At 36.9% G+C, this 115,966-nt stretch overlaps 1 protein-coding gene across 1 annotated transcript; it reads left to right on the forward strand.

The window, feature by feature from the left end:
• Window positions 1-36,814: 36,814 nt before the first annotated feature.
• IGF1 (insulin like growth factor 1) lies at window positions 36,815-85,325 on the forward strand (the record flags this gene model as incomplete). The annotated part of the gene is made up of 4 exons (XM_082012684.1): window positions 36,815-36,877; window positions 41,232-41,388; window positions 77,440-77,621; window positions 85,266-85,325. The coding sequence occupies 4 exons, from the start codon at window positions 36,815-36,817 to the stop codon at window positions 85,323-85,325; spliced, it is 462 nt and encodes a 153-aa protein (XP_081868810.1).
• Window positions 85,326-115,966: the final 30,641 nt, after the last annotated feature.

Consider the following 115,966-nt stretch of genomic DNA (forward strand, 5'->3'; position numbering starts at 1 on the left):
GTCTCTCTGCAAGTTACAGTGCATTTTGGGGTTCTTAATGGCATGCCAACAACCAGAGAATTACCCTTTGCAATCATGTGACTATCCTGACATGGAAATACTAACAATGATGATACATTGCTCTTGCAAACTGAAATTCTGCCAAATTAAGTTTCAGTCCAGAAGAGATCTCTTTGCCATACTATTTTAATAGATTTATATGACTTGTGCCAATAGACACTTGCTGCCTTAAATTAGTCTGTAACAACATGACATTATCAAGAAAAATACATATAATTACTGTTATTTACAGCAAATATTGGTGAAGTTATTAGGTTAAGCAATCAGGCCAACTACAGAGGAATGGTTGGTTAACCAATTATCACATTTTCTTAGAAACGAATGCATAAACCTCAAGACATACCACAGTTAAAAGCGATTTCAGTCACTGGAAAACAACTGAGACACATCTAGAAACCTCTGGAAAAGGATATCCTTCCCCCCTGAAAAAAATTTGCTTCATGCAAGTCACAAGAAAGTTATTATCCGAGCTAGGTCACTGACAAGAGATGTTATTAATGATCCCATTGAAATTATTAATGCATTTAACAATCACTTTGCAAACTATAATATTATATCCTGGGAGAATACTGAATCATGCTTGTAACTTGGATGAAGATCAAATAAGCTTAGGATGAAAAGATCAGACTCTGAGAAAGTTTAGAGTACTTTGTGATTAATAAAAATTAAATGCCAGAACTACTTGATTTGCATTTAAATCCACAAAAGAGTGTTGACTGGACTTTACCACATGATTCAGAATTATACAATAACTATGAACACCTCTGTGCACTTAAAATATTAACAGTAATACAATATAAGCATGAGTCTACTGCTATAGTTATACACAAATATGATACAGGAATATTGCATGCAAGTGATGCATAACTGAAACCTCTCCTCAGTTCACAAAGTGGACCTTACTGTAACATTTTGATAATACTTAACTGTTATGGTACTCTGCAGACAAGAATTTCTTGTTCTCTTTGTTTAGTTCCCAAGTAGTTTAATGATGTTGACTACATTTTCTATCTGGTCATGTGGTAATAAAATACTGTATGTACACAGATTTTATATGGTATCTTACAGCATATGATGAGACTTGCAGTCTGTTATTCTGTAACAATCCTAATTAAACTGTAAAAGATCTCATTACATTTTAGATATGATATGGACAAAGAATAAGAATTTTTGCTATGAAATAAAAGTATAATTAGTGTAAAAGAGATAAATGCTTGGAACTATTCTGCCAAGAATAATTTGGGGATGGTGAAACCTGCTGAGGAAATGAATACTGAACTAAAATGCAGTTTTTCTCAACCCACTTTACTTCATGTCTCACTTCCATTAAAAAATTGCTTTGTGCCTAATCACAGCATGGCTCTGAAACAAGCAATCAAGAGGCTGCTTCATATTTCATCTGCCATTCAGAGCACCTCCAAGATTGCATATGCTTCCTGGTTGCAAAGAGCATGACTAGATGTTCTCCTGAAGTCTCTTTCAACCTGATTTTCTAGAACATCCAAGTCCAGGAGTCATGTACCTCGTGTTTTCTTTCTTTTTATTCTTTTCCTTTGTTGCCTGTGCTACTTGTGCTCGCTCAGCTGAGCTACTGCAGATATGTTAGCACATTTTGTTACCTCTTCATGTATGAAAAGAGAAGTTTTCCCTATACCATGCCCTTTTCTTATTCCTTTACTTTCGCTTTAGGCCTTGCATCATACTTCCTGGAATCCAGAGTACATCTATCACACTGGAAACTTCCTCCGCTGTGGAAATGAACTTTCATTAACTACTCATAGTCTTATTACCTCTCCATAACTCTCTTAAATCTGACCTCAGTTCTAACACAGATTAGGTAGATGGTGACAGAAATATATTATTCACAAAATAGCATCCCATGAGCCATTCACTTCCCTTTATCAAATATGCTAGGAAATGTCTGTCAAACACTTGTTGTCACAAGTACTATGGATCAACCATCACCATGACTGGAACCCTATCCAGTGGAAATTTCACACAATGGCTGTAGCTGTACCTTGGCCAGTTGTCTCAGTTCTCATTCTTCTAAGTGGCCCCTCAGGTAAAAATGGAGGTACTTTGACATGAAAGAGTGTAGGAATTTGGTACTGTTGTTGCCTGTCATGAACCCATTTAGTCAGTGAATGGATTATTTCTGTCTGCAATACATATGAAAACTGGGATATGTAATTATTAAATTCTGCTTATAAAATTTATTTTAAAAAACAACAAAATAAGTTTTCATGTTGACCATATCTATGCAAGCAGCAATGGGAAGAGAGTACTGTTCAAAGAGAAAGAGCCTGTTGCAAGGAAAAAGTACTATTCAGCAGTGAATAGTAGAAACATACGGTTAAACGTACTGTTGAACAGAGATACTACTTAACCACATACTAATTTTCTCTGCTGAAATGAGTACTGAATTAATACTGCAAACCCCCCTAACACTCACATATAAAGAGAAAAGGTAAAACCTCTGTGCTACAGGTATTTCCCTCCTTCATACATACATTTTCTACTCATTATCCATTCTTAAATTATAATGAATAATCAGAGATAATTATCACATTTCTGTAATGACAGAGAACTTGCACATGGTAAGATTGTGACATAATTAGATATTTATGAAATACTTTTTTATTTATGAAGCATCTGTCTGGAAATTTAATTCCCCCCATTGCAGCATTTCATTATAGTTCTAACACAGATGAATAATGAACAAGATTCCTATCTAGGCTATTAAAATTTGAAAAACGAATAACCTTTGATGAATCCAAACCACCACCTCTCCCAGCTACTGTATGAAGTTCTCAGTACTTTCGTTTATTTTTCTGTTTCCTATTTCAGTCAGAGAGGTTAAAATAGGAAAGCTAAAAGCTGGAAAAGAAACAAAATGAAAGAGGGACAAGGGAATGGGTGTGTGAAACGTTAAGGAGGTTAAATAGCAAAAGGTTCAGATTACAGTGCATAAAGAGGCCAGAGAAATATTAAAAAAATATGAAGTCTATAATATTGGACAGAGAATTAAAAAAACCTAGAGAAGCAGCATAAGAATAGATAGACGACAGCTGTGGGTGGGTGAAGAGAGAGAAAGAATAGGAAAGGCCAGATCTTGTTCCCACGGAAGTCAATGGCAAAGCACTCGTTGACTTCAGCAGGAACTGGAGAGGCCCACAGTGAATGGAAATTCATTGCCACAAGGGAGGGAAAGGGAGGAGAACTGGCATTAATAGAAGAATGAGCAGGGGTAGGGAAAATAAAAATTGAGAGCAGTAATTGAGGCCCGAGGTGACACAGTCGGAAGAGCATTCATAGCCAAGGCTGTTAGGGAGCTGAAGGCCCTCAGCACATCACAGGACTGAGGGCCTGGCTGAGACCCAAATTCAAAAGCCCTCCCAGCTTTGACAATCAAAGATCCCAGAATTGGGATCTTCACATCATTAGTGATTTTGGAAAGTTTTTTACTAAATGTCAGGTCCTGTCACCTTTGCGTCACAGTAATTTAATGTAGAAACCACTGGGACAGTTTGTCAGGTAAGCTGCTGTTGACTGTAGTGAGTGGAGTAAGGGTAGCACCAGGAGGCTTTGAGCCATTGTACGTAGCACAGTACACTGCTCAGTGCTTTTGAACTGCTTTCAGTCACCCAATATGTTACTAAATTTCACCTACTCTGACACTTTTACTGTGCATCTTGTAATACTTGGTGTTTTTCTTGAAGTCCTACTTTTTCAAATTTTTTCCCCTCTTCTTTGCAGAAAAAAGTTTGACCTGAACATACCCCAAAGCTCTCAGAAATCCAGAGATGGATAAAAGGCAACTAGGCATCATTCTTGGGGTGTGTTTCTATTTTTAGACTATGTCTTTCTTAATCTTTGCCCTAGGACACCAGTTAACCTACTACCCCCAAGCCTTGTAATTTCTTCATGAGCTAGCAAAGATCTGTTAAAGTCACCAGCAAAGTATGTGTATCCATTCCCCCCTAGTGGAAGATAAAAGCCTTTTGCTACTACAAATTACTTTGTTAGCTCAAGTGCTGAACAGCTGTGTTATACATTTCAAGAACCCAGACCCACTGATGACCCACACGAGGATCCACAATATTTCGCAGGATTGAAAGTTCAGTGGTTTTTTAGTCTAATTTTTGTTCCTGTGTTTTTACTGCAATGTAGATTTTTTATGAAGTTGTGATGTGCCTCTCTTGTGCATATGTATATGGATACAATCAAAGTCCATGATGGTAACAGTTCTGCAAGTGAAGCCAGGCCTTATTTAGTGTATGGTGCTCAAGGTTGTCTGGTGAATGAGGAGAGCTACCAGAGTCTTGCCATAAAGCACAACATTGAGACTAGAACATGCAGGAGGCAGAGGGATGCTCTCAAGGCTAGAGAAGCTAAAACTTCCCTGTGTAAATGGATTCTCTCTCCGCTGCTGTTGCAGCTCTTAGGTGCTTCTGGGAAAGTCAAATAAACTGGAATTTTCTGAAGTGGACAACGTGGTTGCTTTTTGTTTGTTGTGCAAGTGTGCTGAGCTCTTACTGTTGTAATCGAGGTCAATGAGATCAGAGGTCTCAAGATGAGCTCTACGCTTCACTTAGATTGTTCTTATAATGTCAACTCATCTATATCAGACTGTCTGTCATAGTTTTGTGATGATGATAGTCTCTACTGGAGAGGACCATCACTAAAATAAAATAATTAAAATTTTTAAAGTATATGGACAGATTGAAAGGACTAAAATAATGAGAGTAGGTCTTCATGTAAATTTAAGCCAGAGCCTACGTGTAATTCTGAGATCCTCTAACACCCATTTCCGTTTCCATCCAATCTTGGAAACATCTCTATGAGTCTCAATTACCTCACAGTGGAACAAGTATCTAGAATTCTGCTTCTGCATATTCCCAGAGAGGTATGTTACTGTAAATAGAGCTTATTTCAATATACATGCTTTCCTCAGCCTGATTTTAATCTAGGCTTTAAATGTTTATGTCTATTAAAAGGCTTACTCCCACTGATTTCTCTTAAAACCTAACTGGCCAAGAAGGTGATGCCTCCTGTTAGGTAACAGTCTAGTCAGTATGGCATTTCTCCGGGATGTAGGAGGTACAGACTCAATTTCCCCCTTCTTCTGAGGTGAGTCATACTCAGAATTTCCACACAATAGACTTTTGGGGAATGCAAGGAAGGGAGGGTAGAAACATTGGTTCCTTTTGAAACTGTGCCACAACATGAAAGGACAATGAATATAAACTTTCTGGACAAGTTAGGCTCCAGGCAACAGCAGAGCTGGATTAGAAAGCCCTGCACTCCATTGTAGCTTTTTCATATTCTTAAAGGATTCCTTATTAGGAAAAAAGCAAAATAGATATTCCCTATCTCAGGCAACAGCTGCTCACTCATTTCCTCCCTCATTCTCAACTGCATGTTCTAGACATTAAATTAAGGAATGACGGTTCACCCTGTCCTCTTTCTTGCCTGATCAAGTAAAACTGGAATGCGTTTTTTGCACAGTGGAGTGACTGTTGAGTACACATTTGATTCCTCTGTCTCAGAGAGAATAGAAATTAACTAAACCTGGATTTCTAACACATCAAGTAAATGCATAATTAGTAATCTATTGCATCACCAATATCATCACAGCAGTACCTTCAACTCCTTTGCTGCTCCTCCTCTAGTCAAATTTGGAAATAATAACGTTCCCTGCTCTTTACTGAAAACAAGATCTTAGATATCTCACCAAAGGTGAGGGATAGGGCTTTTGTCCAAAATGCAAGGATGTGCCTTCCTGTACACTTGAGTATGATTCTTAAGTTTCCACGGTGGAAAGACTTAAGCTACACTTTTGTTGTCAGTAATCCTCTGTGTGTCATCCCTGGACAGCAGTCTACTCTAACTTGATAGTCAATCCGCATAGCCCTCTGAAATATCTTTACTCTCCCTTTACATCATGTACAGAGTCTGGTCACATAACTCCAGGGCTCTGGAATCCCATCTAAGGTCACATAGTCTTCTGAACTATCCATTGGCACTAATGCAAGAACCCAATAGAAATATGTGAACAGTAAAAGTTTTATATTCAGGACAGGGTTTGCATGGCACATGATAAATAATGCATGGGGTCATATATTGAAAAATGAGACTGTGAAGAACTACTGAATAAAGACCAATCTTCAATGAGCACCATTTGTCATAGCCACTAATGAGGTTGGAGTTCCATAGGAAAAGCGGGATGTGGCTGTCTAATTAAAAGTGTTATGTAATTGAAACTGGTATCATATCACATGTATGTACAGAGAGCAAATTTATTTTGAAACAGCAACTTCACTGTTTGCAGTTCCTGTTTTCTTAATATCCTTTAGTAAGGTTTTTTTTTTATGTCAGTTTAGAGAAAGAAAGAAGGTTGTTGAAGGTTGATATAAGGTTAACATGCAGATATATGTATGGCCAACAGCCCTGTTGAAGTGACTCTACACCAAAGCATGCATCATGGGCAACAAACAGGAGGAACTGGAAGCCACAGTGATGTTAGCTAGTTATGACCTGATCGCCATTACTGAAACTTGGTGAGATGAATCCCATGACTGGAGTGTGGCTATTGATGGCTACAGACTGTTCAGAAGGGACAGGCAAGGAAGGAAGGGCAGAGGTGTTGCCCTCTACGTCAAGAAATGGAAAGAGTGTGAAGAGCTGTCTCTAAGGAATAGCCATGAGCAGGTTGAAAGCTTGTGGGTAGGAATCAGGGACCAAGGGAACCTTGTGGTTTGTGCCTACCACAGGCCACTCGACCACAGGGAGTCTGTTGACGAAGCCTTCTCACTCCAGCTATAGGAGGCATCACACTCACAGGCTCTCGTCCTGCTGGGGTACTTCAACCACCCCAACATCTGCTGGAAAAGTAGTATGGCAAGCTATAGGCAATCCAGGAGACTCCTAGAGTGCCTGAAGGATAACTTCCTGTGCCAGGTAATAGACAGCCCTACCAGAGGGCATGTGACGCTGGACCTGTTGGTCACCAATGGGATGTGAGTTAATTGGTGATGTCAAGATTGGAGGAAGCCTGGGATGCAGTGACCATGCACTGGTGGAGTTTGCAGTTCTGAGGAATATGGGGCAGGCAAAGAGTAAAGTCAGGACCCTGAATTTTAGGAAAGCAAAATTCCAACTCTTCAAGGAGTTAGTCAATAGGACCCCCTGGGAAACTGCCCTCAGGGACAACGGAGCAGAACAGAGCTGGCAGATCTTTAATGACGCTTTCCACAGAGTGCAAGAGCTCTTGACCCCTGGGTGTAAGAAATCAGGAAAGGAAGGCAAGAGACGAGCATGGCTGAGTGGAGATCTGATGGGCAAATTAAGGGCAAAAAATGGAAATGCACAGGCAGTGGAAGCAGGGACAGGTATACTGGGAAGAGTACAGGGATGCTTCCTGGTTGTGTAGGGATGAAGTCAGGAGGGCCAAGATGTGGCTGGAGTTGAACTTGGCAAGGGATGCAAAGAATAACAAGAAGGCCTTCTATAGATATGTTAGCCAGAAAAGGAAAGTCAAAGAAAGTGTACTGCCCTTGATGAGCAAGACTGGCAAACTGGCAACAACAGCTGAGGTACTGAATGACTTCTTTCCTTCAGTCTTCACTGGCAATGTCTCTTCCCACACCTCTCAAGAGGATGAACTGCAAGATGGGGACTGAGGGAACAAAGTCCTTACTACTGTAAGAGATGATCAGGTTTTGAGACCACCTGAGGAACCTGAACATATACAAGTCTATGGGACCTGGTGAGGTATGTCCCAGAGTCCTGAGGCAATTGGCTGATGTAGTTGCCAAGACACCCTCCATCATATTTGAAAAGCCCTGGCAGCCAGGTGAAGTCCCTGGAGACTGGAAAAAGGGAAACATTGTGCCCCTTTTTAAAAAGGGTAGCAAGGAGGCCCCTGGGAACTACAGACCTGTCAGCCTCACCTCTGTGCCTGGGAAGATCATGGAACAGATCCTCCTAGAAGCTAGACACATGGAAGACAGAGAGGTGATTCTATACAGTCAGCATGACTTCACCAAGGGCAAGTCCTGCCTGACCAACTTGGTGGCCTTCTATGACGGAGTGGACAAGGGAAGAGCTGGACTTTTGTAAGGCCTCTGACACTGTCGCCCACAACATCCTTCTCTCTAAATTGGAGAGATATGGATTTGATGGGTGGACTGTTGGGTGGACAAGGAATTGGTTGGATGGTGGCATCCAGAGTGTAGTGGTCAATGGCTCAATGGCCAGATGGAGATCGCTGACGAGCAGTGTCCCTCAGGGATCATTACTGGGACGAGTACTCTTTAATATCTTCATCATTGACATAGGCAATGGGATTGAGTGCACCCTCAGCAAGTTTGCAGACCACACCAGGCTGAGTGGTGTGGTTGACGTGCCAGAGGGATGGGATGCCATCCAGAGGGACCTGGCAAGCTCAAGGGATGGGCCTGTGTGAACCTCATGGGGTTCAACAAGGTCAAGTGCTGCATCCTGCACCTGGGTCAGGGCAACCCCCAATATCAATACAGGCTGGGGGATGAAAGGATCGAGAGCAGCTCTGCCAAGAAGGACTTGGGGTTACTGGTGGATGAAAAGCTGGACATGAGCCGGCAATGTGCTCTCACAGGCCGGAAAGCTGGCTGTATTCTGGGCTGCAACCAAAGAAGCGTGGCCAGCAGGTTGAGGGAGGTGATTCTGCCCCTCTACTCTGCTCTGGTGAGATCCACCTGGAGTATTGCATCCGGCTCTGGGGCCCTCAGCACAGAGAAGACATGGACCTGTTGGAACGGTTCCAGATGAGGGCCACAAAAATGATCAGAGGGATGGAACATCTCTCCTATGAGGACAGACTGAGAGAGTTGGGGTTGTTCAGGCTGGAGAAAAGAAAGCTCTGGGGAGACCTTTTTGCAACCTTCTAGTACTTAAAGGGCGTTTATAAAAAAAAAAGGGTAGAGACTTTCTAGCAGGGCCTGTTGTGATAGGACAAGGGGTAATGGTTTTAAACTAGCAGAGGGCAGATTTCTACTAGATGTAAGGAAGAAATTTTTCACAATGAGGGTGGTGAAACACTGGCCGAGGTTGCCCATAGAGGTGGTAGATGCCCCATCCCTAGAAACATTCAAGGTCAGGTTGGGTGGGGCTCAGAGCAACTTGATGAAGTTGAAGATGTCTGTGCTCACTGCAGGGGGGTTGGTCAAGATGACCTTTAAAGGTCCCTTCCAACCCAGAGATTCTATGATTCTGTGATTCAATATAAAACATCCCTGTATGTCTACTAAGTAAGAAACAGACAACACAGTGTACTGCCTGCAACTCTTTAGAAGCTGTTTTGAATTTTTTTTTCTTCTTGTTTTTCTTCTGTTTTGGGTGTTTGGGTTTTTTTCTTCTTCATTAGATGACCCATTTATTACAATACACTGCAATAGGGTGTAGTACTACAGTGGTAATCTCACTCATTTTACAAAGCTTTCATGAGGCTTAATGAATTTATTGGCTTGATCTTGCTTTATGCATTTTCAAGACCAGCTTTTACACAAGTGGAACTTTTGGATAATGCAAGGAACATACAGACCTGTTTAACACATGAAACAGGTTTTGAAATCTTCCCATAAAATCATTTTGAGGATTTGCATGCAACACTGCATGCATTGTGATTTTAGCGTAAACCTCATTACAATACTCCTATTGCAATTGCTTATGCAATTTACCCTCGTCCTCTTACTCCCCAGTCTGTCATTTTCAGATCAAGAGTCAATGATTCACAGTGGTGTTTATTAACCCTTTTTTTTGTTGAAAGATCAAAGATTAAAACTGAGCCTATGGGGTATTATCAGATGGGAAATATTAATTTACTAAAGCATCTGAACATTTGGAGTAAATTTGAAAACAGAACCATCTGTTATATAAACTTATCCAATAGACTACACACTTTGTATAGCCAGCCGCTGTCAAGTAACAGATTATGAAACCAAGTAATAAATCTTAATTCAAAAAATGCTCCTCCGTTTCAAAAGGTTTGAGAATTTATTTTTCCTTTCTTGTTTTAATGTAAACTTGATGCAAATTGGCAGAACTCTCTGACCTGTAGGGGGTCCAGTATTCACTCAGATCCCTATGGGAGGCTGTGGATGAAGTCTCACAGAGGTCAACTGCAAGGCAAGACTTGTGATACGTGCCTCTCATGTATCACTTACTCTCATGCACACCATGCATAAGTTGCTGGGTCTGATTTTGAGATGGGTACCCCAAGGTGCTGAAATTCAAAACAATTATTGTACCCACCTTTTCTGAGACAAGTCAAAATAATTAAAAACACCTTGGCTGCAGCCAAGATTTTAATTAAAAGCTCAGGACTCTATTCATCCTAGGTTGAGATCCCTGTTAAAGACAAACACCCTTTACGATAGTCAGCATTTAAATGGACTCCAAAGTTTCCTTCTTTTTGATACGGAGATTATGGCTCCATGTACCAGAAATCACTCTGGTCATGGCAGCTGGTTCAACACATGTAACCTGAAAATTCCTGCACCTAGTGCATCTAAATCTGCCCTTTTCTCCACTCAGTGACATGGCAGAGAACCCTTCTCCTTCTAGTTTTTGCATATGGTTTGTCCTCTCTACCCACATCACATCAAAATAAAAAAAGTTGTGTAACCCACGCCCCTTCTTTTTATACTAACTTGTATGTGTCATTGTAATGCTCAAAGAGGGAAATAACTTTTTATATATATATCTATATTTATATATATATTTTTACTAAACAGAACAGAATGAGACAACGTGGTTAGGAAGGATACCAAACAAAGTGGGTTTCCTATCTTCCTTCCTGCAGGATTTTAATCTTTGGTTCCTAGTATCCCTGTCCAAAACATGACAAAAATTGTCACATTATACTAGAATAAAAATTATAGAATCATAGAATAGTTTGAGTTGGAAGGGACCTTTAAAGGTCATCTAGTCCAACCCCCCTGCAGTGAGCACAGACATCTTCAACTCGATCAAGTTGCTCTGAGCCCTGTCCAACCTGACCTTGAATGTTTCTAGGGATGGGGCATCTACCACTTCTCTGGGCAACCTGTGCCAGTGTTTCATCACCCTCATTGTGAAAAATTTCTTCCTTAGGTCTAGTAGAAATCTGCCCTCTATTAGTTTAAAACCATTACCCCTTGTCCTGTCCCAACAGGCCCCGCTAAAATGTCTCTGCTCATCTTTCTTATAAGTCCCCTTTAAGAAATGAAAGGCAGCGTTAAGGTCTCCCTGGAGCCTTCTCTTCCCCGGGCTGAACAACCCCAACTCTCAGTCTGTCCTCATAGGAGAGGTGTTCCATCCCTCTGAATCATATATTGGAAGTTGCTGAGAAGACATTTTTCTCTCCTCATTTCTGTCTTCAAAATATATGAACTATAAATTTGCCAACAGGTACAAACAACATTCTTATGTAATTAGCTAATTATGAAACCTGTGAAAAAAATGTGGGTATTAGTAGATGAGACACTGCAGATTCATTGGGGTTTAGGTTGCTTTGGTTTAGCTCAGGCTGCAGCATGGTGATGTAAGCCAACAATGAGATTAAAGAACGGAGGAAACTTTTCAAAACACTGTGATGATACACAGTGAAAAAAGAAAAATAATGAAAGAAGTTCTCTGGAGCACAAGTCTTATGAGGAGCAGCTGAGGGAACTGGCATTGTTTAGTCTGGAGAAGAGGAGGCTGAGGGGAGACCTTATTGCCCTCTACAACTACCTGAAGGGGGGTTGTGGTGAGGTGGGTGTTGGTCTCTTCTCCCGAGTAACTAGGACATTACTTCTCAAGGCCTTCTGTTGCTTTCAGGTATCCCACCTGAAGAGTGAGATACTAATTGTTACGAGAAAAGGAGGCAGACTCTTTTCCTAGTATGATATATCTGATTAGATATGTGTAATTGGGCAAATTCTACAAAACTTTATAGCTTTCAATGGAAGAACTATACTGTTAGCAGGATTCCTTTTTTTTTTAATGACTTCTTTACTTCTCTGAACCCACCATAATCAAAGACTGATTAATCTAGTCCAGTATTTGCCAAATCCACTAATCACACAGACTGCTTAATTCACTGTCCAAGATAGTTTTGGGGAATATAGTGTACAACTGTTTTTCATGTAGGGGAGCACTTTCTGTTGGAGTAACATCACTGACAATCTGACCATGTTAGTGATTAAGTGATTCAGAGTTATCATCTAGCTATTTATCAGACCTCTGTATTTCACAATTAGGTATGAATTTTGCATTTCCAGCCTACATGAATTAGGCACATTCTATGTGGACTTTTCCAAAAGTCCACATATTCTTAAAAATTCTAAATAACAAGAAAAAATTGTCAATGGAAAACTACTCAGAGACATCTGTTCTCCCACCGATTTATGCAAAAATTTCCCATTAGCATGTACACTGAAGGGAGAATAGACTCTGCAGAATGCAATAAAAATGTGTTTCACTAACTAAATAAATTCCTTTATATATTGTGGCAAGACAAATAAATAAACCCAGAGATTTACAGACAGCCACCTTGGCTGACATTTCAGATAGTTGGAGCCTTTAGCAACATTTTTTGCTTAACTCCATCCTAGCAAAGCCCTATCTTTTCTCCCAAAACTTCATTTCTCAACTCTCCCCTGCTCTCCTCTTTCAGGCCCACTTCCCAGTTTCTTTCTCTTTTTCCTTCCAAGGTGTGATTGCTCTCTTTGCTCCCCAAAGTCTCCTTCTTGATTGTTTTCTCTGCTTTAATGAGTCCAAGGCTTCACTCTACTCCAGAAATTGCGTTTACCCTTTTTGTTCCCAAGCACATCTGTCTCCTCCAAACTTTCTCTCCTGTTCTGACCTTCCTGCGCTTCAAGATTTTTTTTTGCCAAGTTTATTTCCCTCTTTCTAGTCTCTTTTTACTTCTCTACTTTTTTCCTACTCTCAGTGAACAAAAATCATGCCACACTTTCTTTTTTTTTCCTTTAGCAGTGAAAAGCTAAAATTTGAGAATTCGTATCTGTAAGCACAATAAAATAGCCATCATTGTCACAGTTTTTTTCACCGTAGTATGTACAATATACTATTTCTTTCATGTATACTGTGGCATATGAAAAAAATTAAATTTCTTCTGCCTCTAAAATGAAGAGCATTCCTACCTTGTCCTCTACTGATGGACATTGCTAAAAAAAGTCTGTTAAAGCTTTTACTATTTTGAGCAAAAATAGCATGTTATAGGCTATTTGCAGGTTACCTTACATTTTACTTTGTTGCTAATAAAGGAATTGTGTCAGAGGAGAGGAGGTTCTTCCCTGTTCCCAGTGATGCTAACAAACATTTTGCTATTTAATTCACTAGAGGCAGGATTAGAATCTAGGCCAACACAATAGCTATTTCTTATTTAAATTCATTACTTTCCTAGTGCTCTATGATACATTCCTTAGCCAAGCAAAACTCCTACTGACTTCCTGTATTAGGTCCATCTTTATTATTTAGAAGATTGACAGAACCAGAGTGGTACCATCTATTACTACTGGCAAATATCATTTGAATTCATCTTCCCCTTATTCACAGGATGACTCATTCTGTGTCGTACACACTTCATTTTTGATTTATGTAAGACGTACATTTTAACATCCTTTTGGAGACTTGCAATTATTTAATCTATTTTTGTCATTCTATTTATTCGCTTATTCAAGTCATTTCACATTAATAATCAGTCCCCATTCTTCTTCATTATTTGGTATTATTTGGTATAATGGAGTGTGTGCCAACTATGACTACTGGATGAAGCTTCTGGATGAGTGACACATTTACTGCTGAAAGTTAAAACATATAAAAATTCAGACAGTGAAAAAAGCAAGATATTTGTAGAAGTACTGTCTAGTTTTGAACATTATAATTGTGACTTGAGCCAAGTTAGTAATAACAGTATGCTTTTCCCAGCTATTTGAATCCATACAAGAAATAAATATGTTCTCCCCAACAAGTCAATACTGAGAACTAGAAATGTAGCTCTTCTCAATTTTTGAAATATCCTGTTAGGTATGTCACAGGGAATGGGAGATGTTACTTTAGCAGAATCTTACATATGAAGAGATAGATATTAAACACCTTATTTATTAATTAGTCAATATATGTGGTCTACTTTGCCTGTAGGACTGTGGGCTCATGCAAACTGAAGAATGCTCAAGAGTTTCAGACTTTTGCTTTACAGTCCCTGTATATTGTTTCCTGTAAACAACTGAATGCCAAGACAACTGCCAAAATCTTCTCATGGGCTAGAAAAGGAAACAAAATAGGCTTCTTCCAACCAACTACCCTAACCATACTTCTCTGCTATGTGTATACCCAACCAATTCCTCACAACCCCAGGAAAAATGTCAAGGTTAAATTGTCATGCACCGTGGCTCACAAAACAACATTTTGCCTTGTCGGAGACATTTTCTGACTGTTTCAGTCATTAAGTCAGACATACTAGTCTACATTGTGTGTGGATAGTGTGTGGAAGGTGTAGTTCTTGAAAATAATTTCACAGAATCACAGAACCTTTGGGGTTGTAAGGGACCTCTGGGCATTGTCGATCTTCTAGCCATATTAGCTGCTCTCCCCTCATCCACCATCTTTCTGGTCTGAGCAGGGTCAACTAAAGCAGGTTGCTCAGTAATATATCCATTCAGGTTTTGAATATATCCAAGGATGGAGATTCTGCAAACCCTGAGGGCAAGGGCACATTCTTAGCTCACGCCCCACTTGTCTACCAGGATCCCCAGGTCATCAGGTCTTTTCTGCAAAGCTCATTTCCAGTTGGTTTGTCCCCAGCTTGTGCTGGTGAATGGGGTTATTCCTTTCCAGGTGCAGGACTTTACATTTCCCCTTGTTAGAAATCATGAGATTCCTGTTGGACCATTTCTCCAGCCTGTCAAGGTCCCTCTGAAAGGCAGCACAACCATCTGGTGTATCAACATCCTAATTTTGCATCATCCAAAAACTTGCTGTGTGTGACTTTGCCGCTTTATCCAGATCATAAGTGAAGATAAGCAGTATCAGCTCCCGTATCCAGTCCTGGAGCACACAAATAGTGACTACCCTCCAACAGGACTTAGTGCTGCTACCCTTTGATACCAGCAGTTCAGCCAGTCTTCAGTCCACCTCACTGTCTGTGTTGTCCAAATTTCATCAGTTTGTCTATGCAGATATTATGGGAGACAGTGTTTAAAGCCGTGCTAAAGTCAAAATAAACAATATCAGCTGCTTTTCTTTTTGTCCTTGAAAACAGGAGTATCTTTACTGTCTAACAGTCCTTAGAAGTCTCACCTAACTGCCATGACTTTTCAAAGATTTTTTTTAGAGCAACCTTGATTTGACATTGGTCAGCTACCTCAGCACTCTTAAATGATAATTTCCTCAGCAGTGTTACAACACATTTAGAAAACACTAATAAAGCATTCCTGTAGCTAATTAATATGTATACATGGAAAACAAGTCTTATGTGACATATGTGTTTTCTGATTTATGTTGCATGGGTAAAGAATTCAGGTGATTCTTTCACTAGTCATTCTCAGCAAAGCCAGTAATTACTTATTCTTCCCAAGATGATGAGAGTATCATCGGAGTTCAAATAAATCATATAACAAAAGCAGAAGAAAGTTCATTTCACTGAATAGGTCTCTCTCTTTTAAAGTGTCCATCATAGGAAAGGATTAGCTATGTAAATGGTCAACAAGAAACAAGGGCAACTTGGCTGCTTCAGGTTAAATGTTAAGAAGGTAAGCAAATAATTGAATATCGTCATGTTAGCAGACTTTCACTTCTCATCCAGAAAGACTATGGTTGGAAGGAGTAACTACTCAAATCTGTGATCCTCATTATAACAATGCTGGCCATTATTGGACATTGCCATTTGGCATCAAAAAGATAGTTCTCTCATACACTCTAAATTATCTATAACAAGGTGTCACATTCCCAAACCAAAAGAATATCATTCTTTTTTGACATACACCTGTAAGAATTAGCTACCTACGAAAGACTTGCTAATCCTTCATCATTAGGCTAATACTGACGTCTTAAAGATATATGTACTGTGAGCAGAGCCGAATATTTTTCTAAGGTATTAGCAGTAATATCTTTAGCAAAACTGATTTCCAGTTCCTGCATATTTATCCCATGTCACTGTTTCACATCCCTCTATATCTTCATTTTCTGGCTGCTTCCACAGTTGGAATTCAAAAATCATTAATCACTCTGGTGACACCAAGAAAACTAACAATGATACTCATAGTCTTTTAGGGAGATGTATATTGTTTTTCCAGTTTAAATTCTGCGATCCCAGTAATCCAATAAAATGTCTCACCATTAAGAACATGGGCCTAGTTTTGTAAATTATTGTATCTGCATATAAATCGGCTTACATTGTAAATTCTACCAGGCAAAAAGTTTTTTAGAATATTTAGGATATCTCTCAATAAGGACTGAGACACACCATCAGATTGCTTGACAAATTATCATGCAACACATGATCTTTGTTCGCCAGTTCATTCTTAGCCAGAAACAAAGGAAAAGTACTGTGATTTAGCTTAGTCCACAAAGAAAACAACTTAAACTGAGACTCATTTTTGCTCATGCTACAGGCTAAGAAGACCCACTTACATTTGCCACGGTTCAGCTGACAGATAATAGGATGTTAACACAATGTAAGCTGATCTGAAACCAAGGGTGATCGAGCAGCACTGACAATATTGGCCCCTCAGCTGTGCAGAAGATGCAGGGCTTTCACTGCTGTTTGAAAGCCCTGCCTGTTTCTGTGTCTTCTGGAATATTTTGTGTGGGAGGAGGTATCACACAGGATCTGTAGTTGGCTAAAAGTAAGTAACTAAACTAGTAGCCTGGATTGCCTGGTGTAACAGAAGAGTAAGACTGAGAGTGCCAATACTCATGCAATATATATATAAAAAAAAGTATATACACACACTCATCTTAGAAATGTATGTGGCTATTTCTTTATTGGAGATAAAATACAGCTCCTAAAAACATTCACTTTCTTTCTCCCAGTTCCTTTTTCTCCAGATTTTCAATACAAGTCTTTCTGTAGAGGTATTATTGAACTCCAGTATCTCTGTGATCTTTCTGGATAGCATTATGTATAAAGAGTTCCCCACAATAAAGAATATTCCATACATGATCAAGATGTTACTAGCACAATGTAAGCTAACAAACATATAATAATATATTAAAGTTTCTTAAAGTGAGAAATTGTTATACGTTTCAAGATCATTGAACCAGTTCAATTAATTTTGAATATTCCTTTACTAATTTGCGGGGATTCTAAAAGTATTAAAGCTCTTAAGTTCTGTTTGGCTAAAATTTCACACAGTGGTAGGTTAAACCTTTTCAATGATCTCAGGATTAGCCTTAGCTTTCAAAGCTCATACAAAGAAAAGTTCTATAGTCCTTTCATCTGAAATCTTATTTTCTTTAGGATTATGAGATAATGCATCTGGAACAACATTCATTCATCCAGGTTTGTGGTTTAGCTGAAAGTCAGTCCAAATTCCTGTAATTGCAAATGACATCTGGCTAAACATGCACTTGGGTCAAGTTTATACCTCAGCCACTATAAAGGGCTGTGGTTAGATATCGTGTTCAGCTTGACACCTCCCAAATAGAGGAATACATGCTCACTCCACACCAACACAACAAGTTGAAGTTACACATTCTTTTTTGTTGCTGTTCCCTGTGGATTAACATTTTCTTTCAGCAACCTTCAAGATTTATTGTCAAAACCTTTTGTAGTGTTTGTCTGCTGCTTTCCACAAGAACTTATGCTCAAACCTATACCTGATGCCTCCTAGTATCATTCAAATCATAAATCAGAATTTCATAACATTAACAAGTAGCTCCAAAGTTAAAAATCCCATTGCAAAATCTGAACAGGCAATCAATTTATGAAAGTAAAAAAAAATGAGCTAGTTTGACAGTAGAGAACATATCAGAAAGTCTGTAAATTCAAAATCAACTAAAATTCAGCTGTGCTTTAGTCAAGCTATAACAAAACTAGGGAGCTATAGCTCTGCTTGTACCGGGTGTTTCAGATGAGACGTCTCAGTGACAGGTCTTAACATCTTTCATTCTCATTACCCATTTTCTTCTATGTATGCATATGGACCTTCTCTCATCATTATTTTCTTTGGATCTGAATGAGAGACTGAATTTCACCTCACAGTTCCTCCAGGACCTGGAACTGGTCAGTATGGCTTACATTTTTAGGGGTTCATACAGAAAAATTACTCTTTCTTAATCAGCAAAACTGATAATTCTCTTTCTGCATCTTACATCACTGCAGAACTGAAGACTAATATACGAATGGAAAGTATCAGTTCCAGTCATCTCAGCTATTTAATGATATCTGTGTACTGACTATAACTATTCTGTTGAGTAAAGTCCATGAGAAATGCAAAATGGATGACTGTATCTGTCCAAGATGTAGATGTTAGACTTCCAGTGAATACTTATGCTGTTACATGAAGTATTATTGTTAATTTGTTTGCTGGGTATTTTTCTTTCATGTTAGTTTTGATTAATACTTCAGCAAGATATTGAAGGCACACCGTACAATTTTAAAACAATACAAAACTACAGTGCTTGCTGTCCTTCCTCCTAGACTAATTACACCACTGATCTCACATATCAATATTTGTCTCACAAGATTTCAGCTACCACTTCTTCAGTGATCATACCACACAAATCTGTCTCCCACTAAGCTTTAGGCTTCAGAGTCTTAATATTACCTGAATACTTTTGCTGGCACAGGTTATCACTCATGGCATTCAATGACTGGACATCCTTTATAGCAAAAAAATATTATTTAATTAGAAGCAAATCTTTCCCAAGAAACATCTCTTGTATATCACCTTCCACCTGAAGTTCACTATCCCAAATACTCAGCATGGTTGCAGGTAGTAAATAGCAGTGAAAAGCAAAATTTTTGTTAAAGGAGGCAGACAACCCATGGAAGTACACACTAATAAAACTGAAGAAGAGCACACAACACAGGAGAACTACAAAATAGTTGCTGCACTGCAAAATACAGAGAAAGAGAAAACACAAAACTATACAGCAAGACAGGAAAAAGGTGCCATAAGCCCACTGTACGAAGAGTTAAAGAGAAAATTAGATAAGTATTTTATTTAGTTTTCGGGAGGTCTTTTTGTAGCATCTGATTAATCTTGACTTTCAACAACTCTCAAACTATTTCTACAATTTTCTGCTTCTAAAAATGTGCTTTTATTTTGAACATGTATATTTTCTATTCTTTGTATGCTTTTTACTTACTCCTACTACTTTTTTTTTAAGGTGGCATTTTATATTATTATATTTACAGCTCTTTCCCACTCCTCCTCCCCAGAGCATGTTTTTAACTGCCTCCTTTTCCCTTTCGCTCCAAACGGAAAGTGACACCTACATTGCTGATGGCTTCATCATGGTGTTAGAATTGCCCCCAGCTGTTTATTCAGGAGGCTTTGATTCTAGAACTTTAACTTGTTTGTTCATTTGCCTATTGATCAGATGTGGAAAAGCCTGTAATCCCAAATAACTGTACAGCAATTCATTTATTGACCAGATCACCTTCTGTTTACATATGATTTTCACTTAGCATTCTCTTACTTTCTTAAAAAGAAGCTTCAAGTTCAGCATTTTTTTTCATTAAGCATTTCCTAAAGTTTTTTCTGGAATTGGTCCAGTAACCATTTATAACTGCTTTCTGTACATTAGTATTTGGTAACACCGCAAATAGAGTTTCATATGGAATAAGGACTGCCCAGGCAATGTCATTGAGAATCAGGACTTTTTTTTCCCCTAAACTTCTGTTTGCGTTCTTTGTGTTGCTGGCTGCAAAACAAACTGATTTCTGAATGAACAATTTCTAGAAATTCATGTAATAGTCTTTGGAATGAAAAAAAGCAGTCCACCATATAGGGTTAATGTATAGAGGTATATAGGATAGAATATTTTAAACTGAAAGGGTACAGAAGCCTATATCTTTAGTGAGATAAAACTCTTCCCTCTAAAAATCAGTAGCTTACACAGAGTTAAATACCAGCCATCCAACATTAAGTCTATGAACACATTCTTTAGCTCAAATTCTCTATCTTTTCTTGTCAGTATGATTAAAGGCTCAGATTCAATGTAACTGATGTCTAAGGAACTTTAATTTTCCTTTGATAAACTGACAAAAAAAATCATTTCTTTAATGTTAATCCAAAGGGCACAACGTTACAATGGACTCCTTGTGATGCACTAAAACATGTGAAAATCTGTTCTTATCTTCAGTGCCCTTTACTAGCAGCCACTACAATACCCTGCCAGACACAAGGGTACATGCAGTGGATTAGTCTGGAGCAATTAGCTACCAGCACTTGGTAGTTGTTGCTATGGTGTGGAGAGAGGCATATATAATTTCCCATAATGATGACAGTAAAATAATAATTGGTTCAGAATCAATCCAGGTAGAACAGGAAGCATATGAAAATAAGTAGGAGAACCTGAGGCCCTGCACATTAAGGACAGCTTGTCCTGACCGTTGTCTGGGAGGGTATGAGGGGTAGAGGTGGTGGTGTTTGATTCCTGGGTTCTACCAAATTCACTGCTCTTGTCTCACTGTTCTGTCACAATTGTCTGGACAGATGCACATGCAGCCTTAAAACCTTTGTGCAGAGCTGGGCTATACTACTGCAATCATTATAAGGACATTACAGGAGATAAAGTCTATAGCAGAAGTGAAAAATGGAGTGTTGTCTTCATGATTCTAGGCTGGTGCTATAATGCAGGACCACCTCTCTACCCCCTTTTTGCCTCTTCTCCATAAATACATATCTTTTCCAGAAATGTACATACCCACATTTCCTGTGGATATGTACATGGCATATGTAACATTTATCTATATTTTGTTTCCTCTGGTATTTTGTGCATTGATTCAATTAGGAAGAAATGTAACATGACAGAAGTCAGGCTCAAAGGAATCCATCGTGGCTGTATTGTCACTGGAATTAAATGTCTCTTTCTCCTATCCCTTGTTTCCATTTTCATTCAAATTGGACGGAAGAAACAGCCCTAGCAGATTCAGCTCGTCAGCTATATTGCTGGTAAAAATCTGTTTGGAAACCAGATTCCTCCACATGAAAATGTGTGTGTTAATTAGCCCCTTTTGTGTCAGCCTGTTTCTGAGCCAAGTCTGAAGAGTCATTTGAGGGCACCGAATGTCTGTTCTGAAGAGCGGCTTACGTGATTGAGAGTGTCATGACCACTTGAAAACTTTCTTCAAGGATGAGAACTTTTCTATTGGCAACATGTTATCAGGAACATCTAGTCCAGCACCATCAAGGATTTTTCTGTTTATTTTAAAAACATGCAGACACTACAACTCCTTTTGGTTGTACTGATACAGGGAATTGAGGGCAGAAGAAAAAATGCTCTGAGAGATACTGATTTAATGACCTAAATGCATTTTATCATGAAAAACTGCCTGAATTTAAGTGCCACACATTTACCTATCAACTCCTGCTCCACCTGTAATGCTTTTAACCACAGACCAAAGACAAGAAATACAGCTACGGCTCCCGAATTCCGGTCTCTATTAAGAAGACTGGCAATGATCAACTGAGGGGTGTTGGTCAACCTATTATCAGCAGAAAGAATAAAGTCCAGGGGTATCTGCATGATATGTGCCCACTTTTATTAAAAAGGTGGACTTAAATACCTTCCATTTTTGGCTTTTGTGGCCAATAAGGACAATGTATTCCAAATCATCCTGACCACATTGGCTTGTATAGGGCCCCAATCCTCTGGATTGAACTGGAGTGAGCAAGGAAAAACTAACCAATTTCCTAACAAAACCAGCAAGTTTCTTCACTCCCTTCCCCCACACTAAATCAATGAACTCACTCTATCTTTCCCACAACTTTTGTCTCAAAGAGGCATAAGGGTTATTTTTTCTCATAACCACCCCAAACTGCATTTCTGAGAGGACACTACTTCCTTCCATTCTCAGCAATTTCAGAAGCTGCCAGAGGCTGCCCCTCTTCCCAGAAGTCACTCACAAAGTCAACAAGCAGTTTACCCTCTAACTGTTTTGATGTTGGCCTGCCTTCCAGCAATTCTCAGTTGGCACATAGTCTCCTGCAGACTATAATCAGCTTGGCACATGTTAAAACAGCCATGCCAGGGCTATGGCCAGAACAAGTCAAGTCAACTGCTGTGTTGCAGTTACAGTCTGTCTTGTTACAGTTTCAGCAGCACTCTCAAGACCAGATTCTCCAACTGCCCACATTGTCTAGCACTTCGAATCTCCTTTATGTGAAACTGAGAGCATTGCAGTTTTAATGTCAAGAAATAAACCTCAAGAGAGCTCTCCTCCAGCATGCTCTGAATTGTTTACACAGCTTAGATTATCTGCTCTCCTGCCAGCCCACCCCAGTATTCCAAAATATCACGCCTAACACAGCATAGCCCATCCTGCCCCAATCTCATATCAGACCGTTTAACTCTCGTACCTCTCCAGCAGGTATGTCCCCTTCAGAACCCTGCTGAACAGACCAAACTCATAAAGCAGGGATTTTTTCCTTTGGAGACAAGATGTTGATGACTGGGAGGAGGATGTGATCATGACCTCAGGGACAAGCAAGAGGAAGTGGACTACATCATTCCCTGGGAGGTGAAATGTAATGAGGCAGATGCCCAGATTAACAGTCCTGAGTATGCAGATAAAGGCAGTAGAACATCTCTCCTACGTGTATGGCCACAGTCCCCTTCCTCCAAGGCACAAGGACAGCCTTGGTAGGCAGGATCATGATTCAGCAAAAGGAAATAGTCACTGCAGACTGAACTGGCCACTGTTAAAAAGCTCAAACACAGAGCAGCACTACTCCAGCTCAGCTCACCTGTCTGTTTACTGCAGTCCTATACACATACTGCACCAGGGAGCCCAGGCAAGTGATTTTACCCGCACGACCAAGAAAAGAGTACAGAGGGGACATCCAGAACATCCTCAACACTGGGCAGTAAAATGACTGCTGGGTACAGGTTTCCCAAAGGATTATTGACAGATGTGGAGAAGGGGGTCTTCTTGACTCTTGATATTTTTTTTTGTAAGGCAGGGTGTCCTGTTTGCAGGCATATACAGTAGCTGTGACAATAAACATTTTTAAATGACTACTCAGTGAAGAATTCAACAGTCTGTATGACAAAGAAGGCTAATGGCACCCACTCTTTGCCCATTGCTCTTCCACAAACACGTTGCTGTTATAGGATGCTTTTTTTCTTAAATACTTTGAAAATACTTTTCACTACGTGACTCGTATTTAAATTTTCTGGTTTTCCCTGATCAAACTGCAAAAATTCATGAACACTATGAAAACATCCAAATAAGGCAGCCCATCAAGGGCACAAACATGTCACAGAGCTTCAGTAAAAAGTTGATGTTTAATCTGACTGTGGTTAATATGCATAGCCTTTTAATGTAGATTCTGACTGCACTGGCAAAAAATATTTTCTGCCTTTTTCGGGGAGGAGTGTTTGTATTAAACAATAGAGGGAAAAAAGGTCTGTCTTTCAGGTTTTACTATTTTTTAAGACTCCTCTTCTCCATGTAAGGCTAATGAAATCTGATTAAATTGGAAAACAGAAGTGACTTTTACACTTAACCAAAAAAAGGTCGTTTTGCTGTTTACAAAAAGACTGTATTATTTTGGTCTAATGCCCAATATATGTTGATACAGATGGCATATTTCGCTTATCTTGCAGGAGCAATATCTACCAAGGTCATGTCTTCACTGCATTGGAATAAACAGTAACAGTCCATGCTCTCCCTACAGGCATTTTGAAGAACTCTATGGTCCTGAATGATCTTTATAGCACTCTCCACACTGCCAGTCCACTTTCTTCATAGGCAATGCCATTGTGCTTTGAGTGAACCAGAAGAAAACAGCAGATATGCGTCATCTGTTCCATGTAGCTAAATTCCTTGTAGTCTCAAGGATGCTCACAATGCATGCCCAGAATGACCAAGACACAGTTGGCTAGAACTCTTAGGTTCTTGGTGCAAAGAGAAACTGGGACTTGACTAGAACAAGCACTGTCCATAAAGACAGAGTCCTCAAGATGCAGTGACCGTACTTGCAGAGGGAAGAAGAATGTTGCTTTACTTCTGGGCAGTAGGTTCACCTCCTTCGTTGGAGCCTCCCACTTCCTTCCTCACTCATCTCCAACCTTGTTAGTCATGACTCATCAGAACATGCAGTCACAGAAAGATCAATGGCAATGTTGAAGGGGAACAGTGAGAAGGCTCCTTGATGAAAAGCAGCATGATGGGCCACAGAGTGTTTGCGGTATAGAACAAAGAAGAGAGCAAGTATCCTTACAAGAGATGCTACAAGAGACTGTATCCCAAGGACATCCTGTGCACATGAATGGTGTGGTTGAAAATCATGGGATGCTCATTGTGGTCTTGTACATGTACTCTGCCTGAGATACCCGTATTGAAGAGATCCTCTGGAGCAGTGTAAAAGCACTACATAACTATAGAGATCTAGGACCCATAAATAACTTCCTTCCTTTCTTGAGTTTGTCCAGAGTGCAGGAGAGTTTCTGGGCCATCATACATTTTCCTAATTTACGCAGGGAGGAAAAGTGCCAGAAAAAGGTATTTCTTACAGCCTACTACTGCAACAGATACACGCATAATGGTTCACCACCTCCCAAAATCCTGATTCCTTTCTTTCCTGAAGTTATAACCCTTAAGATCAATGTTTATTTAACATTATGAACAAGCCTGGACATGTCTGTCTAACATAGGTCTACTAAAAATGTACCCATGTTACCGATGAGGCACTGAATGTCAAGTTTCTCTTGGAGGAACCTTTGAAATATAAGCAACTAATAATAAATGCCCTTTTTTTTTGTTAATATAGGTCACAATCTCACGGTTTATCAAGAGTCAGTCATTTAATGATATGCTTGAATCCGTGTGTGGTTTGCTTTCTTTTTTCCTTTTAATATTTTTGGTATTAGCTCAGTTTCAGAGTTCCTACAAATTTACTGTAAAGGATCTGTTTGACAATGAAAGAAGAAGTTGCCAGCCATGCCAATTATAGTGATTTTGTGGTGTGGAACTTTAGGCCACTGGGAACTAAAGACCCATGCCAGAAAAAGAAAATGCTTTTCTAGGCATCTCTGTTTCTTTCACAATTGTATTCACATATCCAATTTAAGCTATGGCCTGCTAGTATCTTATCTAAAGAAAGAGATTAGGTTTACATTAGGACTTTTCTGAGTAACTGATATTAAACAGGGATGTAGAAGAAATTCTTTTTAAGTCGTTTTTTTTTTTTGCCTAGGAAAGTAGCATCTGGAACAAATAGAGTCTTTAACTGATTATCATTAACACAATTGTGTTGTGTTCTCAAAAAGCTATTAAAAAGTGTTAACATGGTTACATCATGAACTTCAGCTGGTTCTTATAACACATGAATCAACTCAAACCAGAAGTGCTCACATAATGCCTATTTAAAATACTGTATTGTAAAACATGATTTTGAGAACGTTTTCATTAATATTAGGATTACTTACCAGTTCCTGCAGTTGTTTTGAGGATGGATTTCACTACCCATATCTCATTGAACAGTATTTAAGTGCAAATGTAAACACGTTTACACTTCTGTAGGTAGTAAGCCACCAATCAGTTTGGATGGAAAAGACAAAAGCATTTGTTTTCTTTTTGTCAAACTATTCCGTCTCACCTGTTATTCAAATATTGCCTTTAAAAAAGAATCACACATGATCAAAATCAAATACAGACTTCATTATTTTGAAAATAAATTAATACTGATTATGAATATTTATGTGTCTTGAAAGGTCTATAAGAATGTTAAAAATGCCTCCCTGTATAGAGCTCCAGTGGAACAAGACAGGATTTCTTTTTTTTTTTTTCCACTAAGCTCCACATGGTATATCAGTGCAAGACAGGAAGGAAAGAAAAACATAACCATCTATAACTGCAAGGATAAAATAAGGGACCTAGGACCTATCATTAACATCTGCTAAAACTTGCCCTTTCAGCATCGGTATATGCCTTCACATCTTTATGGAGAATAACAGCATCAGTTAAGCCATTTCTTTTAGCAGACAGACCTCCTTGACAGAACTTCCCAACTACATCATGAAAACACTTTGGTTAGCTCGTCATATATAGTGGTGTGATAGCCAAAGGCCACATGCCTGCTAAACTGTGAAAGGATTTCAAGTGTTTGGAATGAAGATTGCTCTAGATTTCTCATCTCACCTGACAGCCATGAAAACCCAGAAGCAGTTAGCAAGTACAGGTAATTAGTACCCAATGCATCTGAATCAGATCTTTTTACATAAAAGGTCATGTAATTATTGCCTGCAGGAAAACTGAGCCACATTAAAATTATAGGAGGCTGTTTTCCCAGTCAATATTCACTCAATGCGGTTCCTGTGACTACGTATGGACAGTGAAAGTGAGAAGCACTTCTAAGTTCCCCAGTCAAGGTGCACATATTATGCATATCCTGAGCCTTGAGCCAAGGCCTGAACGCACACGCATCTTGGTTGTAATTTCCAAAGAAAGGTGGTGCCTAGGTTGCCCACCCTGTGAAGTGTGGACACAGCCTCCAAAAACAACATTGCTGGGAAGTATGGCACTGAACACAACAATACAGGCTGTTTTTCCTATCTTTGGGCACTACATGTCATGTGCAGCCATGGAGAAGCAATAATAATTTTACTAAATGGTAATGAGATACCACTTTTGTGGCAGGAGGAGTAAAGTATGAGCAAAACGAGTGAGTCTCATGCTCAAAGCCCAGTAAATGACATGTTTGCTATTCAGATGGATGTTTTGCAAGACTGGAAAGTGGTCTTGGAAATGCCAAACATGTGGTCACTCATGTAGCCTTGAGTCCATCCTTTTATTAACCTGTAATTACATGACCACAGAGTATTTCCCCCAAAGAATTCCTTCTTCATTCAGGGAAGAAAATGAATATACAGTGGGGGCTTATGAAAGGGTTCAGGTGCAAATGTAAATCTTTTTATATATATATATATATATATATATATATATATATATATATATAAAATGTGTTTCATTTTTCAACCATAAAATCCCATTTGTTAATTTAGAGCAGAGGAGATGTTATCTTTGTATAGTAGCGATGTTATAGGTTCTTCTGATGGAAGAAATACCGGCAAAACAGACAAATGTTGTTCCAGTAAAGAACTGAAGAGTAAGTTTACATGTATTTCAGTATGACTAGAATCATATAAACCTATCACCAAAAAAAGTAGACAGAATAGCACCTAGCATATTTTTGCTTCCATATAAACAAGATATGTTTATAGAATAAGAATAGAAGAAAATTATAAAAATTATCAGTAAAGATTAGAATAAAAGAAACAGAAACCTAAGTCACCTATCAGAGCACTGCAATCTTCTACAAAAAGATTCAAAGATAATTTTTAAAATTAAAAAAATGCAAATGATTCTAAGCCAGTAAGTTCCAGTTTTGCTAGAGTCCATTGTTCAATGATTAGTGTGCTCAATTTTAGGGCTTCTAATAGTATATAAAAATATACCGAGCATACATGACACAAAGCTTCAAACGAAACTCACTGTGCCTGTTAAAATTTGCTCAAGTTTTGACAGGTTAATTTTGTACCTGCAGCCTTTATGCCAGCTCACATAACAATTGCCTGCACCCCTCTAATGTTATGAAAAATAAAATACGATGTCTCCTTCTGCAACCAGCATAAAAGCACATCAACGCTGAATTTTACTCTGCCTTGTTCAGCTGAAATGTGATCTTGTGTTCATAGCTGATCTGGCTCAGACGTGTTTCTGAATGAACTGATAGCATATATATCTGGTATTAATGATTATAGAAACATTTTTTTAAAATCTGGTAGAAGTCTGAATGATTCACCAAAAGACAGATAAGTGTAAAATAAAAAGCCCACAACCATTGCAAAGTATAGGTAGATACCATGCTTGTATGTCTGCTTGCTTTCCTGTCAAAGTACAAAAAAAATGGAAATAGAAATTCATAAAGAAACCTCTTAAATCAGACAATAAGCAAAGATTTTTGTTCCACTGATAAAATCTGCTACACAGCCTCCTACACTTTTCAGATCTTAAAGGAGTGTTTTGAAACACTGATGATGTTTGGAAGCATCTCAAAACTGCACCAATATTCAGCTGTTTACCATAATGATGATACTGTTGCCCATAAAATGATAGATTTTAAATAGTAATAAATAAACTTTGATCTAGAAAATATCTTATGTAACAAAAACCATACAAGAAAAAATAAATATTTAGCAAACTGAAGATGTGATAGCTGTAAAAGAAACAGGAAAGTCCTGTTTAAATAGGTAACACAGAATGTAAAATAAATGCGTTCCTCTTAATCTTTTGTGAGAAAAGCCAAAATTCTAAACAATGAAATAATTTTGCTTAAGAATCTTATTTCTCTTCATCATCTGAACCTCGAACTCGTGCTACTTCTCACAGAACTTGCCCCCCTAACTAAGATAAATCATGTTTTCTTACATTTTTGTGTGTTTTTTCATGTGATAAAACCTGTCATATTCATTATTTCTTATTTTATTTTTTAAAAAAAGATCTAATATTCTACACAACACTGAAAGAAAAGAGGTTAAACTATTATGGAAAGGGTAAGTAAGATTCAAATTGATCTTGCCAATCTTAAATGGTAACCACTTATTAGCATCAAAAGAAGTCAAGTCAGCACTGCAGGTGCTCATTACCACTGAAAAGCAACCAGGCAGTAGTCTCTTTGTCAGCGTTTCTTTTTCTGCACAGGGGCACGGCTCAACCCATAGGCAGCTTCAGAGACTGGAAAAAAGTTTCATGCTAACGAGTCTGCTTGTAGAATCAGGACCCTATTCTATAAATCAGCCATGTGTACATATTTAGAATAAAGATGATTTATTAATTGTTCCCTATACCTCCCAAGTAATGCACAGCTAGCCATTGTTGTCTGCCATCTCATCGGATGCAATTCCCTTTCCAGTTATATTTCACTGGATGAAATATATTTCATATATTATGTGTTTTCAGATATATTACTCCTCACATAAGTTTAAATAAAAACATTGCTTTCTTAAACAGCAGAGTAATGAAGCATAAAGTTTTCTCCTATTTTAATGTTAGTATTGCATAAAGAACAATCAGTCCAGGAACAGTTTTGCAAAGGTCTTTGACAAGAACACTTGTGAATGGTGTAAAAGAAAAAATAAGAAAATAAGTAAAAGGAAGCATCTGTTGGGAATTCTTCCAGCTATGCTTAACACTTTTGGAAGATGACAGAGACATAATATGCGCAGAGCTCACACAGTAACTTGTCACTTCCTATAAACATACAGAGGTGTTTTTTGGCCACAATGATGTTTTCCAAAAAATACGTAACATGGCTTGCTCTTCTTTCCCTCTATGAGTCTCAAAATACATCACAAAACATCTCAGAACTGTTATTCCTGTTCCACAGACAGAAAATATGGAACTGATTGGAGAAATGGCTCAAGTGGCTCAAAGTAATACAGTAATTTGGAGGTAGAAAAGACAATGAGAGCCAAGTTCAATGCAATCATATTTAAGATCTGTTAGAGATCAAAGGTGCATTTTTTTTGTTGTAATGCATTCACACAGAAGATGCCCTGGAATCTGAAACCACAGATTCGCAAAATCAGTATCAACGACCTAAGCCACCATCACCCTTCAGAGAACCTAAAACCAACAACAAAATAATGTTATCAAAGACAAAGCGGATGTAAATAAAGGGTGAAAAATACATCAAGCTTACTAAGCAGATATTGTTCCGAACTGCAGAATCCATGCGTGAGTTAAGAAAGATTCACTCCTATTTTGCTAAACGCAGAACCTCATCCTACTATAGTCCAACATGTTTCATATTTTATGATGGAAAGAGGGAAAGGAAATCTGATTTGGTCAGTTGATCAGAAAATACCATTTAAGATGACAGCTGGAGAGCTGCTACTATATCCTAGGTCTACAGAAGGATTGAGGTCTGAGCTTTAAATGACACTGGTTAAGTCTTTATAACAGAGAAGCACTCATGAATCAGAATTAATATAGATTTTATTTGGGGCAACTTTGTCATTCTGTGGGTTCTTTTTAGTAGTTCAGTAGTTAAATGAATTATTCTGTAGTTTCATAATGAAACCATAGTTGGCCAAAATCTAAAAATTATAATTAGGTGAGGTTGTTTGTGGGTTTGGGTTGTGTTTTTCATTAGCTCTGAATATTTTGATCAAAATAAACCAGAGTATCACTGTAACTAATAGGTCAAACTAGAGGTGACCAATGTATCTGTAGCTTCTATTTGAAGAAAATAGAAATTAAAATGTCAATAAAGGGGGCTTAGTCTGTGAAGGTGCAGAACGTTCTGGCTTCAGTCCACAAAACATTGTATATATTTTATGAGATAAGGTCCTTCTGTGTAGTAAATCATGGGAGTGAAGAGAAATGAACCCAGAAGAAAGACTCCTAAGCAATGCAGTAGGAGCCAGATTAATGGTAAATTAAAGAAATTAAAAATGGACTAAGCAGATGTTCTTTTTGTTTAGACACATCTTATTTAATCTCCAAATAGTGTTTGTTTTTACGTACAGATTTCAGAAATTATTCCATATTGTAACTCATGTGAAAACTCCTCAGGCCAAGATGAAATAGGCATTTTTGCCATGTTCTCACATTGTCTGCTTTGTATGGAATTATGCAACCTGCTTGTGATAAAATTTACAGTATTCAGTTTTTTCTTTTTACAGTCCTTTCCAAGTCTGCAAACCAAAAAGAAAAAGAAAAATCACACATAGGCATTAGAATTCACGTGTCTAAGTTATGGAAAAAGCAAAATACCATTAAATATATCTGCTAGACGTTATTTTATAAAAATCTATGATCAGAGAGTAACCCTTGAGATGACTCAGCAAAAAAATGAATATGTCTCTACATTTCATCTGAGCGTGGAGGTAAAAGTTCAGGAAACAAAAGGAAAATCTAAGGCATGCATTTTTCTTTCTGCGATTCAGACATTTAAGTGACTTGTGGAAATCATCTTTCATATACCAAGAAGATATACACATATATGTAAACATCAGCCTATCACAATTCCCACTTGTTTTGCCTTCTTTCTGTGCATGCAAGCATAGTGCTTATGCAGTCATATTTCTCAATCTTCTTTCTTTGTTAATTCTGACTTTTTGTTTCTTTTAGGAATAAAAAATAAAGCAACTTTTTGGAGCAAAGATGATCTATTCATTGCTTAACATTGGGAAAGGGAGAGCAAGACTACAGACAGCTGAAACTGGGAATTTCCAGTTTAATGGAAAATTCTGGTATTTTGATTATTTTGAATCAGAACAAACTATTTCAAAATTTCCCACAGAACAGAAATTGAAAAAAGAAAAAAAATGCTTTCAAAAATGTTGAAATACATTTTGTTTGAGCTTTTCCGGGTTTTTATTTAATAATACTTCTTTTTTGTTTTGTTTTGCTATTCATAAGTAGGCATAATCTCATGCCACTTAATAATAATTGATAAGTAACTTCCATAAAATATTATATTTTTTTTAAAAATTAAGTATTTACATTGTGAAAACAATATATCCAATAGTTGATATATGTTTCATTTGAGTAGGAAAATAAGATCAATATTTGGCTTTGTATTAATTTTAGCAGCAATTGTTTCTAAAACTTGGGGGAAAAAACATACTAATACAAAGATATTCAAAATGGTAGCTACTTTAACTTAGATCATAAATTAAAATTACACAGTACTTCATTTTATTCATCACAGCGTTCTAACCACACACTACTGCATCTTAGTTGCAAGCAACAAAGTTGTTGCCTTCTTACAATCTTAGCAAAGCTACTATTCTTACTCCACTCAGTGTGGAGTAAGTACTCAGTACTTTCAGTTTACAAGTCCATGAATTAATTCTGACCTGTTACTAACGCCAGTTGTTTCTACCAATACTACCTATGAGGACTAATTCTGGACTGAGGTTCTCAGGCATCCATCCTGCTCTTTGAAACACCCATATTTTTCTTGATCACCGAATATGAAAGGTTTCAACTTACTTGATCCTCAGAAAGTTTGCCCTTTCCATGTTTTGCCAAAGTGAGAAACTGCTTTTCATGGCACTGGTCTCTCTGTGGTTCTCTTCAGTGTTGCCCATGTAATGACAGCTCAAATTGCATGTCGTCATCCTCCCCATCAAATTTGTTACCTGTTTTTCATGTAGTGATGATGCTACTTAGACCCCCATGAGAAAAGGTGTTTGGGGTCTTTTTTAAACAGTTCATTAGCTCAGATGAATTAGTAAAATGATTTCTTTCTTGATTTCCTAACTTTTAACTTGATGAAAGGAATTTTCCACCATATACCTGACTTATCATTAACTTCAACACAATGCTGCCTATCAGGAAAATACTCCCTTTCACCCTTTTCTCCAAAGTTATCTCCTAAAAAGAAAGCCAAACTTCTCCAGTAGTAAACACATAATATTTTACAAATAATTCACTAGAGACTGTAAGAGATAAACAAAAATTTGTGTGTTTCAGGAAATAATACTAACATTATAAATAACATTCTGTCTTATCTAAGAGTAAGCAAGCTGATTTATGAAGCAAATAAAAAGAGACAGCTCCGAACCAAAACAGCTTAAGCTGGAGGCTAAGCAAAGAGAATAAGGAAACTATATACACAGATCATTGTGAAATTCAATGAAAATTGTTGTATTCTCCACTTCAAAATCTCTTCACAAATGGATGACAAAAATAGTTAATGACAGAAGACAGAGTATCTCTATTTATGAAGAAGTCAAAGGAAGAATTCTAGATCAGCATGCCAGAAGAAGGCCTTATGGTGGGGTTCAGTTACCTGCAGGTGCTGAAGGCCATTCGAGATGCCCTAAAGTATGCAAGAAATCTGTATGAGGTCAGCAGATAGGACACAGAGACTTATGGGAAATAAGTATCACTCTGTAGTGGAAGCTGGGGGCATGTGGGATATCCCACAGCACTAAAAATGTCACTAGATGCCTAGATGTGGGCAGATAATGTCTTTAATATATAATATGCGACTGGGACCTCAAAAAAAAGAGACCAAAAATACAATTCCCATCGGCCCAGTGAACTGAATTCAGTAGCCAGTCAGTAAGCTAATGGAAGACTTATAAGACATTATTTCTTCAAAAGGCTATCCTACATTTTGGTGGGGGGTGGAGAGGACAGGGGACACATTACCCATGGCATTTAATATAGCTCAATCATCTTTTCAGAGTGTACGAATCTTACCGCATCTCTGTATGTTCTGTGCAGGATGAATGTCCTTAAAACAACATAATAAAAGTCAATCTTGTCTCTGTTGTATTTCATATAAGGAAGAACAGCTGTTCACCAGCCACTGTGTTTATTCTCTTCCATCCCATCTTCCACCATGCTCTCAGCCCTATCACCCTCTCAGGTGATATTTATTATAGTGGTTCTATCTTGGTTCCAGAAAACTCATAATCACAATGTAAGAAAATTAATAACCCTTACAGGTAACAAATAACTGCATATAGGTAACAGTGATCCAATATAGAAGAATGGAAGAGGATGGCATACCGGTTGCCTTACTGTGTAGTTCAGTCTTTTTCAGGCATTGTGGCAACGTTCTAACCTTTTAAGGAAGAATTAAAGGCGGGATAATATATTAATTAAGATAATTGATTAATTATAGCTTTGCTAACTGTCTTCTATAAAGTGGAGTTCTCCCTGGGAAAAAACTGACACATGAGCTCTACAGTATTACAGCATGTTAGTGATATCACAGGAGTATTAAAGTGCAAAAGATGAGGATCAGAGCACATAAATTCCTAAATAGCGATCAGCTATATATCTCACACATTTCATATATCTTTGTGGATATTATATCACTCCAGGCTATACTTAAGAAGCCATATAAAGGTATATGTATGTAACTATGTAAGCACTTGATAATAATGTAATCATACAGTACTTTATTCTAAATTACTTATAAAGTAAAAGCTATTCTATCTAACACAGGAGAAAATAAAATATCTCCATTAGTAAACAGACTGCTATACTGGCTAGAATGTATCATCAGAATAGAAGCTGTGTTTCAGGAAAGTAGTGATCCCCAGATCAATATGCCCTGAGGAATGTTTAATTTTCTAGAAAAAAATGGAATTATTTCTTAGTGAGGAAGAGCACTTCACTGTCTAACAGTAAGTCTAAAAAATTGCTATCAAAAACCTCTCTTGAATCTATTCTGTTTTCCTGCCTTTTCGAAATACCACTTCAAAACAAGAACTAGAAGAAAGAAGTGAAGTGCATCAGAAACTTAGGCTAGTCAGGCGGAATAAGGGTAGGAGTTCAGAATGTCTCCATGGAAAGAAACAGGATTAACAGTTGTGTAGAGGACACCACAATTCTCGGCTACCCTGAAAGCCAAAAGTTGCATCTTCTACTGCATGCTGCTCTCACGACCAAGGGAGGCGTGGTGGAACCTATGAGGAAGCAAGCAGTGAGGAGAGAAACGAGGGTTTGAAGCTCAGGCGGTGGAGAAGTGATGAAAGAGTGGATTCCTTCTGTTATTTAGGAAGAAAAAAGCAGAAGTATGTGAACCCATCTGTAGTACTGTAAAAGTCAAAAATAAAGAATATCAGAGCTTTGATAATTTGTCTTCCCACATTCTTCTATAAGGCTGGTGAAATAAGTGATACATGGGCTATGAGTTGCAGCAGGACAGGTCAAGCTACATGTAGAACGGTGCCACTATTCAATGACCTTTGAAATGCAGAGGGAAGAATAAAAGAGACCAGAATATTTAAATACAGTACCTCCAGCACAAATGTGTATTAGAATGCTTAAAATATTGGTATTACCTGAACTAAACTAACTTGCCTCAAAGCCCCCCATGCTTCTGCCATTATGCTACATTAGAAGAAATCCTTTCCAAGGATTAATCAGCTTAGCTAACCACACACCATTTAAAACTGCGCAGAGCAGAGCATTAGCCGTTCATAGAGGATACAGACAACTAAGTGTGTCCTTTCTGCCTGGCAAGCACCATATAGTTCAAGGTGGATCTGAACACTGAGAATGGACCTGGGCCAACATGATCTCAATTGTTATTTTCAATGATGAAGCATAGCTAGCACCTCAGCATGCAACTTTCACTTGAGTGGAAAGAGACAGGGGCAAAATGAAGTGTTCTGAAAGAGCTTTTATGGAAATCGTGCATTGTTTGTGACATGTATTTGGTCTCTGGAGCTGCAGTCTTGTTTAATCCTCTACTTTTGAATGCCATCTTCCAAAACCAAAGGGTAACAAGTACAAATTGTATCTATAAAACAGCATCACAACTTTATTCTCAATAGCTAAGTATTGAAATGCAAGCATACATTATAAATAGAAAAACAGCTGGCTTGGAGCACATTGCAAGCCACTAGCACAGTTGAGGGATTTGAATGACATCATAACCCGTGAGAGCATGTTGCTGGCCAGCTGGTGTTATTTATAATATACTCATAATTGAGGAAAACTAAAAAGGCAAAAGTTAGGTATTGCAGAACTAACAAAGTTGAATTCTCTCTTTCCCAGTGTCATTTAAATTGTTATCAAGAGTAATTATGATGATTACTACTAAAAAGGAGCAAAATAACTTTATAACTAAAACAGCACCTTTAGGATAAATGTCATGGAAGCCCACCAAACTAGGCTATTTGTGTTACTATATTCATAGCACTGGGAATTCTAGGAAATTATATGACTTCTCCTGTGTGGTTGCTAAAAGATCACAAAGCTATTTTGCTCTATTTACAAGTAGTGCTCAACAATTCCGTTATTTTTAGCAAACTACAAACTGCTATTTTAGGGTTAATAGCACAGAGAGTCGGAGGTTTTAATTGTTACTCAGCATATTGGCGTGCCAAGTTTAATAACGTAAAGATGCATTAAGAAAAAAGTAGATAACCGACTGCCTGTCTTTCTGTACTATGTAAATAAAATCCTTGCGCCTCTATGCATAAATAAAATATGTACATATATACAAAGGTATGCATATATACAAACAATGCCCTTAGGTATGTAAGTTTTTATGTATTTGAAGTGCAGACACGCACATAAATACAAAAGCACACATAGCTATCTGAAAGTTAACCAGAATACATTCTTATTTTTCATGGCAGCATAAGCTTTTTTGTCTGCTAACCCCTCAGTCACTAATTCACATTCTTTTAAAGGGAAAAAAATATGCTTCTGTGCTCTAGTTTTAAAATGCAAAGGTATGATGTTATTTGTCACCATGCCCAAAAAAGTCCTTACTCGGTAACTTTGCCAGAAGAGGGAGAGAGAGAGAAGGCAAATGCTCCCCCAGCTGTTTCCTGTCTACAGTGTCTGTGTAATGTAGATAAATGTGAGGATTTTCTCTAAATCCCTCTTCTGTTTGCTAAATCTCACTGTCACTGCTAAAATCAGAGCAGATAGAGCCTGCGCAATGGAATAAAGTCCTCAATATTGAAATGTGACATTGCTCTCAACATCTCACATCTCTCTGGATTTCTTTTTTCTCATCATTACTGCTAACAAATTGATTTCCAGACTTTGCACTTTTAAGAAGCAATGGAAAAAATCAACAGTCTTTCAACACAGTTAGTTAAGTGCTGCTTTTGTGATTTCTTGAAGGTAAATCTTTATTACTATTTCAAATAATTTTTTAGTTTTATTTTACTGTGTATTGTCTGCTTCTGGTTTGAAGAGTATTGTGCACTTTTCAATAACATTATTTTAGAAGTGAGAATTATTTACAAATTGCTGAACATGCAATTTTGTGTGATCTGGAAAATGGCTGTATGTAATAGTTGCAATTACATAGATAACTGTAAGGGTAAACTATTGCAGTTACATGTCTTAAATGTCACTTCTACTTAGAGAACTTTGCAATATTTCAGTTATGTTATTATTAAAGGGTCCACTTACATCATGTTCTATATTGTTAATTAATGCTTCTGAAAACAAGAACTTCTAGCTGTTTTCTGCAGGTGCAGGGTTTTATAGGGAAAAAAGGTATTATTCACATGTTAAGTTTCTGCAGTTTTCTTGTACACAATTATAGAAAAACTGTTCATGCTTTCACAGGGAAACTTTTAAGGGACGTTGTCACTGCAGCAATTTTCTGGCAGCATTGTAGTATTTACTTGTTTTTTGCTTTCATAAATTAAAAGTAAATGTGAAGTTCAGTTTGTTTTCTATGTTAGAAACCAGCTGCGACTCTTGCTGACCTTGCATATTTGTATAGCTTAAGCAATTGTACATAAAGAAAATGGAAATTCCTTTACATGTTCATCTCCAAGTTTTCCCTTGTAGGGAGGGTTGTTTCAGGAAAGTTTGCATGTGAAGTTTCATGTTATGACCCTATAATTTCTACATGTTAATATAAACTGTCTTTAAGTGAATTTGGCTTCAGTAGGTGCATTGACCTCTGTTTCTGTCAATTGGCCCTAGTTCAACTTTCCATTATCAGCAAATTTATATCCTTCAAGAACTTTTTTTCTTTAATATTTTGCAAGGACACTTATGCAGTTGACAGAATTCTGTTTTAATTGTTTAGGACCTGATTTTTTTTTTTAGAGTGTCTTACACTTAAAATGCACTTATCTCATTCCTTAATGTGATTTGAAAGAGCAGGTCTGTAATTGCAATAGATGAAACCATTCTCTTAATGTATAACTGGGCATCCCTCCTAATATACTTGAAAGATGAAGATGATTTTTTTCAAGTATTGAGTAAGGCACTAAGAGACATAAAAGTAATGTGCTGATTCCTCAGCTGCTGCATCCTGCCAAGCTTCCTTGGAATCAATGGAACATATTGATTTAGGTTAGGATGTAGCCCAGATTCTTTAATCAAAGTTAACAGTATTTAAACCTTGATCCATTCCAGAGTATATATGCTTTGTTTATATAATAATTACTAGTTAATACTATTATTACATACTAATTACATACTTCTACTATGGCTTGGTAATCAGGTCCAACCTGTATGTAGCAAAATATAATTTCAAAGACAAATCTTGATTTTTTTTCTGTAACACATGCTATCTATAAAAATATTGCTCCCTTCAAGATATTTATAATTATTGTAGATGTTCTTATATGTTATTAAAATGACCAAGCTTGTGAAGAATTCTTATGCACAACTTGTGCCAACTGATAGTTTGTTAGACAAAGAGGTTTTATACAGAAGAATTAAGAAGCAAAAAGAGATGTAGACTGTTCATATATGACATTCCTCTGTGGTGCCACTCTTCTGAACTGCTAAAAGAGGAATGCAGCAGAAGCTGGTTATTTTACTGAAAAAAGAGGAAATTCCAGCTGTGAAAATATGGTCAGTCATTCTATGCAACTAAAAGAAGTACTTAACCAGGCTCATCTTGAACCTGTATTCAATTTCCAAATGTAATTAGATGCTTCAATAAACCCCACCCACATGCCAATGCATTTTCTTTTAAACTCTCAACTTTCTAGTCAAATTGGGGACATTGCAAGCACTTTGCCTGTTTGCAAAGAACCTGAAGCAATATTGGATTACAACTTTGTATTTTCTAAAGAATATTCCCTTCAGACATAAATGGGAGCTTTGATTTTATCACAAACATATTGAATCAACTAATGTTATGTTTAATTAAAATGATGAAGTAAAGTTGAAGTTTAAAACTATGTTTTGGAATTAGTTTTGATGAAACAGCACTTAATTTAACAAATAATTGATTGAGCCCTAGAAACATGTGAGTCTGTTTTCTTTTCCCCAAAGTTTTTCTTGTTTGAAAATTCCTGACTGTTTTTAAATTTGGAGATAAAGTTAGAAATTCTCTGTGGTTTATACTGTGCAGCCTTTTGGCTTCCACTAAAGGAAAAACAGTAGATAATCTGTTTTGTTGTAGTTCAGTGCTGATATTTATCTAAAAATGCAACCCAGCTGAAAACTCTTGAAAAATACAAAATTGTTAAATGTCTAAGATTTATGTTTATTTCTGGCCCACTTGTTATACATGAACAAATTGTTAAATACATAATGTTCTTGTATTTGTAATGTCTATGAGCCTTCTGAGGTGGTGTGCTAAACATCTTTCTTGCTTTACCTCCTCAGAACTGGGAACCATCTTAAACTGCAGGTGCATCACATTTATCTTAGAAATGCAAAATTATGGCAAGGGAAAAAACAAATTGATGTTAAGATATGGATTCATTACAGGAAACAATGCCTTGTGTTATCACCATTCATTTATAATCTGATCTTGCTCCACCTGCCATTGAAGTCATGTCCAAGCATTAAAGCTTATTGGTTTTTGCATGGCAAACTCAGCTAAAAACTCTTGTGAATAGGAAAATAATTATTCTTGCTTTTTATGATATATCATGAGATTTAGATTTGTTCATTGTTTTCACAGTAGGAATACCAGGAAAAAAAGGGAGATAAATTCTGACTTGCTTATAGATTTGTCTCTTATTCAGCTTTAGCTTCAGTTGAAATAAGGGACTCGGCCAGCAAGGTGCTAAGATCCCTTGCCAAGAAAATAAGAATTCTTAAAAATTGACTAGAGGAGGCTCAATACCCCACTAGATCAAATCCCACAAGAGCAGATAAGAGATAATTTAAACAGTTTTTAAAGTTTTTCAAAAGTTCAGTGAAAAAATAAGACTAAACAGTCCCTGAAACCCTGAAAGAAACTTTAGGGAATATTAATCATTTTACCCTAATTACTTTGTACTAGTATGTTAATACAAAGCAGTTTTGAGTCACAGTTAACTGTATGTGCAAGAAAGGTTTGTAACTTCTTACCTGATTGCAATACTAATGCTAACCTTAAAAGAGAATGAAATTAAATGCAGATTTACACCTTTCAAGCTAGTATTTTTGAAAAGTGATCTCAATCAGTTCAGAATATGCATTAAGCACATTCTTCACTGTCCTGCTACTAAATATAAATAGTTTTTCCTAGTTTAAAAAAAAAAAAAATGCTATCTTCTTTGATTTGTTGTGTAAGATCTTTGGTTGATATAAATTGTTATAAAAGGAAGTGGATAAATGGAACGGTGCAAATTTACACCTGTTGAGGATTGGCTTTTCAACAATCGTAAGTCCAGGAAAAAGATAGTTTGTAACTATATGTAAATGAGAAAAGAATATTAACCTCTGTGTATACCTCATAGTCAAACCCAACTAAGAGGATATAATGGAGGTTAATGTGGGTATAGTGTTTCTGTCACGGAAAAATACAAATCCTTTAGACTCCCATTAGTGTTCCTCTTAATTTCTCAAATGCTTCCAAATGTTAACTTGCTTGTAACAGAGGACTGTAAGAGTCATTGAATGCAGTCCCCTACTATGGAAGGTCCCAGATCAACTCTTCTGCAACTTTGGCAAGCTCTACCTTGAAAATTCTTTTGGTTTGTCCTGGTATTTCCCTGTTTAAGGTGGCTGGAGAACCATGGAGTACTAATTATGAACCCTTTTTGTACTGGGCCAAATTTCCTTCTACCCAGTTTACAGCCATTTACTCTTGTGCCAGTGTTATTCTTTAAAATAGCTCTTCTCTGTCATACGCCACCTCTATCTCCCACAGTACATTGGCAGGCAACTGTCATATTCCCTCTTAGCCTATCTGATCTCAGAAAAAACAGTTCAAGGTTGTCTGGTCTTCCTTACTCTAAGCATTCTGGGCTCCCTTTTGCCTGTCTATTGCACTCTTCCATATCCTCGTCTTGCAGGAGCAACCATAAATCATAGTTACTAAAAGGTTCTGTAACTACAAGTGAATGTGAACCAAGAATATTTACCAGAGGAAGTAATTGGTTTACAAAATACATGGACTAGAATATGCAGACAGTTGCAAAATTATGGTGAGGCATTTCCTGATACTGTGTTTATTATCTGACAAATTACAGTACATATGCATACTCAACTCACAAGGGTGCAGGAGTCATTTTCTTTATGACTCTGTTGGGAAATTCTGACGCTGCTTTTGCTTCTTTGGCAGGTGAAGATGCACACTGTGTCCTACATTCATTTCTTCTACCTTGGCCTGTGTTTGCTTACCTTAACCAGTTCTGCTGCTGCTGGCCCAGAAACACTCTGTGGTGCTGAGCTGGTTGATGCTCTTCAGTTTGTGTGTGGAGACAGAGGCTTTTACTTCAGTAAGTTAACCCTTTTTTTCATTCAACTGCTAAACTTTTCCATGCAATCCATTGGAGTTTGCAACCATTCTAAGCAAGCTTAGAAATGATCAAACCAGGATGCCGAGTATGACTAGTATCCTCTATCTTGGAGATGCTCAAGTCTTCAGTGACCATGAAGTCTCAGTAAACAATAGAGCTCTGCCTGTATTCAGCCTCTCTGAGTTTCTGAGAAATTTTCCTTTTGAGACATGTTATTGTTTATAACCACTTTCCAGCTGCTGCTATTCCACCTGCTATATTACCACATTCTGCTGACCAGCCACTGACATTAAATGAATGAAAGCACATGGTAGACCCAAGATATTCATGAGGCAGAACTGCATGTACCTGCTATGTCAGAGTTTAAGTACACATTGTCTCATATTAAAAACACACTAAGCTTCAACATCTGGTTTGGAAAAAAGAAAAGCTGGAAGGCAGCAAGCAGAAAGTTACCACATCCAAGTATCCACATGCTTCGTCAGTTAAATACAGGTGAAGGAAAATTGGTGAGATAATAAAGACTAACACCAGTAGAGACAACAGACAAAATTATCCAGTAGTATGGATACTCAAATAACTTTTTGGAGCAAGACCTACACTTTGGAACTGAACATCACAATATTCTTCCTTTTCTGTGTTTTAGATTGTGCAAAGCTGGAGTAGTTAAATACGTAACTCTTTTATCTTAGTACCTTCTTACAAGTGCTGTCAAGGTCAGGAAATATACAACCGGTAAATGACAGAAATCTATTTCTAATTTTCAGATATTTGCCACTCAAATAACATGAAGTTAATTAAACTCTTAGCTAGGAATATTAATTTTGAATTCGTTCATTAATATATTTATCCAAACCATGCAAGAATTTGTGCATTTAGAGCCTCTGAAGCCAGTGTTTACTTTTAATAATAATATGTGCTTTTTTGAAGTTCTTCTCTGAAGTTACCCCTCCTTCAGGGCCTCAGTTACCTTTCCAAACAAGAATATAACTAAGAAAAGAAAATATGGGGTGGTTAGGCTATAAAGACAAGAAATTTACTGAAGGTTTTTTTTTTTTTCTATTTATTTTTATATTCTTTGTGAGGTCTAGCTTTTTTTTCTTTTTAATAGTCTTCATTTTATCCTAATAATTCTTGCCTTCTAAGCTACCACTTTTGTTTTTCTGATCTTACCCACCCCATTCCTATTATTTCTATTCATGGAGTTATTGCTTTCAATATTTTTCTCCTTGTTTGCAATAAAAATAGAATTAGGGAAATCCAGATTCTTGCACATTTAATTTACAGAAAATCCTGATTTCCTCACCATACAAGCTGCAGATATTTTCACTTTTTTCTTGGAACTTTCTATTAAAGTTTACCTTTGAAACTGGCAGTATTAGTTTCAAATATGCAAAGTAATTCACTAAACAACCCTTCTTGTCTGTATTTAACACTTTAGCTATCGTCAATGAACATCTGTTCTAGGGTGCTGTTTATCTTAGTATTCTGGTGCTAAACACAATATTAAAAATACTGGAATCTCTCATAAAGGAACTTACATTCTTCTACCAACTCTTTATGTGTTCATCTGACAGCAAAATCTGTTACATTTATCAGCAGTTGAGTTACACTTAAGGGGTTATTTGAGTGTCCTACAAATACTTTCTCTGTGTGGTTGGAAGAGACGTAAGGGAAGACTTTCATCTCCCCCTGTTGTTTCTGCACCAGAAAACAATGAGACAATATACTGCATCCTTAGAACAGCATAGCAATTTTTTTTACTGTGCATGTATGTCAGGCATTTTCCCAGTCATCCCTCTCCTGGAAAAATGTTTGCTGCTTGTTCTGAGAACTATCAGCCTTGATTACCACAAGAGCGGCTGCTACTGCCAAGCAATCAGACTCACTGTTACGTGTAGTCTTTGTGCCCCTCAAGGTAAAAGGACATGTGAAATGCTAATCGTCAGCAATAACGCTCTTTGTTTTCAATCATCTCAGTTATTCCAAGGTTGCACAATCTGTTCCAAATCTCTCCATTCCCTAAGCTAGATCATCCTTACTTTAAAATACCAGGATGGGTTTCTGAAGTTTTAGAGGAGATCTTTACCCTTGCAATCTCAAGTTTTATCTGCTGTCAGTAAAGATTTTCTCGCTGGTTCTCTTACATTCTGAGTTTTCACTTGAAATTAATGTAACTTTTGACACCATAAAGGTCTACCTTGTTTCGTATGGAAGACAATGGAAGGTTTTTCCAATGAATGACCGCCCTGTTTTAGGAAAGTCTTGCACTGTTGTAATCAACAGACTGCAATTGCAACATTCAACAGGAATTTTATGAAGTTGCTAAGTGGCCATTGGATGCTAAGTAATGTGTGTCCTCTACCTGACCACTGATTCATGAGGCAGCAGTTTAATCTGTTTTAGCCTTCTCTCTCTTATTTGTTAGTGTTTAATCTAAAATATAGAACTATAGAAAAGTAAGTCCAGTAACACTGGTAAAACAACGTACTACAGAATGCAGCATATTATTGGAAGTTAAAAATGTTGCTCCATTTCATGGGACTTTTTAAGAATACTATATCATTTGCAGAAGTAAAAATCCAGTCAACTTTTTTTTTTTATTATGAAGAGGATGTCAATTTAAATTGTATTTTAAGCCTTCTATTCTCATATTCTGGTTCCTTTATATAAAGTATAATCAATGGTAATGTTTTCCTTTAACTTGCACAGGAAATAGCTATGAGGGAAGGTTTTTATTCCATCATTCTGTATTTCACTAGAGACTCCAAATATAAAGAATACCTTTTGGCTGAGGTGGAATTCCTGGTTCAGATTCAAGGTCAAATCTTCTGACTATTCCTTGGGAGTTGTGGGTGGAAATGAAGATAGAAATAATTGAGTTACTTTCTGTTGAAACTGTGCTTCACAACCACAAGGCTATACCTATGGCTAGGACAGGAAGAAAAAAATTAACTTTATATAGTCTACTCTGCCCAACTTCCTAGCTATAAAAGGAAATTCTTTACAGCTTCTGAAGAGATGCCCCAGCTGCTTACCACACACACAAAGTATTGACTTCAAGAGGAAGTCAAATGTGGTTTCTACCACTCCCTTTCTTCATGAGGTAGACTGGCAAGGAGCATTTTCTAAAGTTTTTTTTAGGGGAGGTCACTGCACAAATCCCAAAATAGAGCATGTGCTTTTTCCCTTGGTCACATTTAACCCTAGCCAGCAGTGGATATTTCTTGGACAGCTTTTTCCTCTCCCATGATTCACCAGTGAAAAGCAGTTTGTTGCCACCTTTTATCTAGCAAGACCTCTCTAGTAGAACTTCTGCCACTCAAGTTTCTCTGTGCTGGTTTATGTTAGGGGAAGCCAACGAAGAGCCTGGCCACAGCTACACAAATGGCTAAACTTAGACACAACTCTTCTCAATGTTTTTCTAGTCTCAAAAATTCTGGATTCAGCAGTCATGAAGCAAAGTAGGATGGCTGCCATGTTCATTAGAATTTTAATGCCTAGAAAGGTCTATCATGCCATTGCTATTACAAAACAATGCTGAGGACTGATAGTGTCAGAAAAACTGAAAGGACAAATTACAGGAAACTTACAGAATTGATAGCCCAGGACGGGGGAAATTTTGCTTAGAATCATAGAATCTTTGGGTTGGAAAGGACCTGTAAAGGTCATCTAGTCCAACCCCCTGCAATGAGCAGGGACATCTTTAAGTAAATCAGGTTGCTCAGAGCCCCGTCTAACCTGACCTGGAATGTTTCCAGGGATGGGGCATCTACCACCTCTCTGGGCAACCTGTGCCAGGGTTTCACCACCCTCGATGTAAAAAATTTCTTCCTTATGTCTAGTCTAAATCTACCCTCTTAGTTTAAAAACATTACCCCTTTTCCTATTGATACAGGTCCCCATCTTTCTCAGAAGCCCCCTTTTAGTACTGGAAAGCTGCAATAAGGTCTCCCCAGAGCCTTCTCTTCTCCAGGATGAACAACCCCAACTCCCTCAGCCTGTCTTCATAGGAGAGGTGTTCCATTCCCCTGACCATTTTTGTGGCCCTCCTCTGGACCTACTCCAACAGGTCCATGTTTCCTCTGTGCTGGGGGCTCCAGAGCTGGACATAGTACTGCAGGTGGGGTCTCACCAGAGCGGAGTAGAGGGGCAGAATCACCTCCCTCGACCTGCTGGCCACACTGCTTTGGATGCAGCCCAGGATACAGTTGGCCTTCTGGGCTGCAAGTGCACATTGCCGGCTCACGTCCAGCTTTTCATCCACCAGTATCCCTGAGTCCTTCTCGGCAAGGCTGCTCTCAATCTCTTCATCCCCCAGCCTGTACTGATACTGGGGGTTGCCCCGACCCAGGTGGCAGGACCCTGCACTTGCACTTGTTGAGCCCCCTGAGGTTCACATGGACCCATTCCTTGAGCTTGTCCAGGTCCCTCTGGATGGCATCCCATCCCTCAGGTGTGTAAACCGCACCACTCAGCCTGGTGTCATCTGCAGACCTGCTGAGGGTGCACTCAATCCCACTGTCTATGTCATTGATGAGGATACTAACGAGTACTGGTCCCAGTACAGACCCCTGGGGGACACCGCTCGTCACCGATCTCCATCTGGACATCGAACCATTGACCACTACACTCTGGATGCAACCATCCAAGCAATTCCTTGTCCACCCAACAGTCCACCCATCAAATCCACATCTCTCCAATCTAGAGAGAAGGATGTTGTGGGCGACCGTGTCAGAGGCCTTACAGAAGTCCAGATAGACGACAGCATAGTTCTTCCCTTGTCCCCTGATATAGTTACTCCATCATAGAAGGCCACTAGGGTGGACAGGCAGGACTTGCCCTTGGTGAAGCCATGCTGGCTGTCTAGAACCACCTCCCTGCCTTCCATGTGCCTTAGCATAGCTTCTAGGAGGATCTGCTCTATGATCTTCCCAGGCACAGAGGTGAGGCTGACAGGTCTGTAGTTCCCAGGGGCCTCCTTGTTACCCTTTTTAAAAATAGGTGCAATGTTTCCCTTTTTCCAGTCTCCAGGGACTTCACCTGACTGCCAGGACTTTTCAAATATGATGGAGAGTGTCTTGGCAACTACATCAGCCAATTGCCTCAGGACTCTGGGATGCATCTCATCAGATCCCATAGACCTGTGCATGTTCAGGTTCCTCAGGCGGTCTTGAACGTGATTGCTTGAAGAGTCTAGTCTTATCACAAGAATTTACTTTGTAGATTAATCAAAAAAAGAGATTTTTGGTTTTTTCTTCATACAAGTTGAATTTGATGGACAATCATTCATTCTTGCTCATGTTGTTTCCTGAGTACTAGTACTACCATGAGATAGGAAAGACAATGTGCTTTGCTCTAAGAGGCAAATGCTATATTAATTTTTATCTAGTTTCTTCTCCTTTGAAAATATTCCTTTTCCTATAAATGGATACCAGTTTGGCTAACAATATACATGAGCGCCAGTAAAGAAATAGTTTTCTTATTTCCTTAGACACTTTTTGTCCTTCTAATTTCTAAAGCCCAAGTTAGACAGCAATACTTATTTTATACCACGGTAATCAATTTAATGAATTATAAAACCCACTTTTTTCTGTTTAAAAAAAAATGCTTTGGGCTTATGGTGAAACTTCTGAAGCATCACTTCCATAGAAAAGAAGGAGCTGAATTTAGATACCTGACACAATGCTGTTCCTCTAATATTCTTCAGAGAATGGAGAATGATCTATCACATGCTTTCATATGCAAAAGACAGGCTTTTCTGGTATCCAGCGTAATGGTCCCTGTGTCAACTGCTTTGTGGAGAATCATTACAGATTTTTACTATATTTTTTTTCCAGTAAGACAATCAGAGTTTTGCGTTGTCCTTAGGAATATCCTCAGCTGTGCGCAACATAAGACTATTGGTTTATAATCATCAGAAAATCAGGATAAGACAGTGAACATAATTTTGGGTATTCAGAGCTGTCATCAGATCTCATTGCTTTGTAGAACTAAGGTATATATGGAAGAACCGCTGCCTTACACAGGAGGAAGTAAGGGGCATAGCAACAGGCAATTAAGTTTTGCTTCTTCCATTTCCCTCTAGTTAACAGCTTCTTGTTTACTTCAGGAAGTCTGCTTTTAAGAGGTTATTAACATTTCTAGGCCTGTCAAACCTATCAACATAATTACAAGAGATGGCATGGCACTTTAACTACTCCATACCTGTAGGAGCGATGAGTCATTAGCTCCTCTCTGTGTCCCCGATTGAAAGGAGTGTTAATGTTACAAGCCCTGGAGAAGCACGCTGGAAAGCTGCGGTGGACACTCACAGGCTGTGGTGTCAGTGACAGTCTTACAAATCTTTGCAAAGAAATGCTGGTCATCTTGGCTATGTTCACATAGCAAGATCTGAGAGTGTTTTTAAGCTCCTTGGTTTGGCTACGTTCCCCATTCATGTCTAAATCCTGTATCCATGGAAGATCTGAGTGTATTCCTCAGTCTTTATCCCCAGGTTCCTTACTTCTTACAGGAAAGCTAGGTGGCAAAGGAGCTTTAGCCAGGTCTGGAGGGTCAGTGCTCAGGGAACAAGGACTATAGGCACAGTTATTGATATACTTCTACACGAAAAAAGACAGCTCTGGCTTCTGGAATGGTATCACTGTGTAGTCAAATAACTGACACGTACGTTTGGAGTGTGTTCCATTGCCCCTGGTAGTAATCACTGAGGAAGTTCTCTGAAAATAAGCCAGTCTCTGAAAGAATTTTGTCCTTTTTTACCACACTAAGAAAGTCTAGGGAATGTTCATAAAGGCTGTCCTTAGTTTAGTGAGGTTAATCTTCTTAAGTTACTGCTTTAATAACAGAGAGAGAGGTTCTGCCTTCTTTCTCCATGGATCAGACAGTGAGTCTAGGAGGATTTAGCCTCTCAAACACATGAAATTTAGATTCTGCAAACGGGTCTCCTCGACAGCTAGTTCTCAGGTGGCCCAGGATTTAATAATTTTTCAACCTTTTCATTAAGAGGGATTGTAGTAGTAATGATAATTTTAATGAGGTGACTGGAAGCAAACCATTGATCAAAACTTCAGCAAGAAACATTTCTGCAAAAAATCTCCATTACCAAAACCAAATAAGTACAATTTCTCCAGAAGTCCAATTTATATGTGTCCTCATTGAGCTGTCAGATGTTAGAGATGCTTATGCTTTTCATGATTTTTGCCTTTATCTATGCACTAGACCAAGTTTCAGATTTGGTCTCAAATAGCAGAAAGCTGTTATTTGACATTTGATTCCCCAACTGCTATATGTGTATTTAATACATTGTTTAGTCTCATGTTGGATAAAGTCACTAAAAGAAGCACTTGGCAAGATCAGCATTAATTCTTGGCATAGCTGCCCCTTTTACTTTTCCACTGAATCTTAAATACCAAGAAAAACCCTTCACTGACTTCAATTCTGGCATATGCTTTATGCATTTGGTCAAAATCTTTGCATATGGACCTCTTCATTTGTTCTGGTACTAATTATACATTTGCAATATTTGATCAACAGCAGCAGGATTCACAAAGCAAATTATTCAGTTTAGCAGAACCACAAGGTCTCTTAATTAAAACCTTTTGCTTTAACTATTTGAGCATCTAGGGCAATCTGTACAAAGTGCTCATTCAAAGAAGGAAGTTCACACAGCCATTTCTCTAGAGCTTGTTCAGCACTTTAGCTCTTATGCTTGTTTCAAACCCTCTCACATTATTGAAAATCAAATAGAGACTTAAAGCAGTTTTCATTTCAGAGCTTTGTTAAAAAAGGGTGGATCTAAACTTGTTTATTAAACCATATGCAAATGTCAATATTTCCCTACGATACAAGCTTAATTTTTCAAAAATATGACAACAAATGAAAAGGGTAACCAACAGTTAAGTCATTTCTCAGTCTAAAAATCAAGACAAAAGAAATACCACAAATGTATGCTTATTGAAGTATTTATGCTAAATTTATCTCTGGCAATACCCACAGGAACTTCCATGTCAAAAAGAAGAAAAAGCCATTAATTCATACTTTCTTTGTGGTGCATTTAATGCAAAATCACTACTCAAAATATAGCCCAAGTACTGGGTCTAATTGTTAAGTAATGACAGGCATATTTCATGTCTGCATCAGTGAATGAGGTTCTGAGAACAAGAATTCTAACGTATCTGTAAGCTTTGGAGGGGCATAACATATACTGACCAGTGGGTCATTCCACCTTATAGAAAATTTTGCATTGTCACTGTGAGTAAAAGTTTAAAAATTTGGATCCAGATAAATACTGACTACCTATTTCAAGCAAAAGGCTATACTTTAGGCACTGGTTAACACATAACTTTCAGAATAATGGGATAAAATGCTTTTCTTACTGTATCAAAGCAAGAAAAGTCAAATGTTATCTTCTTTTCAGACTTCTTTAAGTATTAGACAAATTGGAGAGGTGAGTTTGCCAATTTTATCTGAGCAACTTTTAGGTTAAATTTCTGATTTCTTCTCCAACGTCAATTTCTGGTAAATTGGTTTAGGGTTCCTTAGAAAACTGTTTTGAATTCCTTTGTAAACTTAAATTCCTACAAAATCAGGCACAAGTCTGAGATACTTGCTCTATTTTCTGATTGAAACCCACGTACAGTCAAATTTAATATGTTTTCAATGTTCTTGCTCTTGCAAGACAGAATGGAAGCTGTTTGTCTACCTCATGTTAAATCTTTTCTAGTGAAACTGGAAGAGATTCCTTTCATCAAAGAAACAATGTAGGGCTCAACTAACTCTCTTATTTTTTTTTTCCCCTGAGTCTACAGTGTACCTGTATATTTCCATTCTTATCTTTGAAATTCATCTGTGATCCCAGTTTTCTCATCTATGCAATATAATTGTTCTAAACTAAGAGAACGCCTCCAGATAGCAGACCCTTATGTGCTTCCTTACGTGCCCACAGAGAGTGGAAGTAGGGAAAGAGCATCCTGTTAGAGCACTTCCATTAGGAAATTATGGCTTACGCCCAAACCTGAAATTATATGAATTTTTTTGATACAGAACTATTTGTTTATAGTGTTTGTGTCTTAGTGTGTTGGGCAGAAATTTACACAAGGCTGAGTATGCAGAAAAAAGAAGGGGTTGGCTCAGACCATTCTGACTCAATCCAGCTCAGTGAACAAAACTGTTTTCTTTCTGAAAATAAATATTCTAGCAGTTCTTATTAACTATTTCTATCTCCAAACAAGTAAGCACTTAAATAATACCCCCAGCTCCTCTAAACAGCAACTTCTAAGGAAAGTAAATATTACTGAAAACTGTTTTGAGTTCAAAAGAATATTAATTAACAGCCATATCCTACTAAGGCAATGAATAAAATCTTAAATTACAGACACAAACTCTGTATTTCACAACATAATAGCATTTAACAATACATTATTCTGTATTCTAAAGAATATTTTTAAATATATGGCTTATGCAAAGGTAGAAAAGGTGTAAGTGTTGTGGGGAAAATGGTAGAGAAGATGTCATTATGGTTGTGGATCTGAAGAGAGGAGTACATTTCTAATTAGCTTTCACTGTTGTGTGGTACTATGTATAAGAAATCCAATTATTTTTTTTCAGTCTTGCCTTAACTATACTGAAGGTTTCTTTTAACTCAGCCCCATCAAAATGACTGGATAAGAGCTTCTACTTCCATAATAACATTTTTGCAATTTCTTTTTCTAAGTCTTCATTGATTACTTTAGGTTACATGAAAGCTAATAAGGATATCTATTTTAAGTTATCAAAGCAGGTTTAAATTCAACAAGTTTCATACCTTGAAACTTCTGTAGACAAGTAGATGTAATAATTTGTTTCTACATCTCCTGAATTCCTGAATTACTAGTCAACAGGTCTTCCATAAAAAAACCTTAGTTTTTCCTACGTATTTTAAGTTTTATGTTTCTTTCCATTAAAGTTTCCAGCCTTTCACAGACATATTTAGTTTGGCAGGAAGAATCTGGTGACTCATAGACTGAAGAGATTTGAGAGCAAGCTACTGAAAATGTATCTAATTTCTTCTTGTGTAATTTGGGAGCAAGCTACTGATAGTATGTCTAATTTTTCTAGTTTAATCAGATGTATTATTGGCAAATACATGTCCTGAATAAAACCATGTTTATTCCTGAAATATGTGGCGAAGATTAAATGCAAAAACACCATATATATTTTCTTTTAGATCACTTCTGGTTTTCCTAATTGTTTCTGGTATTTTACTCTAAATAAATGGGCACTGAATGAAAAGAGAGGTACTATTGAAATAATTTGCATTATGACCCTACTTATATTTTGGAATTCAGTAATATCAAAGTATTCCTTACTGGTGTTTTTTGGTGGGGTTTTTTTCTCCTTCTTTCAAGGGAGGATAGAGGTGTAGGAAGAATAGGTAATGTTATTATATCTCCACGATTCATATAGAGAAGGATAAATGTGTTAGAAAAACTCTCATTTGTATATGATGTTGTTGACTGTATTGTTTCTTTCACCTCTTTTCAGACAGAAGAGTTTTAAATGCAGTTCTTTCTAGATAGACAATCTGTGACAAACATTTTCGTTTATCCACATACAGACTAAGCATTCTGAATGATAAAGATTTAACAGAGCTTGATCCAACATGCACAAAGAGTTTCTGGTTCAGTTAATTTCATCTACTTTTGGGCATGTAAATAAGGTATCTGAGTTAGGAGCCTACTCAAGCTCATTCTACAGTCAGTGAGAGGAGTTAGAAACTTTCAGAGTTATCATTAAGTTCTGAATATCCCGTAGGACATACTTTTCATTCTCCACTAAATTAAGCAAGGAAGCTATGGCAATTGTATCCTTAAGTTAGTTAAGTCAGTTAAGTAAGGACTCTCCATTAAGAGCCTAAATTTTGGTGGGATGAATCTATTTAAAATGACACAATGAACTTCACTGTGGAGATAAGGATGCACTCATACGGACCACTTTTCAGATCAAAGCAAATCCAAACTTATTTTATCTGCCATGGTATAATACAGTTAAGAAAAGACCCAGGGAGTGCCTTATGCAGGTAACACCAGTTAGAGCTATTCCTTTGGCCTTCAAGAACTCCCAGACCTTAGTCTGACTAAGTGTGAATCCTTTTGGAAGAAAGTACTCCGCTCTGAGACAGTAAAAGTAGAACGGAAAAGCTTATCTTTCTTGATATAATAGATAGAATATACTCTTACATGCCATAATAAGTAACACTCCTTCATGTTTTATTCCTGCATAATGAGACACGGTGCACTCATCAATGCATAAACAATGAAGCAATTTTTTACACTGTTGTTCACACGGATTCATTTCTATTCCTAAGAATATACATGGCCCAGCAGTTTCTTAAGAAATTGAGACAATAGTAATATTTAAAACCTAGAGTGATATCTAAATATCAGACGTCATTAAAGAAACATTTTCTACATTAGAATGCTGTGCCATAAAGTATCATCATGAGGAAAAAACACAGAATGGTCCTCAAGTACAGTTTTGAGATACGCATTGATACAACAGGCATACAGTTTTGAGATACTCAGGCGATTTAAAGATTTAAAAAATAGCTGCTGCTGACCTAATGAGCTCATCTATGAAAGCAATAATATGACTGACACAAGACAGCACCCCACCTGAGGCTGTTAGCCATTCAATGAGTTCAGTCAACAGCACAAATTCCCTCTACCTTCCTCACTTCTGTTCCTCCCTTCTATCCAAGGCAATACAGAAACAGTACAGACCCACTTCAAAGATAACTGCATTCCATGATCTTCTCTAAAGTGATCCCTTTGCAGGCAACAGTAATTGCAGTAGTTAAAATTTCCAAACCAGATACGGGATGCAGGAACTGTACTTTAGGTTCTTCAGATCTTGTCAGTAACTATTGTTTTGAAGCAGTCAGAGTACAGCACTAAAACCAGAAAGGATTATTTATATTTGCTATGAATAAATATGTATGCAATTTAGAGCTTATTTCGGGCTACCCTTAATATTGTGCACTGTACCATTCCCAGCTGGTTTGGCTTGAAGGAAATGGGGTAGAAATGAGGGTAGTGTTTCCACAACATTCTCTCACTTCACATTTATGTATTGACTTCTGTATTTAAAAGTCATGAAGGATGATCTTGTATGAGATACTCACATGAATGTTTTTCATACACTTGTAGAGTTCCACCGCTATTTCAGGAATTAGATACAGTAGATTTAATATAGTTTTCCCAAGACACAATAATTTCAAAAAATGGAATGGTCAAGGTAATATGGTCATTCAAAAATAATAGGAAGATACTTTTGTAGAATTTGACCCTTATCTTTCTTTCTGCAAATAATGGAATGAAATTCTACAACTGCAGCTCTAATGGCGAAATATCAGCTACTATAATTTTTGTTACATAGTCATCTTATTTTAGTTTTTGAAAGCAGTAGGAGTTGATGCAATAAAAGACAACTATTTCCTGTTATCACTAAGATGAAGACTAATAAAATGAGCAGAATCCATAAGCGGTGATATTCTTATTGTCTGCTGGTCTTTTCAAATAGAAACTTATACACTCATATGAAACAGAGGAAGCTCAGGTCTGTGAAAAAAGAGCAAAAATTTTTAATAAATCAGTCTTTAACCTTCCATCAAGAATCAAATAACCTGCAACAGATTTTGAATGAAAAATTATTATCTTTGAATTATGAAACAGGTGGGAGTGTGTTTGTTGGTTTTTTTAGGATATAATACATAAAAAAAGTGTATATCTACACTTTCATATGGCAGAGAAAAGAGACATTGTCACAGAAAATGTGATATATAGTCTAATAAAGAAGGGACAAAGATGATACCCAAGTTGGGGAAAATAGTGATGTTAATAATCCAGGTGGGCCCTGTCCAGGAGTTTCTTCACTTCATAATCCACAATCAGGAGTCCATGGATAATTACTCAAGGTTATCTGTTAACTTCAGTTGGCTTTGGCTCAGTGCACTGAGAATAGTGTGAATTACTTTGAGGAATTCTCTATGCTCACTAACGAAAACATTGATCATTGATTTTTCTAGGTCTTTTGGCCATAAGTATCATTGTACCACAAATATTTTCCCATGACTGGATTCCCACTGGTTTCTAACTAGTCATCTGTTTTTCCTAAGAACTACCAGCTGAACTGCTGATATTTTTCCTTCTGTATTATAAATATAGCAAATAGAGGCTCTTTTGGGCAATCAACAGGTGCGACTTGTGCCTGATTTGAAAAGGGTACATGCGCGTCAAAAAACTCCTCATTTTTAACATTTATTCAAACCAACCTGAAAGGTTTGTAGTGTAATTTTAAAGTTCATCTGTCATTCATGATACAAACTATTAAAATTTATCAATTCTTCATATGTAAGTGTTTGCTGAAGTGTTTGCTTATGGACCTTATTGACTACTTGTGAAAAAGCTATCGCTATTAAAAGCTCTTTAAAATAAGAATTGGCATAATGACTTGGCTTCCTCTCTGACGTTAAACATACTAATACGCTTAGTATGAAATCTTCTTATGTGAGGCATCACATGAAAGCTAATAATTTCCCAAGTGAGCTAAAAATAATGAAGGCTGAATTTGAATAAATAATCTAAGAGGCATTGTGGAACAGACAGTGGTTAATAAGTACTGTAAATGCTACCTTTCTACTAGCCTCATTTGCAAGATGCCAAAGACTAAACATGGACCATAAACGATATGGGACAAAGATTGAACATGAGAAAAATATAATAATTGCATGAAGTTGGAGACAATGCATATTTTATTGTTTTCTTTGTCTTCTGACCAGAAAAATATAATTAAATATCTTCCAAGTTTCTTTAGTATGTATTGTTTTGGAGTTTCATGTACTTGTAACTTAGACCTAGTCTCCACTGTAGTCTCCGCTGCAATGAGACCATCTCACAGCACCTAAATGTACTGCAATAATTCTAAATACATTGCAATATAAGGAGTAAGAGAATCTGCAGGTTTTATCAAAAAGTATTTCTTTGTGTAACCACAAATAATGCACGAATGTATGAATTAAAGAAAATTTTTAAACATGTGCTGGAACTCAAATAGAAGAGCTTAATGAAAGAACTAGTGACTTAAGCTGTGGTCTTAAGAACCCCTTAAAATCAGGGAATATTGGCCTTAATTTTGGTCACAGGCCAATCAGTTTTACATAATCATACAGTCCATCACTAAATGACTACAGTCTTTAACAAAAATTTGTATCTGTAGTTATGCAGGATGCACACTTCTTGAGAAAAGGAAAAAATAATTCAAATATTTATTTTCTCTTCACTATGTAATGTGTGGTCTCATGCCCTATTGACTTCAAAGATCTAAACACGGCAGACAATAAGAATTATTATTTTCTTCATAAACTCCTCTAGAGTGCTCATCATAGAAGTATTTGATTGCAGCACTCATACAAATACACTATAGCCTACAATTTCCTAGGAAATCATCTGGTTCTCTGAGCATTTGTAAGGTTTTTTTGCCCTAGTAATTGCATATCCAATAGGAGATGGCAAAGATTAATTTTGCAAAGCAATTTTAATATTTCTGCTCGTGCTTTGTATGTTCAAAACAGAATACGAATGCCAATGAATTTAAAGATACAGTGAAGTAATACCTTCCCTTCATAAAGGGGAAAACGGAAGCAAAAAGGCAAAAGCAGATTTTAAAAGATGCAGCTGCAAGTGTGCCACTTGCTTAAAAGCAGCTTCAGCATATATGCTGTCCTACCTGAGCTAACAAAGCACTTTTGCCAAGAGAGCTGGAAACAAAAGCAATGTAATCTTCCTCTCTTTTTGTTCAAATTTAAGCACCTTCCAAAGAATCATTAGCCTCTTTCCATTTTCACTGGAGTGACAGAAATTACCTCATCCTTGCGAGCTGCAGAAATTCCAGAGCAGCTGCTGTGCAGGGCAGCATCAAAGCACTGACCAGGAATAGTTCTTGCTGCCAAGCGGCTGGTGATAAATAGAATTCTGTGCAGAATCATTTAAAATTTGAAATTATTGAAATCTCTTGGTCAAGAGATCCGATTTTAGATGAAAATGAACAAAGGCCATAAAACCATTTATTTTCCTTTTCAGCTAATGAAGCAGTTCATGAAAGGTGGTACAGAAAAGCCCTATATCTGTTCACAAAAAGTTCATGAAGTGCTGTGGTTGTGTAAACACCTCTCATAGTTGCATGTTAAACTTTCAACTGGAATAAGTCGTTTCCTATCTTCAGTAATGACAACATAAATTAGGCTTATCCAGTCAAGGGTAGTCAATTGAAACCCCCAACTGGTCAAGAATTCATTCAAGTAATTTTATGATGTGTTAGCAGAGGCCATCAGTGCATTTCTCAACAGTCACTATATAAACATAATGTTTTTCACATAGCAAGCTTTGTTGGCAATGGACAGTAATCTGCTAAATAAAAAGCCACTTTTTATGTCAGTTTGTTTTTTTCCTGCTTTCCCCATTCTGCATCACCATATTGTATGCAACATTGGAAAAACTGCTTGTTCTGAACAACCTAAACAGTTGAATATGATTTTGTTAATCCATTCCATCCTAACTGTCCTTAATTTTACTTTTTTCAGACAAAGGGACCGATAGGCTATCATATCCGTATTGCCAATATAGATTGATAATATTTTGATAAAGTTTTCATTTTGCTGTTTCCCTATAGTCTCAGGAGATGGAGAGATGCCTAGGAAAACTGAGACCTAATTTGTATCGACAGTAGATTGTTTTCTTGCTGAAACAACTATAATGACAGAAAACTTGTGGCTGAAGTAAGCAGTTGAAATCTGAAAGTCCCTTTGTTTCTTATTTTGAGCCAGTACAAAAAAAACACCTTTTCTTTGAACCACCTCTACCTCTTCAGTTTGCATCATATCCTCGTGCCATGTTGAAAGCAGAGTCATAATTCTGTTTTAAAGTACTGCTTTGAATTCATTTTAGACACACTTAAACTGCAGTAATTTAGCTGATGGCTGCTTGATTTCAGTGCAGCCAGTGAGAAAGCAAGTAATCCGATGACCCCAAGTTCACCAAGATTGCTGGAAAATAAAAACAAGGGTTTGGAAAGCCAGTGCTTCAACACATAAAGAAATATATTGAATACTTCAAAAGATATAAAATTCTTAGAACTGTTGGACAGGCTTCTGTGTGTGAACTTTACTGTCCAAGTGGCATTGCTAAATACCATGACACCAATCAGAGGGCTGACATCATGTTGTTGTGTAACTCATAACCATAGCAATGTCACTTTTTAAAATGCATTATATGTGCATTCAGCAGCTGAAAATCTCGGCTGTGTCATATGTTAAATAAAGTACAATTCAGGAGACATATCTTGAAATATGAGCCCTTCATATTTTTTTAAGGGGGAAAAGAAAATGCAAAGCTTGTTAAGCCAATGTTAACGTTGGAAACTTGGATTCAGGCAACAGAAACAGTAAGAACAGGTTTCATCACCGATAAAACTCGTAGTGATATAGTCTGGTAAGAGAGCTAATCCTGATCATTATAATGGACAACAATAAACTTGAGCTTCTACGTTACAAATGGGCCACGATGCAGCTAAATGTATGTAGTCAACAAATAGAACAGTGCTCCCGAATTGCTGAGTAAATGTTCTATCAGTCCAAGTTAACCGAGTATAGATTAGGCCTGACAACTATAAGCAATGGAGAACAGCATGTAACAGAAACTAGGCATGTAACCCTCCTCTCCTTTTCTTCAAACCTAAGCACCCTTCCAAAGAATCATTAGCCTCTTTCTGCTCTTTCTGGAGCAATAGAAATTGCCTCATTCTTGCGAGCTGCAGAAATTCCAGAGCAGCCGCTGTGCAGGGCAGCAGCAAAGCACTGGCCAGGAATAGTTCTTGCTGCCAAGTGCCTGGTGATAAACAGAATTCACTATTGACAGGTACTCGTAAAGGAATGACATGTACCCTCTGCCTCAAGTGACATGCGGTAGGGAGTATCTGGTGTTACTTGTCCTTTTAAAATATCAATATATTGGAGCTGTAAATCAGAGACACAGCGTTAGACTGATTTTGCCTTTATGTGATCACAGTCATCAGCAGTGGTGTAATATAGCCATTGCCCTCTTGATGATCCACTGAGGAGACCACTAACACTGTCTTTACGATACATAAAAATATTAAAGGCTAACTGTACCCTGCAGCTGCATACTATGCAATGAGTTTTGAGGCTATGCTTTCACAAGGTAAGGGATGATGTGCCCCATACAACACCATCTTCTGGGGTAGACTGAATTACAGCTTCTTTGGCAAAGATACAAGGACCTGAATTTCTCTGGTAATAAATAAAAAGACCACCATCTGGTCTTTCAACACTTGGCAATTATAATTGCTACTTAAAGTGCACAAGAATTCTGGACACAGATGACTTCCAGTATAAAACCCACAGTCACTTGATTCCTTGATATGCTGCATATGATGGTCTTGTTGCTAGCCAATTTATTATATGTACAGAAAACTTATTTGTAAGTTTTGCACCCATAAAAAGAAATGGTGAGGTCTTGCATCGTATGAGTCCAGCAGTACACAATTATGGCTAACACAGTCCCTTTCTGTGGAATCCATGAATCCAGAAATAAGACTGGACAAATAAGATGAATAGGAGAAGCCTAATCGGTGTACACTCTCTCACCTTTCATATTTCAGAGGACAGACCAAGTGCTTCTGTGGATAGGAAATGGATAAAGAATAAAGCAGCTCGGAGGGCTATGGCTATTTCTAGCTCTGGTACTAACTAGCTTACATAACCTTGAACAAACCAATTTTATCTGTATTTGTCTTACTTTCACCACGTGTGAAAATGAGGCAATGATGTTTATTCACCTTTTAAATGCTTTTGAAATCATTCAGATCCATCCAAATACTATTTTTTAGAAGCTCACCCATATATAATTCAGACCCTGTAAGGGTTAAAATTTTAAGCAAATATCACACTGCAGTAAGGATGATAAATTATAGGTAATAGTCTATCAGACTTAGGAAGACAGTTCAGTAAATACAATAAAAATAGATCTGTTTACATAAGGGATAAAAACTGGCTACTACTTTCAAACTAGAAGTTAATATATGCCATAATACTGCAGAGAATCCCTCAAACTGTTTTTAAACAATACTATAACAGTTACATAAAACTTAATGGCAAGCTAAGTAGATCACCCCAGCGGGCCCTCTGCTTACTGCAAGTATATGGCATGGAGTTCATAGGTTACTTGAGACTCACTCTCCCAGCCAAACGAGCCAAACAATAACACTTCTAGGCACTGAAACACTTTTCCTTGGATTCCAGCAGAAGCAGATGTGGGGCTGACTACACACTGAACAAAAAGAATATTTTGAAAAGAGAGTGGCAGCAAAACATAAGCTCAGCTTGCAGTTTATCTGTAGTCATCCTTGCCTTTAACCTTGACACTAGCTTTCTAATATTGCCCTTTTCATCTGAAGATCAGTGCAAAGTTTCAATAAATTGGAAGCTCATTTCTTCATGCGTGCTTCAGATTCCTCTGCTAAACAAATCAGTACAGTGTTTCAATCCTCATTTTACTTTGGGGTGTAAGTTCTGAGTCATCATCATTTAATTTTCTCCAAGCCTCCAGCTCGTGTTTTCTGTTTTTCTTCCTGGATGTGTCATAACAACTGAATTGTACCACCCCAGTAAAATGGTAAAGCCCAACAGACATCTGCCACCAACAAAATACTGTGCTCTCACTATAATTCCCCACACATTCCACTTTTCACACCACTTGCTTTGCATCCTCTCCATAAAGTGGTAGAGCCTAGTAAGCAATTTCTTTTCATTCTCCACAACATTCTGCCAGTGCTAACACAGGGATGAGGCAATAAATCAAGAGAGTCACCTCAGAGAAGAACGCACTTGCCTTGCATGCTCTTTTCCTAGCCCTATTTCCATCAATATTCCCATGAGGTTAAGTTCCCCAAAGTCAGTGACTTCCCTGTAGGTAGGACATCTGTCAGTTCTGGGTCAATATTGTGTTAATGAACTGTGAAGGTATTATTTTTCAGAATTGCTAAGTAATTTTTATTAGGGAAAATCAGTTGAGAAAAGATTTACTCTCTTAAATTTAATAGAAACTCTGTTCAAATATTTCCAGTATTGTTAAGGCAGGAACATTGGAAAAACAATCCCTTAGTCTGAGCTACGAGACATGCATCGCTAATTTAAAGGAGTGAATACTCTAGTAGATTTCTTTCAAAAGCTGTCATTATACATCAGAATTGCATGCAGAAGAAAAGAAGGCAAGAATTAGCAGTGAGAGAAAGGTGTTACAAGCAAGGCAGAAAAATTTCATCTGGAAAGAGGTAAAAAAGATGAAGCAAAAGAAAACATAATTTAAGACAGTGGAGCCTTTAAAAGTTGCTAATAAAGTTCTGTATTTGGCAGCTACCTTACCTGAACTAGGACTTTGATTCCTTTGAGGGTGAATCATGTTTGAACCAGGTTTCAAGGACAGTTCTCCTCTCACAAACGCACAGCACATGCAACTGCATCCAATTTTTCCTACCAGATCTGGGTTGGGCAGTGACTGCACTGTGTACTAGCAATTGCGTGTCGGTGGATAGCTATATAACTATCAGTCTTGCAATCCTGGTTAGTGCAGAGTGTGGAGCATCTCTATAGAAATACCCACACCAGTTCAACTGACCACGAAGTAGCCACATCTTGTTTAACTTCAATCTCAGTAGAGTCCAAGAAAAAATGTTGTTAAGAGAAACCTCACCTCAATGTTCAGAAGGGGAAATGTCAGTATCAGACAGCAGGTTCGGTTATGGTAGCAGCAACAAATGATAGCAGCCATTCTAACGAGCAGGAGAGTTGCCAGATGGCAAGTCCTTGAAATTATCATTATCTTCAAAAAGAAAAACACTCGTGGCAGCCCAACTCTTCAGAGAACTGAATGATAAATACTTATACTGGATTAATAAATACCTGTACTGGGCTGATAAATATCTATACCTACCTTTATTGATAAATACCTCAGAACCTTGGAAATTTGCAATTTTAAGTGTCCACATGTAGGACACATATCTTAACCAAAGTAATTTCCTTTTTGTGTCCTCCCCAAATTCCACCTTCACATCACAGAAACACAAGGGTTATTCAATAAAACAGCCATACACTTCAGAGATGAAGGGGTTACGTTTTAACAGGGGCAAAACCATGTGGCTTCTAAGCTTACTGTCAGCAATGACTAGATGGCTTTAGTCGCACCTTTCCCCCTCCCATTCCTTAACAAGAGAAAACAAAAAACCCTCAAAAACTTATCAAAGATGCACAATGCACAAACCTGAAACCCAGACAGTTAAGGTTTGGTTAAGTTATAACAATGTTAGGGCAGACATTAATATTAGAAAGTGTCAGGCAATCTGAAATTTAGGTGTGGCTACCTGCTCTAACTATTAGCGTCAATGGCAATATTATGGTGCCAAACAATCATAATTTATATGCATGATTGCAAAACTTTGTGTTCTGCTGCTCAGCTGATGGTAGTGTTATGGGATATTTAGTTTGCATTTTCAGAAGTATTTAATTTTCAAACACTTATATGCACTTTGTGCAATAAGACAGGATGAATTGTCCTTTAGGGATTGGGCTGCCCCTCACTGATTCCAGCTTGAGCTATACCAGATGCCATATAGCCCATCCAGAAGAGCTAACTCTCAATCTTTCTTCACCTACATCCACTAAACATGACTTTATACAATTGCGCCAGAGCACTGAGACAATAATGAATGAATGGTCCATGGAAGAACTCTGGAGAGGTTTCAGCAATTTCTGTAAGGAAATGAGTAAATGAATCTGAGCAAGATACACGACATGGTGCAATAATGTCTGGTTTCTTCTGTATAAAAAGAAGGAACAAGTGTCCTATCACTGATATTTTATCTCGAGCCAGTATGGTGTCTAACGTGAAAATTTACAGTGTGAAATAATAAATTAAGAATGTCTGTTCTATTAGGAAACAAATATAGTACCCAATAATTACTACCAGCTTCAACACTAAAATGTTAACAATATGTTTGAATTTTTAAAGACTGCATTTCTTAGCAATTTTGCAGCATATCACTTTGAAAGACCGTGTAGATACTTGCCAGATGTGATACAGTTGTAGAGGAGCATTACAGCAGAGAGCTTATTTATCCTTAGATCACCCCACTCTTTTTCTCTCAAACCAGAGAAATGTTTTCTGAATTTCCTAATGATCTTGCAAGATAAACGTTGAAAATTAGTAGAGGTAGAAATTACTATATTAAAAGGAGTATTTTATTCTTTAATTCTAGTGCTAAGAACATAAACCTTTCCTAAGTCCTACTTACCAGTACAATGACGTCATCCTGGAGTAGGGGAAAGGATAATCTTCCTTGTTGCTGCATTATTGAAGAATGGCAAGGAGTTATGATAAAAATACTGCTCTTCATGCATATAAGTTAAACTACAACCAGTACTAAACAGTCTTTTATGCAGGAAGGAACATGTTGTAAATTTTAAAAGCTCTATATTTTTTTCTGTATTTCTAGTATCTTTTCTCCCGACAATACTGCAACATGTTCCAATCATTTTTCAATGCTTCCTTTCTGCTCTTTGCCTTTGCTCCACCAGCTGTCACTCCAGTGACATTTCCCAAACATGGAGCTGACAAAGAGCAGGGCAGGCCTTTAGTGCTTAAGCTGTGGAGATCAGTAGCAATATTTAAAAATATCAACGTAACTCAGTGTTTTGGGAACAATTTCTGATATTGTTACCTGAATGGGCAACACTATTTACTACACAACTGAATACAGTTCAGTGATTTTAGAAACTTAAAAGGTTACTGAACCACAGCACACAGCTATTTTGTCTGTAAACTTCCTGAGTTTCTACCATAATACGTCATTTAAACTAGAAATGAAGAAAGCCTACCCTGCTTAATACTAAGAAATTTCTGTATTGACAATTAAGAAAACTATTAATAATGCAGAAAAGAGGCCAAAGGACAGAGTACAGGACGGATATTTGAGAAGCGCTTTGCTTCCTGATTTGTACACCTTCTCTACCAATTTATTTTTCAAATCCCAGAACTGTATTTACGGGTCAAAATTATCTGAAATTCTGGTCTAAAAAAGGTCAAGAGGGTTTATCACATGGAGGTGTTTTCCTCCAGCAGTTAAGCTTTCTTCTCGCTTTCTAGCTCTTGTCTGTTATTTGAGCCAGCGTAGTCCAAGATCCAAATACTGACGGGAAAAAGTACTGCAGCACGCAGAGCTAGCATAAGCGTTTTCTTCAACCTGTAAAAATACTGGTCCCACTGCTGAAACTAAATTAACTCAGCCGTTCCAGCAGCAGAAAGACAAGACGACATGATTTTCAATAGCCTCCAAAAATCTTACCTAGTGACCATAATTTTAGGAAACGTTTCAAGGTAAGATTTTCACTTTGCCAGCTGGCTTGATTACAGCATTCACCATTCTCGTGTGTATCTATAAACTGAACAGTGAGCAAATCTTAACTTCTCTTTGTTCCGGAAGAGTTCCGTAGTGTTTGTGTTCTTCCCACGTTGCCTGGTAAGAAGGAGGGCAGATTATCACAGGCCTCTCTGATACTGCCAGTGAGGTGACGGTATCACGATACGCAGAAGCGATTTCTGTCAAGCGGAGACACAGCAAGCTGTTCGGTCCCGTCGCGCAGGCGTGCCCTCGCACTGCGGCACGTTCCCACCGCTCCGACCTGTAGGCGCTGCCACAGCGCTAAGCAAGTGTGAAGGAGCCCTCTAGTGTAAAAAAGAAACCGAATCACGTATTTTCCACACAAATAATGCAGCAAAACAATGACTACAATGCCACTGTCTGTCTCCCGGCGTTCCAGCAACACACGCTGGCCAGAAGATGTAACAATTATAAAACCTCCTGGATCTCAACACTGAGGGGAAAAAAAAGGTGTATATATCCTTACAGCTAGTTTTAATGGGTGTTAAAAATAATGTGATTTCAGGGCTAATGTGTGACTGTCCATAAAGCAGGTCTTAACTGAAAAAGGAATAAAAAACATTGAGAATGATGCAGAAACAAAGTGCAGTCCCTGTCAGCTAAATATTTTGTTTAAATTTTTCAGTAGACCTTGACTTTAAGAACAATTGATAAACAGCACTTAAAGGGCAGAAAGCCTTTTTGTAGACCTTGTGCACTAGGGTAAATCTTATCTATTACGTGCTGACCACTCAAGTCTTCCAGAGGCATAGCCAGTTTGCTCTGTAATAGAAATAATACCCAGGAAATTCCAGTGCTTGGATCTGTTTGCTAGTGATACAGCTTCATTACAACAGCTCCATCTCTTTATCTTGTATGAAATAGAAAAAAAATTCTCTATATATGTCATTAGAGGATGCAATTCATGTAATATTGCCATAATATATATAGTTGAAGACACAAGAAGCCATTGGAGAGGCAGCATGTGCCTCCGTGATACCTGTAGTATTCTATGAAGACACGGCATAGAAGCTGTTGGCAAAACAGCACAGTCATGCAAGTAGAGAGACACGGACACGTAAGGAGAGAAAATTAGATTTTCAGTCCCACACAGGTCAATAATGTGCAGCTATTTCCTGCATCAAAACTTTTGGTTTATGTTTTGTATCATTAAGATTAGAAAAAAATAACAAGGATGATGTTTATGTTGATTGTATTTTATTGTCACTAATTCTGAGAGAGATATACGTTAAATTTATTTGATCTACAAAAAATATGGTTCTGAAGTTGTATTGAGAAAACCATATACGGTGGTTTATTTTTGTGGTTTTAGTCTTTAGAGTGATCACAGTTGATTGCATAGCGGTTTTATGATGCTGGATGGAAAGTCAAAACAATTATGAAGTTTAAATTGTTAACAACTTATTTAATGCCCTTCTGTCTAACTGCTAGAGGGATAAACAAAGAATACCTAGAATGCTGGAATTAATTAGAAAAGTTATGAAGTGATATTAGAAGAAGACAAGAAGTAATGCATGAGAGACATAAGCAACTGACTGATGAGGAGAGATTGCAAATAATTAAGCAAAATCACAGGAGATGCAGTTTAGATAATCATTTAGAAGCAAAGAAGGGAAAAAAACTCAGAACCATTTTAGACAAACAGAATTGTGAGAGTGACTTCATTTTACTTCCATTTAGGCTTTTATGCTGGATGCTGACCTGAAACTTTTCTGAATTTCGCAAGTGAGGAAAAAGAGTTCTGCAAAATTAAAGTGTCATCCTGGTTGAGGCCCTTACGCTGGAAATCTTATGTGAACAACCACTCTCACTAAACTTGCTGAACTTCTCGCTTCTGGACAGGCTGCACAGCCTCCTCGGGTTATACTGGCACCTCCTTTTCTGGCTAGCAAAGAGGAGCTCAGAGGAATGCAAAATGAAAAACAAGGGGAAAAAAAATTAATCCAACTTTCCCAAACCACAGAAAACTTTCATTTGGTATACATTTTGACCAAAGGTTCAGTGAGATCAATGGTCAGATTTTATCCAAAAATCACTTTCAATGGAAAGAATTCTAAAAGGTTTTGGTACAGAAGGACTAAGAGAAAGAAATATTGTACTGCTGGGATCTACATCCACACTCAGAATGTATAAATACTAAAAGTGCAGTAGGTTGCAAGTATTATCACAATTATGCAATACACTTTTAGGAGGCAGAATCAGAGGAAACTGTATAGATTATTCCACTTTTTAGCAACATTTGAGTGGCTAATGACAAAGTTAACTGGAATATGTTATAAAAAAAGAAAATTTTAAACCACACATCTATAATATCTAAAAATGATTTAACCCCCCCTGGATATTTGCTGATTCCTTTAGTTGTATCAAATAAGATAGAAGAAGCAAAGAAGAAGAAATTACAAGGATGTTGGTCTTTTGGTGTTTTTTTGTGTGGAAGTATTATTTCCTATCCTGTTATTCATTTTATGTCTACCATTATCAAATTTAATTGTAGGAGTAGCTACAATTAACTACTTAAGAATAGTTATTTGAAAATATTTATGATCTTATTAAATTAAAGTTTGGGTACCAACAGAGTATGTCTGAATATAAATTTCCTTTGTACAGCTTGACTCTTAATATCATGTTTGAATAGTAGATTATTAATTTCAAATCCAGCTAAGTAACTTGTAACTACAGAACTAAATATCTAAAGACTCACATCAAAAATATTTGAAAAGGCCTTAATACTGATGCCTATGTCCAAGAAATATCTTCAGAGACAACTCAGAATCTATGCTTTCAGATGATCAAAAGCTTTCTTCAAAGTCCTCCAGACTTTGAGATTTATTAGTATTTAAAGGAATAAAAATTGAATGATAGATGTTGAAGGCTTGAAAATTAAAAATGGCTGTGATTTCTAATAACCAATACAGGAATAAAAGAGAGTCTTTAGAAATGCATTTCATAGGAATTACTTGGTTCTACTTTCTCATATTTTCTGTGATACCATGTAAGCCCTCCACTGGCCAAGTATGCTTAAGACAAGTATTTTTTTTCATTTTTCCATAACAATTTTTTTTTTTTTTTTTTTTTTACATAACCACCATAGCTCCTGTGCAGGGATAGGCTCAGCCTGATGAAGTGGATAAGTGGATGTCATTATGTGAAAAAACATTTGCCCAGCGTTGGAAGGAATGATTTCGTAGACTGAAGCACGTCTACCAGAGTTAACATTTACAGAGTCACCATTAAGCTTACACATTAGTACACCAATAAGATAAATGAAAAAATCAACACCATTGTAAGCATACTTATTCATCCTACTTCTTTTCTGCTGAACTGGATTCCCTTGCTTAAATGATTGTGGATGCACAAAATTGTGGCTCAAAAGAAGTCACTGAGCACCTGGAATTTAAAAGCCAGATCAACTTCAACATTGCCACACAGACCTTTTAAAGTTTACAGTATTCCTGTATGATCCACAGAACAAGCCTAGCAAAAAAAGGACTGCAACGTTGCCAAATAAGAGAAGCCATTGAGAAACATCTTTAACTGATGTGGAGGTTTCAGTCATTAATCAAGGTTAAACAAGTTGGAAAGGAAATAGCAAAAGAAATGAATAATTCTGGTTACTTAGAAAAACTTCTCTTTAAATGGAAATGAACTTTTAAAACCCTTGAACTTCCCTGAAAAAGCCATTGAAACTTAGCAAGTGAGAACTTAAAAAAATCTACTCGGAAACCACATCCCCTTTTAAAAACTGTGAGCGGAGAGGGCATTGTCAGCCCTGTAAAAGAAAGATTACTTCCTACTTGCTTCGTAAACCAACTTTATTGCCTATAAGCACTTCCATTTTCAATGATCACAGAATCACAGAATCGTTAAGGTTGGAACAGACCTTTAAGATCATCAAGTCCAACCGTCTCCTACAGAAACTGTAGGTTTGGTATTTAAGATGTTATACTGGAACCAATTTCTCCCTGCACCATGCCAGTGTTCCTTTATAATCCCCCTGCATGTCTTAGGTGAGCTGGATGATCAGAGAGAACAAGAGTATTTTAATTTATTATTCAGCAGTGACTTCTTTTTCTTCCTGTTCCTGTCACTAGAACTGATTCTTCTAGCTCCTATTGCAGCATTAAATCACTAAAGAATGGAGCTACAACTGGTAGAAAATCAGTGTGAGTGAAAGGTGACCCCAGCATAACAGCATATTTTAGCTAGGTTTATTTCTGATTTTGTTTCCAGACACAACTCACTGTCCCTGTCTCATCCCAATGACTTCATCCTCACTCCCTAATGTACTCCACTGGAAAGTTTCACTTTTTCTTTTATCTCATTATACAAGTTTAACAGGAGCATCATGACCTCAAAGGAGTGTTTCATTTCAAGATTAGATTTTTACATGCCCTACTGACTCAAATATAAGGTTAAAGGAAGACAGGTATATGGTCAAAGCATTGGCCTGGTGATTATGTTAATGTAGGTTCAGTTCCTGGCACTGTCACGGCCTTCACCTGAGCAAATAATTGATAGGTATATTCCATAAATATTACTCAAATTAAGTACTATCTTTCTCTGTAAAGAGTTCTCTTAATTCAGGATAAAGTACTGTTTAACATCAGTGAAGATAAAAGAATCTGTCTCTTAATCTTTCTGTCTTAATTCCCTTTTTGAATGTAGTGGTTAATTCGTCCTGGCTAATTAGGAATCTTGTAAGTCAATCTTCACAAGTTAAAGTTTCCCAATAAGCCAAAAGTAGCAGACAATAAAAAATAAGTTTTCCAGAAAATAATTCACATTTAAAATGTTGGCCATAAGAAAACTACATGCTGGACTTTTATCCAAAGCGTTGTCATCTTACTACACTAAAAGTAATTTAAAAAGTAACTAATGTCATTCTGACTTGTACAGAAAGGTTCAATAACTGAACGTCTGAACCAGATTCAGACAACACCGCACGGGTACAAAGCCGACTCGTTTATTCCTGATGCACCGTTGCTGCATCATCGTACAAGGTTGGATGCCCCCCGCTGACAAAGCTCTCGGCAATGATATCAGACCTTACCAAACAAAGCTTATCGCTCTAGAGCTTAGAGCACCTTCGAGTCAATCCACCGAAGCCAACTGCATTAAACACAAAACTCATGGACGCGAGAAGCGAGCCAGGCCCTTACTGCTATCTCCTTTCTCCTTTCTGCTTACTTTTCTGTTGCCACACTTGTTTTTAGTAAGGGAATGAAAATTGTCTACCTCTGTCTCTACAGCAGATAAGGTGACAGCGGCCTGCTCTCAACTGCTTACCTCCTGTAAGCGCTACTGCTGTGTAAATAGAACTAATAATCGTAATATGTGTCAATAGGTGAACTCCTGGGTAGTGTGGAAGGTATTAGACAAGAGTTACTTAACGCAACAACCATTCACACCTTCTGCCTCTAACCAGCTGACAATTCCAAAATGCAGGAACAAGAGTATAATTTTTTCATTTGTTACTTGCTTCCATTTCTCAGAATACAGCTGAGAAACTGTACCCATAGAGAGAAAAATCTTGATTACACAGTGCGAAGCAATGCATTGCTTATTCTGTGGTCGGTGGCGTTAACCACATAGCAGTCATTGTGCTTCGTATCGTACATCAGTATCCTTTTGTTCTTACCTCCTTCAAGGAACACATCACATCCGTTCCCTGCAAATCTCTAGATGCCACTAAGATAGTATTTACCCACTGAACTGGAAGGTTGGAAGACAAAGCAAGTGATTGTTCGTTATCAGCCTGATGCAAAGCCCACTAAGGGCAATGGAAGCCTTTTCATTGATTTTAATAGACCTTGAATCAGGTTATATATTACTAGCTTCTGGCAGCTGATTCATCAGGACATAATCCTGACTGCATTAAAAGATTTCCCGGTGACTTCAGTGGTGCCAGGTTTTCACCCAGTTATGGGTTTTGCATTGTTATTCATTTGGTAATGTAAATAAAAAGCAGTTTTACATTGGCTATGGGATAAGAAGGGTATGAAAGATTATATCATGATTGATCATCCTTCCACCACACACAACTGTAAGAAGTAATTAATTACTGTGAGAGCATATACAAGAAGAGGAGAGAACGTATTCTTATCATGGATGGATGACTGTATTACCATTGTCTTCCTTGATGCACTATAGCGGGCAATATTCAAATGTAACAATGACCTACTGGTTTCTAATTATCTTGTCCTAAACCCTGATAAACCTGGCCATTCTTGTAATAGTGAATTACTTTCCAGCACGGCATTTCCCTTGCCAAGGTATATATTTTTTGGCAGCATCTGGCACTTTCCAGCCCTGGAATCTGACGTAGGCTTGTAAATTGTGCTAGGTTGGCAAGGTTCTCACCCTCCAGAGCACTGAATTGGTGTAAAATAATACATTATATTGTTTGCTACTCCTTCTTCTATTTTTTTCCTCCAAAGAATTCTAAACTCTGAAATTTCCATTTCACATCCCAGTGCAATATTCACAAAACTATAGGTCTTTCTCTTCACATGTTGCAACTGGCTTGAGAACTACTGTGTGGAGCATCATGGCTCTATCACACGTTTAGTATACTTCATTGCCTCCAAAGCAATAGGAAGGGCAGAGTACAGTGCAGCTATATGTGAGAGGAAATTGTTGCAAGTGTTGTACTTTGGAAATAAGTTTAGGGGAAGACGATTTTTTTTCCAATTAAACACACAATGAAGAAAAAAAATGTTTCTGAAAGCCTATTTCTAGAGGAAAAAATTACCTTCTTAACTGTGCGGCAGACTAAATACAGACATACAAATTAAAAATTAAGACACCTTTTGGAACAAATCTACATTTGTCAGCTAACTGACTTTAAAGAAGTGAAATAGTTGTTTTACTCTCCATTTGAAACATCAAACAGTGTTCATTTCTTCATAAGGTGCAGCTTATAAATCTTAAGGCAAAACACTCTGTGAAGTCTTGACAGATTTCTCTTAGAGATAGTACTGAGTTCCTGTGCTTTCCCAGTCTTACTTGCCTAGAATTTCAGAGAAAAAAGTCCTTAACAATGAGCAAACATCTTCTTACCTTAGACTCAGTAATTAATGCAATCCAGTATTCCTCAAAGCAGTAGCTCTAGTGCAATATCTCAGTATTAATAAATGCATATGCTTTCATAAAGATTTTACTTGTGCATACTGATAAAGCTTATCCTCTATTCTCATGCATATTAAATTAGACTTCAGAGCTAGAGCATCCATTCATTGAGCATTTATAAATGCTAATATATGCTCATTTTGATGAATACAAACAAAAATCAGTCTAAGCATAATTATTTTTTGGCACTAACAAAACATTGAAAGAAAATGGAAGCTAAATATTAAAAACTGTAGCTTCAAAATGCATGCAACTTATTTACATGAAAATCAGATTGCCTACTTTGCAACATTTAAACCTTGAGGTATTTCTGTTAAGGGACTTTACAACAGTTCACAAGATTTGTTGTTTGTTTGTTTGTTTGTTTTAACAGTTCATAGAAGTATCAAAATACAGGCATTTCCTTCTGATTGAACATTGACTCATAATTTTCCAAATGCAGATTAAAAATTCCAGAGTACCCTCAAGAAGTATTACCAATATAACATTAAACCATTTGTCTAAGATCACAAGGGGATGAAAAGTGATATCAACAATCTATTATTTTGCATACGCATGCATTTATAATGCAAACCCAGACAGGAATACTAGTCTGTCTGAGCAGGAACATAGTCAAAGATTTATGGAGATACATAATTAAACAGTAGACGGGCTGGTATGCCTTTTAGACATTATGTGTCATTATATTTAATTGTTAAAATGGAAATAGAAGAGAATGGCTTTGTACTCCACCAGTGGCATATATTTTGTGTTCTGGGAGAAATCACTTTCAATGGAATTAATTTTCTTTGACTTCAGTTACCTAGAAGAAGTTGTGCGTATATTCTAAGACTAGATCGAGTAGGTTTATCTGTAGTTGATGAAAGAACATGCGCTCTTTCAGAGGTCAAGGATTAATTTCATTTTAGGCAAAGCATTTAAAACAGGAATAAGTCACGCCCCAGACACAGTTGCTTGTTGACTTGATTATCTTAAACCAGATCCCTAGTTTTCAGATAGTAAAGCTAAGATGAATTTCAAACTCAGCATCCCTAGTCTTCAGATAGTACATGCAACTCAAAAATACTCCAACCACCATCTCCCAGTTTGGATCTAGTGTACAGGATGTGCTTGTTCAGTTACTACATTGTAATATAGCACCACAGACTCTCAATCTTGTTTTTAAGGCCACAGAAAAATTCTGTCTGACTGACCTACTGCCTCATAGTATGCTTACATATATCCAGATACTGTAAGCTACAAACTGGACACGATGGTAGATGAGAAAAAACTTTCTCATCACGCTTCTCTGGAAGGTACCTCTCCAAAACTGCTATCAAAGCTTCAAAATTGTACAAATTGTATTACCTTCATCTTTTGATAGAAACATTTTGAGTTTCTCAGTACAAGATTATAGTACACTAATAGGTCAATAGCCTTTCACATTACTTTAAAAGCTGCACTTATCGCTGAAGATTGGCTCTAATAGTAGTTTAGGAATAAGTTAACTGTTTTTCAGATTTATGATGTTTTTCTGAATTAGAGTCTAAATGGCATTCTTGGTTCTACTGCTGGGCTAAAAAAATGTATAGTAAATATAAAGTCACATAAAAGCTCCAGGACATGTCACCCCAGTTCTTCCTAGAGTCCGCTAAACAGTAGACTAGCTTCGTGTTTATCCTTAGCTATTTCTCATGTAATTTCCTAACATTAGTGCTACAACAGTAGATTATAATTCTCCACAGAATGGCTAGATAGTTTGACAATTGAAACCTCTATAGTCCACCTACACCAGTGCTTCTCACATGGAAACTGTCAGTAGAATCAATATATTTTGATATTTTGGAGATATTTTGGATATTTTGGAGAGAAGGGGCAAAGAAAGAAATCAAGCGTAAACAAGCCCTACTGAATTACTCCACTGACTTTGCATTATTTAAAGGGAAGTGCTGTTAGTACAGGAGTCAGCTGTTTAACTATTGGAATTCTACACCTTGGCCTGCTTTCAGGGGACTTCAGTGTGACTAGATTTTGTATCTGCTTGTAGCACATGGAAAGAAACATTCACATATTTGGTACAGTAGATTAAATAAGAGCCAAAAGTTCTATTAAGTAAACTTTGACCTAGGTGATACGAAACTTCTTTCGAGCTAGCAACTGACAAAAAAGGAAAGAAGCCTCCGAGGAAATCCGTGTGCATCAGCAAAAAGGAATGCCTAGGACTGTTCTATGTCCACAGGCAGCACTTTGAAAGTTGAGTAAATATAAGGAACTTTTTGATAACAGCTGGAAGGTAGCACTCAAATTGTGTCAGAAAGGTGAGAAAGAACTATATGGATGCCCAGTATATTGACACGGTAGGATCAGTCAGTATTTTAAGGCAACAAAAAAACGAAGGAACAGAAAACTGGTTTTAAATGTGCACAACCACCAGTTATTTATTTACTAATATGGATTTTGGTCTAGAAATTTAAGTGCTTACTTACGTCTGTCCCTAACTAGAAGAGCAATTAGGCATGTGTTGAATATGTGCTTTAGTCCAACAGACCGTGTAGGAGCTTGGACATTTGCCTAGACCTAAGTGCATACTTTGCTAACTTGATGAACTGGGACCATCTGATGCTGCAGTCCTTCCAGAAGAAGATGGGACAAATACTGATAATATCTGTAGAAGTGGTAGTATCTCCTTGTAATTCTTTATCTCATCTTTGTGATAACGTTTTGCATACTGCAGCACTTGAGAGAAGAGCAGCAATTTAAAATCTATTGGTTTAAAATTAACTTAGACATCAGATATTTCTCAAAAGTAGAGTCCAGAATCATGATTACTGAAAATGAATCATTTTTCCTATTTTTTTCCTATTTATTTGCTCTATCTGTTGTACAGCACTTCAGGTAATATCACTTTCTAGTTCATATGAACTTTAAGTATCCTTGATTGCTTAGGTCTTTCAAAAACCTTGGGAAAACTTATTTTAAAGAAATAAACAAACCCACTTGACTTCACAATACTAATGTTATCTTATAAAGGATGAGCATTTAGTATGCCATGTAATACATGAACATTTAAGTCTATAAACTATAGACTATAGATGTCTATAAATGTCAGGTTTCATTGCTGACCACATCACTGATATGTTAGTGATTCCATTCCAAACTTGTTACATGTACCATACATGTTTTTTAAAGAGCTATCTTTAGAAGAAAAATTCTATCAAATTCTGTTGTTAACTCACGGAAGTTCCTGGCTAACACATTTCATCTTATTGATTCTAAATTTTGTCACCTAGAGGTAATATTATCTACCTAGGTGTCATGTTTTAACCCCAGACAGCAACTAAGCACCGCACAGCCGCTCACTTACTCCCCATCAGTGGAATGGGGAAGAGAACCAGAAGAGTAAAAGTGAGAAAACTCATGGGTTGAGATAAAGACAGTTTAATAGGTAAAGCAAAAGCCACACACACAAGCCAAGCAAAATAAGGAATTCATTCACCACTTCCCACTGGCAGGCAGGTGTTCAGACAACTCCAGGAGAGCAGGGTTCCATCACACGTAATGGTTACTTGGGGAGACAAACACCATAACTCTCAACGTCCCTCCCTTCCTTCTTCTTATCCCAGATTTATATGCTGAGCATGATGCCATATGGTATGGAATATCCCTTTGGTCACTTGGGGTCAGCTGTCCCAGCTGTGCCCCTTCCCAACTTCTTGTGCACCCCCAGCCTCCTCGCTGGTGGGGTGGTGTGAGGAGCAGAAAAAAGCTTTGACTCTGTGTAAGCACTGCTCAGCAATAACGAAAACATCTCTATATTATCAACACTGGTTTTTTTAGTACAAACCCAAAACCTAGCCCCATACTAGCTACTATAAAGAAAATTAACTCTGTCCCAGCACACTAACATGAGTGTCATGAGGAGCTATTGCTTGTAAGATTCTTAGACGTGCAAAATATTACTAATCCTGAAATCTTCTATTGGACTGATAGAATTTTTTTTAATAGGTAACTTCTTTTCTAGGTAGAAAGGTCATGATAAGCCAGATGAAACTAACCAATGATCTGTCCATCCTTATTTTTACTATTAGCAGTAGCCAGGGAATCAAGCAAACCTCAATGCCTCTTAGCTGCTGTGAAATACCATTTAAAGGAAAATGCTTGAACAAAAGCTTTTAGAGTGTGTTCATTTATGAAAAAATTGTCAGAGAAAACAAAGGTAAGCTTAACTAATCAACTATTTGTACCTACAGTTGAGCTGAATCTGTTAGGAAGAGTTATACCAGCATATCTAGGAAAAAAATTTTCCCTTCCATGTTTTAAATGGGAGCAAGACAAAATGTGGAACAGCTCGGGGTATCCTGCACAGTAATGACACTCCACATTTTATCATGACTGCTAAATTTTAAAAGTATTAGGCTAAGACAACCTGATTAACAGACTTCAGAAAAATCTCCAGGGAAAAGCTTTTACTTTATAACTCAGTGAGTGAAAATAGCCTGTAAAAAAGCTCCCAAACTCTGTATCTTAACATTTACAATACTTTTCAATGATACACAGAAAACAACACACACAGACAAATCAAAATATTACTGTAATCTACTCTTGGCTTGCTGTTCTGTTTATTCTTGTGAAACTAATAATTTAGCAGGCAACATACAGTATAGAGGCCCTCAGTGGATTGCAATATACTAAGCAAGCATGTTTTTCTTTTTGTTTATTTTATAGTCCCTAGAAAAAAAGACATTTAAAAGCCTATTGTCTGGGTTTACAAAGCTCAAAGGGATAGTTAGTTCTTAGCTGACTGTATAGCTGGCTAAAATGTTAGACATACTTTACCACTAGAGGTCTTTTCATTTACTAATGCCTCAAGGGTTCTTCATCAGTGGACATATGTTTTAATCACAGAGAATTGCAAAATGCAGTGTCGTCTTCAAGCTGACAACTGTAGGACAAGTATATGGATATTGAACAATAATTTGTTGTATAAGCTTTGGAGGCAATAATTTCCCAAAGAGAAAATTAATTTTTGCCTTTTTTGGTACCTTTATCCTTTATCTAGCTTGAGTAATTTCTTAAAATGTAAACTTGTGCCAAACTCTGTGAATAACAGATTTTTAGTGTCAGTGAAAAAACTGAAGGGGAAAAAAAAAAGCAAGAAAAAAAATTGGTAGAGCTGACTGAATTGAGTTACTTCATTTTTTGGCTCTTGGTGCAGTTTTCTTTCCTTTTCTCCATATTTTTGGGTTCTTAACCAATGGGGATCATTCTGTAAATGGAAACATTTAATGCTGAAAATGTCAAAACAAAACATGTAATCTTTTCAGAATTTTAATGTCTGGAACCAAATTCTACCAGAATTTTAAAATAGACGTAGTAAGCAAGCAACTACTATTTTTCTGGTGAATTTACTGTTCCTTCCTTTCTAGTTAGTCATAACAGGGCAACTGCACATCCCACCGGGATGCATAAAAACAAGACCAGGAAATAATGTGTCTGTAATCTTTGCATACTATAGCAGAGAAATCAACAGTTACTAAAGAAGTCATAAATCACTGGGAAAAAAGAAGAGTGTAAGAGTTCTGTGAATGAAAATGTCACCGTTTACTGGAGCCAAGTGAAAAATGCAGAACATTTGCCAATCAAGTATTCTCTACAGATGCCCAGTGCAAACACAAAACACAGGAAAGACCGTGTTATGTTCCCATTTCCTACTGTGTGCAAAGCTGTAGAATATGAAATCTTCAGCTTTTGTCTGTTCCATCAGCCATCTTCGTATATTTGCAGCATTTCACTGATTACTTTGTTCCCTTATTTCCTGCTTCCCACTAGTTTTTGAGCTCGCAGATCTTACAGCCTGCACAGTGGGTATACAGTATTTAGTTCCCCTTTGGAAGACACTCTGACTTCACGTAGTGGCTCAGTGTAGCCTTTTTCATTAGAAAATATCTGCCCACACCACAGGCATGAGCTATGATCTTTAAACACCAGCTACCTCAGTCAGCTCAATAATTAGTTTTCATCCGGAAGCTAAAGGGCAAGTTTCCTTTGCAAGGCTTCTAAATGCCTTTCAAATTCCTCCCTCTCTATTTTCAATGCCAAGACAGTTCAAGAAAATCGTTTAATAATATTTTTCTAAGAAGATATAATTTTGCTCAAATAATAGCAACCACCCATAGACAAAGATCAAAGCTGGCTATTTCCAGGAATATCTTCTGAAGTTGTATCTGAGAACAGGGTCTTAGACTAGATACATACAGGCAGACTCTACAACTGTCATTGGTGATTCAGTTAAAATAATGCAACTTAATATGATTGCTGCTGAGATCTTTGCATTTCCTTTCTAACATAAAAACTTTCCATTTGTGTTTTGAATAGGTAAGCCTACAGGGTATGGATCCAGCAGTAGACGCTTACACCACAAGGGAATAGTGGATGAATGCTGCTTCCAGAGTTGTGACCTGAGGAGGCTGGAGATGTATTGTGCTCCAATAAAGCCACCTAAATCTGCACGCTCTGTACGTGCTCAGCGCCACACTGATATGCCAAAAGCACAAAAGGTAGGCCAGGCTGGAGAAAAAAATAAAGAAAAAAAAAAAAAAGCCCTACCTATTTTAGGGAAGGAAAATTCTGTCAAGGCTGGAAATACAGCAAACAACTGATATGTTCTGCCTACTGGGGACACTGAGGTTTAGTGGGGTTTTGTCCATGGTAGGAAATAAGTAGGAAATGGTATGTTCTATCTCATCTCTTAGGACACTGAATAAAACATGGAATTGTTAAGCTAGTAGTTGTGAGGCTTTATCCTGCTAGTGCATATAGTAAATGACAAGTACTCACACCATCCAATCATAAATAATGCTAAAACTTCCTTCAAAAGAGAAACCAAACACTGAATGTTTAACAGCTGATCTATCCAGAACCTCCTCACTCATCCTTCCTTGTCAGGAAGAGGCAGAGTGAGTGATCAGAAGGGAAAACACAGCTTTTCTGCTGTTCATTTTACATGTAAATGAACAAATGATTTTTTTCTTTCCTCATTATTTTGGCCTTTTTAAAATTTATTTAGCAGAACTAAATTAACTGGATAGTCACTGCAGTCATCACATATGTCGCTTTAACTATTTAATAATTAATCTGTATATTCTCCAAAACCTTCAAATATTCGTTGGTATTGTTTGTGTAGTTGTGGAGTTCAGAGTACCCAGATTTTTGTTCCTGTCATACTAGATATGCTGTACATATAGGGAGTTAAATCTCAGCTCTCCTCAACAGAGCCCAGAGTTCAGAAAACCCATCTTAGACTAGGCTACCATTAAGCTCATGTCCAACTGTCTCTCTTGTTTGAGTTCTGAACATCTGTTTACGTTATCTGTCATCTGCTGTAAGCCGCTAGTGATATATTTTATTGCTGTTGACCCTGTCTGTCCTAGATGTATGTTGGCCACACTCCTGCAGTTATCTGAAATTTTTTCCTACAAGAAATGGAGCTGCATGAAATCGTAAGATTTCATAAGAAGTCAGGAAACCAGCACTATATACTAATTTCCTTAATATTATCTTTATTAAAAGAACAATCGTAATCGTTCCAGCACCCATTTTTTTCCATAGTCAATCCATAGAATGGAATCCTTTCACCTCTTCCTCAAGAGTTTTCAACCTTTTAAAGTAGTGGCTGTATGATTCTTCCTGGCAAGTATCACCTTAGCTGTGAACATCTCAAAAGGAACACATGGCAACAAGTGAAGTTGTCTTCAGGTAGGGCACAACTATAGACAAGAAAACCCTGTGGTTTATTCCTGTCTGGGCACACATATATTTAAGGCTTGCAGGAAAGGAAGAAAACAGTCTTGGCCAGTAATCTGTGTGCTCCTTCCCATAGCTGTTGCTAAGGTGATGGGTAAAACATTCTGTAACTTCAAGTAAAAGCAGACAAGATACCTGCCCGCTCTCTGATGGATCTCCACACCACTTTCCTTGGAGGCCTAAGGAATGATGTCACTCTTTAGGCAGCTGTCCTTTTCCCTGTTCAAAAGATAGGCAGGAAAACACTTTCCTCACAAACAGGAAGGAACGGAAGAAAAGCCTTGCATCTTTCTGCGGCAGCAGGGGAGCTAGTCTTTAAGAGAGGATAGTGGAAGATGAAAAAAATTTGAGGGAGTATTTGAGGCAGTAATTGAGAGAACCTAGCTGCAGAAGAAATCATCCAGGAAATTAAAAGGAGAAAAAATCAAGAGGTAAAAAGGGCAGTAAAGCTACAATGAGGATCAGAGGAAAAGAAAGGGGAGAGAATTAGATCAAAGAGGCTGAGAAGATGAGAAATATTGACTAACTGAATGAACCATCGTGCATCACACAGAAAAGAAGGGATTTTGAGAAAAAGGGAAAGAAAATAAAATTAGAGAAAAATTAATATTAAAGAAAACAACACCTTTAAAGAAAATGTATGTGAAAAGGAGGAGAGAGGTCAACAGAAGCAGAAAAATCATAAATGTTTCTTGATGGGAACTTGGCAATAAAATAAAAGAAATCTGAGGGGAAAAACAAACTGAAATATTCATTAATACCTGTGGATGGAGAAAATTAGATTGAGAAAACAAAAATACAGAAGGAATAGGAGCAATTGTTATTGAGATTTATGACAGATAAAAGGAAAATACATGGAAGGGAAGAGAAGGGAAACAGAATTAATTCAGAAAAACTCTATATGAAAAATCTCTGGCACATATTCTCATGTAATTATTTTTCTGTTCTTTTTCTTTTTGCAGTCAGCTGTACATGCCTCCATTAAGAAAGACAATGCTATGTTCATACTTTCTTCTTTGGATTGGCTCCCCCAATATGAATGCATTTAGCTAATTCATAGTATTGATATGTCACTAAAACATAATTTAAAAATATTTTTAATTAAAAATTAATTGCACTAAAGTAAAATTATTTTTGTGTTCAGCAATTTTTTCTGGTTTAGAATATTTTTCTCTCAATATATGTTATATGAGATACATATCTTACACATATAAAGTGAATATATATATGTAACATAATATATATGACCTCTTTAATATTTTCTTATTTAGATACAAGATTTGAGGCATCATTAATTGGCATATATAAGATTACATACACAATCAGTTTCTTACGCCTTTCATATTTCTAATGCAGTTTTTATTTGGCATCTCCTCATAACATTTTTTATAGACAAATCCAGGATTTGGGTTTTGGCTTAAGTGTTTTTGTAAGTGGTCTACTTTCCCAATTCCTTGAGAAGATCATTTCTCCTATGCACAATTTGTTAGAATAACGTAGTTCAATGGAGCAGGGTTGTTCTTCTGTTTATATGTTATGTTAATGCTGATCTTTAGTCATTAAATTACAAACAATTGTTGCTACACTACACACACAAATCTGAATGATGAGGGCCAGGTACTGAGTGATTAACGTGGGCTGGGAACCCCAAAAATGCCTATTTGCTGCTGTAAATCCAACATCAAGAACTAGTTCTAATCCAATCGCAGCGAGTGCATGTGTAGGATTTTGTTTGTAACCAACAAACAAAATATTTCTTTCTCTATAGGACCATTATTTGTCCTGTTCTAAGACTTTTACTCACAAATAAATATAAAAGTATACTGAAAAGTAAAAAATAAATGCATTGTTATGATATACTTAGGGATATTACATACACAGCATTCTTCACAGTTTCAGAAAAAAAGAAACTAAGAAATTCAACCAACCTGCAGGATCTGTTGTTCGCTCATTTAATGATCATTCATCAGTTATCCTCATCCAAAGCATGTTTTGTTTACTTGCTTGCTACTTCAATACTTTACTGAAAGCTTTCACTAGAATTCTTACTGTTAAAAAATACATAGGCGTTCTTCTTGCCAGAACTGATAAAAAATAGGAAGTGATCAACTGCATAATACAAATCTATTATAAAATTCTACCTCAATTGCAGTTAGTTACGTATATGAGGAGAAATTATTAAAGGGGACACAACTCAGTCATACGTCAGCATTTCTAAACCCAGGAAAGACGTCCCTGAATTTCTAACAAAGGGTACAGGTGTGAAACCAAAGCACATGACAGATCGAGATTTTTTTTTTAAACCTAAAAACTATCAGAATAATCATTGACATTACTTTCAGACTAAAAACTCATTTAATGAGCAAATATATCAGCTAGTAAGGCAGGAGTAAGGAACAGGGAGAAACTTGCAGTATTTGTGCTGGAAAGCAAAGTAATGGTTTCACATATTTTTACACTAAGCTTAGAGTTTTAAACTGCGAAACCGGAGGAAGAAGCGGAATTAAAGTTCTGTCTTCGGCATGATGGTTCCATCTAGCTTTTCTTTCATTCATTTCTTTCTCTTCTGAGAAATGCTAATAGAAGTTTAGTTTATTTACCCTTAGGTGAATTAAGTTTTAACATCAATTTGGAAAACTAGTGGATTAAAACTTTGAACAACAACTGCTCTCTGTTCATGCAAAGGAAATAATTGAGCTATTTCTACAACAATTGTGTACATGAGGGAAGACTGTGACCTTTTGGAATGAAGCAGGGCCACAGAACCAGTGGCACAAAGTTCTTATCAATTTAAGGCTACAAGGTACCTTGAAAATTATTACACGAATGTGAACGCTGGCAAGGCTGATTTTAAAATCTAGTAAATAAAGAAATGAGAAGGCAAAAAAAACCCCATAGTGCCATGCCACCTCCTTGCACCCTGAGTAAAAGGACCAAATACCTGTACATCTTAATATAATTTTGGTCTTCCTCAGATTTTTAGTCCTTATTCTTCTTTAGGCCTCGCGTGTGGAAACTACGCGTAAATATATATACCAACAAAGTATCAATAGGAAGCAGATTCTCTCAAAAATCCTTTTCAGATTTTATCTATTCTTCAAAATTTCAATAAATACTAAATGGGACTAAGAGAGAGGGAAAATATGTTAGTATTTTTAGTTTAAGAAAATGCCATTAAGAAAACAGAAAAAGTATTGCATTATTTCTCATTAATCTTTCTAAGGCTGGCAGATGCTTTTGTAATTGGCTCAGTATCAACTCACAGATACATTTGCAGGACAAAATATGCACAGTGGCACTAATCCTAATTTCTATTACAGCCATGCCACTTTACCAAACCAGTGAGGGAACCTTTAAGTGTAACACGTGGAAGAACTTGGCCTCTTCACTTCAGAAAATTATTTTCTCCCATTGCTTACTTTCTAGCCTTGTTATTATGCTGCTGATCCCACTGCCCACAGAACTAAAAAGCTTTCAAAGAGACCCCAGAGAGTGTGTAGCTAAGATGTCATGCCTGTTACTACAAACATTAGACTTGCCATTTATTACCAATAAAACAAGAGATCTTTTAATGCCAATATGAGATTTGAATGTCCATCCTAACAGGGGAAGAATGCTTCTGCATGCTTCCCAATGCCCTTCCATCTTAGTTAAATGACCTTTACTGTCACTGAGGTAGTTGTTACCCTCATGTTAAAGCTGCTCTGTGTCCTACGATCCATGCTTAAGGTTAGAAGTCTGAGCTTCTCTGTTCATGAACTGACTTAATGCAAAGCTGCATCTGTCATCTTAAAATGCTTATTGTCTTTCTCTCAGTCTGAATATCAGCTCAGAGGGTCTGATAATGAAACAAGCATCACAGATAATTTTATTTCTAATTACCTTGTTTTCAAACACTTGAGAAATAAGGCAAGACTCTATACCAGTGCAAATGCAGGTCTGAGAACCTGATTCAGGCATTCACACTTTTTTTTTCCCAATGTTCTCAACATTGCACACTTGAAAAAATGTGTTATGTGGGTCAAAGCATTTTTGGGCATGCATGCTACTGCTGCCACAATCAGTGCCACTTCTTTGTAGTTCTTCATCAAAATGCTGATTCCAGAGGAGAATCCATTCTGAAAGTAACCTGCCATCTTGCCTTGATTTCAAAGCTAGACTGTGTATTATGACAGCTCTTTTTCCATCTACATGTCAGTATTAAAATCTACAACTGAAACCCTGCTGCATTTTAGTATTTGCTCTATTTGGATGATAAAGCCATTTTAAAGACAGACGACAGCAGCAGTGGAGAGAATTTATGTTATCATTTGGGAAACATAATTAATTTTCAATCTAAGCATACTTTGAAAGCCACTGCAATGCAAAATGTCTGTTGTTTCATAATAAGGCTCTCACTATCCATTTTATAGATCATGAGTGTGCACCGTTGAAGAATGTACTACTTTTTGGAAATAAAATGCAGCACATAACTTCTATATGCTGGTAAACTCTCTTCAAAGAGGAGAACCTAGGGGCAGCATTGATGAGGATATTTTGCTTTGTTGTCATAAGGAAAAAACCAGGGCAGATGAGTCAAGGAATCCCTGGTTTCTTAATAAGCATTTGTAGCATAAGGCAGGATCCTTAATAGTGGCAGACTCCAGTGCTGCAACGGTGAAAATCAATGAAAAATGAAGGGTTCCCCCAGAGTGAGTACTTCAGGGTGAAAACTAAGGTACAACTTAAGGAAAAATAAAGGCAGAAAAGGTGGTTTTGGAAAAGTTGAAAGCAAAACAGGCAATGAAAGCACAAAGTATTTTAATTTATGGATAAGCGGAATTCTGTTGACATTTCTGTTTCTGTATTTGATCCATGCTAAGGAAGCTATTCCATAGAAATATTACCAAAAATTGATGAAGACAAGCCAGTATCCTACTGAACGGATCTTGGGAATAGTAACTAGATGATTAATCTCTTCTTCCTCATTTAGTATTGCATTTTGGACTAAGAACATCTAGAATGGCAGATTCCTAACAAAGACGTTTCTTCGTTATGAATACTTTGGTATTAACAAATTTGGTTTGTCAGTGATAATAAATCTTAGTTTTGCTCAATGTTCTTACCTGTTGGTGGTATAAACAATTTAACGATTACTAGTGCTGCTTGGGGTTTTTTTTAATACTCTGAAAATAGTAATTCAACTAATATCCATCAGAACCCAATCCAAACCCAGGGAAAATTAATAAACTCTATGTGAGCTCCAGTTTTTTGATCCTTTGCCAGTTTTTGATTTATTTTATGTTTAATAGATACTGGAAGCAAATGGAAAAGTTATATATAGAATAGTATTTTATATAGGAAACAATTTAAAAAACCCCGCAAAACTACTGTAATGCACCAAATCGGCTTCCATTTTCTTTTGTCCATCAGAAAAGCAAGCAAAAATTTCATTACTTTGTAAATTTTAGAGATTACATTTCCTTTTCTTTAGGGCTTAAATAGCAGATAATGCAGTGGTAGAGCTGCATACACATGCCTCACTTTTCTCAGGGAGATTTTTTATTTTTGGCTTTTTCTAAGGACAACAGGCATGATTTCAGTTAACTAAGAATTTTAATTCTGATGAGGATTATAAATATGGAGAGTTGCTTAACAATTCTGCCTCTAGTCTGGTACAGAATGTGCAAAGATTTGGGCCCAGCTAATATTTACCAGCATGGCAAATACGGAAAACAAACTGAGAGATATATGCCGCACCCATCACCCCTGCTGGCAACTGACCTGTGCATGGAATGACGATGAACTGAGGGCGTTCGTTATTCACTCCAAAGCCCTCTTGATTTGCCTGGCACATCACCCTGTCTCTTTCTGAAAATACAAATTATTTGGCTGCAGCTCCTGCAGGGAACCCACACTTTTTATCCTCCAAAGGCCTTATCCAACAAAAACCTCACACACCTAATATGACGTTTAAGCAAAATGTAGGTTAACGGAGTCCAACTCAGCAATTTTGAAAACCTCTGACCACTGGGTACCAAAGCCCAGGAGGATCCATAATTCCTGTAGTTACAACTCTGAAGTTCCCTGGCCCCTAGACATCCTGCTTTTGCAAATGTCCTTGCTCTGAAAGAAGGAAAAGCTTTGGTACCTGCTGTATGTCCAAAGCCTCTCCAGGTTCCAGTACGCAGATGTTTCCCCTGCCAAGATCAACAACGACAGCAATGAAAGTGTTTATGCCTAGGAAAACAAGGAATTTAGTGCACAGAAGTTTTGTGTAGTTAACTTCTCTGTGAACTGGCAAAAGGGCTCTAACAATTTCAGCGTTCAGGATAACTGTTTTCCCACTAATATAACTTTTGTGGTCGTACAGCGTATTAAAACCTACCTGGAATAATTATTTTTTTCTACACCTTCAGGAAGTGCATTTGAAGAATTCGAGTAGAGGGAACACAGGAAACAGGAACTACAGAATGTAAGAACATGCCATCCACAAGAATGAAGAATGAATGTGCCATCTGCAGGATACTTTGCTGTAAATAAATTATTTGTTAAACATTGGAAGACTTAAAAAAACCTACGGTTTAATAAGCTTGATGCAATCTCAATCAATGGGCATTCTCCCAGTGATCAATGCAACTAAACATTCCAATATTGAGTCTTTAGAGAACAGAACATTTTAACCAGCCCAGAGCTAAAAATTTCTGTGGTTGATCTATTACTGCTTGTTAACCTGTTTTAAAAGTCCTGCACAAAATCTCTTAAAGTCCTGCGCCCCTCAAAAGCCTACAAATCTATGGGCCTTTGACGGATCCAATTGCACTAAATTAACCTATGAACACTGGCTGCTGGAGTCATTCATCAGCCTTGTCTAAGTGGTGGTTTTGTTATTTGCACTTCTATACAAGCAACAGGCTGTTTGTTTTACAGTGACTGATAACATTGTTTGTCTACCCCTTCATATTTGCACACTTTGACATTCCCAGTAGCAGCAGCAGTAAGGTAACATATACAGTTTTAAACATCCATTAATTCCATCTGTGGCATTTTGACAGAATATGGGTTATAGATGCATTTGTTTTAAGACAGTTTTATTTTTCCTTCTTTTGCAAAGATGCAGTTTATTGCAATTTGTGAGACAAAAGATTTTTAAAAGCAGTTAGGGCATACATAGGCTCTCAAACCATTAATGATTTTTCCAGGTAATTATTTTGCAACAGTATAGGTAACTTCTTTCTTCCTCCATATAATGCAGTATGTAAAATTTAGCATATCAATAATACACATATATCAAACAGTATGTAAAAATATCTGTTTTATAGTACAATGGTGCTATTTTATAGTTTGTTACATGAAAGGGTCTGGCCAAAATGGTAATAGATAAAAGCAAATATGGAAAGATCAAGCCAAAGATTAAATAACAAAATAGTTTTTAAAGTATTCAGTTTAAATTAACTAAAACGGCTTCAGCTTCCAACATGAAAATAACTTTCCCATCTTCGAAAGAAAATTCAGATATTTGTTTCCTTTTAGATGTTTGAATGGTGGTGTTTTCACTTACATTTATGCGGAACACAGATTCATAGATGCCTAGGTCTGGAGAAGACAATTTGAAAAACAGCCCTCAAATGACTTCAAAGGGTAGCCCATCAGGGAAAAAAACAGATGGGGAAACTAACCTAAATTATTTACCACCAATTCAATAAACAGAGGTAGCAATTCTGATATCTATCACAGCTCTTACAGGCTTTTTTTGGCAGGGGACATGGAGAGGGAAGTATTTTTACTTCAACGGCTGCTAAGAATTCTGAAATGCATTCTAGGAATAAGGCATTATTTTTATGTCACAGACATAACACGTATTTCTACTTCATGTCCCATGACTCTTTCTGTCCCTTCCCTCCTCTGAAGTTCTAAGGGGAGGAGAGCGGCAAGATATGAGGGCAAAAACATTTGCAGATCTCTGTGGTGGCACGTTTCTTTGTAGATAACATTTTACTGATGTATTATTAACATAACTGAATAACCATACACCATTGTGCTATTTAATTCCTGTAAATTAATTCAAATTTGGTCTTATCTTGGGTTTCATGCACTCACATTCATGCCACCATATTCTTCCTGTTGAGAAATCATAATTAGAAATCGTCACTCATAGAAAGCAGCATCTAACATCAGACCATGACAACTGTCTAAACAAATTAGAACAATTATTGAAAGTAAGTAAAACAAATAATGAATAGCTACAAGCAACACTTTGCTTTACTAGAGAATAAAAGGTATCACAAACTGCAGAGTAGCTCCACCACTGTAGAGGTGAGAAATGCATGGATCGGAAATGCATACGTGTATAAGAAATCTCCAGTCATATGACAGGGAGCACATGATATACCAGTCAGTGTGAAAGATAAAGGGCTGCATTAGTCTAATAATCTCAATAAATCCGCTACTTAAAGAAGTTGAAACATGAGCCAAAACATCTCACTCCCAAAAGTACAAAGCAGTCTGACTTAAAAAACTTCTAATTAGAGAAATTGAAGGATTCAGCTAGATTTTCAAAAGCACTCCAGGTATTTAAGGAACAGGGCTCCCACTGGATGCCATTGATTCTCATAAATCACTTAAGTGCGAAAGAAAATCCCTCTCCCCATCCTTCCATATCTTGTAAATCACATGACAGAAGTCACAGATTTTTGCATTCTAGAATAGACATAAAAATCCAATTATTACACAGAATGTCACTGAAGTGCAGAAGTAAAAAAGTGAATTAAGCCTCATTACTTTCAGTTAGTTCAAAAAGGACTGCAGATCTAAACCCACTGAAGTTAATGTATCTCTTCAAGGTTGCAAAATTTGAGCCTTATCTCCATGGTAACCATAATTAATCATTAAGAGTTTAAATGGAAAATAAATAAATTCTATATTCTGCTCAAAATGTAGTTACATACCTACACTTACCTTTGTGTGAAAGACTTGTATGAGGCTCATTTGTACTATTCAGTCAAGACAGAAAAGAAAATCAAATAATGGGATACTGTGTTCAGTCCCTGTAGATACATCAAAGTAGGCACTTTTTGCCCAAAACAGATTATAGTGTCAATTCCTTTTTTACGATTAAAGGGCAAATTAGTGGCAGGTTTTCTTTACATGTGCATTCCATACACAACTAGTAGCTATGTTCAGTTGCCCCATGAGCTGGTTGTTGACCTAGTATCAATAGTTAAAGCTGATTAATGAAGTCTCTAGGCCAAGCACTGTGTCTTCATGGCTCTCCATTCTAACAAGCAAGTGCATGATAAGACAAGTTCAGAAAAGTGTAAGCATATTTGCTTTACCTGTTACTGATTTGGCCAACAATGCCAAAGTGGTGCTATTGTTTTGTTTAAGAAAGTACTTGACTAAAATATAAAAGAAAGCATAAATATTTTTTTAATGTATGAAAATGACAATTATATAGGTATGGTTATTAAAATAGAAATACAACTAGCCATAATTTTTCAACTTTTTGTCACTCAGCAACAGCAAAGAAATCTTAAATCAACAGAGATGGGACAGGAATAAGAGTCAAAATGCCACAAAAATTCATAGCCTTGAAATGCAATTCTGAATCTTTACTCCACATCATAAATACAGATGAAGAAAAGCATTTGAAGTCAGGGAACAATGGATATGACTGAAAGCCTGTTCAGATTAATGCAAATCCTATATCATGCCAATGATTTAAGCCACACTCCAGCCTGAAATCAGTGTAGAGTTTGGCTTAAAGTGAGTGGCATGATATGACCAAAATTTTGATTGAGCACACATTTTTATTTTTACATGATTACCTTCTCACTCATGGCATGCCCCCCCAAAAGTCAATAATCTTTAAAAAAAATAGCATAAAGAAATGCATTTTATTTTTACAAGGAATGAAAAAAAATATTCCTAACATGAAACTCATATTGTTTTTAATCTCATCAGTTTCAAATTGTGAGAAAAAGTTGAAATATATGGCTAACAGTCTGTGAATTTTTTTTTTTAATTATATGTGGTCATTATGAACATCTTAATGTGCAAAATTTCACATTTCATTGTTTTGTTTTGAAATGGTGGTAAATTAAGCCCAAAGAGAGATTCTTGGAACCTATAGGCTAGATAGAATACTTATGTTCTGATGAAGCTATAATCAATATATTTAAAATGTTTTATTTTTAGTCTGAAAAGGAATAGTAATAATTTATTTGGGGACTCAACCTATACTGGTCCCTCTTTTAAGGATACGGTTCAGTGCAAACAAGTCTTCCAAATGCCAAACTTCTATTTTTAACCAACATTCATTCCCTTTCCCCCCCTCCAGAAAACCTAGTTAAAACACTATTGCAACATGATTTTATTGTTTGTCTGTTTGTTTGGGGGTGTGTGTTTTGTTTTGATTCACTTTGTTTTGATTTGGGGGGCAGGGGTAAGGAGGAGATGATGAGGCTTTCAAGTGAGTAAGATTTTTTCCTCTTGGGAACAATCTACAAAAAATAAAGAATTTGCCTTGATGAGATTATTATCCAATTCATGTGTGGAAGTAGCATTAAGTAAATGAACTAGCTTAAAGTCGTCTTGAAAGAAGGAAAAAAAGTTATTAACACAAAGTTTTTACTTATGCTAATCCTATACATTTTGCTTCTCACAGCATTAGAATATTCTACTGGACTATAACTGTCCAAACACACAGTATCTGATATACATATAAATATTCTGTGATTTTTTACATGAAGGGTGTTATGGGAATATCTGAAACTTGATTACATATAGTACAGTACAGAGATACCAGTCTAGCAGAGACCAAAACAAGAAGGACCTCCCTGATGCTTACATTAACAAGTCTTATACTAGTTGCATGAAGGGTGTGTGTATGTATATATAGATATATACATATATATGCATATGTATGTATATGTGTGTATATATATATATAAAATGTTATAATGTGTGTATGTGTATCTGCATGTATGTGTGCATGTGTACATTATGCTCTTCTTCTTTTTCCTCTCAAGTAAAATTTGAACTTTTTGCTTTTTACACATTATTAGTCATGGATTATACTCAGTAATCCAATTGGAATCTAATTTTAGAAGAACATTGTATAATATGGGTGTCACAAGTTAGACCCTGCCTTTGTTTTTCACACCTTAATAAATTACCTGATTTTTAAATGATAAAACACTTCTTTGCTATCATCAGGCAAAACTATCCATCTGTTTAAGTACAGATATAAAATACTAACTCTGAGGGCCTTATTATGAAAACATTGGTTTAAAAAATTTCTTTTATTTCATTCTTCTCCAGATAACTTCTGCTAAGTGCGATTTTTTAAGTGTAAGCATCCCTTCAAAGTAAGAATCATGGGTAAGATAAACAGAGAAGAATGAATATTTCTGTCATTTAATAATATCGCCTCAATTATTCATTTGTCAACAAGATGTTTTTTGTAAGAATAGTTCATGCCTCTCTATAGTACCCTTAACTATTTCAGAAATGGCAAAGACTTAGCACTGTAAATTCCTATGTCTCAAATTATTTATAATAATTTTTGTTTTCTCTGTATTCTCCAGTAACTTTTTATTTTGCCACCTTGACTCACAAAAGTCATAAAAAGCATCAACATGATACTTCTGCTGCTAAACATCTTTCCCACAAATATTTAACATACATACACCCATCTACAATACTTACATACTCACACTTGATTGAAGTTCAGCACAAATATAGTTGGGAGATTTTTTTTTTTTTTTCACATTTTAAAGGTATGAACCATTTTTTAACTAAATCAAAGACATTCCATCTTACTGTATTTTACATTTAGTAGTATCATCTCATTCCTCTAAAGCAACAACAAAATACCTGCAGAACAAAAAGGACTCTATCTTGATAAGTAGGATCATGCTTCATATATTCATGTCAAAGAAAAAGGTTTAACCAGACAACTATATTTACAACTGATTCAATGAAATTCATATTTTGTAGTGAAATATTTAACTCTGTAAATTTTAAAATCAAATTAATCTTTCACTTTTCCTGGTTTACTGGCATTAAGCTGGTTTATGGTATGAAAAAGTACACTTTAGCAATGATCAAAGAGAAAAGATCCAAGACCAAGAGACTAAAGGGCTACCAATGAAAGGGGTACAATGTTCTTATTTTGTGCACAGGGATGAATTCCATCTTAATTTTTTTTTTTTTAGATTAGGATTTCAAAAGCAATTGATATAAATACTGCACAAGATTTATAATACTCTTCATTATTTCCACTTAGAGACAAGTTTGAATGTAATAAAGCACATGCAAGTTACACTGCATGATACAGCATGTAAATCTTACCTTCTCATTTATTACCATTTCTAATGAATTAGTTCAACTAAATCCTGTGCAAGATAAAAAACAATTGTTAAAAGTGTATAATGATAATAGTTGCCTGATTAAACCAAGTCTCATCAAGCATGAGTCATAAAATGTTCCACTGAGAGCATACTGGTACTTCATAATGTTCTGAACAGCTTCACCTGCAGTCTAATACTTCACGTTGCTTTTACCCGAATGTGATGGTTCTGTTTTATAGTTTCTTAATCCTTGGGAGTCTTTGGATTGAGTATTAAATATATTTATCAAGCCTCAGGATTTTATGAAACCAAGTTAAAGTAGATGAAGCAGCACCACCTGCTGCTGATAATCAAATCATACATAAGCTTTCTCTCCTCCCAAATTATCTGCAAAGCCACCCAGAAGTGCTAAATGAAGAGATCAATAGCACTTGGTTTTCAGGAGGACACCCTTTGCAATAGGAATATTAACTGTCCTCCCTTTCTTCACTGGTGTGACTTTAATTGGTATCCTGACTAAAAGTGGGGTTTCCATGATGCAAGCATGAATGTGGATACATGAATTTCTGATTTCACTACTGAATAATGCTAGTATTAACATTTCAAGTCATTATAACCAAACAGTGACAAGTGTTAAATGTTCATTCACTAAAAAACATTTAAACTCTCTATTAACATTCTAACTGGATTTATTCTTTCTTTTTTATTTTCTTGTGCTTACTCATAATACAATGTCACTACTTGATGACAAATAATATTTCATACTGTGTATGTAACATCATTGTGTTGCAGAATCCCCCAAATACCTCAACAATGTCTTTGTTGCGCTATTCTTCCCATTTAGCACTTATAAGCTTTTCTAGTAACAACCAATAAATCAAAAAACAGAGCTCTTAATATGTACAAATATTAAAAAAATCAAGAATTTTTGCTAGTTTGCAGTTCATGTAATGCCATCTTGACCATTCTCTTCCCCTCTCTCTATGAGCTGTCTAGAACAGTAAACTTTGCTCCATAAATAATAGTGTATTCATGCTTTTAAAGGCTTTTATATGCATTTATGGTAGGTAAAGGTTGGAAGAGGTAGTTGACTGATTTTCACTTTTATCTACTTTGATTTCAGTAAAGGGCTTTGTCACTCTGTATACATAAAGGCTAATGCACCCTTTGGTTTGTAGAATGTATTGAATTGTTTGCAACCCTCTTGGTATCAGGTCCAAAATGTGAAGCATTACTGTTAAGAGGGTATCTTTCTAATGTATTTGTATGTATAGTTTACACCTCTGTGAGGTCTAATAAAGGATTATGGTTAATAAAAAATGTGTTGAAAATTCCTCATCCACATAGACTTTGCATTAATTTGCATTATTGCTTTTTCTTCCCTGGCATATACTTCTCAATTCTCAGAATACACCAAATGAGGACATACCTTAACAGGATGAGCGGGCTTCACTCCTATGATAGGAGTGACATGGAAAGCTAACTAGTGACTCAAGAGCCTTGATAAAATGAAGCATCAGCTGAAGGAATTTTGGACCCTATAGATAAAATTAACAGCAATGAATGATCAGGAACAAATTGTATTCACCCACAGCTGAAGATACCTGAACTCTGATATACAGCCACTCACTCAAAAGCTCCTTGCTATATGAGAACTAGGTGGTAGCTAGTGTATACTGACTCTTCCAAATATATCCAAGGGACATTTAAGGAACTACAAATGACCATGTCTTCTATCTCTGCCACTCAAGAACAGAATCTCTGGGTATGTGAGTAAATATTATATGATAAATATGTTATCTTGCAGGAAAAGGAATATGGTTGTTGTGAATTTAAGTCTCAGAAGTCTGTTGGGAGTTCTTTGGAAGAAAGGATAAGCATGTAGTCAAAAAAGATCAGAGTGATCTTGGATTTCCAAAATTCTTGTCAATTAGGTCCCTCATCCAAAGTTCTTAAAAACACTAAGCTGTCATGGAATGAGAGGGAAGTTCTTCATCTGTGCTGATTAAAAAGCAGAAAAGATAAATCAGAAAAAATAGTCAGTTGATAGTGGAAGGGCACCATAGGTGAAATCCTGCTGCAATCTGTTATCACACTCGCGCTGTTCAACCTTTTCCTAAATGAGCTGGAGAAGGGGTGAACAGTAAGAACACAAAGTTTATTGATGATATTAAGGCAATCAGGTCGATCGGGCATGATTATGGCTTGATAAATCTATGCTGACTGTTCCCAGTTGCTGTCTTATCCTTCATGTGCTTAGAAACAGCTTCCAGGAAAATCTTTTTCTATAACTTTCCAGGAACTGAGGCAAACTTGTATCTCCACAGATCTTGGTCCTCTCAGGTGGGTGCAATGTTTGCCTTTCTTCAGTCACTAAACTCCCACAGTTGCCATAACCTTACTAAAGTGATAGAGAGCAGCCTCACAAGAATACTGCATAGCTTCCTCACCCTCCTCACATGTATCCCATGTGGTCCCAAGAACTTGTGTGTCTCCATTTGACTTAAGTGCTCCATAATTCCGTCTTCTTTTATTGTGGGCAATGCTTCATCTGCCAGAGACCTCATGGTTCTGGGAGGGCTGAGGACAACCTTACCACTGCAAATTCAAATAGACACAGAAAAGGCCTCTGGCCCAGGAACTCCCTAAATTGTAAATCAATGGAGGGTAGAAAAGTTTCACTACATGTTGCGTTGTTCTAGCGTTTTTCCCTAGATACTGATTTTGGCTGCAATCCAAAACAGTTTCCTGGACTGGTTTCCCCATCTTATCTTTACTATGACTTGTATTTTTATCCTGCTGGCATAGTAGCCATTCTAGACTCTAAGTGCACAACCTTTAAAAGTGCACAATCCCTAAACTAATATCAACACAAAACTGTCTATATTTAAATATTCACAGCTAACAATTTTTAAACCCACACTATCTTATCGTACTACTTGAGCAATTTATGGAGATTTCAGTTTAAAAATAATAACCCAACAATAATAAATGCATTCTCATTCTTACTTTCTGATAACGAGATGCAGTTAAGAGAGACAACAATAACTTGTGGATTTGGCAACGTGGCCAAGGAACATTTCAAAATTCCATTCATTTATAATCTTAATCACATTTTAAAAATTTGTTAATCATATGTATCGCATACATTACCACAAGTTTTCAATCTTGTGTGAACAACAGGTACTTGTTAATAAATAGGACCCTATGGTAAACTACACTAACACAATCAAAATAAGAACACTCCACAGGGATTAAGGAAATGTCTAAGAAATTACTAATGGTTCAGAAAAAAAATCAAAACTTTAGTGGCCAGCTCCGTTCTTCAATTGTGTACTTCCTCAGATGCAGATAATTTAATTTATAGAACCTTTCAATCAAAGAGTTGCTGCAGATTAACCAGCCCTGGATATTGGCTACTATGAAATTATCTATTTATTGCCCTAACTTTGAACTGGTTTTGGATCACAGCTAAAGAGAAAAATCAACCTAGAAATCCATTGCTATCTGAAGGTCAGCAGGACTTCTCGAACTTAGTAAAAATTAGGACAATCAACAGAAGCTATTAAAAACGTCATAGAAGAAATTCTTATTTTATTACTTCAAAGTTGACATTGTATGTGGAGAACTAAACTGATTTTTTTTTTTTAATTGGGCAACTTCATTCAGCTATATGTGGTTTTGACCTGTGTTTTCATAGTGTTTACACTTGGTTAAAAATACCTTTATTCACAAATTATTGCCTTAATTTTGGCTTACAACCTTATATTTTTACTTATATCTCTTGCACATACTTATTAGATAAAGTTGATTAGTGGTGATTCTAAACCAATCTTTCATCTCTGAGAAAAGGAGTTGCCGCTAAGAAGTATGTTTTACCAACTGAGAGGGTGAAAGAGATACTAACATTCATAACAGTTTGCACATGTTGCACTATGCATCAGTGGTACACAGATTTTCTGTCATTTTTCTGAAAAGAAGTCATTTGTCATCTCTATTTTGACAACCAAAACGCTGAGAAGAAATTGAACAGAACAGGAAAAAAAGTGCTAGTCAAACTGAGATAAAACAAAGATTAAAGCAGGATTTCCAGATTATGACTGGGTTGGTTTTGTTTGTTTGGGGAGTGCGTGGACCTAACCTTTACTACAACAAACATTTCAATTAAAATGCACTGTCTTTGGACAGAGGAACAAGCCTCTAAGACTCGCCTTCTCAGCATGTGCACTCTAAGTAATGTTTTCACACTTTTTGTTTGCTTTTTCCTTCTGTTCCATATAGAATCATAGAATCTTTGGGTTGCAAGGTACCTTTAAAGGCCACCTAGTCCAACCCACTCCAATAAGCAGGGACATCTTCAACTAGATCAGCTTGTTCAGAGCCCCATCCAACCTGACCTTGAATGGTTCCAGGGACGGGGCATCTACCACCTCTCTGGGCAACCTGTGCCAGTGGTTCACCACCATCTTTGTGAAAAATTTCTTCTTTATATCTAGTCTAAATCTACCCTCTTCTAGTTTAAAACCATTACCCCTTCTCCTATTGCAACAAGCCCTGCTAAAAAGTCTCTGCCCATCTTTCTTATAAGCCCCCTTTAAGAAATGAAAGGCAGCAGTAAGGTCTCCCTGGAGCCTTCTCTTCTCCAGGCTGAAGAACCCCAACTATCTCAGCCTTTCTTCACAGGAGAGGTGTTCCATCCCTCTGATCATTTTCATGGCCCTCCTCTGGACCTGCTCCAACAAGTTCATGTCTTTCCTGTGCTAAGGGCTCCAGAGCTGGACATAGTAGTCCAGGTGGGGTCTCACCAGAGCGGAGTAGAGGGGCAGAATCACCTCTCTTGACCTGTACTCATCCCAAAATACTTGTCCCTGCTTCCACTGCCTGTGCATTTCCTTTTTTGCCCTTTAGTTTGCCCATCAAGTCTCCACTCAGCCATGCTGGCCTCTTGCCTTCCTTTCCTGATTTCTTACACTCAGGGATTGAGAGCTCTTGCTCTCTGTGGAAAGCATCATTAAAGATCTGCCGGCTCTGTTCTGCTCCCTTGTCCCTGAGGGCAGTTTCCCAGGGGGTCCTATTGACTAACTCCTTGAAGAGCTGGAATTTTGCTTTCCTAAAATTCAGGGTCGTGACGGTACTCTTCACCTGCCCCATATCCCTCAGGACTGCGAACTCCACCAGTGCATGATCACTGCATCCCAGGCTTCCTCCAATCTTGACACCACCAATTAACTCACATGCATTGGTGACCAACGGGTCCCGTGTCACATGCCCTCTGGGAGGGCTGTCTATTACCTGGCACAGGAAGTTATCCTTCATGCACTCTAGGAGTCTCCTGGATTGACTATAGCTCGCCGTGCTACTTTTCCAGTCGATGCCATGGTGGTTGAAGTACCCCAGCAGGACAAGAGCCTGCGAGTGTGATGCCTTCTGTAGCTGGAGTGAGAAGGCTTCGTCAACAGACTCCCCTTGGTCGGGTGGCCTGTAGTAGACATGAACCACAAGGTTCCCTTTGTTGCCTTGGTCCCTGATTCTTACCCATAAGCTTTCGACCTTCTTGTGGCTATTCCTGAGACAGCTCTTCACACACTTTCCATTTCTTGATGTAGAGGGCAACATCTCTGCCCTTCCTTCCTTGCCTGTCCCTTCTGAACAGCCTGTAGCCATCAATAGCCACACTCCACTTTTTGTCCCACAAAGTTTCAATAATGGCAACCAGATCATAGCTTTCTAGCAGCATGGTGGTTTCTAGCTCCTCCTGTTTGTTGTCCATGCTGCATGCCCTGGTGTAGAGACATTTCAGCTGGCCTGCCAGCTGTGTCATCCTCTTAGAGGAATCCTCTTTAGTTCCTTTGAGGTCCTTCTCTACTGCAACAAGCTGAGGGGCCTCACTAGCATCCCGTCCCTCTAACGTTGGCATGTCATCCCACAGCTTGTCATGGGTAAGCCTGATACTATCCCCCTCCTGCTTTGAGTCTATTTTAAAGCCCTGCCAATAAGCCCCACTAGTTTGAGAGCCAAGACCCTCTTACCCCTTTGAGAAAGGTGAATCCCATCTGATGCCAGCAAGCCAGGTGCCATGTAGGCCATCTTGTTATCAGAAAACCCAAAATTGTGGCAGTGATACCAATCACAGAGCCATCTATTTCTTCCTATGTCGCTGCTTGTAACTGGAAGGAGAGAGGAAAAAACTAACCTGTGCTCCAGATTCCCTTGCCAACCGTCCCAAGGCCCTGAGACCTCTTTTGATCGCTCTTGGACTATGAGTTGCAGCTTCTTCGCCACCCACATGGAAGAGCATTAGTGGGCAATAGTCCAAGGGCCACACCAGGCTAGACAGTTTCCTAGCAATGTCCTTAACCAGGGTCCCAGGGAGGCAGCGGGCTTCCCTAAAAGGAGGATCTGTCTGGCATATTTGATCTTCAGTTGCCCTCAGAAAGCAGTCGCCTACAACTATAAATCATCTTTTCTTCCTCGTGGTGTTAGTCATGATGTGGGAGGTAGACCTTTCTGACCTTGGCAATACCTCTGGTGTAGCTGGACCATCATCCACATTATCCATGGACTGTCCTTCCACATCCAGAGCCTCATACCTGCTGTACAGAGGCACCTGGGGAGGCAAGGTGGACAAGGAGGGGGTTTGCCTGCCGCCCCAAGCATGGACTTGCCTCCATTCGCTCCTTTCCTTTAAGCTACTGCCTTCAGCCTCGCAGGGGGAGGATACAGGGTCCCCTTGATCTTTGCTTTTTTCTGGTGTCTGTTCCTGCTTCTATCTGGCAGAGCACGGTTCCACAAATTCATTTCTTTTTCTCGGACTCCCTGATGCACCTTAGCCTTTCTACTTCCTCTTGTAGCTCTGCAACCAGGTCACACATCACGCTGCTGTTCTTGCTACTGCCATCTGTTACCAGTGAGAGGCTCTGGCACTGTCTGCATCCTGAGACCTGGATGGCTGCATATATCACATACTCTTGGTAGATAGTGATCCAGTGCAACAGGAGAAGCAGCAAATGCCTTCCCAGTCCTTCCATCAAAAAAAGATGGTAAGTCTACTGATTTGGGCATGTAGTCAATAAGTGAGAGATAAAGGCTTGAATGCCATCAGACTGAAAATTGAATCAAATCATACCTCCCATTGACTCTACACATACTGCAATTAGCTTGCAATTAAAAAAAAAAAAAAGCATTTTGTGGGTGCCCTATACTACACCATTAAGTGTGCCCTCAGCCTTCCGACGAGATCAAGACCTTTGAAGAGTTAAATGTTATACAGGATGGATTCTAGATCCCAGTATGGCTTACAGAAGAGGGAGGTATTTTAATGCTTGATGTAGAACATCTCTGTGCACACAACACACTACACAACTCTAATCACTTTAAGATCTTTTAGGTTTAAAAGCAGATAGAACAGGGAAAATCAGTTATTTCCAGCCAACTGGCCACAGAGAAGCTGCTAATTTTTGTTCAGTTTTGGTCCAGGCATTGGTATTTCAGATATATATATAATCTTTAATTCTTCCAAATAGTTTATGTTTTCTGTCACATTCATCATTTGTATTCTAGTTCACATTACAGAAGTATCAGTATGTTACGTGTGTTTGGATTCATATGTATTTTATTGAAACAGTAGACTGCAGAATCCTTACCAAAAACTGTATGCATACTGTTCAAGGGAGATAGTTTTATTAATTTCACATTCTTCAACTCCTTGTCTTTCAAAAAATACTTTATATCATTGCCTTTCCTGCACGTTTTCATCTGTATGTTGTTATCATTGCTGATACTTCCCAGCTTCCAATATTTTTTCATACACATAACTCATTCCTAGCTCTTAGAGCCAAATCAGTCAGTAAATTTCTTGGTAATTTAACATGCTGAACACAATCCCATACTGCTTTAAGCACATCCCATTGTTGTTTTATTAATCAACATATACTGAATTCAGACAAAACACTTGAATTAGCCTTTCCTGCAAATATAACTTGCTATCAAACACATTTCCTGCTGTTCTTGTTCTGTCTAAAGAGCATTTAGCTTTTTTACCCAGCTTTTAACATAGTTCAAAAACTGTGTGCTCTCTGTTATGCCACCTAGAACAATAGCACCAGTTAATATTAAAACATTTGCTCCTACCCTTAATTTCACTTTTTGCTCTTTCTTTTTCAGTGTCCATACTGTCTGTAATCACAGAATCAAGATAACTTAATAGCTGAACTTGCAGCATTCTAACCCTATCACTATCCAAGGGCTCCAGTGAGTCAAGGAATTTCATCAACATCCTACAAACTTAGATCTTACATTCAAACGGGGACATTTCTACTGCCTTTCTGGGCATCCACTGACATCTAGGGCTTTCATTTATATCAGTTTGAAGCTTGTAGTTCTGTATCCTGTAGAATGCCAGTGGCATGCAAGTCTGGCTCTGAAACACTGCTGAATTCTTGAGGAGAAGGTCAACACACTTTCTAACCATTCTATTCTGAGATGGACTGGAACTTTCCTGGGCACTAAATAAAGAAAATCTCTAGTTGGCATGATTTGTCTTTCATTCTTTTTGCATTTCTATTTCCTTTTAACAAGGAAAGGGAGTGGTTCTTTAAATGTATTTGTTCTAACAGAATTACCATTATAGAATAGTCATCTGAGTCTTTGGCCAAGATTCTGTAAGGTACTTGAATCACTACATAAATATGTACCACAGGTAGGCCCACTTAAAATGTTACTCATTAATAAAAATGCTATTGTTAAAATCATTATAATTTTACATCCATAAGGAAAAATACATGTAATGTAAGTCTATTAATATAGATGTACTAGTATATTTTTTTTTTCTTTATTAACTCATGATATGCCTTTTGCTACTTCAACAGAAAGCTGTGTAATGAGTTTTATTCTTTTTTAATTTCTCTCTCTGGATACTGTTTTTACTTCCTTCACTGTCATTTTTCAACAATATTTAATAAGAGGTATGTTTAAACCTTATTTTATTTAAGGATTTTAACTTACTACATACTTTTCAAATAAATAACGAAGTGTAACTTCAGACTTCCTATATTTCATATAGCTCTGATTCTTTCCCGTGCCAGAGTACAAATCCCTTGATTTGATTTTTGTTCTGCTAGTTACTTTTTTTATATATGCTGTCTTACTTCCTTTTTCCGTTCCTTTATTTCTTTCTTCTTTCTATTCCCTTATCCAATGCAAAAAACCATCAAATCCACATATTCTTTCCCCTATTTTTTGAAAGAGGATTCTCATAGAGTAAGGTTCTTCACTGTCTCCTAACAACAGTCAGACTCTTAATTTCCTTACACTCTCTGGTTTTCTTTATGCAGCTGGATCTTCACTTTTCAGATAACACTGTTAACTAAGGGGCTGCCACCATCATTTGTTAAAGTTACCTTCTTAGAAAGTATTCATATAATCACATTTAGCTAACACAACATTTCCAAGATAAGAATATTCTGTAAATGTGTGTTTAAATTTTCATCTGAAAGTACTTTTCCAATGTATTGACAAATTATTACTTCAGAAAATTTTATTTATTACATATCTTTTTCTAAAACTATCCTTTCTGGCACATCTTGAACATTCATCAGTACTGTAAGTACCTTCTTTTGCGCTCTCTCTTTTTCAGCTGTTGTCTTGTGTGTGCACAAGTTTCTTTTGTACAAAAAATATCAGTGCTAAACATTGTTTCCCCATCCCTCATCTTCTAGCAATTACACGTCCAGGGAATCTCTCAGGAGAGCATTTTCCATGCTATCTGGCTTCTGTGTGAGACAGTGTGTCTAGGACATGAGGAAGAAACTTTGTTCTCCGCTTTGCAGTGCTCACTATTCCTTCAAGCTTCCCAGCAGCGGATAAACACTGATATTTATTTGCTTAAATCTGAAAATTTCCAAAGAATATTACAAAACCTCCCTCATTATAGGGCACTCATCCTCAAATCTGGGAAATGAATTACGATGTTTTCATTTCATTAGGGGCTGGACAGAATAACTTCCCCAATACCACTCAGCACACTAGTGTCAGATACAGGTAAATTGTCCCTGGCACCTTGATATTAAAAAAAAAAATAAATCAGAGTTTAACCGATGACCCCACAGTGCTTCTTCAGCATGTGAATTATTATTTCTTCCTGACCTTATTACATTAAGTTTTTAAAATTAAATTTTAAGTTACATTAGTTTTTAAAATTCTCTGAAGCACCAGACGTGGTGAGAATCATTAGAAGTACATGGACATATGGAGCACAAGCTTGTGTAGACCAGGGATTTTCCAGCTGCACAAAAAGCTGACTTAAAGTGCAATATAAAATTTTGAAAGGTTCATAAATCTATCAAGACAAACAATGGAACAAAGACAACTTTTATTTGGAACGTCTCTCCCATTCTAAAAAAATTCTGTTCAATATTTGGCTAAGAGCAATACTCATTAATTTATAATAGTACCGTGGATTCTTTCCTATCCAGCTTGCCCCCTTACGCAGAATGTCTATTACAATTTCAGAGTGTACATACAATTATAGATACTATTCAGAAAGAGAATAAACCTACAAAATTTTAACCTCAAAAGTTTCAGGAAGCTGAAAGGCCAAATGCAAAAATGTAGAAGCTGAAACATAACAGTAATTATATAATACTCTATGATGAAAGCCCCTCTAAAACTCTCACTTAGAAATGTGTCACGTGATGCCTCAGATTACTGAAGCCTGAACATATTATCAAGGTGGTATGCCATATAATTTGAATATAACATAAAAAATTGACAGGAACTAGTACAGATAATTATGTTATGAGATCATGAATAAATAGTTCTTTCTACTTATGGAACATTGCACTGTGTTTTTCAGAAGAAAATGAAGCAGAATTATCTTCATTTTGCATCAGACAAAGGTGAAAGACCAAATTCTAACTTGCTAAAAAATATACAGCTAGTCCATAACAGAACCAAGAGCAGCACTCGAGACTTCCAGTTCTGTTTTAATATCCACTGTTAAAAACAAATATCTTGCTACAGACATTCTATTACTCTGGATTTGGGAAATAAAGCATCAAGCATAGGACAGACCTGATGAGAAAACTACTGAAATCAATGGGAAGTACTGTCAAGGCCTTTGAAATGTTTATGGCATCCTTTCCCAGTTACAAAGAGAGTATTTATCTTTATATGTCATGGGACAATGCTACTTCATACATTTAAGTTTGTTGCCTGTTTCTTTACGTCTGTCTTTTATTTGTTCCTAGTGACTGTTTCTAATTCTGTCTGTTGGTGAAGAATGTAATCTATGTACTAAAATACATACATAAAGTCAACTCAGATGGTTCAGAGTAAATTCAAAGAAAAATTAAGCTACTACATTAATTTGAAGATAGTGTTAGATACAAATATAGGGAATATATTCATCCCACTTCTAACATATCATCCTAAATCTTAAGTATGGAAGTCTCAGACATCAGAATCTACCAGACTGCAAATTCAGAAGGTGAAAGACAGTAAGCTGATATCCTGACATCAGCCTAGAAGTCTTACTGAAAACACAGTATAGTACAGTCCTCAGATATCACAGACTTCTAAAAAGTCCTCCAAACAAAAAAAGATATAGGTTTGTACAAACATTGTAAGAACTTACATGTAGCAGTTCGGATTGCAATCTAAACTATATATGTACTCCTAACAGGTTTATTTTTACTATTCTTCTGCCAAAACATAGCCTCACTGGTCTCCTGGAAAAACAGACACAGAAATTCAGTTAGCAAAATGGTAAAGGGTTTTTGTACCTCTTTCTAATAACCTCTTGAGGAATAAATGCCTACATGGGACCAAAACAAGAGTTTACATCATGTAAGCAGCCAAGTGGTATTCAATTAGGAGAAATCAGCAACTGTTACGTATTTCTTAACACTTGTTCTCTCAGTGGGGCTGCACAACAGACGTTACCCTCTGTCAAAAGGGCAAAAGCTTCAAAACAGACAAAAAAGAAAAACAAGCTAGGTCAAGAAGATAACAAACCAATACTTTCTGAATTACTGCCGAGACCCCTCTTCTAACCACCTTGTGGTTGGTAAGATTTAAGAGTCTGGTAATATATTTATGAGGGAAACAAGAGCATCAGACAAACAAGCTGTAATCAGTACACACTAATTTACCAGCTGATTAAAGTTTCCAACTTTAATTGAAAGAGTAAATGCTTAAAAAAATCTCACTGTGAAAACAATTACTTCAGTCGCTGGAGAATAAAACTGTATTCATACAATAGGAAAGACTAACATGCAATTTAACAATGTCTTACCAAAAACAAAAGGACACAATGAAAATCTGAATATTCATCAATACTCCTAATGGCATTCACGGAGGTTTTTTACGCTTAGTCAAATGAGATTTGGACAGTTTTTGCCTATGGAAAAGACAATACACTAAATTCATGTGCCAATTATTTGTCATGCACTTTGCTCAGAAGAGGACTGAGATTTTGCTTGTTTTAAAGGCTTGGTAATGACATTTCTGCTTACATACCGTATCAAGAAGAAAGCAGTAAAAACATGTAAGCATCCTTTGATTAATGATATATAATCATATTAATTGAAGAAAAATATTAACCTCAGCTTAAATTCAAGACCTTAAGAAGATCAGATTCATAACTAAGAAAGTATAGTGCATGTTTTCCTACTTTAAAAAAAGTCAGGTGACTGCCTCAAGCTTGTATTTGGAAAATATACTATGGAATATTTCAAGAATTTAAACCTGTCATTGAAAAAACATTTCAATGTAGAAGATTATGTGTGTTGTTTATGTATTGACCAAGCAGCATTTTCAGGTGAAAACATTTGTTTCAAAATTCTAATTTTGCTATTCTATAGGGCACAGAGGAGCTAATCCACAGTAGAAACTTGAAGAGGAATGCCAGCTGACCCAGGGACACCTCTAAATGTCAAGTTACATCTGTGGGCTTCAAGTACTGATTTTGGTCATCCATATTAACAAATAAACACCTACATCACTGAGAATTTTAGACATCATGAGACACTGAACAAGTAATTTCTAATTTCAATATTACAATTTATTTCTGTTAACTTTAACTTCTAACTTTACATTAGAATCTGCTTGACTCACTAGAGAGAAAGGAATTTCCAAGAAGTTTCCATCTTTCTCCACTGTGGTTTTGCACTCATTCATCACACCTACACGTAGCCATTGAAAATTTTAGTTTCCAGGCCTTCCCTTTAAGGCAGGAAAAATGTCCTCTGAAAGTGTCATCATTTTGTCCTACCATACATCGGATGAACTTAATAGATACTTAACATTTTAAATACTAATGCTTCACCTTTCTATTAGCACAACATCTAGGACTGAGGAATTGTGACGAGCCTTCTCATATAGCAACTGAGAATCCCTTATCACTCATGTAACATGATGTTATGGATCCAAAATTACAACTCCTGTGCTGAGGAATTTCTCACATCCTAATAAAAAAGGCCACAGTGAAGAAAAAAAAAAAAAAAAGAAAGAGGCTCTTCCAATACTTTACACATGGATTTAATGATACAAGAAGAAATACTCTCCATCTTTAACAAACACAATTTCCTTATCTATTTACACTGTTTCTAAAGGAGATAATTCGTGGTAAAATGCATCTTCCAAACTGAGGGAGGAGGAGTGGAAAGTAAAAAGAAAATATACCAGAAGTGTTAAGACTTCTACTGGAACACCGCACTCAGTTTTTGCACCAAATTCCATAGATGGTGTTGAATGGACAGTACCAAAAGGGATGCAGAAACAACCAGATGCTTAGGAAACATGACATACAAGGAAACATGAAAGGCTTGGGTTTTTTAGTCTTGGAAAGAGTAAATAAAATACATTAAAAGATCGTTGCATTACATTAACTGCATTGTCTGACAGGCAAGTGGTATTAATGAAACCATACAGTGCAAAACAAATATTAAACATTTAGCAGAACATTACAGATATGCATAGTTGAGTTCAAAATTTATATTCTGCACATTTCTTTTTAATTCTGCATAGGAGATGTTGAAATCTGTTTCTAATGTAATTTTGAAATTCATTATGCACACTGAATTCTGACAAGACTACCTAGTTTGCTGAAAATTATAAATAACCTACCTTCAAAGCTTTAAAAATGATCCTCCAAACTGGACATATATGTAACATAGTAAGATTTATTTTATATATGACAAGCAGGAAACTATTTCCTTTGTGCAAAAGCAGTAGCTGAAATTTGAAACAGGCACAGATTTCAGATTCATTCAGTATCTTTTCTATGGCGATATTATTTTAGGTTCTGTCTCTGGTGCAAATTCTCAGCAGACACTCAAGGCTATGCTCGGCTTGCAAAATGTTCTGCTCTCTAAAATAAGACTTTTTAAATGCGTAATTTTGATGACTTGATCTTTCACTAACAAATCAAGGCAGGCTCTCTACCTTGATAGCAATAGAAATGCTAAAAGTTTAAACACACTTATTACTGTGCCAATGTGAAGATATTCACAGCTAGTAGGGTACTTCACTGTTATATTTGTTGTTGATTAGAAAAAAAAATCTGATTTCTCGCCTTGAAATCCCACAGATGTGAAGCAGCCAAACCCCAAAATATTTGTATAATGCAGAATTAAGGACAACCAGACAGGAAAGGAAAGTCAAATATGCCAGTGGAGTGGAAACCTACTTATTAGAAAGTATCAGGCTGCTATCAATGAGAAAGAGGAGCAGCGATATCAAGCAGAAAACAGTCTAGTATAACCTATAGGGGAAGTATAGCAGGGATGACTGACCAGAGTATCTCTGAGGAAGCTTAGGCGGTGCACATTTGGTTCCTCTCCTCATTGATGTTAATGAATCCTTGCTTGCTGGCTTGCTGTCAGCCCTGCTTTCTCATTTTGCGCCTTCTCCTCCACCCCCATTTGCTCTGTAGCTTTACTGCTCTAACTTGTTGCAGCAATTGTAGCCTCAATATATTCAGTTCGGTGAGCTTAAGTGAATTTGGCAGTCACCTGACTGCCAATACGACAGACACAGAACCTTTAGAAGGTTTTGAGAGGAGCTGCAGCTCCCTGACTTCAGCATAGCTGAATGTATGACAGCTCTAATGTGATGCAAGTCTGACTAACAGAGTAACACTCATATGTGCTCTGTGCAGTAGGTGACAGCAGCTCTGAATATTTCAGTTACACATTCCTTATATTAGAAAACTAAAAATAATTCAGCTATAAGCTGGCCTAACAGCCCTATCCAAAATCTAGTATGATCAATGAAAACCTCTCCTTTCATATTAATGGAACTGAAGAATGGTTTTAGGTTGACCGGAATTTGGTTTTGTTTGTTTTACAAGAAAGACATAAAGCATGACTATCTGCAAAGAAAATATTTTTTCAGTCCATCAACCTTGCAACAGATAAGTAAAAACACGAGTTGAGGAAAAATCATCTACAGTCGTTCTGAACGTATTCATGTCATTCAATTCAGAGAGGAAATCAAGGGTTTGAGTTTTGGTGTCTCCGTTTGAGACTGATTACTTGAGCAGGTTATTGCTCTCTGTACGTTACCAGTTGGAAGTTCAGTTCCTACATACAACAACTGGTCAAGGCACTGCTGAAAGAAAAATCCTGAGTCTGTGCACAGGAATAAACTGGAAACTCATCCTTCCCAACATTATGAAAAACACACTTGTGATATGGCACTGAGCTTTAGAGTGCTAACATTCCAAGGCTCATGCACCAGGCAACATTCCTGTCAGCCAATTTTACATGCCAGATGTCTTAGAGGAAATGAGATCCTGGAAAGGAAAACCAATAGAAAAGAATACCAGGTTTATTTCATGAAAACATGATCAAGTTCTTTTAGTACAGGAAAAACCACAGGCCAAATGTTGCAGGTCTTAAATTGAGCAAAACTCCCATTATAGCCAAGAACTTTACTGATTAGGAATCATAGATTTTGGCTCAATGTGATTGATGTAAGACAGGTCTAAAGTATTTTGCAGTTACTGAAAAATTTTATATGGATAATATTATCATAACATTCCCCACAATAACAAAGCTCATAAACACATAGGCAAAGGGAAAAGGGATGGGGAAAAAAAAAAAAGAAAGGGATTTAACTGTTAATTTAAGAGGGTTTCCAAATAAAGCTATATTTGATAAATGAAAATGCTATCTAAGAGTTAATATGAAGAAGAACAGTGCATTGCAAGAACCAATAATTTAGGGAAAAAAACCTCCATCTCCATAGCTAAATTCGCTTAATAAAAAAGCTGTTCATCAGTCTTACAAAACTATGAATTAAAAAAGTAAGGATAGGAAAGTCCACCATGAGGGTGGAGAGACACTATGGACTTAAAAAGACTTTGCAAAAAAAGAGTTGTTTTGATGTGCTTGAGGCATGTACTTCAACTTTTCAACAAAAGGAAAAGTGTAATAGCTGAAAAAAAAGGGAAGAAAGAAGATAAATTCAAATAATCTGGTAAATATTTTACACTTGAATAAAGAATAAGAAAAAGAAAGTTCCTATTATGTTATTTTATCCTCGATGTGTTCCCTGACAACATACGACAGGGATATGGTTAACTAACCTCATCTCAGCTACTATTGGAATGTGTGGGAATACACCAAGAGTAAAAAGAAGTAGAGCCCATATATCTTCATTTTCAAATCAATAAGAAAAAAAGAGTGAGAATGCAGTATTCCTAATCCTGAGTACTTAGGAAACCACAATACCTTGATTTATTTCGTAATCATGTGTTTTATTATTTATTTTTATATCCTGAAATTTGCATAAAAGAATGAGTCTCTTAAGGCATATTCCAATTAAAAAAAAACTGTTCTGCTATTGATATTTTATGTTTTCATTTGTGAGTGTAAAGATGCGCAAAAGAGAGACTGAAAACCTCTTACATATTTCTGCAGATTGAGATTCTAAGGTGCTTGACCAGAACGAGACCTCTCCATGTACCTGAATAAGAGTAAATATCTTAACATTTAGCACTTGCTACCGTATGCAAGCTCCATGAATGCCTTTTGCTTGGTCTTTTTCATTGGAGGTCATATTTCTTGCCCCTCACTGACCTTTATCTGTTGAAAGAAAGTGCAGAGAGAATAGTTTAGAGTGCAAATTTGCAGCATTTAATACAATTGGGGAATATTTATCCTGAGAAGTTACAAATAATTCAGGGGGAAGAAATTTTGAAGAAGGAAAGCTAGTTAGAAATATAGTGTTACTGAAAAAAGAAATTACAGAGAAACATAGATAGCTTCTGTCAGTGGTTTTGCTGGAATTTTAAAGCACTTAAATAAAAGAGCAATTTCATAAATATAACCAATAGTGACAAATTTAAAGGGCCAAGAACCGGAGATGATGTCCTCACAAAGTCTTTTAGTAAGAAATGAGAGCCTAATTCCCTAGGGTCATTTGAATAACCCTAACTCTTGGCATTTACTGGGCAATTTCAATTCCCTGAATTCAAGTGGCCTTAAACCATTTGGCTTTAACGGGATTCAGGGCTACAACAACCAGGCTGCCAGTTTGGAAAGGCTAGCTTGGAGGTTTTTTTATTTTTTTATTTTTATTTTTTAAGTCAGGCAGAAATGCTGGAAAAGGCACCAGGAGGAAATGCTTTTAGGCCATTTTGAGGGAGGGAAGAACAGATTATTAACCAAGAGGAAATGATTGTGTGAACAGGGTGAGCCACAAACACTAAGGAAGCATTATTAAAAAAAAACCAAACACAATACATTCCTACCCTACAACAACAAAAAAAAAAGATGGTGAAGGGATAGAAAAGGCACTGAGCAAGACAAGATTTTCATAGTGCTGATTATGATAGGACCACTTTCACCTCCTAGTGACAGAAATCAAAAGCAGAGTAGACGTTTTAAATAAATGTAATTTAGCATTCCACAATATTAGTTCCAATCACTACACCTTAAATGTAGCATAACTGCAGACACTTACTATAATTTTTTAATTTTTCATACTACAATGAGAAACATTTGATGATTAGACATATCCTCTCACTTTACACACTAGAGAGATACGCCAAGGACACAGGAGATATTTTAATAGGTGGGGAGGGGGGAAGAATGTGATGTTGTTAGGATCAACAGTAGTATAACTACAATAAAATTATCAGGAATAACAAAAATATAACAATAAGGGAGTTGGAATTGTATTAGAAAGATATAAATATTTTTTCCTCACTTATGCAAAATGATTTCCAATTTCTGACATGAGGAGAGGGTGAGAGAACTGGGACTGTTTGGCCACAAGAAGAAAGGTTCAGGAGAGATCTTATGAATATGTATAAATACCAGATGCAAGGTAGTAAAGACAACAGAGCCAGACTGTTTTCAGTGGTAACCAGGGAATGAAAAAGAGGCAATGGAATGGAAAATAATGGAAATTGCACTCAAATATAACAAAAAAAAAACTTTTTTACTGTAAGGGTAGTCAAACACCAGAACAGGCTGCCCAGAGAGGTTGTGAAGCCTCTGTCCTTGGAGATATTTAAACCAAACTGGACATGGTCCTGAACAATGTGTTGTAGTTGACCCTGCTTTGAGCAGGGAATTCCTACCTCAACAATTGTATGATTTTGTAAGAACAGAATAAAATAAATGGGGAAAATTATAGTAGCTAATTAAAGTACTTCCTTGAATTCATATTTACCAAGGGGGTTTGGAAACTAGATGATCTTTAAGGTCCCTTAAAATCACAGAATGGTTTGGATTGCATGATGTGCAATGAAATTACAGATACTTTAACAATATGTTGATAGGTGGAGACATCCAAACAGCAAAATTTGCTATGTCTCTTTCCAAAATCTCCAGTCTCACCCATTCTAAAAGAACTTGGAAAGCAAGAATTAATTTGCATTTCTAGCTGTAACAAATAGCACACAGATGCCATCTTAAAGTATCACCAAAGCAATTTAGATGTATATTTGATTGTATCAGACTTTATCTTTTGTTAACATCTGCAATGGGTTAGCCTTAAGTAAATGAAGAATATGACAGACCACTGAGATGTTCTAATATTCTTATGTCCCATAGTACCTCTACCACCATTTCTTACCTCTTTAAAACATTTAAGTGGTGATCATTTTGGAGCTTCTCTTCCCCAGGTTTATGCTGAATTACTATTACAACAAAGTTGATGATTAGCTAAGACAGCAACTGCCTCTTCATGATAAGTTTCTTGATAGCTTTACCATAAAAATGGAACCCCACTTACACGTAAGAAGAAATAAGCAAAGGACATGCTGACAGCATGATGCCTTCTAAATCAAAATGTCCACATCTTCTTGCTTTTATTGCCAAACTTAAATGTAAAAATTTACACATAAATTTTAAATGTAAAATGTAGGCTGCTGGCTATCAATTAAGTGCTATTTGTAGATGTTTAGTGTTGCAGAAGGATTAGAGGTGGCTAGAATATGCTCAGATTTCAGTTTGAAGAAGATTTGTGATAGAACTGTGTAAATCCTAGGAGGGAAGTGTATTAAATGCAGACATTTTAGGTCAACATGAAGATTTAACGTGACCAAATGTATTTCTGGCGTCCCTAGCAAAATAAAAGGAAATTATAAAGAAGAGAATTAAAATTATCAAAATAATGGAGACTCATAAAAATTATAAGAAGAAAATTCCATTGCTTCCAAGAAGATTTTTCATATTCGGTCAACACACACACTCCCATGTTGGATAAGCCTTCCCCAATATTTTTTAACATCTTACTTGACCTACATTTGAAACCAACATTGAAATATTCATATTTCTGTGTTTACAAATTAATAAAATTCTCCTAGAAGTTTCTAGTCCAATGTCCTTGAAAGCACTTTGATGATGAAGAAAGCAGTAACCAGCTGCTGCTTCACAGATGCTGAAAAAGCATGGAACAAATGATACTGATTGTAATGATATGTTGCTAAAGCAATAGCAGTGGAGCACTTCTGTTGAAGACAGCCTTCCTGTTAAACAGAAGACCAAGCACAGACTCTTCCTCTTGTTCTGTATAATATGACTGCTACAGATTGCAAATCTCTTAAAATGCCAACAGGATTTCTGACTAAAATTGAAAAGAAATTAGAAGAAATCCAGCTAAGGTCCAAACAATATGAGCTGAGACTCCTGTGTTAGTGGAAATTAGATGAAGCTTTCAGTTAGCTAGTAGGAAATAGGAATTGCAATCAGAAAACATCCAAGTACAGATTTCTTAAATTTAAGTCATTTACTAAAGTTGTTTTATTTTCCTTAACTTCTGCTGCTTGAGACTAACTTCCACTGACAGCTACAGATCTTACTTCTAAATAATGTTAACTCCCTTAGTTCTAAAAGAGCTATCAATTTTTCTTAAAACATGCAAGTATATTTGACTGAAAACTGGAGATTTTCTGCTGCACAGAAAAATGTCAAATCCCCCCCCAAAAAGGAAAAAACAATCCAGGTAAAAGCAAAATAAATACCAGCCAAGAATTAGTCAAGATTTAATCTTTCCACTAGAGGAAGACATATTCTTACACAAGTGTTTGTTGGCCTAGATTAGCAACATAATTTGACATGGTGCAGAATGAACTCATACTAATCTTGGCAGAAATATAAGATGTTGAGCCATCTTAAGAGAAATACGTAATTGAATCTCATGGTCAAATTTTATGCATATGGAAATATTGACGCTGATAGTAACACTTAACTTTTTTAAAAAAAGATTAGTTATACTGAATTAATCTCCTTTGTGGAGTCTCTCAAAATTGATCACATTTGTAAAATTAAGATAAACGTGCAGACAGTGATTACCACTGCTGCTTTATGTGACATTTCTCTGAAGAAATCTGTGACTTATAAACTGGGAATGATGAAATGTTTCCAAACACAGATATTATATTCTGTGAAAAGAAAAATGAAGTTTAGAAGTGAATCACTGGGTAGGTAAATAGTTTTGTAGAAAAGTAGTTCACACTCCTTGGTGAGAGAGCATTACATAGTTTGGCTCACCTCCATTTGAATAGTCAGGGACTATTGGACTAGAGAGAAATGCATTTAATAACAAAAAGGGAGTGCAAAAACTGGGAATAAATGAACACTTATTTAAGACAAACTCGAATCACCAAGAACAGAATCATGTCACCAAAGAGCATGTAAAGAACTTATCTGCTTGTCATAGATTCTTAGAACTCTGATATAAACTACAATTAGAATTTTTCTTTCTGAACATATATTTAACCCAGATGATATTGCACAAAACTGATGGGATGAGCTGCATGACTGAGAAAGATCATCACTGAGTTTAACGTTTTTAAGGAGAATCAGGCAGATAAAAAGGGAAGAGCAACAATTTCTGTCAAAACAAAAAGCAGTTTTGAGATTACTGACAAATCTGAAAACAAATCTGATAAGCTTTAAAGACTATTAAAGTCCAGGATGCAATTCTCATTAGTAGTTGAGTACTAAATCAAGAAAAGAAGATTTCAACTTTGTTCTCATTGAACTACCTCACTGCCTGGGCAGTTTCAACCCATTAACACTTAACTCACTGACTCTGACAACAGTAAAGATGTCAGAGACCCTTTGGGCTGAAATGAGAGGCGAGAACTGTACTATCTAACTCTGAGACAAATACCACCTCTCTGTGCTGTCTGTGCCTGGTTTTGGATAGGTGATATTACATGAGCTTCCCAAAATAAGATCAGTTTTGGTGTGTCTGCAGGTATCTTTCCGCTATCACCAAGGCCAAAGGTGCTGTCAGACTTTATACAAAGCTTGACAGACGCAAGCAGAAGCTGAACATTGATTTAAGGTCTTACAGTTTTCTTCCACCTCTTAGTTGTAAGGACTGTACTCTACTATTGCACTAGAACCACTTTGATAGGACTCACTTGACTTTATGTTCTTCTTTTCCTGACAATCTTTTTTCTATCTGTTGATGGTATAAGAGATGCAATAAAACTTTAGTGACTAAGTAATTTTGCTTCACTCAGAAAAATTCCATCCTGGTATCTATACACACCACCAGCTGAAGGATTTCAAAGCACAAGCTCTCTTACTGACTATCCTCTTCACAGGTGGGCTACTTTCTAAATTCTAAAAGTAAAATAGGCGATTAAAAAATGAATCTTGATTTTAAAACCCTTTACCTGCTTTTTATTAATCTAATTAATTAATTTTAAAAGCTAATTTATTAATTAGCTTTTCCATGGGATTCTTTCTCAAATGTAGCATAAGTGCAGAGTCTGCCCTCCATTTGGGGACCCAAGCCCCATGCTGCCAGCTTTTCCCTTATGATGGTCTATTCTAAAATGATTTAAAATATTTCCTCCAACTACAAGTTTCTTACTACATTTTCATAAAAGTCAAGATTTCAATCAAACAACATTTTCTCTTTTTATATATGCATATAATTCACTCTTACAATGTCTGGAATTGTTTACTGCAAACTTGAATTGAAAATTGTCATTGAAAAAAATGACAAGAAGCAAAAAAAACATTCCACGAAGAAAATGAGTTTCATCACCTAGATCAAGTAGACTCACAGTCCTATAGACCTTTCAAAAAAGAGCTGGTGTGGATTTTCTATTTAGGCAGCTGAAAATATAGATGAGCTTTTCTGAGAAATATAAATACTCTCTTTTCCTGCTTAGATTTCTATTAACTTTCTAGATTTCTTACAGTCATCCAGATTCACTAATAAATAGCAGCAAGCAGCTACAAGGAAGTTAGCATCCTTTCTTGTAAAGGCAATATATTTAAAAATCATAGCAACTAGAGTAGGAGTAAGTATTTATGCTTCAAAGTGCTATGAGTTTAAGCAAGTTCCAAAGACATATTCTGGGGCTATAATTAAGCACTTTTAAAAGAGATTTGGAGCCAAATTTAGATCCAGTCTAAATTTATATTTAAACAGCTCTGGCCTTCCCAATGTGCACTGATCCAGACTGATTTAGTAAAGGTTGGATTTGGTGGGAGATGGGGGGGGTGTACAGTTTTATTCAGTTTTACTACTTTAACCAATTAAAAACTACTTTTAAAATAAACCAGCACATGAACACGTTGTAGGAGATGTTAGAACAGTATAAATTATTTTAAAAGGTTTAAGTGTTTATGCTAACAACAGTTTTGCCTGGTGTTAAGACCTTGCACAAATATACAAAGCTATCTTCTTGTCTCCTTTAGGCAGCTAGATCAGTTAGTCCTATGAGTTCTCTGTCAGACTGAAGAATTCTGCAAGAATAACTGTGGAAATACCTACGGTGAGGAACAAGCTTGTGCCAAGCTTTATGCTAAACTACAATTTGCCTTGACAGAAAAAGAAGTTGCTCTCTGGTGTGTTACTTAAGTATAAGAAAAAAACCCCACTTTGCAAAAAGCATCTTAGGATCTTGAATTGCATTAAAAAAAAAATCTTATATAGACTCCAATTAAGAACTCTTCTAACATTTTTTAGTAAAAGGATACACAGAAGAATCAATAACATAAGCAGCATGATATTTAGTTCGTGATAATTTTTATAAAACACAAAGCAACAAATCCTATAAAAGACTAAGTTTACCTCATTAAAATATTTTCAGAGAGAAATAAATCTTTCATGATCATAATACATGTAGCAGTGCATCCATCTCTTTCTAATAACTTCGAACTGGCTCTACATTTCGAGAAATTATTAAGGTGTAGAGGTGTCAAAGACAGTTTCGACAAGTTTTGTGTAATCATAATGGGTAGAAGAACGAGATCCTCTCAATGCTCCCACAGAGACAAGGGCTTAAACTATAAATATAAACAGGAAAGTTTTCATAGAGCAATTTGGTTTTCTTTTTTTCCTGGGTAATCCACTGTACTGATAAGTCATCATGGTACAATCGTTAAAATACGAAGTAGGCACCAGTATCTTATTCTGTTCCAAACTGTTCAGTTTAAGTTTTGCAAGTTCTGTCTTTTAAAGGCTACATGCTTTCCCAGCACAACAGTATTTTTCTTCAAAAGAATTTAAGATTGGGTTTTAAACTGGAGGTACTGCTATTATTCTATATCTGAATGTTAGGAGTTTCTATGTGTCCTCCAGCCATGTGTATTTTCTGGCAAAAAAATTAAAGAAATAAAACTATTCCAATGAACATTCTCCCTCCATGAAATACTTATGAAATTGCCTATGCTTATGAAAAATTAATCATGAAATTTTAGCCAAGAATCGTTGTAAAATATGAAGTAACATCATTATAAGCAGTATCACTATATATCATGATTATAGAATACAAAAGCACCAACAAATATGTAGATGCAATGATGTTAACACCACTGAATCTACAAAGTCAATGCTGGGCTTTAACAGCTAATGTTAGTAGATGAGGTGTCCCAGCAGCAGAGGTTTATAGCAGCAGCCTTTCCTATTACTGTGCTGCCTGATGAGCCTACGCTAAAAAAGCTGATACTATTCCCTCTTTTTCAGGCTCCATATGGCTACAAACACAAGAAATCTCCAGGAAAAAAGAACTAACCAGGAGAGTATTGTGAAAACTTGGTAGAGTAAGAATTCATGCAGTTTGGAGTAGAAACAACTGGAAGATTAAAATTGACATGGGGGAGTTCCTCTCAGTTTTCCATAAGAAGTGAATAAGAAATATATTCATATGTAATAGCTTTCAAGAAACAAAACTCTAGACATAACTTTATCTAGATTAAAGATCCCAAAATATCTGCCGCTGTTAAAACAGGTTCACACCTATTTATACTGAAGATTCCCTGCATAGATAAAACTTCTACTGT

This window comes from Phaethon aethereus (genome assembly GCF_964289735.1).
Source record: "Phaethon aethereus genome assembly, chromosome: 1".
Taxonomy (NCBI): Eukaryota; Metazoa; Chordata; class Aves; order Phaethontiformes; family Phaethontidae; genus Phaethon; species Phaethon aethereus.